This window comes from Populus trichocarpa, chromosome 1, assembly GCF_000002775.5.
Source record: "Populus trichocarpa isolate Nisqually-1 chromosome 1, P.trichocarpa_v4.1, whole genome shotgun sequence".
Taxonomy (NCBI): Eukaryota; Viridiplantae; Streptophyta; class Magnoliopsida; order Malpighiales; family Salicaceae; genus Populus; species Populus trichocarpa.
The window spans coordinates 43771221-43893452 of NC_037285.2; the positions used below are offsets into that span (position 1 = coordinate 43771221).

The 122232-nt window shown below is 34.4% G+C and overlaps 7 protein-coding genes across 8 annotated transcripts; 2 read left to right on the forward strand and 5 right to left on the reverse strand.

Annotated features, from left to right (window-relative positions):
* The first annotated feature begins 25585 nt into the window (after window positions 1-25585).
* Window positions 25586-29000, forward strand: LOC18095679 (G-type lectin S-receptor-like serine/threonine-protein kinase At4g27290). Its single transcript, XM_024606157.2, has 7 exons — window positions 25586-26940; window positions 27135-27266; window positions 27481-27596; window positions 27674-27884; window positions 27990-28227; window positions 28309-28459; window positions 28534-29000. The coding sequence occupies exons 1-7, from the start codon at window positions 25641-25643 to the stop codon at window positions 28837-28839; spliced, it is 2454 nt and encodes an 817-aa protein (XP_024461925.1). The 5' UTR covers window positions 25586-25640; the 3' UTR covers window positions 28840-29000.
* Window positions 29001-37585: 8585 nt separating this feature from the next.
* LOC18095680 (G-type lectin S-receptor-like serine/threonine-protein kinase At4g27290) lies at window positions 37586-41288 on the forward strand. Its single transcript, XM_052453834.1, has 6 exons — window positions 37586-38906; window positions 39172-39434; window positions 39519-39729; window positions 39841-40078; window positions 40160-40310; window positions 40522-41288. The coding sequence occupies exons 1-6, from the start codon at window positions 37640-37642 to the stop codon at window positions 40825-40827; spliced, it is 2436 nt and encodes an 811-aa protein (XP_052309794.1). The 5' UTR covers window positions 37586-37639; the 3' UTR covers window positions 40828-41288.
* Window positions 39840-46404, reverse strand: LOC18095681 (G-type lectin S-receptor-like serine/threonine-protein kinase At4g27290). Of its 2 annotated transcripts, XM_006370309.3 has the most exons (7): window positions 44570-46404; window positions 44185-44325; window positions 43666-43823; window positions 43174-43384; window positions 42592-42829; window positions 42361-42511; window positions 39840-42264 (listed from the first exon to the last, which is right to left on the reverse strand). In XM_006370309.3, the coding sequence occupies exons 1-7, from the start codon at window positions 45858-45860 to the stop codon at window positions 41959-41961; spliced, it is 2496 nt and encodes an 831-aa protein (XP_006370371.3). In that variant the 5' UTR covers window positions 45861-46404; the 3' UTR covers window positions 39840-41958. The 2 variants fall into 2 exon arrangements, with proteins under 2 accessions (XP_006370371.3, XP_024461905.1); XM_024606137.2 differs by lacking the exon at window positions 44185-44325 and having other exon boundaries at window positions 41819-42264.
* A 4032-nt stretch (window positions 46405-50436) lies between these two features.
* On the reverse strand, window positions 50437-54465 carry LOC18095682 (G-type lectin S-receptor-like serine/threonine-protein kinase At4g27290). The gene is made up of 7 exons (XM_024606163.2): window positions 52929-54465; window positions 52291-52416; window positions 51906-52060; window positions 51573-51783; window positions 51141-51378; window positions 50910-51060; window positions 50437-50810 (listed from the first exon to the last, which is right to left on the reverse strand). The coding sequence occupies exons 1-7, from the start codon at window positions 54187-54189 to the stop codon at window positions 50505-50507; spliced, it is 2448 nt and encodes an 815-aa protein (XP_024461931.1). The 5' UTR covers window positions 54190-54465; the 3' UTR covers window positions 50437-50504.
* Window positions 54466-69877: 15412 nt separating this feature from the next.
* LOC18095684 (stress-response A/B barrel domain-containing protein UP3) lies at window positions 69878-70991 on the reverse strand. The gene has a single exon (XM_024606178.2). The coding sequence runs from the start codon at window positions 70947-70949 to the stop codon at window positions 70143-70145; it is 807 nt and encodes a 268-aa protein (XP_024461946.1). The 5' UTR covers window positions 70950-70991; the 3' UTR covers window positions 69878-70142.
* Window positions 70992-73414: 2423 nt separating this feature from the next.
* On the reverse strand, window positions 73415-84375 carry LOC18095686 (G-type lectin S-receptor-like serine/threonine-protein kinase At4g27290). Its single transcript, XM_052448082.1, has 14 exons — window positions 83293-84375; window positions 82665-82805; window positions 82309-82481; window positions 81833-82043; window positions 81240-81477; window positions 81011-81161; window positions 80449-80747; window positions 76133-77442; window positions 75660-75806; window positions 75302-75456; window positions 74829-75039; window positions 74373-74610; window positions 74145-74295; window positions 73415-73939 (listed from the first exon to the last, which is right to left on the reverse strand). Exons 1-14 carry the CDS (start codon window positions 84086-84088, stop codon window positions 73634-73636), a joined length of 4527 nt encoding a protein of 1508 aa, XP_052304042.1. The 5' UTR covers window positions 84089-84375; the 3' UTR covers window positions 73415-73633.
* A 29836-nt stretch (window positions 84376-114211) lies between these two features.
* Window positions 114212-118201, reverse strand: LOC18095690 (G-type lectin S-receptor-like serine/threonine-protein kinase At4g27290). The gene is made up of 7 exons (XM_052448145.1): window positions 116935-118201; window positions 116307-116447; window positions 115944-116095; window positions 115634-115694; window positions 114891-115128; window positions 114662-114812; window positions 114212-114250 (listed from the first exon to the last, which is right to left on the reverse strand). Exons 1-7 carry the CDS (start codon window positions 118199-118201, stop codon window positions 114212-114214), a joined length of 2049 nt encoding a protein of 682 aa, XP_052304105.1.
* Window positions 118202-122232: the final 4031 nt, after the last annotated feature.

Genomic DNA, 122232 nt, shown 5'->3' on the forward strand with positions numbered 1-122232 from the left:
TGGCGGCGCGTGGGCTCACTCGCCGTCGCAAAAAAAAACCAGCAGCAGGGGGAGATCCGAAACAGCTTCCTCCCTTCTTCTTTCCTGGCCGGCGGTGACCTACAAAACAATCAAAAAACGCAACCAGCAGTTCTGTTTAGTCCAGATCTGTTCTCGGATTTTTTTTTTCTTTTTTAGATCTGTGAACCTCGGTCTTCTTTCTTCTTCTTGGCTTGCTGTTCCTTCTTCCTGCTGGTGACAGATCTGGCGGTGGCGCTGTCGTCTGTGGCAGCTGAAGCTACGGTGGAGATGTGAGTGGTTGTCCGGTCGGAGGGCAAAGAAGAAATGGCGCCTGCGGCTGAAGAGGGAGACCGTAGGTCTGTGAGTGCCGCTGCTGGAGAAGGGCTGTTGCTGGATGGTCTTCACTCCAGTTGGTGGCAGCGGTGGTTGGCTTTTGCTGCCATTGTCCGGCTTCAGAGGGAGAGGTCGGTCTGTGTGCAGCCGAGAGAGGGAAGGGAGAGCAAAAGGGGTGAAGATCTGTTTGGGGGGGAGATCTTGGTCGGGCGTCTGTTGTGAGCGGTTGGAGGGGAAGAAAAGAAAGGGAGGCTGATTCAGTTTCCAAAGGAAGGGGGGGCTGGCCGGTTCTGATTTGTTGTGAGTGAGGGGGGAGTGAGCGGCTGTGTTTGGGCTGAGGGAGCTCAGCCCCTTGGCTTGCGAGAAGAAGGGAAAATCTGATGAAGGTGAGGGGAGGAGATGCTCGGTTTTGTCAAGGAAAGGGGAGGCGGGCTCTGGTTTGCCTTGACAGAGAGCAAGGGAGGAGCAGATGGGGGTACCGGCCGGGAGATGGTTAGAAGGGTCTGTGTGGGGGAGATGGAGGCCGGTTCAGCAAATGGGTGAAGGAGAAGAAACCAACGGGTTCAAGCTGGGGGGTCTGGCGGCTGCTTGGAGAAGAGATAGATTTAGGGTTTCTTTCTTTTCTTTTTTTACTCTCCGAAACTGCCCCCCTACCCTTTGTGAATTTTTCTTCCCCCAAAAGTTCAAAATTTCCCCTCCCCTGGTAATTTTTTTTTGGCTTATATTTATAGGTAAAATGTTGCTTGGTTCTCCAAATTGGTCCCTCATCTTTTTCTTTTTGGTAAATTTTGATTTTTCTTATTTTTTTTGTATTTCTTGAGAATGAGCAAAATCAACGTCGACTCAATGAGAAAAATCAAGGATTTCAAAAATGACGCGTGAAAAGTCGAACGTGTTCAAAAGACCTTCGCCAAATTAAATTCTTTTGAGACGATGCTGAAAATACTAAAAACGATGCAAATATATAAAAAAAAATGTATTTTTTTGGATTTTCGTTGTTTTTCGCTATTTTTGAATTTTCCGGAAATTTTATAAAAAAAGTGGGTCAAAAATTGGGTAACAACAGATGCCCCTCTTTACAATGCTTACGAAGCAAAACTCCTCGATGTTTTGCATAGTAAGCTTTGTAAAGAAAACAAAACAAAAACGATTTCATTATCTTGGGCGACCTGCCCCTTTTGAAGAAGATTGTCTATTTTCAGGGGCGACCTGCCCACACATACTCACTTTGGTTTATTTTCAGGGGCAACCTGCCCACACACTCACACGGGTCTATTTTCACAGGCGACTTGCCCACACATACTCAAAGTGGTCTATTTTCAGGGGCGACCTGCCCACACACTCACATTGGTCTCTTTTCAGGGGTGACCTGCCCACACATACTCAAAGTGGTCTCTTTTCAGGGGCGACCAGCCCACTCACTCACACTGATCTATTTTCATGGGCGACCTGCCCATACATACTCAAAGTTGTCTATTTTCAGGGGCAACCTACCCACACACTCACTTTGGTCTATTTTCAGGGGCGACCTGCCCACACACTCACACGGGTCTATTTTCACGGGCGACCTACCCACACACTCACTTTGGTCTATTTTCAGGGGCGACCTGCCCACACACTCACACGGGTCTATTTTCACGGGCGACCTGCCCTTTTGATTGGGTTTACCTGAGATCCCATCTGGCGATCTAATAAGAACAAAATCGGTGTGTAGCTCGGTCAACCTGAAATCCCCTCTAGCGATTCCCTTTAACCAAAGCTAAATTATGCGTGGTTAGGCTAAACTGAGATCCATTTGCCGATCCCCTTTAACCAAAACCAAAACTCTTGTGTGCGGTTAGGATAGACTGAGATTCCTTTCGCCAATACCCTCTAACCAGAACTGAAATCTGTGTGGTTGGGCTGAACTGAGACCCCTTCGCCGATCCCCTCTAACCAGAACCGAAACTCCTGTGTGCGGTTAGGATAGACTGAGATTCCTTTCGCCAATCCCCTCTAACCAGAACCGAAACTCCTGTATGGTTAGGATAGACTGAGATTCCTTTCGCCAATCCCCTCTAACCAGAACCGAAACTCCTGTATGGTTAGGATAGACTGAGATTCCTTTTGCCAATCTCCTCTAACCAGAACCAAAATCTGTGTGGTTAGGCTGAACTGAGACCCCTTCGCCGATCCCCTTCAACCAGAACCAAAACTCCTGTGTGCGGTTAGGATAGACTGAGATTCCTTTCGCCAATCCCCTCTAACCAGAACCGAAACTCTTGTATGGTTAGGATAGACTGAGATTCCTTTCGCCAATCCCCTCTAACCAGAACCAAAATCTGTGTGGTTGGGCTGAACTGAGACCCCTTCGCCGATCCCCTTCAACCATAACCAAAACTCCTGTGTGTGGTTAGGATAGACTGAGATTCCTTTTGCCAATCTCCTCTAACCAGAACCAAAATCTGTGTGGTTAGGCTGAACTGAGACCCCTTCGCCGATCCCCTTCAACCAGAACCAAAACTCCTGTGTGCGGTTAGGATAGACTGAGATTCCTTTCGCCAATCCCCTCTAACCAGAACCGAAACTCTTGTATGGTTAGGATAGACTGAGATTCCTTTCGCCAATCCCCTCTAACCAGAACCAAAATCTGTGTGGTTGGGCTGAACTGAGACCCCTTCGCCGATCCCCTTCAACCATAACCAAAACTCCTGTGTGTGGTTAGGATAGACTGAGATTCCTTTCGCCAATCCCCTCTACCCAGAACCGAAACTCCTGTATGCGGTTAGGATAGACTGAGATTCCTTTCACCAATCCCCTCTAACCAGAACCAAAATATGTGTGGTTGGGCTGAATTGAGACCCCTTCGCCGATCCCCTTCAACCAGAACCAAAACTCATGTGTGCGGTTAGGATAGACTGAGATTCCTTTCGCCAATCCCCTCTAACCAGAACCAAAATCTGTGTGTGTAGCTCGGTCAACCTGAAATCCCATATGGCGATTCCCTTTAACCAAAGCTACGTGAGATCCCATCTGACGACCTCTTGGCAAAAAGACTTGGCAGGCGAAGTCCTGACAGGATAAGGCTGACAAACAGCGCTTCCTGATTGCAGGGTTGACTTGAAGACTCCTTTTGATGACAGGGTTGATCTCCTTGTTTCTTTGAGATTCTCCTACTAGCAGGGTTCATCTCATTCTCTTCTCTTTCCAGGATCTAAACCGATTCTTTGTTATCATCAACTCAATGATTCTTTCTTTGTCCACAATCTTGCTGGACTTCATTGAGGATCTTCCTGTAACAATCATAAGTATGTGCAGTGCTTTGAGGTTAGATGGCATGCATGCATCCTTACCTGATTTGAAATATAGGTCCCCCCCTCTTTGATGATCCATCGTCATAGGGTGCCTTTTGTTCTTTCGATGTATTGGCTCATTTGTGTGCTAGCCTTCCACTCAAATGCAAGTACAATGCCCATCTTAGGCTGTCCACGACGATTACTACTCTCGTTGTTTATCAAGCTGGACTCTACCCCCCAAGTGTGGTGTTGCTTGATTCATAATGAAGGATTTTCTCTTTTGGATTCTTCTAAGAATTATCCTCTGATTGATTGTGTGCCTCATGCCAACACCCATCAAGATTGTCAACTAGTCATGAACTTGCCTCCAGTTGAAACAATACTTTTCAAGTATATGTTATCATCAACCTTCTTGGAAACTGCCAAGTCGTCCAGACATGCCTCTCATAACTTGCCGTAAAAGGCTCTTTGCTGCATTCCCGATGCTCTTCTCAATGGATTCCTCTTGGCTTGTCAAATCAGCTTATAAAAAGAAATGATTTGGCATCATCAATGATGTTCATCACCCATATTCATGCGGTGAAGTGCATCTTTAGGTTTCAAAACAAATGGCCCCACAGTCAGCCTTAGTGGGTGCATCCTTCCAACATTCATTCAAATGCGACTATGTGATAACGTCATTCAAAAGTCATAGCCATGTTGGGGATGATAAACCAAGATGAAGATATGAAAATATCTTTCAAGTGCAGCGTTGCCCATCAATTGCTGCTGAAGTTCACTAAATCATGGATTGTCTTTGAACAACATTGCCCCCAATATGATCTGAACATGTTCATTCTTCTGTCTATAACCAAATGGTTTTTGTGATCGCCAGGAATGACTTTGATGGACTTCGCCAACTCATCGTCCAATTCTTTCTCTGCCCTCAGCTGATCTGAATACCTTTTGCTTTCCTTCTCAGGGTCCACTGTATTGCCCCCAGGTGGTCAACTTTTCAAGGAGTGTCAAGAAGTGTTGATGTCATTCTTGTCCAGGATTTTGCAAACTCGATCGATATTCTTCTTGTTTGACAATCTTTCTGTTCTGGAATCAACTCTCACACTTCAAAGATCATGTTTATTCAAAGTCTAGTTTGTTGAAATGAAATCAGAGATGTCCTTTTTTGAAAGTATTTTTTTTTAAATTCAAGCTTCTTTGGTCAAAGACCCAACACACGCTATTCAAAATATGCAATCCTTTGATTGTCTTGTATTTTGAAAACAGAAATTGACCCGTTGTAAGATTAAAATGACTTTTTTCATGGTTCTTTGTGTCAGTTTTAATCTTTGATCTTGGGTATACCTTTCAATGGTCTACGATGAGGTGACCTTTTGTGAATTTCAAAAAACACAAGGCTCAAGTCAAAACTTGAGGATTCATCAAGAAAGATTGTTTTCTTTTTGAACTCTTATTTTATCAGCATGCATAATAACCAATAGTTTAATTCCTGAAGCTATGACTCTTATGAAAAGGCTTTTCAAGCTTTGAGAGCGCCATTTATCGGTTCAGATTGCTTACTTGATCAAAAAGAGCTTTTCAAAGCACGTAATGCAGGCTATGGTTCAAGGCTATGAAAGAAAGGGATTTCATCGGCTCAAAATGTGTTTGAGGGTTTCAAAGATCTAGGATCAACATCAATTATCCATCAACTCTCTTTCTCTTGTTGTCATTGCAGAGGAATGACATAAAGTCATGTTAAGGACAAAATCAAAAATCTCTTAACATGGGTCATAATCTTTTTTTTTTTATGAATGACCAATCTTGATCAATTTAAAGACACTAGAGGCTTTATCACGGACCTTAAAATTCATGTTTATAGCTCAACACTTTTTGGTTTTTGACTTTCGGCCTTTGATGTGTTTAAAAACTGTGACATGAGTAATTCCAGCACCCATCTTCACTGCTTTGTCTAGATAATAAATAAAAACCAACATCGGTATTTTCTGCCCCTAGTCTATGTCTCTTTTTCTTTTTCTTTTAGCCCTATCTCAAACGTTAGGCTTTTGTTCCTATCCTTCTATTTTCTATTGATTCTATCAGTGTCTTCAACATATCTCTTGTTTGCCCCAGTATGGGGTGTGATCCTAGTCAGGGTTTCTTTGAAAGAAAAATTCTATCGGGCTCAAATGGGGACCACAAGTGGTATAATCTTTAGAAAGTGAAGGAATAACAAAGATGGTCTTTTTTCATTTCAAGCAAGGTCGGTTAAAACCGATAAATTTTGACCTCATCCGGTGTAATGATTTGGATTTGTAAAGAGTCATGATTCGCGAATCCATAACTGGTGAATCCACTACGTGTCATTAGGCATACTGTTAAAACTTAGCTATACAACGTGTGGTTCAATTTTGTGGTGCATGAGCTCAAGATTAGTTCGGTCATCTCTTGCCATTTTAACGAACATCAAGTCTTTTCTGGAATCAAAACGCTTTTAATTTTGCGTGTTGGAGTTCAATCAAAATATTTTGTCAAAATACCATTTGAAAGAAACATCTCATGATTTCATAACAACAAAGAGACAAAGAAAGACATGTTTCGTTGAAGGATGAGATGTGATCCCGAAACAAAATGCAAAATTCCATAACAATATGATTGACAATTCATCGCCATTCTTGAATCAGCTTTTCTTGCAATATCTGTGTTTTGCCAAGCATTTTCGATCACATGTCATTCTAAAGATGCTCGGGGGTCAATATAGCCAATGACACCCTCCTTCACAGAAACTACACGTTTTTGCTCACCAGCTTCCGGACTAGATTCTTGAAATTCTTGCAACTGTTCAATTGAAATGGCTGAGGACCCCACCCTGACATCACATCTCTTGTTCGGATTATACCACCTAGAAAATGGTAGTTGCATGGGATTTGTCGGAGTCAAGCAAAAATCTGGAATCTGGCAGATGCTGGTAAATAAAATCACATGACAACTGTTCAATTGAAATTCTTGCAGCAATTCCATTGAAATGGCCGAGGACCCCACCATCACATCACATCTCTTGTCTGGATTATACCACATGGAAAATGAATGTCTATCTTTGGCAAAGACATTGGAGTAGTCGATGATACAACGAGACTTGGCTAGACCACATAATTAAGGTTTCTCACCGTCAGAGTCTTCTTTTGATTCATCTCTCATCATTGTTCTAGAATTCATGGCAGAACCTTCAATCTTTCACTTCTTCATGGCTCATTTAATTCCTTTGACAATCTTCACAACATCATGTCAATCTTCCCATGTTGTTGTGGTCGTTTGTGGATTGTTGGAAACCTTCCAATAGCTAGGTAATCTTGGCAGTGCATAGAATCATGCAGCGCTATCACTGTCAATGTGTGAAATGACGCATTGTTTTTATTGGAGGAGAAACTGATGAATCTGGAATTCCTCTATTTCCTCTTTGATTCCTCACTGACGGTGCAGCAAACAGACACATGTAAAGGAAGTTATGCTCTGTTGAAGTTTTAGTCTTCTTCCTGTTTTGTCAGTCCAAGTCTGTCTCTTCTCCCTACTTTTGCGTTTTCAAGCTAACACTGATGGGAGAAAATTGTAGATGATCTGAAACTACTGCATCCCTTCTTGGATTCTCCACTTGTAGAGCCACAAACAAATTTCTGCAGAGCGAGCTCTGCCATGGTGAAGTTCTATATTTGCTCTTGTTTTCTAGCTCAGGTCTGGCTTTTCTGCCTACTACAGGTTTTCGATGTTGAAACTGGTGGGGTAAATTTTCATATCGTCTGAAACTACTACATCCCCTCTTGCATTCCCCACTTGCAGAGCCATAAACGGGTTTTTGTAGAGAGAGCTCTGCCACTTCAAAGTTCGACGACTGCTCATGTTTTCAGACTAGGTCTGACTCTTCGGCCTACTCCAGTGTTTCAGTGCTGAAACTGGTGAGACAAATTTTTGTAGCGTATGAAAGTACTGCATCCCCTCTTGCATTCCCCACTTGCAGAGCCACAAACAGATTTCTGTAGAGAGAGCTCTGCCACGTTAAAGTTCAATGTCTGCTTCCGTTTTTTTCAGGTCAACATCCGATGCAAGAACCAAGGCTGTCATTAGCTGATGACTGGAGGCATTGCTGCTGTTGTTCATGACTGAAAAGGAGAGGTGCAGCTTCACTTGGACGTGGACAAGCAGTGTTCCCACAGAAGACTGTGCAGACATTCTCTTTCCATTTGATGCTCAACACTTGTTCAGGGAGATCTGAGTCTAGCTACTTCACATTTGATGCTCTCAACTTCATTTTGATAATGAGCCTCTATCTGACAACTTTCTTCGCTTCTATCATTTTTCTTCATTCGCGTGTAACACATCTTGTGTGGGGGACCTACCTTTCAACCCGGTACATGCATGATAAATGTATGATTATGTAATCTATATGATGAACTTGCCCTTCTAGGGGTGACATATGATCGCAACTCTTGCATGATGAAACAAGAATCTTGATTCTTGCACAAACTCTATAATGAAAAATTTTCTGAGCGACGGTCATTTTGTCACCCACAAGTCTTGAATTCAAGATGCTTCAAGAAGGGCTTGCTCAGATGCAAAACAATGTATACGGAGCATACATCCTAAAGGCAAGTTTTAATCTTTTTAAGTGAGACAAAAGGTAGGTTTACTACTTGGTCTCTAAAAAGGGTCTCTCGTTGTCCCAGTGATCACCCTCTTGAAGGCAATATAGGGGCCCAGTAGGCAATGAGATGGCACGTGTACCAACTGTTACCAGTCTAAGCACTCAACGAAGAGTTGGGGTTTCCACAAACTTAAACCTTGACTAAAAGTCGTAAGGTAAGCTGCTAGTCCCCCACCTAACCTGAAGCTTGTGTGTGCTTTAAAAAATTACAATATGTGATGCATGAGATAATTCTACAAAATGCATGGATAAAACAAAAATAAAATAAGACAAAAATGCAAAAACATAAACACATCAAATACACAAAGCTTAGTCCAATAATGTCGAAAACAATACCTTCCCCAGTGGAGTCGCCATTCTGTCGCACGTTAAAATCCGCGCGGCATCGGCTGGCGATTTTTCCATTTCTCGTTTTGCTTTGATTCATTCGTTGGGAGTCGCCACCTAGTATTTAATTGAGGGTTACTAGAAAACCCGGATGTACTGGTCTTGTTAGAGATTCACAGGTAAGGGACTGGTTGTGGTTAGGGAAGGTATTAGCACCCCTAACGCACCCTACCTGTGGTAAGCTGCTTCGTGGACTTGATGTGTTAAAGAAATTTTAAAAATTCTATTCTTTCATCGAATTTTAGAAATATGACTTACATGTAAGTTCATATCCGTGAGCAAATCAAAATATTAAATTATTCTTTATTCTTTGCAATTTCATCATAAAAAAACATCCATAAAAACATACAAACCATACATACACTTTGACTATATTTTCTTTTTCCTTTTCTTTTTTTTTTTTTACATACACAATACAAAATATAAATTCAAAACAAATAAACAAAAATTACATGAAAATTACAATAAAAGCCCTAAAACAATATGGAATTTACAGGGAACCACTTCTGCACCTCCGGAACAGTGTCAGGCAGACTTTCAGAGCGGCAAGACAGTGGCGGCGCGTCTGCTCCACGCGCCGCCGCAAAAAAAACCAGCAGCAGGGGGAGATCCGAAACAGCTTCCTCCCTTCTTCTTTCCTGGCCGGCGGTGACCTACAAAACAATCAAAAAACGCAACCAGCAGTTCTGTTTAGTCCAGATCTGTTCTCGGATTTTTTTTTTCTTTTTTAGATCTGTGAACCTCGGTCTTCTTTCTTCTTCTTGGCTTGCTGTTCCTTCTTCCTGCTGGTGACAGATCTGGCGGTGGCGCTGTCGTCCGTGGCAGCTGAAGCTACGGTGGAGATGTGAGTGGTTGTCCGGTCGGAGGGCAAAGAAGAAATGGCGCCTGCGGCTGAAGAGGGAGACCGTAGGTCTGTGAGTGCCGCTGCTGGAGAAGGGCTGTTGCTGGATGGTCTTCACTCCAGTTGGTGGCAGCGGTGGTTGGCTTTTGCTGCCATTGTCCGGCTTCAGAGGGAGAGGTCGGTCTGTGTGCAGCCGAGAGAGGGAAGGGAGAGCAAAAGGGGTGAAGATCTGTTTGGGGGGGAGATCTTGGTCGGGCTTCTGTTGTGAGCGGTTGGAGGGGAAGAAAAGAAAGGGAGGCTGATTCAGTTTCCAAAGGAAGGGGGGGCTGGCCGGTTCTGATTTGTTGTGAGTGAGGGGGGAGTGAGCGGCTGTGTTTGGGCTGAGGGAGCTCAGCCCCTTGGCTTGCGAGAAGAAGGGAAAATCTGATGAAGGTGAGGGGAGGAGATGCTCGGTTTTGTCAAGGAAAGGGGAGGCGGGCTCTGGTTTGCCTTGACAGAGAGCAAGGGAGGAGCAGATGGGGGTACCGGCCGGGAGATGGTTAGAAGGGTCTGTGTGGGGGAGATGGAGGCCGGTTCAGCAAATGGGTGAAGGAGAAGAAACCAACGGGTTCAAGCTGGGGGGTCTGGCGGCTGCTTGGAGAAGAGATAGATTTAGGGTTTCTTTCTTTTCTTTTTTTACTCTCCGAAACTGCCCCCTTACCCTTTGTGAATTTTTCTTCCCCCAAAAGTTCAAAATTTCCCCTCCCCTGGTAATTTTTTTTTGGCTTATATTTATAGGTAAAATGTTGCTTGGTTCTCCAAATTGGTCCCTCATCTTTTTCTTTTTGGTAAATTTTGATTTTTCTTATTTTTTTTGTATTTCTTGAGAATGAGCAAAATCAACGTCGACTCAATGAGAAAAATCAAGGATTTCAAAAATGACGCGTGAAAAGTTGAACGTGTTCAAAAGACGTTTGCCAAATTAAATTCTTTTGAGACGATGCTGAAAATACTAAAAACGATGCAAATATATAAAAAAAAACGTATTTTTTTGGATTTTCGTTGTTTTTCGCTATTTTTGAATTTTCTGGAAATTTTATCAAAAAGGTGGGTCAAAAATTGGGTAACAACACTGATCATGCAGCCTTGAAGTTCATCAACAGCCAGAAGAGTGTGAATAAAATACATGTCAGATGGGCCACTTTCCTTTAGAAGTTTCCTTTTGTGATTAAGCATAAATCTGGGTCTCTCAATTGTGTTGCTGATGCTTCGAGTTGGAGAGGAGACTTGTTGATTACTTTAGCATAAAAGATTGTGGGATTTGAATTTCTAAAGGAGTTATATGAAGCTGATCTTGATTTCAAATAAGTTTGGGTGAAGTGTGCTCAGAGTCAACCTGTTTCAGACTACCACATTAGAGAAGGATATTTGTTTAAAGGCAACAAGTTATGCATTCCCAGCTCATCCTTACGAGAGAAGCTTATTCGAGATATTCATGGAGGCGGTTTGAGCGGGCACCTAGGAAGAGACAAAACCATTGCAAGAGTTGAGGAACATTATTTTTTGCCTTAGTTGAAGAAGGACGTTGGCAAAAGTGTGAGAAACTGCTATATTTGTCAGCTGTTAAAAGGTCAAGCTCAAAATATTGGTTTTTACATGCCTTTACCGGTTCCTAGTGATATTTGGCAAGACTTGTCCATGGATTTTGTGTTGGGGCTTCCTCGAACCCAAAGCGAGGTCGATTCTGTGTTTGTTATGGTTGACAGGTTCTCTAAGATGGCATATTTTATAGCTTGTAGAAAGACTTCTGACGCTACTCACATAGCCAAACTATTTTTCAGGGAGGTGGTGCGTTTGCTGTTGAAAGCTAAGCTGGTTACTTGTTTTTAAAAGCCTCAGAAGAAGATCCTGCAAGCTATAACGAGAAGAATGAAGAAATGAAAGTTGTTCTGTTAAAGCAGTTAAAAAACAGTTAAAACAGTTATGACAGTTATAGTCGGTTTTTTCAGTTAAATTCTGTTACAACTGTTTCTTACATGTGTAAGAATTGTAGCCCTCAATTGATGAATGGTTGAGATGATTTTGGATCCTAAAATCTAGGAATTAGTTATTAACTATATGCAACTTGTATAAAAGCAGAGTTTCTGCACTAATGAAAGTAAGAAAAAAAAATATACAAGAATTCTTCTCAATCTTCTCTGCAAAACTTGTTTACAAATTCTTCTCAAGAAATCAAAAAACAAACATGGTATCAGAGCACTAAAACTGATTCCTGAGAGGGGCGTAAATTGTGAAAACAGAGTCACTAACTGTTTCTTACTAAAAAATGGTAGGATTAAACTCTGCTGGAGGAGATCTAAGAACTCCACAGTTCAATGGCACAAATTATGATTTTTGGGCTGTAAAAATGGAGACAATCCTCATAGCATTCGATCTATGGGACGTAATAGAAGTTGGAATACAACCTCAACAATCACTTGAGGTTGTAGATGGATCAGACGATGAAGAGAGTGAAGCTAAGCAAACCACTTTGCAAACATCCACTACCTCTAGAGAAAACAAAATTAAGAATGCAAAGGCATTAAGCCTTATACAAAGAGCATTAACAGATGACCTTTTCCCACGCATAAGAAACAAGAAGACTGCAAAAGGAGCTTAGGACATTTTGAGCAGAGAATTCAGAGTAGATAAAAAGGTTAGAGCTGTGAAACTTCAAGTAGTTAGAGCAGATTTTGAATACATGAGAATGTCAGAAGGTGAAAGCTTAGATGGCTATCTAGCTAAATTCTTTGCAAATGTGAATAAGCTGAAATCATTAGAAGAAGATGTATCAGAAACCAGAATTGTGCAAAAACTGCTAATGAGTCTAAGCAGAAGATATAAGTCCATCGTGTCTATCATTGAAGAGACACAAGATCTTGATGTTCTAAGAGTAGAAGAGGTCATTGTATCTGTCAAAGTCTATGAAAAGAGGGAGGATCTGCATGATGAAAAGGACAAGTTAACAGGAACAGAGAAAGCCTTTAACAGTTTAAAGGTTGGAAACAATCAAGCCGACAGTTCACATAAGGGTTTCCAAGGCAGATCTACTCAAAAATGGCAATCACAAGACAAGAGGGGATCAAATTGGACTCCAAACAGAAACCTAAACAACTACAACAATTCAAGTTGGAACAACACTGCTTGGGGAAGCAGTCAAGCAAGTGTAAAACCACAGTGTCAAGTCTGCCAAAAACAACACTTTGGATTGTGTAGACACAAAGGAAAACCAAAATGTGGAAGATGCAATCGGTTTGGCCATATTGCAAAGGACTGTGATAGTCACAGTCACAAACAACTAGCAAACTATACAAAGGAAGAAAGAGTAATCACTGGAACCATGTTCTATGCTTGCCATTCTGCAAGTTTGCAAGATAGAAAAGTATGGTTTGTGGATAGTGCCTGCAGCAACCATATGACATCTCAAGAATCCGAACTAATCAACATCGATAGAACTGTGACCTGCAAAGTAAAGATGGGTTCTGGAGACTTTATGCAAGCAACTGGAAAAGACACACTAGTGGTGGAGACTCAGCATGGGAAGAGATATATAAAAGAGGTGTTGCTTGTTCCAGGATTGGATGAAAATCTATTGAGTGTAGGCCAGATGATGGAGCATGGTTATTATATCCTTTTTGGAGGTAACAAAGCAATGATATTTGAGGATGAAAGCCTCAACAATGTTGTAGCAATAGTGATCATGGGAGGAAATCGATGCTTTTCTCTTTCACTTGAGTCCATGACACCTGCAGCAAGGAAAACATCAGTGATTGAGGATTCCTGGATATGGCATAGAAGACTGGGACATTTGAACTTTGCTAGCATGAAGAAGATGCAGCAGAAGGAGATGGTATACGAATTTCCTGTATTGACAGAAGTGGAAGATGTGTGTGCAGGCTGTGTTTCAGGAAAACACCACAAGGAGAATTTTGATAAAGAACAAACGTGGAGAGCAAGCTATCCACTGGAGCTGATACACATAGACCTGTGTGGAACAATGCAGAACGAATCAGTTGGGGGGAACAGATACTTCATCACATTCATTAACGACTACTCAAGAATGTGCTGGGTATACTTCCTCAGGAATAAATCTGATACACTTAATATGTTTAAGAAATTTTAAGCATTTGTTGAACTGCAAAGTAGGTATAAATTAAAGAAGTTGAGGAGTGATAAAGGTGGTGAATATACCTCAAATGAGTTTCAAGAATTCTGTGTAAAACAAGGAATGGAGAGGCAGCTGACAGTTCCATACTCTCCTCAACAGAATGGAGTTGCAGAGAGGAGAAACAAAATAATCTGTGAGATGGCAAAGTCCATGTTGATAGATAAAGAAATGTCAGTGATTTTCTGGGCAGAAGCTGTGAGTCAGCTGTGTATCTTCAGAACAGATGTTACACAACATCAATTATAGGAAAAACTCCATTTGAAGCCTTAATAGGAAGAAAGTCATGAGTCAAGCACCTGAAGGTGTTTGGTTGTTTGTGCTACACACATATCCCATCATCCCTAAGGCAGAAATGGGATAGAAAACTTGAAAGGGAGTCTTTGTTGGATATAATAGCTGTGAAAAGGGGTATAGAGTGTATGATCTGAAATCTGAGAAGATTGTTCTCTCAAGAAGTGTGATCTTCAGTGAGGATAAGTCATAGAATTGGGGAAAAAATCAGATGAATCAAATGCATATGCCTCTCAACCTTGAAGGAGATGAAGTTGAAGGTGAAAATCCTGAACATTCTGCTGCAATCCAACCCAATAATGTTAAATGTTTCCATCCAAATTCTACAGTTGGAGAGTTAGTTGAGAATATTGGCAGTGATAACAGTCAACAATCTACACCTAGCTCTACTCCAGTAAAATTAAAAACCTTGAAAGATATATATGCTAGGTGTCACATGTGCATCATAGAACCTGAGAATTATCAAGAAGCTACTGGAGATAAAGCCTGGCAGGAGGCTATGAAGGAAGAACTGGTAATGATAGAGAAAAACAATACTTGGGAATTGATGGAGAGACTGATTGACAAACCTATTATAGGAGTGAAATGGGTGTACAAAACTAAACTTCATCTTGATGGAACAGTACAAAAACACAAGGCTTGCCTTGTAGCAAAAGGATTTAAATATATAAAAAAGATGGGTATTTAACGGCAGCACTTAGGCTAGTAGAGAAGAAGACTTGGTCCAAGATCATGCTAGATCTTTACAACTTATCAAAATCAGTCCATTCCAAATTCAAGTTTGATGTTTGTTTTATTTATAGGACCAGGAATAAATCATGATATTTTTAAAGCATAACCAAATTTAAATATATAAAAAAAACATTGACAAATTTCTATAGGTGGAAGCATTAACACTACAATTTATCTTATGAATCAATAACCTTTTTCCTCCCTTCATTTTGAAACTCCTTATTATAAACTATATCAAACACATCTTGTTTATTCTACACTTTGTGTCTTTGGTTTCAAATGTTTCCCTTACACATGGGACACATGACTTAAAAAATTTAATCCCAAAATTATATTATATACTTTTATAGGATATAATGACACATATAAAGGATACAAATTCTTTCATCCTAAAAGCGAGAAATTTTTTATCTCATGCCATGTCATTTTTTATGAACAAGTCTTCTCATATAAATTTAGTAGCAACCCCATGTTCATTCCTTCATCACAACAGGTTATAAGTATATTTGACTTATAACTTCCTCGCAATAACCCTAACTGTGTTTTGCAGAAATTCTTATGCCAACAACACCTTCACCATGTCTAAATTCATTGACCACAAAATCATCTATAACTCAATGTCACAATCCTCCTCTCTTGACAATGCAGACTTGCTTCTTCTCACTATTCCTACTACTTTTGGTATATCTGCCTCGTTTATACCTTCAGAGGTTATTCCATCACAACTGCTGGTATATCAAGAGGAAGACCAATCCTCACTTGTGTTGCAAGATGACATCCATTCTTCAGTACCTGAATCATCCTCTCATTCATTCATTTCTGAGTCAGAATCACCCATACTACAACCAGCTGAGGTTGACCTTATCCATCTAACATCATCAGTAAAAGAGGGTGCACAACCTTCTTAAAATCAGCTTGTTCTATCACCACTTCCTCCCTTAATGACTACAAGGTCTCAACATAGATTTTTTAAACCAAGTCCCAGGTATGCCTTGACCTCGATATACTCTCATGATGTTCCATGAGAACCATAAACGATTCAGGATGCTTTAGCTCATCCAGGTTGGACAATAGCAATGAATGAAGAATTATAATATTGTTGACTCTCTATATCAGATATTTTAATGTAATTTAATTTTTTGGTTGGAATTGTCAATATATAACTAGTTAAAAAAATTACATACAATTTTACAATCTAAATTTATGATTCGAGTTTACATTGTATTTTTTATATCGTGTCAAAAAAATATTTTTGTCAACCTTACAAGGAACCTATAATCTTTCCCTGATTGATTTCATAGCGCCTTAAACTTAGCCTTGACCTAACCTTTCAAGGGATAAATATTATATGCACTAGTCCTTGATGATACGCACTAGTACTTTGATGTTTTGAACTTGATCTGACTTCCACATGATAGGTTAATAGTTCAAAATATTAGTTTAAAAACTTTTAAGAATCTTTGTTTTTGTTTTTAAATTTTAATTTTTAAGAATAAAACTAACAAATTTTCATATCATAATTCCAAAAATTTAAAAATAAAAATAAAAATAAAAATAAAATGTAAAAACTAAAATAGAAAATCAAAGATAAAATGATATCAAACAACCCTTCTAACTTTTCTTTTTTATCGTAAGGGTTGAATTATATTAACTCAATTAATCCATCTTTCTAAATTAAGTTATATATTTTTTAATAATTTATTTATTTTTATCTCAAATAGAAAAAACATTAAAAATAGAAGAGTTATTACGGATCCCACAAAATAATAGTTGTAAAGCATATGTAACTTGATATTATGACAAAAAGATGTCATATTGACGTTTTAACTTATTATGTTATAATGGAGGAACCTTTACAAAATAAAATAAAGAGAAGAGGGATTTAATCAATATTAAAATATATATAAAAAAGAGTAGTTGCCCTATTATTGAAGAGTAGTTGCAATAAAAATAAATAAATTGAAGAGCATAAAGATGAAATATGAGTGGAACCTGCTATGTAATATGAATTTTATGAAGTTAGAAAGTCCGTTCGAATGAAATCCCCTCCTGGGTCTAATTAGCAGAACTTTGATTTCGGCCAGCATGGTTTCGTCCAAACTGGCCTAAACAATCGTGTGGTTTCGTCGAAAGTTCAAGCTCATGTATGGATGGGCTTCAAATGAAAGCCTCTCATGGATTTTGGAAAAAGAATAATTTATACTAGGAAAGAGGCCAAGAAATCAAGGATGGCAAAACGAGAGAGAAGAAATCTATGGCATGGAATACAACTTGGAGAAATATTATCAAAATTAAAGGCTCAAGATGTTGATAGAATCGGTATTTATTATAGACGTGAAAAAATATGATTAATGTTTGTTTTTTGTTTAATTTAGTCCTTGCTTTGTTTTATTTTGCATGTTTTAGGGCTTTAGTTGTATTTGTATGCTTTTTTTGGTCATTAAAAAAAAAAAACTATTGTAATTGGAAAAATATCTATCTGTATATGCAAAACGATAGAAATATCTATGATAGTTTGTCATCTTGAAAAGTGTCAAGTAATGTGATCAATATGCTACGGCAATTATGTAAAGCAAAGAGAAAGAAATTACACTTAATTTGTTTTTTTTTTTAAAGAAAACTTTGAATGAAATTTTTGTACATGTTTATTATTAATTATTTTTCTTTTTACAAAATAAAAGATCATATTAAAAAAATTAGTTTAAAGTTATTTTTAGTTCAAGATGGTATTTCAATAAATAAAAAATAAAAAAGGTTGACTCTAATAAATATTTTGCTTTATTTATAATTCTGTTACCCAAGACCTGTTAAGTCTTTTATGAAAAAATTATATATATATATATATATATATATAAACCCCTTCACTAAATTTGTCCAAGTTGGGTTAAGGGTAAGCTTCCACCAACCTTTGCTAGCATTTAATAATTGCAAGAAAATGTTCCCTCTTGATCCAAAAGGTTAGTTGTAGTAATTGACTTTGCCGTCCCGCTGAGGACCTATATAACATTGTACTAAGAATTTATTAGGATCCGATATATCCAAAGCTCGAAAGTCATGGGAAGCTGAAACATTGATGATATGACCCCACGTATCATTATTATGATAAACAAGAACTTCCAATACCAGACCACTGTTTTGAGCTGCATGGGATCAATCCAATCAAGCCATGTTGCTTGTAAATCCTGTTCTAGCCGGAAAAGTGGGTATATCCTGTACTATTTTAAGAAACAAAATAAGGTGAAGTGAATTTTATCGAATCATTTTGAATTTCTTGTTCAAATTTCAATTAAGATCTCCTAGGTTTACCCGTTTTCAAATAAATATTTTAGCGATTCAAAATAAGGTTGTAGAAAATTACATCCACTCAAACTTGTTTTTCTATGTCTGATTTCTGAGTTGTGTTGTAGGGGCAAACACTAGTTTTTGTTTGTTTGTAAGTAAATGATTGTTTTTGTATTTTAAAAATATTTTTAAAAGAATTTAAAATTTTTAATTTAAAATTAATATTTTTATAGTATATTTAGATTATTTTGATATGCTGATTTTAAAAATTACTTTTTAAAATAAAAATAAATTATTTTAATATATTTCAAAATAAAAACACTTTAAAAAATAATACTATCACATTTTCTAACACCTTGTAATTAAAATTGTAGCTGGGAGTCGTTCGAGTAGTTGAACTTCAAACATCACACATTTTATAGCTGATGCATGTACGTTGCCCATATGAGAGTCCCAAATTGGAGTCATTCGTCATAGTGCTGTTTCTCTGTCATTCGCCGACTGTAGTTATCAATGAACTAGGTAGCTTTATTAGAGTTCTTGCATGGCTGACAACAGATAAGCAACTTAGGCTCTTGTTGGATGTGTTTTTGGATTTCTTGGGCTTTAGCCTAGCTATTGGTTTGTCTTTGTCAGGTGCACTACTCATGCGTAATTTGGAGACCCTATGATAATTACCAGCAATTTATAGAAATTCCAAGTTCTCGATCCGTTTTCATATTGACAAGAGAATGGCCGCACAAGTGCTAAGGGCTCAAGGTTATCTCTTGTCCTTAATTTGATTCCAGACGGGGTTTACTCACCTATTTCTGAACATACTCTTCCTGACCTTCCAATGGAGAACAAGCCAAATCTTACAATATACGTTAAATATATTATGGCATAGAAAGATTTTTTTTCCTCTCTGAAATAATGGAGAGAGGGATGTTAAGGCTAGGGTTGACGCAATGAACGGTGAGGATTAGATAAGGAGAATGTGGATGACTTGTGTTCTTGTCAATTGAGGGTTGACATGTGCAACGAAGGGTATTTAACGGCAGCACTTAGGCTAGTAGAGAAGAAGACTTGGTCCAAGCTCATGCTAGATCTTTACTGCTTATCAGAATCAGTCCATTCCAAATTCAAGTTTGATGTTTGTTTTATTTATAGGACCAGGAATAAATCATGATATTCTTAAAGCATAACCACATATATATATATATATATATATATATATATATATATATATATATATATATATATATATATATAAACATAAAAGTAGGTTTAGACTTAAAATTTATTGACTTTAAATGATAAATAACATTTTGTAGTTTTATTCCTTTTATTCTCTCTATTGCCACCAGAAAATTGAAACATAATGACAAAATATTTTATCGGCAACTAAACACCATTCCATCAGCCATTTATATTGCCAACAGAGTTACTAACAAAAACATGTTGTCGGTCAAAGTTTTGTCGCAAATTTGTTATTTATCGACATTATAAATTATAGACAAAAATACATATGAAATATTGGCTCTAAAAAAAATGACTAGATTTTGTTGGTCTTTCTATCAGTAAATCAATTACTAATGAAATATTCTGTCACAAATTCCATCGGTAAAATCTAAATATTGCTAATAGATTAAGCGACAATATTAGCGACAAAATATTCATCACTACACTATCGGAGATTCTAAAACTTCTTAATTATTTTGTAACTTTATGATGAAATAGGGTTTTTATTATTGATGGAATCACTGATGATATTTTTTGTCTATTAGTGAATCCATCAGAAAATTACTAATTTTTTTTATAGTTGTTAAATTAAAAACCAATAAAAATCACAATAAAACCAAATATTATCAATTTTATTGAACATCAAAATTTTATTAATTTCAATATTAATTTTACAATAATATATACACCGCTACACAGAATCTCTTAAAGAAGGGACTCCAATTCCACAGCCCGAAGTGGATGAGCCTCGGTTGATATCGTGTATATTAGGTGTCTCTTCATGATTGATACCTAAATTAATAACATGATTATTTACATCACCAACACTATTACTAGTTGAATCAACAATAACAATAGATCTCTTTGAACTTTTTCTCGGTATCTCTAAATATTATGAGTTAATTTTCAATTTCAATATAATAAATCTACATTCTACATTGAATAATGGAGTACACATCCCAAAATAATCTACATTTTAAAAACGCACTTTCGAAGTCTAACAAGTTATTCCAATTATTCAATACTTTATACTACTACTAATATCATCATCGTCTTCATCATTATCATCTAGGGCTTAAACATTTAATATAACAATTATGTTTAGGTTTATAACAACAATAATAATAAAATGAATTATATTAATTGTCAAAACAATTACATACAAAAAAATCAAAATAAATATTAAAATTATAGAATCATGATTAAATTTTAATATAATGCACAACATAATTGCCAACAACAATAATAATTACTCAAATTTTAGTATGTTTATTGTAGGAAAAATACACACACAACAATAACAATAGCAATTACAAATAATTTAATGCACAACACAAAATTAAAAGCATACACACACAATAATAATATTCTATTGGCAACTACAAACACTTTAGAGACTGAGAGACTTACCTTAGAGAGATTGAGGATGGGCAATGATGAGAGAGAGAGAGAACGAGGGTGGGCGATGATGACTTTCTCAGCGATGAGTGCAGGATGGCAAGAGAGAGAGAGAGAGAGAGAGAGAGAGAGAGGGGGGGTGACAACTTTTAGGATAATTATAGCAACAAAGATGAAAATGGAAGAAAAAAGGATCAAATTATAATCTACAATCACCAATGAAATTTTCATTGTTGATTCGTCGGCAAATTAACATGTTAACATATGTTGACATAATCACTAATGGAAATTTAATTATTATTTTTTAATATATATTTTTCAATTACGTTGACACTTTTGTCGCCATTTCTAAAACCTATAAGACATTTTTGACAAAATCACATTTATTAGCGATTCCATCACCATTTCTTAAACCTCCTAGAATTTTTCAATAAAATTGCACATCCATTACTCAAACCTTTTGGAATTTTTTATGAAATTGCATGTCTATTGGTGATTTCTTCACCATGCACAATTCCATCAGCGATTCCATCACTATTTTTTAAAATAGAAATTTCTTGTTATAGTATTTTAGCCAACCTAAATACACAATAGCAACAATACCAAGCATTTTAAAGCCAACTATTGCCAACATTAAACCCAAAACCACAACAAATATAATACAATGCATTATAGAGTTGCAACAAATTTATATGATGATTGTATTACATCTAAATCAATGTAATATCGTTTAATTAGAATCCTCATTTTCATTTTTATCATCTTCTTTGTTGAATTCAAAGTTTGTTGATCTCATCATCTTCCTCTACTTCATTATATCTATTAGTACTCAATATATCATGTCACTCGTCAACATCAACATCAATATAAGTATTCTAAATGACATGAAAATTTGTATTTTCCAACTTAGTAGAAGGAGCAACTCGATATAAATCAACTATCTCAAATATTTGAAATACATCATCCCACTTAGATACTTCATTGTTATCATCTTCAATAACTTCAACTTTAACGCGACTGCTAAGTTTAGTTTTCACAATGAAAAATCTATCAACTCTATTATGATCATTTCTAAATAAAGTAGTGTATGTATAATACACTTGTTATCATTGTTTGGAAAAAATAAAAACATCATTGATGTTGCATAGTTGATCTCTTTTATTTACTTTAACCATACCATGTTGAGGATCTACGCTAATTCCTCTATCGGTATCATACCACTAGCATTTTTAAATAAAGCTATTATATATTGTTCACTATGATATCACAATTCAATAACCTTTTGTAACATACCATAATAATTAACTTCAATTTTATTGGAAGTTAAACCCTTAACACAAACCCCACTATCAGAGCATCTCTAATGAGAGATGCTATTAAGAAGAGTCAAATTGGTAATATGGCTTTTTAAATAGAGTAAATATAGTTTTTGTTTTTTCTTATGTGCACTTTAATTGTAAAAAAAAAAAAAAACCATTTAGAAGAGACAATTGTATTTTAATATATTTGATACACAACTATTTTAACAACCTGATATGATTCAGTTGACTTGACAAGTCTAAAAATAACCAAAATAATTTTTAATCAACTCAATATTAAAGAATAAAATTGAAAAGAAAAAAAAACAAAAAATAACCTGAGTAAATATAGGTGAACTCGCAAAACTCATAATATGGATCATAAGACCAGAATAATCTCATAAAAAACAAACTAAAAAAACATAGATTTAAAAAAAAATCAAAGGAAAAAAAACTAGTGCAAAAAAAATAATTATTGCAATAAATAGTGATTTAACATTTTTGCAAGATATGTAGGAATAGTATTTTTTTTTTTTAGAAATGCTAAAATAAAATTGTTTTTAGCACTCTCGTTGAAGCATGTAAAATAAGCATTAAAAAGCCAAAATAATATATATATATATATATATATATATATATATATATATATATATATATATATATATATATATATTCCTCTCAGCATCTCTATTGAAGATGATCTTATATGTTTTTTGACCCTCACTATACTCCAGTATAAAAAATATATTCATTGATGAATTATCCATTATAACACTAGATCTTTCTTTGAGGATCTAGAGAAAGGAATTTCAGTTTACCAGCATTGCCTCTGATTTGAAAACCTGGTTAACGTTAATTAATGACCATTAATGGTTAGAGGAAAAACATAAGTAAATCTTTTCTTATGAGTTATGAATTATTAAATACTTACATGTATTTTAAATCACATGAAAAAAAATTCATAATGTAATTGGAAAGTTTGAGCTTCAATTTCCATGGCCTGATCTCTTAGCCATAAAAATAACCTCAACATCTTTTGTATTTTTACTAAACAAAAAGAAAACTTATAGTTATTGAAATGTTAAATTTGTTTCTTCCAACAGACACCAATTATATAAATTACAATAAAAGATCACTCTTGATCACAATGATCAAGATATAATATGTATTTAATTGTTTCTTCCCTCATTCAAACAACATAATCCTAAGAGAATTGCAAGGGTTAGATTTGAGTTATAAAGGAATGAGGGGCATTGACATAACCAATTGACAAGTATAAATAGGATGGGTTAAACAAAAAAAAAAGAAAAAAGAGAGAATACAAAATTAGAGAGAGAAAACCAAAATGAGAGAAAGAAAGAAAAAAGAAGAAATAAAGAGAAGGGAAAAGGATTGGAGAAACTAAATGTTTAATGTAAGATTTGTGTTTTAATGTGTAATTATGGTAATTAGCTTTGAATTTGGTTTTGTTAAGGTTTAGGGTTTTGAATTTTATATTTTAGGGTTAGATTGATGCATTAATTGAAGTGTTATAGGTTAATTTTTATCTGTTAAACTGTTATGGGTTGATTATGTTGGGTTTTGAGTTGGAATTTGAAATCTATCATTGTTGGGAGATTAGTGGATTAGGAATCTAAAATCTTGATCAACCAGTCGACCAGTAGGCTTATTGACTTTAGTCGATTGGTTGGTGAATTTCAGTTGACCGGTTTGCCTGACTAGTTTCGATAGACTTGTTGGTAGATTTTGGTCGACCAGTTGATCAAACACCGGGGGTTGATTTGTTCTTTTTTGTTCAAAAGTTTAGGAAATGTTTGAGATCGATCGGGTATATCTGTTTCGTTTTTATATTTATGTTTGGTCTCAAATCTTAGAGATGTAATCTTTTATGTTTTATGTTTCGAGTCATTTTTTAGTACATCTTCTTTTATATTCAGATACTTCTAATACTCTACTTGTTGAGCATCAATACGACTTCCATCGATAACTGCTTTTGAGTCCTAACTATTTTTGAGTCAGGTGAGTGGATAATATTTCATATATTAAAAGAGTAGTATAAATATTTTAATTATTAATATAAAATTGATCATGCTTCTTGGTAATTTATATATTGCTTATTATCACTTGTCTATGATAAAACATGATTATTTTTTTAAACTAATTTATTGATATGAGCAATTGTGTATTTCTGAATTGACAACTTCTCATTTGATTGATTGTATGAGTTGAACTTTTAAGAAATGATTATGTTTTGTTTAATTATGACCCTATGATATGCCAATCAGAATATTCTTGCTAACATGGTAGTGTTAGTCTTTGTGCACATCATAGTTCTGAACCTTAGTTGGTCGGCGGAGTCACCAAATTGTGGCGACTGATTGTTCTATATTCTGGAGCATCATGCTCCTTGCATTTTGATTTTCTCACAAGCCTTATGATATTTCTTGTTATGATCTCTTTGTAAAACTCTATGATTAAAACATAAGCCGAACTTATATATATATATATATATATATATATATATATATATATATATATATATATATATATATATTCATCATTGATGTATTCCCTTATATGTATAAATTGAATGTTATCTACTCAATGAGTTGTTCAATTCATCCTCTTGTTATTTTTTTAGGCTTATAGCTTCGTTAATAGGTCGCTTTTGTGGACTTTCAGAACCTACTCTTTTGTTGCAATTAACATTATTCCGTTATGTCTAGTTAGAGCTCCACAATTACATAATTTGTATTAACTTTTGTATAAAGATGTTGATTTATATTGTTATTATTGTTCCGTTACTCTAATTGAGTTAATAGGAAGAGAAGTTTGTATGTATGCTTGTGTTTGCATAGGGAAAAAACTTGGTGTGGGCCTTGTCTATGTATCGGTTATGGATTCAAGGATCGGGTCATGACAATTGACTTCCTAAAAAAAGCATGATTTATAATCAATTGTATAAAAAAGAGTGTTCTATTATTAAGACTCGACTAACTAGTTTTCATATACTAGAAAATGCAAACTTTCTTTCTGCACTTTTTACCAGGTGGGGTGCTTCCAATCTAATAACTTGAGTTACAGGTTTAGAAAATTGATGTTGGTTGATGTTTTTTTTCCTACTTATTTTCTTTTTTGATTTCGTTATTTGACATTGATTTTTTTTAAATAGGATTTATAGTTTTTTTTGTTTTTTTTTAGATTATGTTATTTTCATGATCTGAACCATGAATTTAACAAGTTATCCGAGATGACTCAGGACTTTTACAACCCCGCAGCAGTGCAGGTCGACATTAGCGCAACAGCTATTTGAAGGGTGTTTTATTTTTTTCCAACTTGTAAAGTTGTGTTAGAGTTAGTTTATACATTAACTGACGCTAAATCTTATAAATCTTTTCTCGAGAGATCTTAAAAACATATCCTCTGTATCAATCCTAGTATATTTAATAAATTTCAGTACATGTTCGTCTTAAAATTTGGAGCAGAACAAATAGTTAGAGTGGCTATTTGAAGTAGTGAAATGGTAATAATAATATGACAGACTTCTACTCTTTCTCCATTGATCAATGAATTAATTCATTCATAAAAAAAGATAAATTCATGTACGTGCAATAGATCTATGGGTCAACTTCAGTGAGCTGTTAAGGTTTTACTCCCTACCCCCACTTGTACTGCTGTTCATGCCATATAAGGCTATTTCCACTACTCTACAAGCTTGATAATAATGGAGATCGCTATGCGTACAGGCCTGATTAATTCATTTACTAGCATTACAATGCTTTTGGTTTGCATCTTCTTACTCTTTTTATCACTAGCCTTTGCTACACAAGACAATATCACTTCCAATGAATCCATTAAAGATGGCGAGAGTCCTCTAGTTTCAGCAGGTGGAACTTTTGAGCTGGGTTTTTTTAGCCCAGGAAATTCAATGAATCGATTTTTGGGAGTATGGTACAAGAATGAATTGTCAACTCATAAAGAAGTTATTTGGGTTGCCAATAGAGAAATTCCGCTTAAGGATCGTTCTGGATTTCTAAATTTCACCCAGCAAGGAGTTTTGCTTCTTTTCAACGGAAACAATGAAAGAATTTGGTCATCCAACAAAACAACAAATGTTGAGAGTCCAGTTATGCAGCTATTGGATTCAGGAAATCTAGTTGTGATAGATGGGAAGGATAATAACTTCATTTTATGGCAGAGTTTTGAATATCCTTGTGATACGTTTCTACCAGGAATGATGATCGGAGGGAATTCACAAACTGGTGTGGATAGAAACCTGATATCATGGAAGAGCGCAGACGACCCTGGTCCAGGCCAATTTTCATTTGGGATAGATCGTCAGGGGTTTCCACAGCTAGTCATCAGGAATGGAACTTTGAAGCACTGTAGGCTGGGTTCATGGAATGGAAAACGATTCACCGGGACTCCTGATCTGCCTCGAGATCAGTTCTTGAAGTATGATTTTATTTTGAACAAGACTCATGCAGATTATAGTTATGAAATCCTGAGACCGGGTGCATTGTTGACGAGGTTAATTGTGAATCAGTCAGGATTTGTGGAACGCTTTATGCGTCCAATTCAAAATAATAATTGGACAAGTATATATTCGGCACCAAGAGATCTATGTGACAATTATTCAGTATGTGGTGCACATATGATTTGCAAAATGGTCGATCAATCCCACAATTGTACTTGCTTGGAAGGATTTGAACCCAAATCTCATACAGATTGGAGTAGAGGGTGTGCTAGAAGGAGTGCATTGAATTGCACACATGGCATCTTTCAGAATTTTACAGGGCTTAAGTTGCCGGACACTTCCCTTTCCTGGTATGATACAAGCATGAGTTTAGTAGAATGCAAGGACATGTGTCTGAAAAACTGCAGTTGCACGGCATATGCAAATTCAAATATCACAGGAGAAGCCAGTGGCTGCATACTCTGGTTTGGTGAATTGGTTGATATGAGAGAGTTTAGTACTGGGGGCCAAGACCTCTACATAAGGATGCCACCACCTTTGAAAACAGGTATTTATCAATATTCTTTCCATGATTCTCAAGCAGGGTATTTTTTTTCACTCTTTTTCTCTGTTTGTTTTTTTTATTTTTGGAATGAGGAAGTTGTATGTTCCTTAAATGTTTTCCAAACTTCGTGTCCTCATTTCCTCATTCTATTTACAAATAAAACAGAACTCCTTTCTGTGTTTATTGTGGGTTTTCAGATCAAACTACGTCAAACACAAATTCTGGTAAGAAGAAGCTTGTGGGAATCATACTCGGTTCCACAGTCCTTGCTGGAGTGCTTATGGTAGGACTAACCTTCTATATATGGAGAAAGAAACAGAGAAAGCAAGGTAGTGTACTCTGGACAATTCTTCTTATTCCAGAACATGGACCTTGTTAATATATATAGTATGCATGGTAGATTACTAATATTGTAGAATTTTATGTTAGTCATCGATAACAAAATGAATCATTTGTTAGATCATGTTGTTAGTCAATTAGCTTTGATAAGGAGAAGCTGTTCGTTTATCATTGCTGACAACTGATCAATCTTCTGCTATTCAGAAATAGAGGAAGACATGGAGTTACCATCGTTTCATTTGGCCACCATAGTGAAAGCAACGGATAACTTTTCAAGCAACAACAAGTTGGGACAAGGTGGTTTTGGACCGGTATATAAGGTATATAACAACGTGCTTCAAAGCTGAGTGATCATCTACTATGAGATATTCTAACTTCAGTAAATAACGATTCCCAGGGTACATTGATTGATGGGCAAGAAATAGCAGTGAAAAGACTTTCAAAAAGTTCTCGGCAAGGATTGACAGAGTTCAAGAATGAAGTCATCTTGATAGCTAAGCTTCAGCACAGAAATCTTGTTAAACTTCTTGGCTGTTGCATTCAAGGAGATGAAGTAATGTTGATCTATGAATTCATGCCCAACAAAAGCTTAGATTATTTTATTTTCGGTTTGTACCCCAAGAACTGGTTAGAGTTTCTTGCAGTTAGATTGCTTGTTCTATGATGTTTCATTTATACATCAGAATAACATAACATAATGATATATTGATTAGATCAAACAAGAAACAAATTCCTGGACTGGCAGAGACGTAACCTCATTATCGGTGGCATTGCTAGAGGACTACTTTATCTTCATCAAGACTCTAGACTAAGGATTATCCATAGAGATCTCAAAGCCAGCAACATATTATTAGATAAGGATATGAACCCCAAAATTTCAGATTTCGGAATGGCTAGACTGTTTGGAGTAGATCAAATTGAAGCAGACACAAATAAAGTGGTTGGAACATAGTAAGTACACTCTACACCTATTTTGTTACAATGTATAATCTCTGCACATTTAAACTTTTTTCTGATAATGTTTTTCCGCAGTGGATACATGTCCCCCGAGTACGCTGTTGATGGGCGTTTCTCATTGAAATCTGACGTCTTCAGCTTCGGTGTTTTAGTCTTAGAGATAATAAGTGGGAAGAAAAATAGAGGATTTTCCCACCCGGATCACTGCCATAATCTTCTTGGACATGTAAGGATAAAATTAAACATGTTAATTTAATTATGTATTAACAATTTTTCTCATAACAAGTTTTTGTTTTCCAGGCATGGAAACTGTGGACGGAAGAGAGGGCATTGGAGCTTCTTGACAATATGTCAGATCGCCCTTATTCTGTATCTGAAGTATTGAGATGCATTCATGTGGGTCTGTTATGCGTGCAACAAAAGCCGGAAGAAAGACCAAATATGTCATCTGTGGTTTTGATGTTGGGCAGTGAGAATTCCTTGCCTGACCCAAAGCAACCTGGTTTTTTCACGGAAAGGAATATGCCCGCAGTGGACTCTTCATCAGGAAATCATGAATCATCATCTATAAATGACCTAACTATTTCACAGCTAGATGCACGGTAGAAGATTGGCTCTGATGGTTAAAAGGAAGAGCATATATATATATTTCTAGCCAAATCCAAGGCATATAACAGAAATTAAATATTTTCTGGGCTGAAGATCTATATATTTTCAATTTCAATTTCCAAGATCAATAAAAAAGAAGGTTGAAAGTTCTTGAGTAATACGTTTCATTGACTATTATTTCTAGTAAGCGACTAGCATTCTTCGTGGCTGTGAACTCTATATATTTTGGTTACAAAAGGAAGGTTCGAACATGAGAGTTGAGAACTTTTTTAGAAGGAAGGACACTAATATAACATTGCAACATCTACATTTTGTGCAACCAAAGAAAACATTTGTACATACTGTCAAAGATTAAGTTCTAGCAAGTATCCAGGTTCAAATAAACTGATGAGACTAATAAATAACATTTGAAGGATGCTCATACAAAAGGAAATAGCAAACTGGCGCCAAATCTTGAAATTATGTGTGCAATTATTTCACTTTAATAGATTAGCAAGCCACTTGTTAGTCCTAAAATGGAAATAACAAAGGATCCTATTTAGGAGCCTCGATCCCATTTCGAAAAATGAATTTATGTTCAATTCACCTCAAGACGTGGGTGATGTCATGGTTGATTGGTGAAAATATTGGTAAATGTCAGTGATACGTTGGTGAGAAATAGTCATTAATGAGGGGAAAAAGGCACATGAATTTGCATAGAAAATTGTGCGTGTCCACACTATGGTCACTGACAAAAAATATAGCACCCAACCTGCATAAGAGTTTCTACTTGCAGAGAATTTGAAAGTACAGAAAAGTTGTGTGTGTGTGCAGCGCCACGTTTTAACTCCTCGGGGCTGAAAAAAGTATGTGCATATTGGACAGTGCAAAAGGTGGGAGGAGAAAATGGTTCAATCGAGCCAAGCCAGATGGGTCATCATTCAGGTTGAGGCCCAAATATTGTGCCTATTGGGTTACTGTTTGGGCCTCCGCCCAAACAGTCTGGCATGACACTATTTGGGTCGAGGACCAAATGGAGAGAATTGGCACTGTTTGGGATGAGATCCAAATATTTTTTTTTATTTTTTTATTAACATTCCATTTATTTTTTCATTTTAAAAACGTATTTTAAAAAAATTAATTTTTTTTATTTTTTTATTCTAAATTAATATTTTGGTGTTTTCAGATCGTTTTGATATGCTGATATTAAAAATAATTTTTAAAAATAAAAAAATATATTATTTTGATACATTTCCGAGCAAAAACCTTTTTGAAAAGCAACCGCTACCATACTTCTAAACACCCTTTAAGAATTTCTTTGTTTGTTTTTTAAAAAAATTGTGCATCATCATTAATATAAATGATAAAATTATAGATGTTATAAATATGTATATATTATATTGTATTCAAATAATATAAATAAATTTTCTATATATATATATATATATTAGGTTTAAATTGAATTTGAAAATATTCATATATTATCAACTACGTTAAATAAAACAAAAACTAACTCATTAAAATCTGTTTGGACCGATAACTATATATATATATTAAAAAAACAGGGGATTTTATAACCGATGCCATAACCTTAATCTTCTTGAGCAAGTAAGCTTTTGTAAAACCATTATAATATATGATCTTACTATGAGTGGTGATATTAAACTATGCAAAGAGGCACATCCAACGACATGTCATAGTCTATTATAGTTTGGAACTTAGTTTTAACCTCTTGTTTTTTTTGTTTTTTTTTTAATTTGAATTTATTTTACCTTAAATTAATTTTTTTTATTATTTTTGAATTATTTTATGTCAAAAATTAATTTAAAAAAATTAAAAATATTATTTTAATACTTTTCCAAGTGAAAAGCATTTTGAATAGTAATAACTACCATACTCTCAAACATCCATTAACAACCCCTTTGTTTTTGCATTTCAAAAATATTTTTTTTAAAATTAAAAGTTTTATGTTTTCTTTGATTCAAATTATTTTTTTTCACTTTCAGATACGTCAGAGTAGTATTAATGTTATTCTTTGGACTAAAGAAACATCATTGAATTGATTGATGAATGTACGACTGATTCGAGCAATCCAGCTATACTTTTAAGATACATTCATGTGGCCTTAGTATGTGTGCAACAATGACAAGAAGCAAGACTAACATGTCGATTGTGGTTATAATATTAGGTGGTGAGAATCATTGCCGCCTATGATGAATTCATAAGAAAAAAATAGAATTCACACAAAAAATTGAGTTTTTGTGACTACGTTTATAGGCTTGATCGATGGTGAAAAAATAAATTTATTGGGTGTAGAAGTCTTCAATAATTAAGTCAATATGTGTGTACAGAAAAAAACAATATAGAAAGAGAAAAGAAAAAAATAAAGTGAGGATTAGAGAACGCATATATGGTCTTGTTTTTGTAAGACTTATATTTTTGACCCATCAAACTCAAGCCCATAGTTCAGCCCAAACTCAACCCAACTAACCTAGGTATTTAAAGAAAAGGTTGTCGGAGAATTGTTTTTCTCTCTTTTCCTCTTTTCTTCTCTCTACCATAACTTTCTCCTAAAATACCAAAGAAATCAGTTTTGAACTTCAAGTTTTTGTTTCAAAAAGGATTGAAGAACAAGTAAGTATCTTCATCCTTATTGTTATTCTTGATTAGGGATTGATTGTGAAGGATTTAAGAAGTGTTTAGGGTTTTTATATTGTTAGGGTGATTGAAGAATTTAAAGTTTTGAATTGATGTTTTAGGGTGTTAGTTGGCTTAAAAAAAATTGATTAGATATTTGGAATTATGGGTTATTGAAGAACAAATTGTATTTTTGTGGGTTTTACAATTTTAAAAAGTGGCAGATTGGGATTTTAGAAATCCCAATCAACCAGTCGACTGGTTGGGTTAAATTAGACAACTGGTTGGCCTGTGATAGTGGTCGATAGGTTGGTCATTTTGGTCGATCAGTTGAACCAACAATAGAGTTTTATCGGGTCTGTTAGGTTCGATTAGTTGAGTTATGTTCGGGATCGACTAGGTGAATTTGTTCGGCTTTATAGTTACGTTTTGGTCTCTAAGCTTAGAATTTTAATATTTTATGTTATTTTGCTTTAAGTTATTTTTTAGTGTTTTTTGTATCCATTATAGGTTCTGCCGACGTTCCTCCTAATGATCTTCAATAGTCTCTGGATCTGTATCCGTTGTCTTTTGCTTTCATTTTCCAAGTGAGTGAGATAATCTTTAATATGCATGTAATATAAATAAATATGCATGTTGATTATATGATGAGTACAACTAGTTAAGTTTTTAAATATTTATATATGTTACTTTATTTTTCGAGTATTTATCCATTCTTAAATTTGCACTCATATTTTGTTGAACTAAATTCCATTTTATATGATATACATTGCTTTGATAATTATACGAGTATTTATTATGTCTTGATATTGGTATACTTTACAGTAACTCCATGCTAACAAAGATTAGTTAGTTTATGTGTACATAGTATTCTATATACTAAGAGGCACCAGCCTCTAGCAACTCATCCTTCTACAGTGGTCACCTTCAGTTATCATCCGATCCCTAACATGTAATCCACTACTTTATGTTAATATGCTTAGTATGTATATTTATATCAAGATATATCAACTTGCAAACTATTAATATCTAATATGTATGTTAAATGACATTCCCTCACTAAGTTGGTTGAACTCACCCCTTCATTTTTTAAAATATTATTTCAGGTTCCTAGTTTCTGATAGCAGGTAGACTTTGTTGAGTATTCTTGTTTCTTTAGTTTTAATTGATATGCCTTGCTAATTCCGTAAGACTTTGCTTTTAGTTTTTGATTTACAGTCTTAGACGCTCCATCATTACACTATTTTAATTAAGTTTGGATTTTGACAATGTAATAAGTATTATGGATTATTTGTTTTTGTTTTATTTGATGACAAGGAGTTTAAAAGTATTATTTGATTTTATTGGTTTTGAAGTATATAATATTTTAAAGATTATAAAATGCTGCGGATTTTTTATATAATTTCTTTTATGATATATATATATATTAAGGCTTAGCATAGGTGAGGTTTCCTTACAACACCGCTTCTACATTGTCGGTCATAAACCCGAGATTTGGGTTGTGAAAAAAGTGGTATCAAAGCCTGGTTTTGTTAAAACCATGTAATCTGATTTTGTTAAAACCCCTGTAATATGTGGAGCTTAGGATTCGTATTGTCTAGTTGTCATTCCTCTTTGAATGCTTCAACTCCATATTTAGTACATTTTGCTTGAACACTTTTTATTTTTGTGTTGTCATACATGCATTCTCTTAGGAAAATGTTGAGGGCTAGACGCGTAGTTAATATCGACCGTGTCAGTTATGATCAGGAGGACATCTCTATTGTTTAGCTTAGGAATGAGAGGTAAAGAAGAAGGGTTAGAATAGCTTCGCCTCAACCTATGAAGGCACAAATTCAGGATGACATTGAATTTTAGGGAAGTAATGGTTTGGATGTTGGCCAGGACTAGAAGGAGGAATCCCATAGTAGGGTGCCTCATACTGATAATGCTTTGGATAAGAATGGATATGTCATGCATACCCTGGCTAATCTTTTAGCTGAAAGAGAGAAAAAGAAGGAGAAAAATGCGTCTTTGACTTTTTATATTATGTATGGTATGAAATTGCTTTTGTTAAAGTTTCTTAGGCCGACACCTCCCACCTTTAAAAGAATTGATAACCTTGAGGATCCATAATAGTTTTTAGATGCAGTGTGTCATGTGTGTGAGGCCATGGAATACACGAATCATTGTACAATGATGTTAGCATCCTTTAGGTTAGAAGGTGAGGTGGTTATGAACTGGTATGAGTCCAAGAGGAGTGAAAATGCAATTAATTCTCTACTAATAACGTGGAAAGAGTTTTCTGAGATGTTTTTGAAATGTTTTATGCTTGAAAGTGTAAGGGATGCTAGAGCATATGAGTTTGAGAGGTTGGTTCAGGGTGATTTGACTATAACAGAGCATGAGTTGGAGTTCACATGGCTATCCAAATATGTTGGCTATATGGTACAGATTGAGGAAAGAAAGATTAAGAGGTTTGTTTTGGGTCTCAATAGCTACCTTTCCAAAGCTATCGGGGCTCACGAGTTTAAGATATACTCGGTTGTAGTGGATCATGTTTGGGCTATTGAGGCACGAGAGTTAAAGGATGCAGTATCAGTTGGTTTGGCTAAGAGGCCCAAGGTGGCGACATGAGAGCTTGAGGGGGAAATGCTCGACGAGTATCCACACTTGTTCGATCATGATGGTAAGACTTTTGTTCAAGAAAAGTTATGCATAAGATATTTTAATTTTATTGGAGATAATAGAGTGCACAACGCAAGTATGATGAATAAATAAATTCTATGTTATATTAGAGATATTAAAGTGCGTAATGAAAGCATGATGTTATTTTGTGATTTTTAAAGTGGGATTTAAATGATAGTTTAAAAAAAAAAGGATTTTGGAGATAGGTTATTAATAACTTAATACTTTATAAGAGATAATAGTGTGTAGAGAAAGTATGATGATATTTTGTATAATAGGAGGAGTGTTGTAAGATTCATATTCTAGGCCCATCATACCCAAGCCCAAAGTTCATCCCAAACCCAACTCAACTAACCTAGGTATTTAAAGAAAATGTTGCTAGAGAATTGTTTTTTCTCTCTTTTCTTCTCTCTACTATAACTTTCTCCTAAAATACCATAGAAATTAGTTTTGAACTTAAGGTTTTGGTTTAAAGAAGAGTTCAAGAACAAGTAAGTATTTCCCTCCTTATTGTTATTCTTGATTAGGGATTGATTGTGGAAGGATTTAAAAAGTGTTTGGAGTTTTTATATTGTTTTGGTGATTTAAGGATTTAAGGGTTTGAATTGATATTTTAAAGTGTTAGTTGGCTTAAAACAAACTGATTAGATATATGGAATTATGAGTTGTTGAAGAACAAATTGTATTTTATGGGTTTTACAATTTTAAAGAATGGCAAATCAGGTTTCTAGAAATCCCGATCAACAAGTTGGGTTGAACCGGCCGACCGGTTGGCCTATGATAGTGGTTGACTGGTTGACCTAGTTGTAGAGTTTTATTAGGTCTATTAGGTTCTATTAGTTTGGATTATGTTCAGAATCAATCAGATGAATCAGTTCGGTTTTATAGTTACATTTTGGTCTCTAAACTTATAGTTTTCATCTTTTATGCTATTTTGCTTAAAGTAATTTTTGAGTGTTTTCCATATCCGTTATAGGTTCTGCCAATGTTCTTCCTAACGATCTTCAGTAGTCTCTAGTTCTGCATCCATTATCTTTTGCTTTTGTTTTCCAGTTAAGTGGGATAATCTTTAATATGCATGTAATATAAATAAATATGTATGTTGATTATATGATGAGTACAACTAGTTAATTTCTTAATTATTTATATATGTTGCTTTATTTTCCGAGTACTTATCCATTCTTAAATTTGCACTTACATTCTATTGAACTATATTTTATTCGATATGATATGCATTACTTTGATAGTTATGCGAGTATTTATTATGTTTTGATATTGGTATACTTGTCAGTAACTCCATGTTAACAGAAAGTAGTTAGTCTATTGCATATATATTTTGTATACCTAGTTGGTGAGAGAGACACCAGCATGTGACAACTGATTCTCCTATAATAGTCACCTTCGAGTATCATTTGGTCGTCTTTGGGTGTCGTTTGATATCTGATATATATTTCATTATTTTATGTTAATATGCTTAGTATTTATATTTATATCAAGATATATTGACTTGCAAACTATTAATATCTAAGATGTATGCTAAATGTTATTCCCTCTCTAAGTTGATTGAACTCACTCCATTTTTTTTAAATATTATTCCAGGTTCTTAGTTTTTGTTAGCTGGTGGATTTTTTTGAGTGGTCCTTCTTTTTCAGTTTTAGTTGATATACATTCCTTGTTCCATGAGGTTTTGCTTTTAGTTTTTGATTCGATGTTTTAGACGCTCCATTATTATACTGTTTTAATTAAGTTTGGATTTTGATAATGTAATAAGTATTATTAATTATTTGTTTTTGTTCTATTTAATGATAAGGAGTTTTGAAGTATTGTTTGATTTTATTGGTTTTGAAGAATATAATATTTTAAAAGATTATATTGTGGTGTCCTAAGAAAATATAATGTGTTTTATGATATATATGTTCTGAGGCTTAGTATAGATGGAGTGTCCTTATAACACTGCTTTTGCGTTGCTGGTCATGGACCCAGGATTCGGGTCTTTATAGTTTTCAATGGTTTCATCTAGTTTTCATGGCTTTTGGTTGGTTGTTATGACCTTTGATTGGTTTTTTCTTGTTAGGAATTGCTCTGCGGTTGTGTTTATGGAAATGTTATGGATGGCTCCCATCTTTCCTTGCATGGTGATTAAGTATATTTATACACTCAGTCGTGGAATTTTTTCTTGGAGAAGAGAAATTGCATTTTGTGCAACTTTAGCACAATGACATTTTCATGCTTACTACTAAAAAAAAAAATTGTGCAAAACCCAAGCAATAACACAAAATAAAAGGCACTAATCAATCACTATAAAAAGCCTGGTTACATAAAAAAAAATTCTCAGGTTACCTACACAAGGAGGTAATCTTTTCAGAAACCTACCAGGACAAGCATTTATGCCACTAAACACTATTACTATTGGAGGCATATAAAAACTAGCCACTGTACATTTTATTTATACTAACAACAAGATCATTCATTAAAAAAAATAATTTCATTAAGAAAAATACATCAAATCCAACTTTAACTAAGAAAGTCATTTTCATAAACACATTTCATTTTCTTAGGACACCACAACATATAATTATATCATTCTTATATAAATCATCTCACTAATTTAAACCAAACTCAACAAACATTGCACTTAGATTCATTTAATTTCATGATTTTTGCAGCGAGGACAAAGCTGGAGACACTGATTTTGGAAAACATTGATTTTTATAGTGAACTTGTTATTGTTAATCCTGTAGTGGCTTCAAGTGTTCATTTAAGATTAAACGAGCAGAAAATTATTAAAGCTCAAATTGTTGTTGCACGAGCTGTGTGAAGCAGTGGCTGATGTGGGTAAAAACTGATCGAAATATTGAAATTATAATGTCCATCCTAATCGAATTCCAATACACAAAGTTGGTGGGAGAGAATCAACGATAATTTTGAATTAAGTCGTGAACAACATCAACAGTTACAGGCCTCTCCCACATTAGGATTTTCCGCTAGGAAGAGGCAGGCTAGAAAATATCATGCTATCAACTACTGTATTGCAGGCATCCGTTCTTGCTTTCTAACAATTTCACAATTCCCCAAAAGAGCAATGGAGCTAATATATATCAGGCAATGGAAACATGGCAATTAGGGCACCTCCCTGAAGCAGATGCCCTGTGAACTGTCCAAGCTTACTGTTCATCAAAATCGAACTTTTGTTTCCTTCATTAGACTAGTCTTCATATTTATTTTCCAATCTTGTTATTTCGCTATTCAACAATTTCTTGCTTGACTTTTAACTCTGCATTTGAACTCAAACATTGCTCCTCAATGAAGCCTGGTCAAATAAGAAACGAGCAGAATCATCATCATAATCAGCAAATTAGTCTATTGTTTGACTTTTTTATTTTTTTGTTAATAATACATCTCTTTTTTTATCCTCCACTGTTCTAAAAATCATTGCACATTTTGTCAGCAAAGAACTAAAGAACTGATTTCCGTTTTTTTTTTTTTTTCTCTCGGAATGGAAGCTTGAAGTTCAATGGGAGTTGTTGAAGTAATTTTCGTGTACTCGCTTTTCTTCTCCATCTTAAAAATCTCCTCTGCACTAGACGCTATGAACACAACTCAATCCCTAAGAGATGGTGAGACTCTAGTTTCAACAGGTGGAAGCTTTGAACTTGGATTTTTTACCCCTGCAGGTTCAACAAGTCGATACTTGGGCTTATGGTACAAGAAGTCTCCTCAGACAGTTGTGTGGGTGGCCAACAGAGGAATTCCAATTTCAAATAAATTTGGTACTCTAAACGTCACTAGCCAAGGGATTCTTGTCCTTCTCAATGGCACAAACAATATTGTTTGGTCATCAAATACATCAACAACAGTACAGAATCCAGTTGCACAGCTCTTGGACTCTGGAAATCTAGTCGTGAGAGATGGAAATGATAATAAAGCAGATAATTTTCTGTGGCAAAGTTTTGATTATCCTTGTGACACCTTATTGCCTGGAATGAAACTGGGAAGTAACTTAGTTACTGGTCTTAACAGGTTTTTGTCATCTTGGAAAGGCAAAGAAAATCCTGCTCCAGGTCAATTTACTTTAGGCATAGATGTTCAGGGTTATCCACAGCTAATTCTTAGGAAGGAAACTAGAATAATGTACCGGGTCGGTTCATGGAATGGCCAGTATTTTACAGGGTTTCCTGAGCTCAAGCCTGATCCAATCTATACATTTGAGTTTGTATTTAATCGGAATGAGGTTTATTTCAAGTTTGAGTTCCAAAACAGTTCAGTTTTCTCCAGGCTTACGGTGACTCCTTCAGGCCTTGTGCAGCTCTTCACATGGAGTCATCAAACAAATGATTGGTATGTTTTTGCTACAGCTGTGGTAGATCGGTGTGAAAATTATGCCTTGTGTGGTGCAAATGCTCGCTGCGATAGCAATAGCTCTCCTGTATGTGATTGTTTGGATGGATTCATTCCCAAGTCTCCAACCGAGTGGAATTCACAAAATTGGACGGGTGGGTGTATCCGAAGAACTCCACTTGATTGCACCGATAAGGATGGCTTTCAGAGCTATACAGGTGTTAAACTGCCAGACACATCTTCTTCCTGGTATGACGATAGCTTTAGTCTGGTGGAATGTGAGGGGTTGTGTATTCAGAACTGCTCTTGTTTTGCATATGCAAATTTAGATTTCAGAGGACGTGGAAGTGGCTGCTTGCGATGGTTCGGTGACCTGATTGACACAAGAAGATTAGCTGAGGGTGGGCAAGATATTTATATAAGGCTAGCTGCTTCACAATCAGGTATGGCTTCAGTTGGCAACTAATTTTTAATCGTAAGGACATAGCACCAACATTGATAGAAATTCAACCATTATTTCTCTTCAAATCTGGTTCATCAACTATGGAAAAAGAAACAGCACCATTTTCCCTATCTGAACTTAGTTGATATGATTTCCCATTTGCATTTTTATTCTCAAAAATATAACTCAAAGATCATTCAACTTCTGTTTAAGTTATAGTATTGAACAGGGCAAAATTCCAACCAACTAATAATCTTAGATTTCAGGAGTAACCGGGGAAAAGAAAAGAAAGAAGAAGACCCACGCAGGAGTAATTGGTGGCGCTGTCATACTCGGCTCAAGCATTCTAATATTAGGAATTGTCTTCTGTATCCGAAGGAGAAAGCACAGAAAGAATGGCAACTTCGAAGATAGGAAAGAAGAAGAGATGGAGTTGCCAATGTTAGATTTAACCACAATTGAGCACGCCACAGATAACTTTTCTAGCAGCAAGAAGCTGGGAGAAGGTGGTTTTGGAGCTGTATACAAGGTAAGCTAAAAGCACTCAACATGTGCAATCAAGCTATCTTCTAATGGAAAAACTAACTGAGCTATGTGAATGACGTTGATTTAGGGTGAATTGATAGAAGGACAGGAAATAGCGGTGAAAAGACTTTCGAAGAGTTCTGGCCAAGGATTGAATGAGTTCAAAAATGAAGTTCTATTAATTGCTAAACTCCAGCACCGCAATCTTGTAAAGTTGCTCGGTTGTTGCATTCATGAAGATGAAAAAATGTTGATTTATGAATACATGCCTAATAGAAGCTTAGACTCCTTTATTTTTGGTATGAACCTGTCCAGTTTCCTGATCAACACATTTTAGTTGTATCACCTTTTTATTATTTTCTTTCGGTTTCATCTAGTTATCAGACTAATATGTATGACAAATTGGCCAGACCCAACAAGAAGAAAATTCCTAGATTGGAGTAAGCGTACTCACATCATTGATGGAATAGCTCGAGGGCTTCTTTATCTTCACCAAGACTCTAGACTGAGGATCATTCATAGAGATATCAAAGCCAGCAACATTTTGCTGGATAATGAGTTAAACCCAAAAATTTCAGACTTTGGCCTCGCAAGAATGTTTGGTGGAGATCAAACTGAGGCCAATACAAAGAGGGTAGTTGGAACATAGTAAGTGTCCTGTACTTCCTTAGTTGATTTTCATTTGTGTATTTGGAGAAATTCCTTTCATGGTATAATATATATTTGCAGTGGTTATATGTCTCCTGAATATGCATTGGATGGACACTTCTCTGTCAAATCTGACGTCTTCAGCTTCGGTGTCCTAGTCCTAGAGATAGTGAGTGGAAAGAAAAACAGAGGATTTTGTCACCCAGACTACAACCAAAACCTTCTTGGGCATGTAAGTGTTTAGAAACAAATAGACTGGTGATATGTATTGGTTTGGTTCCTCTCAGGTATCTGATTAATTGACATATTGCATTAATTTTACAAGTTTTTTGGCCTTCCTCTGGAATGTATTAGTAGTAGTCCTGAAATGTTAGCAGCAGCGACAATCATATGCACCTTAGGGGAAAATCAGCCTACTGACCTGTTGCCATGATTCTTTCCAGGCATGGATGCTTTGGTTTAATGGGATTCCTTTGGAACTAATTGATGAATGCTTTGCTGATTCATGCACACCTTCGGAAGCTTTAAGATGCATTCATGTGGCTCTATTATGCGTGCAACAACGACCAGAAGATAGGCCAAACATGTCATCTGTTGTTCTAATGCTTGGCAGTGAAAATCCATTGCCTCAGCCTAAACAGCCTGGTTTTTTTATGGGAAGTAATCCACCTGAAAAGGATACTTCATCAAACAAGCACCAATCTCACTCAGCAAATGAAGTTACTGTAACACTGTTACAAGCGCGGTAGGCTATCTTCAGTTGGCATTCAATGGATATTTTACCTGCTCAATCATGCAACAAGCTATAAACTCCAAGCCTTCAGCAATTAAAATGGTGACAGTTCTTTCTGCCCACTGTACTAGTTTCAGTGTAGTGGACATAATATTGAAGAGTGACAGAGACAATATTATATTACTGCGTTACATTTTCATGAATCCAGCAACTAATTGCGGGCAACTTCCAACGAGCAGTGGACAAGGTCACTTTCTATTCCTGCTATGACTTCAAAAATACACTCATATATTGCTCCTGCCATATATCATTTGAGAAAAGCTTAACAAGGTGCGATGTTTCTGGGTAACAGTGATGCAAGCTTTCTGGATGGATTTTATTATGGATTATTTCTTGACCATATGGATGATGATTCAATTATATTATGTAGATATGTAGTCTGTAATCTATGAAAAATGATGTGCTAATTTTCTTCTACATTCTTCAGATATCAGTTTGTGTTCATTTTCGTTAACAATATCTGAGATTCAATTTCTTTATTTCTTACCCAAGGAAAAAGGAAGGTCAAGGTTGGCAGATCCTTAAAGAAGATACAGGTGCAGAATTTGATGTTTCTATGTTTCGAAAAAGATTTTGTTCTACCAAGTACCGAATCAGTAGTGAAATAGGATTTCTTAAATTAAAAATTCTGCAATGAAATTACACAAATGTAATTGGAAAGAAGGGAGAATTTATTCAAATTAATCTCTGGAAGCTCATCAGTTAACTAGATCGAAAATCCGGTATCGTTTTTTCTATGAACAACTGCTGCATTTGTTGGACTTGCATACTTTCTGTGTTCTTGGTATACTTTTTACATTTCACATGAAATAATTTTTTTCTCAATATTTCCATTTATGTGCTTGCATTTTGATTCTGGGAAATTTATTTAACACAAGGCTAGAGATGATTTCTTGACATTTCCCTGTTCTCACATATTAGATGAAAGATTAAAGGAAGACGGTTCCTGCAGTTGAAAGAGTTAATCATTATGCAACCATCTTTTGTTTCTCTTAGATCCAAAGTGCATAGCCGTACTCAGGAAAGAAGTAGAGAGAGAGAGAGAGAGAGAGAGAGAATGTTGAATATCTCCGAGCTATCACAAGTTTTACCGAGCCTCTAACAAGGTGGAGGTTAATTCATTTACTGAAGAGATTTCATGCTTGATTGTTGACGAAGAATCGTTCGACAGATCCCTTTCAGTGAAAAAACCAGGCTCCTTGGGCTGAGGCAAAACAATGTCACTGCTCAACATTAGAACCACATTTGACATTTTAGGCCTATCTTCAGGACTTTTTTGAACACACAATAGTGCTACTTCGATTGATCGCAAGACTTCTGATATAATGCATGTGTCTACAATAGATTCATCAATCAAGTCCAGGGGTCTTCCTTCCTTGTGTAGCATCCATGCCTGAACAACATTCAAATATCTCCTCAGCTCAGTTTGAATGTTGCTAAAACATTTAAGTAATTTGAACATGAAAAATAATACTGGCATAACGCTTACATGTCCAAGAAGATTGAGCTTGTGTTCTGCGTGACGGAATCCTCTATTCTTCCTTCCACTCACTATCTCTAGTACCAAAACACCAAAGCTAAATACATCCGATTTCACTGAGAAGAGGCCATCGATTGCGTACTCTGGCGACATGTAACCACTAGATAAACCATTGAATAAGTTTTACAGATTTATGGGCACTGTAAAGGACAGCAAACTAAAATTCAGAAAGATCCTTACTATGTCCCAACAATTCTGCTTGTGTTTGCGCTAGTTTCATCCCCTCCGAAACTCCTAGCCATGCCAAAGTCTGAAATTTTTGGATTCATCTCATAATCCAGCAAAATATTGCTTGCTTTTAAATCTCTATGTATGATTCTGAGTCTTGAATCTTGATGAAGGTAAAGAAGTCCCCTTGCAATCCCATTGATAATGGGGAAGCGCTTAGTCCAGTCCAGCAACATGTTTCGCCTTTTATCTACACGGTTATTTATCCCAGTTAATATCTGATGTTGAAACATTTCTCAACTAATTAATCCACCTAAAGAGTATAATAGAACGTTGACTTTCCTTGTAATATGTAGCTGCACTTGTTGACAAAAATTCCAAAATGGCTAGAGAACCATCTAGAAAAATGATGAGATTTTCAACTAGTGCCATCATTCTGATTATGACCTTCGTCCTAATGTTCTAGAATGGAACTATATAGGTCAAAAACTTGGGAGGACTTTTGTGCTTAATGCTTATGTTTAAAAATTCTTACAATAATGCAGAAAAAGTTATAACTAAACTACCAGAGGATAAGGTTTGAGGGGAACAAACCAAAAATGAAAGAGTCCAAGCTTTTGTTTGGCATGTATTCATATATCAGCATCCTTTCTTCTAATTCAATGCAGCATCCTAAAAGCTTCACAAGGTTGCGATGCTGAAGTTTGGCAATGCATACAACTTCATTTCTGAACTCATTAATTCCTTGTCTTGACCTTTTAGATAGCCTCTTCACTGCTATTTCTTGTCCATCTTGCAGTATACCCTGAAACAATTTTATATATCAGTTGCGAAATAATATGAAGAGAAGAGATGGAATACTATTTCTGACATGTCCACAGGTTCTGACATATTTCACCTAAATAAATTCGTAGAATTGAGTATACTATCTGGAGGCTAATGATTTTAAATAGTAAGTGAAGGCCTTGTAAGCAAAACTGGTAACTGAAACATGTCCACAGGTTCTCAGTTCTGGTGCCATGTATGATACTGATCTATGAGCATCAAATTTATCCAAGGAGCTGAAAGCAGTCTTAATGTTGATACCTTGTAGACTGGTCCAAAACCACCCTGGCCAAGCTTGTTGTTTATCGAAAAGCAATTGGTTGCATCTGTTAATGTAGCCAAATCAAACAGTGGTAGCTCTAAATCTTCATTTCTGCTTTCCTTGGTGCGGTCTTGCTCTGGATTGGTTACCACATTTCCTGCAAGATGAAATAGATTGAAGATGAGCTAAAAAGTAATAACCTTGAAAACATAGACCATGCATGGCAGAACCAATATGTAGTAGAAACCTAAGGTATTATGAAAATCAAGGTAAGCACGAAGCATACAGCAGTTTTTGTACAAAAAGAATCATATATCCAACTTCACCACAGTGATCCAATTGAATAGCTTAAAGACAGAGCACAGCAAATTGATTGTAGCCAAAAGTTTGACGGCCAAGACGAAGTGGGAAAAGAAGTACATTAGGGAATAAATTTGAAGGCCTTACTGTAAAGCCTTCAAATTCTAAAATTTATCAGCTAAAGAAAAGTTTACTGTAGTATAGTTATAATCGGCTACCTTCTCTTGTTAGCTGCTGTTGCTTGTTTTTCCTCAGGAAACGCAAGAACAGACAAAGGGCTAGGAGGGAAAATGCCACTAGTGATACGGGAATAACAATGATCCTTACTCGTTTCTTCCCTCTGGATTTGACAAGTTTATCTGCCATAAAAAGACTCAAGAAGTATAAAGAAAATTGCATTAACATGATAAAAAATGAAATCCAAAAATCAGCATAAATCATAGCGCACACATATCTTCTTAGGGACTCAATTTATACTTGGTTACTACTTTTCCTCGCATTAACATATTTTTATGTTTCTGAGTTTCACTTCAGAGATTCTGACTTCAAATCTGGTGGAAACGCAAACTTTCTATGATTCAAGAACAGAGAAAAAACTCATACCTATTACAGAAGCAGCTATCCTTATATAGATATCTTGCCCATTTTCGTTGTATTGCCTGATATCAATCAAGTCACCGAACCACAGAACACACCCACTTCCTCCATCTCTAACATCCAAATTCGCGTAAGCTGTGCAAGAACAATTCTTCAAACAGACCTCCTCACATTCTTCAAGGTTTATGGTTTTGTTATACCAAGACTTCCGTGTGTCTGGCACTTTAATCCCAGTATATTTTATAAAACCTTCTCCATTGCTGCAATCCAATGGGGCCTTTCGAACACATCCTTGTGACCAATCTGCAGCTGTCCATTCTTCCAGGGATTTTGGCTCAAACTCTTTCAAACAATCACAGGCTGGGGAGTTGTTGATGTTACAAACACCATGTGCACCACATAATGCAAACCTGTCACAGTTATCCATATTTGCTGTCAAGTATAGGGTCCAATCTTGAGTTCGATCAATCCAAGTGAAACGCTGCAGGACACCATCAGGACTTAACACCATCCTCGAAAGGACTGAACTGTTAGCGATTTGATACTTGTAATATATTTCCTCTTGATTGAAAACAAACTCAAATGTGTAAATTGGGTTTGGCTTCAAATTTATCATACCACTAAACCTCAGTCCATTCCAGGGTCCTGACCTGAACTGGTCAACTGAACCCTGAGATAAAAAGTACTGTGGCAATCCATTTGGATCAAGCTTATTTGTATATTTACCTGTAGAAGGATCACTGGGGCTCTTCCAGGATGTCAGGTATCGATTGAGGCCGGTCACGAAGCTTATACCATATTTCATGCCTGGTAAAAACGAGTCGCCTGGATAATCGAAACTCTGCCATAAGAAATTTTCAGGATCATTGTCATTTTCAGCTCTCACAACTAGATTTCCTGTGTCCAGAAGTTGTGCAACTGGATTGATTGCTGCCCTTGATATATTTGAGGACCAAATAGTGCCATTTGTACTATTGATAAAGGCAAGATTTCCATGGTCAACGAACTTCAACATTCCTGATGAATCATTTAGAGGAGTATTTCTGTTGGCAACCCATACTACTGTAAAGCTAGATATCTTCTTGTACCATATTCCCATGTACCGATTTCTGGAATTTCCAGGACTAAAAAAACCCAGCTCAAAATGGCCTTCTGATGAGACCAGGGTGTCCCCATCTTCTAGTGATTGAGTGGCATTGATGCTCTCTATTGCTGTAGAGGGGATTGATAAGAAGAAAACAATAGACAAAAGGAACAAAATAGTTTGGCCTCCCATGAAGAATTCATGCCTTTTCATTTAACTTTTCTCTACACCTTCAAGGGACAATAATTCTATAATATTGATTGAGAATGAGAAAACTAAAAACTGAAGATAGTGCATTCACCTCTCGCGTTGATTAATGTCAGGTTAGGAAGATGGGGGCAAAATGACCTAAAATTTTAAATAAAAAGTCAACGCCTGAGTTTCGTATGGAGCTAAAAAGGATCTTTTTTTATTTGGTTGGTGAGACTTGTGACCAATCAAGCTTCTTTTTTCGAGTTTCTGTGTTTGAATGTGTTGTGTCTGTCCCCATTTATTACCAGAAAGTGGTTGTTTTTCAGACTGCTAATCTAATTTTAATCGTTTCTCAAGACTTTGACTCTGCAGAACTTGATGTTTCAGACAAAACTAGAATAAACAAAAGGAGTTTGAAAGGAAGGTTGCAGCTGATAATCAAGGCATAATAAAGGCATTCAAAGATCAATCAATGGGAAAGGAGAGGCCACCATGTCCAAGATTATGCTGTGTATTTGTAATATAATGGCTAACTGGATGGACAAAAAGGCTGCTTAATACAGTGGCTAATGGCTAATCTTGGAGAGTATGAGTTAGTCTCTGTCGTTGTGTGGTCGTTAAGTTACAATGTCAATGCCACTGAGAAAAGGTGATTGGTATTAGCCGTAAAAACAATATCATAAGCTGGCTGACCATCAAACATCATTCGCAGTTAACATCTGGTGTGGACATGACTTTGGAGATTTTCCCCCAAGATAAATATAAAAATAAATTGGATTTGAAAAATCAACGGTGTACTTGTTTGCATTATTATGGTTAGTAATGTTTCAGAATCAAATTTCACAATTCACATTATTTGATATATACTAATTAAGTGATCCGTGATACACTACGGGTCAATTTTTATTTGGGCATAAAAAATATCAAAAAAAATAAATATATATAAAAGTCATGTACATATGAGAAAAATTCATGAGGGTTAAAATTACAAAAAAAACACAAAAAAATTCAAAATAAAAAAAATACAATAAAAAATGAATGTTAAAATTGCAATAAAAAATAAATCAAAAGGCAACAACAAATTTTAAATTTAAGAGTTAAATTAAAAAGAATAAAAACATTAATAAAATGACAAAAATCAAAAGAACAAAGACAAAAAAAAAAAAAGCAAAAAAAACAATACACTAATATCTAAATATGAGGTATTAAAATAAATGTTTCAACAAAACTTTCAACCTGTCCCCTATATTATTCGAGGTTTTCACTTCAGTCTCTTAACTTTTAATTCAACCCTCCCTCTTAAAAAATATGCAATTAAAGGGCTAATTTGGGCTCAAAAGAGTCAAATCGTGCAAAATAAAAATTCAAAAACTAAAGTGAAAATTACTAAAAAAATACATTGCTCCAATCTACGGTGAATTATCAGAGAATACACAATAATTCACAGTAAAAGTCTAATGTCTTTTAAAAAAAATTTGTAATTTACATGATTTGATATATATACACTTTTCGGTTATACTCTACTTTTATTTTATGCCTTTTCACTTTATATTTTATACTTATCTTTATGCGTTTTAATTATATTTTACTTTTATCTTACAAATTTAATTTTCGTATAATTTATTTATTACTTTTCTATTTTTCTTACAATTTATAAGCTTTTTCTTCACCGTTTTTCATAATGTAGATCTTAGGTTCTTTTAACTTGAAACCTTAACCAATCTACTTGGGTTACTAGGATTTTCTTAGAACTCTAGTTTTTTTATTTGATCCTTTTAAATTTTAATTATATATTTATAAGATCTTGATTCAATCTGTTTCCCGCTTTGAGATGCTTATTGTTTCATATATGCGGAAATTATCCAAAGAAAAAGAATAAAAGTATGTCCCTTGAGAATTTCTTCTTAGCCCGTCAAGTCTTTACTTATATTGCATGGGAAAGACATGTTTTTGCTTTTTACCCTTTTATTTTTTTCCTTTCTTTATTTATTTATTTATTTCTTTTTTTTTTTTTTGGGAGCAGAAACGATTTCATGAATTCAACAGAGATTAAAAAAAAAAAAAAAAAGGACAGTGGTCCCTTGTGGGTATGAAGCCCATGGCTGACATGGACCAAGATCATGTCTAGAGCCCTCATTTCAAGGTGGATAAGGAGCCTAAAATAAATGGGTCAAGACTAGTCCTAGTTTATACTAATTTACAAGAGCCTAAGATATGCAATAAAGCTTTATTTTAATTCCTACTTGCCAGTTCCTAGTGCCTGAAAATTAAAAAAAAAAACACAGTTGAACTCCACAAACAAACACTGTTCATGGAATAGCTTTTGAAAGTTACATTTTCTTCTATTTCCTTTAAAAAAAATCATTCTCTTCCCTAATTATTTTGTGGTTATCTTGGGCTTCAAGAATTCATTTCCTTTAATCGGGGCTAGACGCCGTTGTCTAGCTCGGCCTGTTTGACATTGAGGCTGCGGCTGAAGTTCCTGGTGAGCTATAAATATTAACGTTTGAGTTTTGTTTTGATGGACCCATTTCATTTCTATAAAAGTAAGATATTTAGCAGACCATAATCTTATGTTCCCTTACCCAATTACAAGTACTGGACAGGTGTCATGCAATATAGCAGCACAGGTGCAATAATAACTTAAATCAACCTATGATAATATGATTAACATCTTATCCGAGATAAGTGATTGAAATAATTCTGCCTGAAAAATCATAAAATTTAGGGTTTAGTAATTTAATATTAAATGATAAAATTAAAAGAGAATCAATTAAAATAAAACATAAAAAACTTAAATCAACTTGATTAATTATTATTTTATTTAAAAGAAAAACCTGATTCTACTCAGGTTAATTTGACTTACTCAAACCTGAGATAACTCCACGTAAAGAAAAGTGGAAAAATCACAAAATTCAATGGCCAATGATAAAAGTGAAAAAAAAAAGTTCAATTTAAAAGAAATGTCAAGAAAAAAAAAACAATGACAACCCGAGTTAACTAAGAACCTACTTAAATCGGGCTAATATTCAAAACCAACGACCTGAGTCATGAGACCGGAATTAATCCGTAGAAGAAATACACGAAAAAATAACGAAGCAAAAATCTCAAAAAAAAATCAAAAAACAATTATAATCAAAAGAATAAGGATCGAATTAGATATAAAAATTAAATGAAGTAAAATAACCAAGAATGAAATTGAGGAAAAAAATTTTCAAAAAGTATAAAAACCAATGCAAATAACAATAAAAATAATGAGAGCTAAAATTAAAATAAATATAAACTAAAAGACAATTGAATTTTAAAAGGTAAGGTGTTCTATATAGCATAGTTTTTAAACCCGGCCCGGTTCGAGGCCCGGTTCGAGGCCCGAGTTTCGGGTTTTGACCGGATCACCGGGTCATGCGGGTCAATTTTTTTTAAATCAAAACGATGATGTTTTAGAAAAAAAAAACAAAAGTCAACGACTTGCAACATAGTTTTTGACCGGGTTTTATCCGATCAACCGGGTCGCCGGGTTAATCTACCGAGTCACACCGGGTTTTCTTTCCTCTATTTTTTTTAAAACTCGACCCGGTTTCAGTTCTCGATCAACCCACTGAACCGAACCGGATTTCAAAACTATCCTATTTAGAAACTCAAGGAGACACGATACTTGGCTATTTTTAACCGTCAAACTCTGTCACACACATTGCTATAAAGGCAAAGGTACTCGTTGGCACATGCAAAGCATTTCCCAACCACTTTTTTTATTTATAATATTTATTATTTGTTGAAAGAATGATATGCCGCTCATGCGAACTGAAAATAACAAAAACAATTATGAGACGAAAAGGCCTCTCATGTTTAGTATTTTGTTTTTTTAAGGATATTTTAATCTTTTAACTGTTTTGAAGAGGAGAAAAAGACCATGAAGCCCCTTGGTAGCCAGCCAATTGTTTTTATTCTTAGAGTAAATTAGTAATTGTCTTGTGCAACAAAAGAGCATTGTACTCCTAAATTTGCTCTTCTCTGGCTGCCACTGTCTAGAGCAAAAACATCATTAATATATAAAGCTGTCATGCATTATATATATATATATATATATATATATATATAGAAGAGTATACCAGCAGCATGCAACTTTCCAGGAGGCCTCCATGATCCTTTTTCTATGCTTGCTTAATAAACAAGCGATCAAAATTGAACATGAGCACGAAACCGCGTGTTTATAGGAAATCATGCATAATCCAATTTTATATTATAGTGATCCAGACCTATCATGCATGAGGTTAATTTAAAGATTCGAACCACCAATAATATTGGATTTGCTGACCAACTAAAAGATAAATTAAATCAATTTTAATGACGTATAGTAGGGTTAGTAAGTGAACTTCTTGAAGGCTGATGAAAGAGACTTCGATGGTGGAGCTTGCTTCAACTGGATTCTTGACCAAGTAAATAATTTAACTTCTTGCACGCTACAGATCAAAGTATATTTTATGTTCTTCTGCCGGGTCTCGTCTTTGTAACCCTTGTAGAAGCTGAATTCCTTATCAGTAATGTGATATTTTCTGCCCCAAAACGTTTCCTGAGTGAGAAAGGACTGGCACGGAAATGAAGAATATACACCTCTCATTGATATAATTTATACAAACATGAATAAAAAAAACACAAAATTGTCTGTCATCGAGCAGTTAACAGTGTAATAGTAATCTCATTTGCGGAACACGAATCCACCTTGCTAGATGAAGACTCTTGATCAAATAACTTCCTTTCTGTGAAAAATCCAGGCTCTTTTGGTTCAGGCAATGTAATGTTACTGGTTAACATTAGCACCACAGTTGACATAGTAGGCCTGTCCTCCGGAGCTTGTTGCACACACAGTAAACCGACTTGGATCACTCGCATGACTTCAGATAAATCGCAGGTATTGTTTAAAGATTCGTCGATCAACTCGAATGACTTCTGTTCCTTGTAAAGTCTCCATGCCTGAATTCCAAGACCAAATTCATTTCAGGTTCAACCAAGAAATCAGCCTACGTTCAATATAGGGGTGGGGGGGGGGGGGTATAAAGATTTGATACTTACATGACCAAGAAGGTTGTGCTTGTGGTCTGGATGACAAAATCCTCTGTTTCTCTTCCCGTTTACTATCTCTAGCACCAAAACACCAAAGCTAAATACATCGGACTTTATAGAAAAGAGCCCATCAATTGCGTACTCTGGAGCCATGTAGCCACTGCAAGAAATTGTTGAACAAAGTTACTAATGTTGCAAGCAGCGAGAATTGACAATATGCAGCCTGTCTAAAATGCTTACTATGTTCCAACCACTCTTTTTGTGTTTCCCTGAATTTCATTTCCACCAAAACTCCTGGCCATGCCAAAATCTGAGATTTTTGGGTTCATTTCAAAGTCCAGCAATATATTGCTGGCTTTAAGATCTCTATGGATGATCCTTAGCCTGGAATCTTGATGTAGATAAAGAAGTCCACGGCCAATCCCATTGATAACGTGGTGCCTCATAGACCATTCCAATAATTTGCTCTGATTTTTATCTGAAAAAAGTTTGATCAATTTTAATCCATTAAAGCAAACAACAGTATGTTTTCATAGCATCTATATCTCTCACCATGAGAAAATTAATTTTATGGTAGCACTGTTGGCAGTGAAAAATGATGATTTCAGCTTTTGATATGCGATTAGTAGACAAGTGAAAACTAATTAGATTGAAGTCTTCAGATTGCCATACCAAAGATGAAGGTATCCAAGCTTCCGTTGGGCATGTATTCATAGACCAACATTTTTTCTTCAGATTCAATGCAGCAACCAAGAAGTTTCACAAGATTTCGATGTTGAAGTTTCGCAATGCATATAACTTCGTTTTTGAATTCATCAAGTCCTTGTGTGGAAGTCTTTGAAAGCCTCTTTACAGCTACCTCTTTCCCATCTTTAAGCGTGCCCTGAAAGATTTTTTGGACTAGTCATTATAATCTCATTTCAAAATTGACTCTGGAAGATGGAGGTAGCAACGTATACTTTGGTAGAATGAACTAACAGAAAGCTCTCTCATTAGAAGCTTTACCTTGTAGACAGGTCCGTATCCACCCTCTCCAAGCTTATTGTCATCTGAGAAATTGCCAGTGGCAATTGCTATGGTTGCGAAGTCAAATACTGGCAACTCTAGATCTTTATCGGTGCTATCAATTATGTCTCTTTCTCTCATTGAAACCATCTTTCCTGCGAAATGGGAAATGCACTGCATGAATCATACATTTCTACATATTCCACCATGATGATCATCTGGTTTTGGAAAGGACCAGAACGATATCCAATGCAAAGAGTAACTGTAATGTTATAAGAGTATATCAAAGAGTACCTGCTTTGCAGAATATCCAATGCAATAATTCCTTTTCCTATTAAATCAATCAACAATCAGAAGTGCAATAACAGGGTTTGATAGAAATTACCTACTGTCTTAGGCTTCCTCCTCATCAGAAACAGCAGGCCAACGCCTAGAATGGTAACTCCAGCAACCAATGAACAGATGGCTATAATCCACACTCGCGTCTTTCTCTTAGGTCTGCTGGTTGGCTCTGCGTAACCAATGTGATCAAGTTGTAAAACCAGTTTTAAGCAGAAAAAAACGAAGCAATTGTAATGTTATAAGATTTTCTACTACCTCAATTAGGATTTTAATTACCAAATTTGAAAGAGAGAAAAACCTTTTATATGGGTCTTTTCAGGACGTTTGTATAAACTAATTTAATTACTTGAGATATAAACTATTGAGTTCTTGCTAATGGAATTTTACATGGGTCTTTTCAGGACGTTTGTATCTCCTACTAAAATACATAATCAGTAAAGAAATGAAGGAGGAATTAGACATGATGCGGGTTCTAATTTGAACCATCAATGACAAGAAAGAAGAAATAAAAAATAAATCCCATGTGCATTCAACCATGTTCTTTGGCCTTTTCATCCCAGAAATCAAAAGGTATCCATAGGTCTAAAGCATCTGCACCACTATGGACATTTGTTTAACTTGTGAAAGAAAGAAACACGATAGTTTAACAGACCAAGAAAAGAAGAATGAAAGGGTCCATACCTAAATCAGAGGCAGATAATCTAATGTAAAAATCTTGCCCATTTACAGTGTACTCTCTGATATCAAGAAGCTCCTCAAACCAAAGCAAGCATCCAGATCCACCTGTGATATTCAAAGTTGAATAGGCTGTACAAGAACAATTCATCAAGCACACCCTTCGGCATTCTACAAAGTCCATTGTCCAATTAAACGAGGATGTCCTTGTATCTGGCAATTTCACACTTGGTACCTTCTGAAACCCCTCTCCTGCCCTGCAAATTGATTCATTCTTCCTAACACATCCTCCAGACCATTCCCCAGATTCCCATTCTTGAGGAGATTTTGGTTGAAACCCTTTCAAGCACGCGCAAGGAGGAGAATTGTTGATGTTACAACTTCCATATGCACCACATACTGCATACCTATCACAATTATCCATCTGGGCTGTCAAGTACAGATTCCATGTCCTTGTGGTATTAGTCCAGGTGAAACGCTGCAAAATTCCTTCATTGGTCAGCAACATATGCGAAACAACTGAACTGTCCGTCAGATCATACCTGTAACAAATCTCCTTCTCATTGTAAACAAACCCATAAGTGTAAATCGGGTTCGGTTTCAAATTAGGCATCCCACTGAATCTAACACCATTCCATGGTCCTGATCGGAAGACTATGTTCTCACCAACCCTGATATAAATCTGTGGATATCCACCAGGATCAAGCCTAGTTGTTGAATCACCCAATGAAGGATCATTAGAGCTTTTCCATGACACCAAGTACGTATCAAGGCCAGTAACCAAGTTCCTGCCAAAATTGATGCCTGGCAAAAACACGTTACCTGGGTAGTCAAAACTCTCCCATAAGTAATGATCCTCGTTGGTATCGCTTGCTTCCCTAACAACAAGATTTCCTGAATTCAAAAGCTGAGCCACTGGATTCTGGGGCTGTCTTGATGTGTTAGTAGACCACAAAACAACATTTGTTGAATTATGGAGGACCAGGATTCCCTTGCTGGTAACTTGCAAAACTCCAGATGTGTCATTGAGTGGTGCTTCTCTGTTGGCGACCCAAACCACAGTCTCATTAGAGAACTTGTACCATATTCCTACATAACGCAAACTTGAACTTTTGGGGCTGAAGAATCCCAGTTCAAAGTTGTTCCCAGCTGAAACTATAGTCTCACCATCTGAGATTGTCTGGTTTACAGCTACGATATCTGCACCATTAGAAACCGTGAAGAAGAAGAAGAAGAAGAAGAAGAAAAGTCTTGCAATGCCTTTCATGGTTTTTTCGTTTGGTTGCCTAACTAATGAGCTGCTCTGCTTCTAGTTCAAAGATATTCTCATGTGATAGGGGTGCCAAAATTAACTTCACAGAACCAATTTTGATTCTTCTTTTCTTTCTTGCCCAAGATCTTGGTCACATTAGTCGTCTTGCTTTACATGTGAAAACTGAAATGAATTGACAAATTTTGAAAGTGTGAAAGGTGGGCCAAAGGGTCTAGAACTCTTTGACTAGGTGACCGATTGCTAAACACTTCTTTTAGGCTGCTTGTACCATTTTGAAGCCTTTACTAGTCGTCTCTTTCATCTTAAACCTCAGATTCAAATTATTGTCCATTTTTGCAGCTTATGATAATGAGCTTAGAGAACATATTTATGCTACTTTTTCTTATTCTTCCCATCACAGAAAGAAGATAAAATTCACCTTCATTGCATTATGTTAATGAATTTTCAAATCATTGAATATAGATTTCATCACGTTTAATATAGATTTCATCATGCTTGGAAAAGAATCCATCTATATTTTCTTATATTTATTAATTCGTTTTCTAGATAGTGCTTGTCTAAAAACTATGTCTTTCATGTATTTAAGTTTTGATCATCAGCTTTAATATTTTTATTTTTATTTTTTTTAGCAATAAGGATATCTTAAAACTTATTTATGCATCAAAATTAACTCCATTTTTAATATGACTTTGAACAAGCTATTTTCTAATTGGTGTTTTTTTTTTTATTAATGTGGGTATCCGAGTTAGTTTGCACACACCTCGATTAATTTTACAGATTTTAAAATTAACGACCATGTAAACCTCCAATGATATTGAGATTTATAATAAGCATATTTAAAACCTAATAAGTGAACTACACCCTTAAATTACGTGCGTTCATAAGACTTAAAGTAGTTTCTAAGAAATATATCTCTTTCCTTTAAACGAAGACTAGCTACAGTAGCAGGAGGACTAGAGGAGTGGAGTTTAGAAATTCGGAGTCCAGGCCAAAATGCTCCGATTTTTTCATCATTTTTTTGAATATAAATCTGACATTTGTTTTTTATTATTATTACAAGCTAGAAGAATCGAAAGGAAAAAACAAAAATGCAGCCCATATATACACTCTAAGGATCCACAGAAAGTTTAGAAATAGAGCCAGAGATAAGGAATGGAAGACTAACTACGTACTAGCACTGCATGTGGACACATTTTGAGATTCCTAACCCTTAGACTTTTTTTGGTTAGTATTTTAGAAAAAATAAAAATATACAGTAAAATAAAAATATTTTTAGTTAAAAAAATAGAAATAGAGATATAAAATAAATATATCTTTAAAACAATTTTGGATTGAATTCTTATATTATCAAGACATTAAATATAAAGAGACATATTTCTTTCTTTCTATTTTCTTGCTGTTGTAATTTTAAAAAAATAGTTTTAGTTGTAATTTTGAAAAATAGATTTTTAAAAATATATATTTTGTTAAAACTGTTATTAGATGGGTTTTTATATTTAAAATAAATTAAAAGTATGTCTTCATGGATAAAAAAACATATTATTTTAATTTTGTAGATCGAAAAGGAAAATTTACTTGTGAGAATTTACTTTTTTATTTCTGAATCAATTATTTAAGTGTCACTTCAATCACTAGAATCAAAGTGATATTTTACAGTACGAATATCTTTGTAAATCTTGCCAAGTTAATACAGAGTGTCCAAGATAAGAGAAGAGAAAAAGAGAATGATCATTCAACAAAATAAAAAACTTAACCTTTTCATATATATGAGTTGTGTTTTTTTATATATATAATAAAAGAAAATGGTTATTTATTTTTTAGTAATTCCTCTTGTAACTTGGATCAGGCTGATTTATAACTTGAAGCAACCTGGGAAAAAAAAACATAATAATGTCAACTTTTGGTAAGAAAAAAATTGTTCTAAGCTCGACATGAAAATGGTGTCATGATCTTGATGTCCTTGTAATATATAAAGATGATTGGCATCACAGCCACGTGTTACATGTCGGCTGATGCTGGCAATTTTATTTTCTTTGTTTTCGTATTTCTATTTTGAAAAAGACCATTTACATTTATTAGAAGAGAGAGAGAAAAAAACACAAAAATGTTTGTGACATTTACAGCTAACTTTTCTTTTGTCTTCATCATTGAATGTATTCCTCTGGTTTAAGATAAGATATTTTTTAAAAGCATTTTTTATTTAAAAAAATATTAAAATAATTTTATTTTTAAAAACAATACATCAAAATTATAAAAAAAAAATCATAAGAATTAATTTAATATTTTTTAAAAACAAAACATACTTATAAAAAAATCTTAAAATAAAAACTATTGTAACTAAACCTAAATTTTGGTGCAAGACATTTGGGACAGCTGGCCCCTGCGATGTCTCATTAACTTCTTCAGCTGGACAGCTGGCTTTTCTTTTTTTATATGGTATCCTCACTTCCTATTAAAAAATTAAACTAGTCTCATTCAGGTTTTATAGCTGCCTCTCTCGTAAATACACGTTGTATTCTTTCTATAACATATTATACTCTGTAAATATAAATAAATAAATAAATTACTGCTTTCTCTGAACTATTAACTTGCAATAATGTCTACTTGATTTTAATTCGTATCAACAATCAATCCTTTTATTTTAAATATTAAGACGAGCTTGATTTTTGGTAATTCATATCAGAGATGGAACTCCATTAATTTGACCTCACGACCTTTAATTCACTTTACGTTGACCAATCAAGTGCTACCATCTGGCATGAAAAAATAACAATTTTTTATTTTTTAATCTTGAAAATTATTTTTCTTCTTTTCCCCTTATATTACACGTAGTTGGTTGTAGTAGCCTGGTAGCTGATAGCATAGTTTTAAATCCTGATCGGGCTTGAAGGGTTGATTTGGAATTCGGTTGATTTTGAGATTGAAACCGGGTATGGTTAAAGAAAAACTAAGGAAAGGAAAAACTTGATGTGACCTGATGACCTGGCAAGACCCGGTTAAAAATCCAGTTGCAACTCGTTGATTTTTATTTTTATTTTTTATTTTTTTACTAAAACAACGTCGTTTTAATTTTTTTTAAAAAAATAAACTGGTAACTTGATCAAAATCCGGAACCCGGACCTTGAACCGAGCTGGGTCTAAAATCTACGGGTGATAGGGAGCCAGCAGTAGATGGTGGGGCCCAACTATATTGCCTGCGTTTGTGATTTTTTGAATCTCCAGGGTTTTGGAACCTGTTAAAAATTTTATTTTGAGAAACACTGATTCAACAGTATGTTTTTTTTTTCTCTTTTTATTACAAATAATCTTCATTTTTTTAATTTAAAAAACTATTTTCCTTTTTTATTATAATTAAATGGTGGTTTCTTTATTACGTTTCCCCTTTTATTACAAATAATCTTGATTGATTTCTTTCTACTTTTTAAAATTATATTTCCCGTTCATTACAAATAATGGGTTGTAGCAAGTTTGGTTTCTTTTTTCTTTTTTTTCCACGTTTATTACAAATAATCTCCATTGATTTTTTTTTAATTTCAAAAAATTCAATGTTTATAGATTTTTTTAAAGAAAAAACAGTATAATGGAATCTATATTATAATTGAAGGTAGTATTTATTGAATCCATTTATTTTCTGACAAGTCAGACTTGGTCTCATCAAGCAGATTCTTAGAGGAAAGGAGAGGGAAAGGAGGGAGTTACAAAAATCTTTAACTCCCTTTTACACTTTCAAAATCCATGGTCAAAGAAGAAGAAGAAGAAGAAAAGGCAATGAGGTCTTTTATATCTGATTTTTTTTATAAAGTTAGTTTGTCCATCCAACTTTGTTGATTGTCCAAGTTTAATGATAGAAGACCAGACCACCGAGTAAAAGTTGATAGATAAAAATATTCAAATTAGGAATTTAAAGTTTGATTGACAAAAGAGCTCATTGGTAAAAATATTTTAGGTATTTAAGGACTCAATTGGAATTTTGAAAGATTTAATTAAATTTATTGATGGTTTAATTGCAAGGAGATCAACTTTGGGTAGTTAATTTTGATGTCAATTGAAACAAATGAAATTTAGGAACCAAAATTGAATTTCAAAAAGTTTAATTAGTCAAATCAGGGGTTTAACTGTATAAAATTCAAATAGTGAGCAAATAAAGACTTAATTGAACAATTTATGAACCAATCACTAACTTGCAAAACAAGCGCGACTTCAGGATCTAGAATCAGGTGAAATCAGGGGTCAAATCAAAGAAAATTAAAAGTTTAGTAGTCATCTAAGGGTCTAATTAAACAAATCAGAGACCAATGATCAATTTGTGAAAGGCGCTCAAAATTGGAGTTGACAAATGAATCTAGTAAGGATGCAATTGTATGAAAGTAAGAAGTTAGAGGGAAATTATGGGTAAAATCAAACAAAATCAAAAGAATAAGAATTAAATTGAAAATTGCTAGATCCCAAATCAGAAAACCTTAATTTGTAGGAATTAGTCAGAACAGTGTCGTTTAAGGTATTGTGCATCTTCTTCATCAGTTTTTGGTTGATGAGATGAGCATTTTAAAACGAATAAATGTGATGTTTCCGCCCACTCCCAAAGTTGCAACCATGACCATTCAACCGAGAAACACCCCCTCTACAACTTTATGTCCTTAAAATCAAACGTTTACATCTCATATTCTACATTGATCTCCACAATATCTTATTCCTAGTCAGTTAGCACTACAGTTTCAGTCATGACACTGTTTGAGTGGGCACTTTCAAACATTTGAATGTATAGGCTATATACCTCTAAATCAAGCAAAAATGGATCTGATTGAAAGGTGTACACCTTCTCTATCAAGTTCAAGTGGTCTAAAGCAACAATGACATCGGTGTTGCTCCGACAAAGCCATGAAAGTGACCAGCCTAATTAACCTTAACAAGGACATCCATTTACAGAAAACCACTTAAATTTTTCGTGTGCTCCCACTTAGAAAACCCTAGAAGGTTCTTATCAAGTGTTTGAAACCTTTTTCTCTAAATCTAAAGGTAGAAAACACATCACCTTGGTTTTCAAGTTTCCTACAAAACAACCTAAACCCAAAACCATTGGTTCTATGGCAAAACCAACTAGGTTTTAGTCTGTTAGATCCTTAACAAACCCATCTAGAAGACCTGAATTCGCCTATAAAAGGAAGGGATCCAGGAGCAAAAAGGGCAAGGAAGAAAAAGAGTAAAAGAGAGCAAAAAGGAGAACAAGAAAAACTTCAGCTAAGGAGTAAACAACTCGATCGATCCAGAAGAACTTGAAAGTTGTAGCTCTGTCTTGGGAAGTGTGAAGATAAAAAAGAAGGAGGGGAATACACACACACCTTGAATCTATATTATAATTGCAATATATATATATATATATATATATAAAAAAAAACATGATAATACCTTTTTTTTTTACACAGTATAAGTTTTAATGTAATCTCGAACCTTCTTACAATATCATATACATGAAAAAAGAGCAATTTTTTTATCTAACTTTTTCTTAAGAAACATCATTTCCATTCTTTATTTATAATGGAATTATTTCGTTGGATTTATATCCACATTGTAAAAATTCTTATTTTCCTTTTAATTGTCAATTATGCCAATTTACTATATTCAATTGTATCTATGAAACTTCATCGTAATTTATCCAATTTCTCATGTACCTGTATAATTTCATTATTTGAATAGGAAAATTTCCTCGTTTCAAATTCAATTTATAATGCAAACTTCCCATTGCATAACAATCCATTTTATAAAAGAAGTTTGTTTTCTTTTTGCTTTTTACTTAATTTGTCATTTCCAACAAATTAATACATTTTTATTCATTTTGATAATCTAATAATTTATCATATTACATTAATAAATTCATAGTAAAGTTTCCTTTATACAAGTCATTAACCCCTTCTTCTACGGTCACCTAAAATTAAAACATTTACTCATTCCCTTATTAATTTCAGATTCTCTAGTATCTTTGACCTTCAAGTCATTAACCCCCTCTTGTACGGCCAACTCAAACACATTTACTCGTTTGCTCATGTTCATGTGGTTCTTCTAAAAATCATCTAACCCTTAACTCTTAACTCTTGTGGTTGATTACAAAAAATCTTCCATTAATAGCTCCTGCTCATACAACAGCTTCAAAGCCTTCCAATTTTGGGATTATAACAACGAAACAACACAAGAAGTGTAACAATCGAACAGAAACATTGATGAAATTGACTATCTCAATGTTACAGAAGATTTTAGAATTTTTGACAGAAATGCGGATGGCATATTCTATTAGTGCTGCCATTGGAAATGGTCATGCACAATCCAACAGAATAGGCAATGAAATATATACGATGGAATATTCCATCAGTAATTAATATTTTTAATGAAAAATGGATGGTAAAATTTGATTTTTTGGCATGAATATTTCGTTGGCGATCCCATTAGAAAAATGATTTTCTATCAAAATCAATGAAATAATGCAAATCTCAGACAACATGTTTTTGTCGGTGTTGGATTTCCTGAATATCATGCATGCAACGAAAATAATAAAAAAATTATTCAGTAGTCTCTAGAATCTCATTAGACAAATCTAGAGTTGATTAAGAATTTATTACCTAAAGATCTGATCTTTTTTGGCATAGAATAATTCTTTCAAAGCTGAGTTGTCACAAACCACAAGTCGTCCGAATTCCTATTTAGGAGTGAGGGATTGCTATGTCTAGAGTGTTAGCTCTCTATTCCATGACTTACATAGTTTTTTTTTTTTTTTATCTAACAGACAACCACTAAAATAAGAGGCATAATTTACTACTTATAAAAAAATCTAAAAAACCCTATAAATTGAAAAAATATTAATTTACCCCTTGAATAATATCCATTTATTAATTTAGAAAAATCTTAGAAATTAACTCACCAAGTCCTTACTTAATTTTTCTAGGTCTAGAAATATAATCCATGTATTAATTATATTCTAGTCATTAATTTCTAAAATATATTTTAATTAAGTCATACTTAATTAAATCATCCCAGTTTAATTTCTGACTAATTGTTCTTAATGTGTGTGACCCATTATGTTCCTAATATGTTGACCCAACTATAAATTTTAATTCTAATTAAATAAATTAAACAATTTAATTTATTATCAATTCAACAATTAAAATTATCTATATTTGAAATCAGGTGCATTGTTTAATAGTGTGTCATGATCCCTCAAATATTAGAAAAATCATTAGTAGTTTGACTTAACCTTTCAGTAACCAATTTATTAGTGTAATTAATATCATTTCATCAATAATGTTCCAATTTAATATTAAAGCATGAAGTATGTCTGTCATGTTAAATCATGTATGTTCTTTACATAGTAGTCATCGATCATTTGAATAATAAATATGTATTTATATGAATATAATAATATTATACGTAACCAACCGATTAACTACAAGGTATATTATTAAGGTATACTAAGCTAATAATCTGCTATTTAGTTGGTATAATTATTGTGGACACCAAGTTTTTCCTTAATGGAATTTTGCATCGACTTTTTCCAATTTCATGGTGGTGTTGTGACAAAACAAGAAAAACTGGACAGGTCCTACACATTCAGCAACCAGTATCATCATCCATAAATGCCAACAAAATTCTTTTCTTTCGTATCTAAGGTGATATGCCAGACGAATGATGAAGAGTGACAGGCTAGAAAGATTGCAATCCTACCCCACGCGCATTATTAAAAACAAAAGGTGGAAATGAGAGAGCGACAGCGGATTATGATATTTACCTGCCCTTTTCTTTAAATACTGCAAAAATTCTTGTTCTAGAAAAAACCTTTGTTAATTTGATACAAATGAATGCATGATCTCTAGCATTGTTGTTTGAAAGATGGTGGGAAAGGGATTGAAAATCCCATCTCCAACCCTCGATCTACCCTTCTTTTCTATTCCTAATATTCTCAAATTGGAAGTTAAAAATAGCTTCAGGGAAGACTTCTGGGACTCCATAACGCCCATTACTTTGTTTAATTTCCACAGACACCAAGAAATTACCTTAAAGCAAATCACTTTAGGAGACCTAAACCTAACAAAGTCTCTCCTGGTCCTTGTCTATTTTTCCAGGAATTCGTAAAAGCAAGCATTGCTCATAACCACTCCAACTAATTGACTCACATCCTAATCACACCATGGTGTTTGTTTATATGCCCAATTAGTGCTATCAAACTGCTAATAATATCATATTAGTAGATAGACAAATGGTAGCGCTGCTGTGTATTTTTCTAGAAATAAAAGCATAGATTTGTCAACATTTTCACAATGCTTTTACACCCATCATCGCGTGCTTTCTTCTTCTTCTTCGTCTTTTCTCCAACGACCTCTTGAGTGAATATGAAGTTAACCAAAGAGATGCATTTTTTTATCTAATTTTCTATATATATATATATATAGAAAGAATCTAATTTTCTTTTTATCTTTATTCCCCTGAATCTGTAGCTCTAATTGAAAAGCCAAAATGATTTTCTTATTGAATAAAAGTTATTTCTCTCTCTCTATATATATATATAATATTTAAGAGATTGTATTAAAAATTTAACTTTTTTTAGATGGTGTTCGTCGTTTCAATGCTTTAACAGGGTATTTCCTGTGCAGGGTTCTGCCTTTCTACCCAAAATCTGGACAAGTAATTCATTAAAAAAAAGTTGTGTCTCATCATATGATTGGTGATATATTGATGTATGTCAGCAAGCGTCACAAAATCATCACCCTTTGTAGGGTTCCAAGAAATGGGTACAGTTTTCAGTGTAAAAACCCAAAGAGAAATTGCGGCGATCTTCTAAGCTAGAGTACTAAATTCCAACCGTGCACTCATAGAGCATCCCAATTCTACACTGGTTTGATGTCTTGACCAATCTTGAGAAGCTAAAGTGCATAAGCATCTTTTCTGATTTCTTGAATTTCAATGAAGGTCAAAGGACTGTTCATTGATACTCGAGTGATGTGTTTTATCGATTCATAAGAAGGAAAACGGTGATCGAGTTTGTTTGCTTGTTCAAGTATTACCCTCACAGATGAGTTTCACTTGAAAAAAATTAAAGTTAATTTTTTTATTTGTTTTTTTAATGATTTTGAAATGTGAATGTTAAAAGTAAAAAACTTTTAAAAAATTATTTAATATATTTTTTTAAAAAATATTTTTAAAAATTATCATGTACCATAATATCATTTATAATTATAGGTTTCGAGTTTGGTGTGTTCACCTGTGTTTTCTTTGGCTTTTTTTTGTTCTTTTTGTAATTTATTTTTTTTTATTTTTATTTTTCTACAAAGGATTAGTTAGGATTTGAGTTTCGTAATTTTTTATTTGCCTTTTGTTGTGATATCTTGGCCTCACGACCCAGATTGCAGGTTTGACAGGCTAACCTTGGTTAACTCAGGTCATTGTTTTATTATTTTTTTTAATTTTTTTTTCTATTTCACCATTTACCATTGATTTTACTGAGAATTAAGCTTCATAATATTTTTTAAAGTTGTTTTCCATGGTGATATCTTGTTCCCAGGACTTGGGTCGCATGTTTGGTAGGTTAACTCGGGTTAACTATGATTATTTTGTTTTTCATTTTTATTTAATTTAATATTTTTTTCAATTTTGTCTAGTTGATTTGTATATTTTTCTATATTTTTAGATTAATGTAAAATTATTTTAATATATTTTTAAATAAAAAATATTTTTAAAAAATATCATGCACCGAAATATCAAATACATACGTAATCTTACGTCAATGAGGAACAAGGAACCCGTATTTTTTTATTTTATTTTTGTTGATTGCATTAAAAAATATGCAATTCTCACGACTAATGACTGCCTATGGTTCTTAAGGAAACAATCACAAGAAATGACATGATTGATACTTACATATATTTACGCTGCAATTGTAGATTTCGCTTGCTTTGCCTGGTTTTCAGGCAATAAAGATTCAAAATTGCCTGCGAAACCAAACTCTTGTGATGCTGACAGTTGCCTTAATTCATCACTCAAATAATATTGTTGCCTTTCTACATGGCTGAAGAATGTCTTGGTAATGAAACCTCGCCTCCCTTGGTTCTCCTTGAAGGAAGACCATGCATGACCCAAATTCTGTGGGGCAGTGGAACTTGACTTGAAAGCTTGAAAGATCATTTGAGTGGCTCAATCAATATCTGTATATTGACAAATATTGGGCAGCCCAGTTTTTTATTTATTTATTATTATTAAACCGTAATTCCAGGTCTTCCACTTCTGGGGCAATATCTTAATTATACCTACCTCAACTTACCTCCCTCAACTTGTTTTTCTTCTTTCGAAAAATCAAACACACGAGGTTCCATTCCACCAACCATGCCTTCATAAATTTAAACACCCCACGTGGCACAGCAAAAACTTTTTCGTTTCAACCGAAACAGCAAAATGTCAAGACAATTCTTTATGTTACTTGCTGTGCTTGATTTGATGATGTGGCCACTTATTAAAACTAAAAAAAAAAAAAGATATTTGATATTTTATTTCTAGAGAGAAAACATCTTGTTTAAGAAGTAATTATCTAATGTTATGATCGCTAAAAACTCTATCTGATCTTCAGAGACTTTATGGTAAGAGATTGACTAAACTAGATGAAAGATATTGTCATTCCTAAAACATCTTACTTTTAGCAAGTTGCATTACTAGTTTTGTTTTAAATTGTTATGGGTTGTTGTGTTATGTTATCAATGATATATCTATAATATTTCTGATTCTGGTATCAATAAATATTAGGGTTGGTATTTTTTACTCTAACGTCAATAAATATCAAAGTTGATATTTCTGACTCTTACGTTAGTAAATATTAGGATTGACACTTGTCATAAATCCATTTATGTCGAACACTTATGACAAAAATAGGCTTTTGACCCTTTCAAAGAGATGTGTTTTTGATATTTTGTATGTAGGTCCAATGGATCATTTTATTTGGGTCAAGTTCTAATGAGCTTTATAAACATGTTATAAAGTGTAAATGCAAACAAAATATTTTTTATTTATCAAAAAATGATAAAACAACAATTTTATAAAAATACTAAAACTCAAAAAAATATTTTTGAGCACTTTTTTATGCTAAGAACTTACAAGTTAATACAAATGCATTATTCATGTTTTTTAGGACTTGGCCATAATGAAAATTTTAGAAATTGTTAATAAAAATGCTTTATGATATTTTTTTTATTTTTTTTTATTCTAACACATGCTAAAAAAAATAAAATTGTGCACCACACACACCCATTTTTACTAATCTATTCACACAACCATTTTTACAATCCTTAAAAATACTCACAACAAATACACACAATTAATTTACAAAAACAAATCTCAAATTCTAAATTAATCAACCTTCAACAATGTTGCTAAATAGAATGAGACTGCCAAAATAAAACTAGATGTTGTAGTAACAGTGGGTTTCCCGCGGCGCGTGTTTGTCACACATCACCACAAACAATGACGCACATAATGATGCTCTGGAGTCCTAGATCGAGCGCGGAATAGCAGATTGGGTAGCTTTCCCTTTCCTTTTCGTGTTTGTGCTTGCGGCGAGAATTGATATTACCTACAAAAATCAGAAAAAAAAATCAATCAAAATCAATTAATCCCCTCCTATCTTCACATATCTATTGTCATTTGGGAGGAAAAGATGATGGCATGTGAGCTGGAGTAAGAAGAGCTGCTGGTCGTGTGACTCAAGGTGTTGGTTAAGAGCTAGTGTGACTTATGGTGCTGGTGTAGCCTGATTATTTTGAAGGTTGATTCGGCTGAAACAATTAAGTGATTAAACTTGATTAGAGTTTAAAGTCAAATTTGAAAATAAATAACTAAAATATTATGATGATTTTTTTTTCACACTGAAGATTAGGAGAGAAGGATAAAAACATGTTATAGTTTCTAATTTTTTAACAAGTTGACAAATCATTTTCTTAATCAAAATTAATTCTTGATCTTTTAATTCCAAATTTAACCCCTCTTTAAAATTAAAATAAAATCCAATGAGGTGAAAATTAAGTCATGTTATTACTTGTAAAAAACTATTAAAATTAAATTTAACCCCTCTTTATAAATGATAATAATATATGTTCTTCTACCAAAACAGATGCAACAATCACTTGGGATTCTGTGTGATGAATGTTAAAACATCGTCGTTTTGCTTGGGATTTCATTTCTTGTAAGCAATTTATTTGCTTCTTTCAATTCCTTATAATCATCATATAAATAATCCCTTCCTTTTCCACGTGGGCGGTCACCTTCCATTCTGACTAGAAAAAAAATGTCATCATTAATACAAAATCACTTTGAGATTCCAATCATTAAGAAAATATGGACAAAATTATTGAGAGAGGGTTTATTATGAAAAAATTACAATATGCTAAACTGATTGGTTTGATAATTAAAGAAATTTGTATTTTTTTTAATTTTTAAATTTGAATCTTGGGATCAAGATAATTTATTAAATCCTTTTAAATAATTAATATATTAGACTAATACGAAGAATATATTTGTAAAATTATTCCAAAATAAAAATTAATTTTCATTGGCATATAAACTAATTTAAAATAATCTATACCCTCAAAATTAAGGGGAAAAAAAATATTACGAAGACTTGGGCCATAGAATCGAAGGGGATGCCCTCTTTCAAAGTCCAAATAATTCCATTCCACAAAAGGTCCAAACAATCATAGTTTAGGCCTAACATTTGTTGGTAGCCATAGCAGACTGTAATTTTGTTTTTTTAATATACGCTTCCAAATTCAAATATGGAAGGCTCCTCGATATCCGCTGTCAAATTTGTCCGGACACGTAGCACTAACCCCACACGGCACTCACCCCTTTTTTTTTTTAAGGAAAAAAAAAACAATATAGATAAAATTAACTAACAAAACTCTTAAAAGATATGGGGAAATCACTATACCCATGCCGCTGTTCATACACACATAATTCATAGAAAATTTGTTTTTCATTTTAGTCATTTAAGTTTTTTCTACTCAATTAGGTCCTTTTATAGTTAAATTGAGAATCAATTTAGGTTAATTTGCAAAGAAAAGGAAGGATTTAAAGTTGGAGCATCAAAGTGAAAAACATGGAAAAAATAGGTGTTGGTTTAAAAATTAAGAAAAAAATTTACTTTGATCCTCCTACTTTTTAAATAATATTTTGTTTCCTTTACATTTTAAATAATCAATTTTGGTATTTTTTTTTTTTTAGTCTCTGATTAAAAAAAAACTTGTAAGATTTCAATTGCAAAGAAAAAAAATCAATAGATGAAACGTTTCAAGACTAGTTTAACTTGGATGTTATTTCACTTTAAAATTACTTTAGAAATTAGATTCAACCATGAGAACGTTTTGGGATTCAAGTTGCTTTTTTTATTTATAAATCAATTTTTAGGTTGTTTGAAGACATTAAAGGGGGGTTTAGGCTATTTTGTAGATATTTTAGGTTAAAAAAAATAGTCGAATAATAAATTTTTAAAGTTGAAAAGTCACAATCACAATTTTTTAACGACATGAAACTAAAGATGTAGATGATAGGTTATCTGTTGTTGCAGATTAAGAGTCGTCTGCAAGAAAAAAAACTGGTTAGGCAGATAATATGTCATCTGTCCAACCAATTAAAAAAAAAAAAAAATGAACAGGCTTCGACTCCTTTTTAAAGGGGCGTACCTTCAATTTTTTTTTTTTAACTTCATTTAAATAAAATCAAAGAATTGTTTTTTAAAAATCATACATCAATATTTTTTTAGATTATGGTGGAATAATTTTTCTCACTTATTTTTTTTTCAAAAAAACACTTCATTTAAAAAAAAACACTTCAATCCCATGATCCAACTAGGCTCTCTTTTGTTGTCTTTTTTTTTTTCCCTTTAATTTTATTATTTAATATTAGATTTTTTTTATTAAATTTAATCAATTGATTATAAATTAATTTTCATATTTTTTATCAAATAATATTAGGTTAAAATAATTAATTTAACGGAGTGAAACCATAACTAGAATCGCGAGTTTGATAAGATAACTAGATAAACATTCCAGGGTGTGTAACGCATAGCTATGAAGAGGCTTTCAAAGGAATCCAGACAAGGGCTGGATGAATTTATGAATGAAGCTACAACATCGAAACCTTGTAAAGCTTCTGGGATATTGCATCGAGCTAGAAGAGAAGATTTTGATCTACGAATACATGCCCAACAAAAGTCTAGGCTTCTACATATTTGGTTAGAATCTTAGAATCTTTAATATGTTCACCATATGTTTTTTCAAGATAATTTCATTTTAGTTGCTTCATACATATGATATGCTAGAAAGAATGCATTGGAACCTCTGTTTCATCTCAAACCCTACTAATCAAAGACTAACTGGCAAATATATCGGTTCATATAGGTTTCAGGGTTTACTACATCTATATAGTTGAGTACACCCACAAGAACCAGGTTAAACTGGACTTCTTTTTTCTTTCAAGTATCCTATTCCAAAATCATATTCACAGCAAGTTACAATCAGACACACTTGTATGTAAAATTAGCAGCCATATGAATTAATCTGCAGATTATGTATATAATGGGCAGACCAAGTGCAAGGCAAGTTGCTGGATTGGCCTAAGAGGTTCCACATCATCAATGGGGTTTCAAGGGGACTGCTTTATCTCCATCAAGACTCTAGACTACGAATTATTCATAGAGATCTTAAACTGAGCACCATTTTACGAGATAAGGAGATGAATAAAAAAATCTCAGACTTTGGCTTGGCTAAAAGTTTTGCAGAAAATGAAACAAAAGCAAATACCAGAAGAGTAGTAGGAACATAGTAAGAGTTCTTATTTTTTCCCCCTTCTCTTTGCATAGGAAAAGAAAAATGAAATAGAAGTAGCTCCATATCTTACTAGCAAAAGCTCATTAACTTGTTTGATGATACGTAGAGGTTATATGTCACCAAAGTATGCCATTGATGGTGTCTTCTCAATCAATAAAATCCGATGTATTTAGCTCTGGTGTTTTCGTATTAGATATTGTCCGGGGGGGGGGGGATTTACTCATCCAGATCATGAACTCAACCTTCTTGGGAATGTAAGGACTTTTCTTTTCCTTCTAGGTGTTTTCAAATTAGCATTAACACAAGGGTTCCAATTTTTAATAACTGTTTCAATAAAAAAAAAACAAATGATTTCAAATTTCAGATATGAAAGCTCAATAAGGAAGGCGGATCTTTAGAGTTGATTGATGAATTAATAGTAAAATCCTGCCATCTTTCTGAAGTTTTAATAGGCTGAGCATGTCAAGAGTGGTTCATATGTTGGAAGGAGATGGGGCACTGCCGCAGCCTCAAGAGCCAGGTTTCTTCACCGAAAGAAAATTGATCGAAGAAAACAAGAAAGACATATTTTCCACCAATGAAGTAACAATCACAAAGCTTATTTTTTTTTTTTTTTTTTCACAGACAGTTGATTAAAGCCTATAGTTTTATTTGCTAAAGGAAACCCAAAATGGGCGAAAAGATGTTGTTCGCTTTCTTTTATTGGTTTAAAAAAGTAAGCATTTTGCTAGCATTAGCAGATCGAATCCTACACCACCAGAGCTTAAATAAAGCTACTACTTAAACATCCACAATCTCAATCTCACTACTTATGGATTCAGAAGAGGATGACATATACAAAACCAACTCAACTACTAGCCATTTTAACATTTCTTAATACATTGGTTATCAAGTTTAAATTATTGATAGTAAATGATCAGCAAAAGCAAGCAGAACATAAACAATCCAAATACCTGAGATAGGGTCTCGGAACAGAAAAGATATAGATCCACTCCACAACTGTCCTTTGTCTCGGCAACCAAATGCATTTACTTCCCTTCTGTATTTGTCTCTTCTATCTCAAAGAGTAACCAAAGGGGCTTGAAAAAAAAGAAATCTTTAAAGAGTAGAGGTAGACGGCTGCACAACATAATCAAGAACAATAAAGCTCTGCAGATAATCTCTGAACTTGGCTTTCTCCAAATTCACAAGCTCTTCCTTGGAATCCAATTCACTCAATCCTGGAAAAACAGCTAGCGACGCAATCGAATAACCCTTGGCTCTAGCTGAGAAATTCTCACCGCAGCTAATTTGATGAATCCCACCATATTGCCCTTTAATCCCCTTAATTAACCCCAGTATCTCATCTTTCACTTCATCCCCCAAACCCTCTTTTAGTTTAAGGAATGACAACCTAATCGCTGACCCAGGAGGTGGGACCAATGAACCACCACCGTTGAGATCATCTGTTACCCAATCGACGGCCATGACGTCGTCACAGATTGGCTGAACCGATTCTTTAACCACGCTGACATGGCTAGGGTGAACAGCATAAGCGGAGAGGTTTTCTTTAGAGGAGTAACGGCTGTGGAGCATGTGAGTGAAGGGAATAGGTGAGGATTTGGTGCGGTAGAGGGCACCGGCGTTTAGGTGGAGTACGGAGTCCAGTGAGATCAGACGGTTGAGGGAATTAATCATGGTGTTGATTTTAGTGGGGTCAGTGTTTTCTTTGACTTTGAAGAGGACTATGTGTTCTACTGTCTGGGATGGAGTGGATGATGACATTTTGATCTGGGATTTGGATGATGCAGAGTAAGGCTCGAAGGAGAGGAAGAAGGGCTTGAGTTGGTGGTTCTGAGACGAGAAAGGGAAGGAAAATGGCTTGGCGGTGCGTGAACGTGCGGCTTTAAGACACAACATTGTCATCCAATGATTCGTGGGCTGTTTTGCTTTGTTGTTTGGTTTCACAACTTATATCCAAGGCAGTTAGGTTAATGTTTACTGCTTGCTAGCCAGGGTCAACCTTACTATTGAATAACTCGACGTATGAACGAAAAACTAAAAGGATATTTGAGGAGAATCAGATTCAAGCACGTGTAACGATAATTTTACTCTTTATTGCTTTTAATAATTGTCTTAACACCAAGGATAAAATTATATTTTTCATGGAATATAAAAGTTATATGAGAATTGATTGGCCAAAGTTGTTGTTTGTATATTTTATATATAGTAAAAATACTATATTGAGCTCAAAATATTGGCTTTTAGTCCAGGGATTCTTGTGTGTTTGTAGATTTATTTGTATAGTTAAATAACGTTTATGCTCTTAAAATCTAAAAATATTAGCCTTTTAAAATAAAAGAGGGATTGTTTTATCTTTACTCATTTCATGTATAATAAAATTTCATGTTTTCCCTTTGTCTTCGAAAAATTAAAGGCTGTCTAGGGAGAGTATTTTTGTATTTGGATCATTGTATTCTCATAATATTTGTGTGCTCTTAGAGTTTTTTTAGCAACTTGTATTATTATAATATTAATAAATTAATAAAATAGGTCTGCACGTGCCACACAAGCATAGGTGCTTCATTGCCCTCGCGCTATTCTGGTGATAAGTGGGGGGCATGTACGGTGGCAAAAAAGATCAATTTCCTACTCACCCGATGCGAAAAGGTAGCAATGCATCTTTTAAGGTGGCACGTTTTGTCATTTGAGCTGTGGTTTTGTGATGATTGATTTTTTTCCTCCTCCTTTTTTCTCTCTCCTAAGGCTTGGTATACGTGCAGAGCTTTGACAAATTCAATTGTATCCTTCGGTTTGTATTTATTTTGGATTTGGTCCTTATTTTTTTTTTATTTGATGCTTCTTTAAGTTTATCTTGTTTTTAATTTCGTTCCTCGTCATTTAATCTCATTAGATTTTTTTTATACAATCCGGTCCTTGTTTTCTTTATTACTATTTTTTTTATTCTTTCATTATTATTTTTTTATATTTTGTCCTTGGGAGTTTAATTTAATTTTATGTGGTTTCCAATATGTCCCCATTGTTTTATTGCTCCTTTTTTTTTTTTTATCATTTTCTTCATTTATTTTGTTTTTTAATTTAGTCCCTAATTAGTTTCTTTCAATTATTTTTGTGCATTGTTTAGTCCTTATTGTTTTAATATTAATTATTTTAAATTTTAATTGGTTTGAAATTTTTCTTAGTGGTTTTTTAATGTTTTCTTTTTATAGGATAATCTCAGTCTCATAACTCAGTCTACCGGTTTTGATGATAAACCTAGTTTAAGTTTGATCTTTTTTTAAGGTTTTTTTAATTGGTTTTTTTTCATCATTTGACATTGAATTATTGGCCTTGAACTTCTTAATTTGTTCTGCTTTTCTTTTTGTTGGGTTATCCCAGTCTCGTATCTCAGATTACAAGTTAGTTAAATTAACCTAAGTTGACTTGGTTTTTTTTTAATTATTTTTTTTATTTATCATTTGCTGTTTAATTATTGACCTTTGAGTGTGTTTTATTAAATATTATTTAAAAACAAATGTATGTGTCAACGCATGATGGGTTATCCCGAGTGCGAGATGGTAAAGTTATCCTGAGTTAGCTTGCATTTTCTTATTAAGTTTTTTTATTTAACTTTGATATTTTTTGCTAAGTGTTTTTTTTAGAAGTCTAATTTTTTTCCTTGATTTTTTATGAGTTTTTCCTTTTCAATCTCATCGTTTTGCATGCAATAATTTTTCCTTAAACTTTGTTATTTTTTCACTTTTTTTCTGTTTAGTTATTACGTTGACGGGTTGGTAAAGTTAACTCGGATTAGATAGGGTGTTTTTTTTGAAGTTTTTTTTGTTAAACTTTGTTGTTTTTGCTGGGTACTTCTTTTGAATTTCTTTTTATCCCGGTCTCAAATCGTGAGTTGTGAATTTATCAAGTTAAGCCGAGTTGACTTGAATTTGCTTATTCGGCATTATATTTTTTGAATTTTTTTTTTATCTTTGACATTAGGTTATTAAGTCTCGAATTTTACGATTTTTTTTTTGTTTTCCTTTTTATAGGTTGTTTCAGTCTTATATCATGAATCGTGCTTTAGTAAATTTAACCTGATTTGTCATGGATTAACATCGTTTGAATATTATTTTATAGCGTTGAGAAAATTTGCACTAGCCCGTTGCATATCGGTAGACACCTATCTAGTGCTAATTATTTTCAAACAGATTGTTTACCTTATATCAGCAAAACGTTCGACAGATATCCACAATGAGAACCTGCTCTGCAGTTTGCAAGATATTTTACAGTACAGGGCGTAATTTGAGATCTCTCAAAATGGTCATGGACAGTTCTTATCACGGAAGCAAAGAAAGTCATGGAAGCTAGTTCTATGAATGTGCCACCATGGATTTAAATAACTTGAAGATCCATTTCCTTACACTTCATGCGTACCTTTTATTACACCAGCCTTACATACCATACATATATTACCATAGTTGATCAAAATACATTATTTCTTTGTGGGATGGCTGAATTATATATGCCTAGAACATAACCACAAATTAATATTTCGAAAAGTAGAGAATAACCATCTAGAAACAATACAAAATATCAGCGCAAAATGCAATCTATCTTGGTCTTAACTCTGAAATCGAGCATTCATTAACTGAACATGGTTTGCTCAGGCTGGATGAATATCTTGCTTCAGTCAGATCCCTTTCAGTGAAGAAACCTGGTTGTTTAGGCTGAGGCAGAGTACCATCATCACGTAACATCAGAACAACATTTGACATGTTTGGCCTATCTTCTGGATTTTCTTGCACACACAATAAACCCACATGAATCGAACGTAGCACTTCAGATAAATTGCATGCTATTACTAGTGATTCTTCAACCAGTTCCAAAGGCCTGTTTTCTTCAAACAATCTCCAAGCCTGATAAGCAGAATCATGTAATTAGAATAGATTTGATATTTAGATATAATAGAATACATCCCTGGACTCAAGGATCCAGAATCCGTCATGCATTTCATTGTCAGATTCAAAATATCTACAGATATTTCAAGCATTTGAAGTGTCCAAAGACAGAGAACATGCCAAGCACTTGGAACCTAACATAGGTGTGGTATGGATGGCTTACATGTCCTAGAAGGTTGAGGCTGTGGTCTGGATGAATGAATCCTCTGTTCCTGTTCCCACTCACTATCTCCAGCACCAATACGCCGAAGCTGAAGACGTCCGATTTTAGTGAGTAGAGTCCATGATTTGCATACTCAGGGGATATGTAGCCACTGCAATTATTCAGGGAATGCTAAGTTTTATTAGTGAAAAAATAAAGATAAAAACACACACAGGAGGAGACACTTACTATGTACCAGCCACTGTATTAGTATTGGCTTCAGTTTCGTTTCCTCCAAAACTTCTAGCCAGGCCAAAATCTGAGATTTTTGGGTTGAGTTCATCATCCAATAAAATATTGCTGGCTTTCAGATCTCTATGAATTACTCTTAGTCTTGAATCTTGGTGAAGATAAAGTAGTCCACGAGCAATCCCAAAGATAATGTTGCAGCGCTTGGTCCAATCTAGTAGAAAGCTGTGTGTATTTTCTGTCAAATTGTTTTCCCAAGTCAAATCATTCTAGCTCTGATCAGCTTTTAAAATGCATATAAAAAACTAGGATTAAAGGTAATCCATACTTAAAAACATAATAAATGTTTAATTAAAATTACAATTTGGTACGGCAGCATGTGTGACCATGAAAGTGGAGAAAGCTTTAAGGTGCAGTAATTGGAAAGAATTTGTAGGGGTTTTGGGAGATTCATACCGAAAATAAAAATGTCCAAGCTTCTGTTAGGCAAAAACTCATAGATCAGTATCTTTTCATCTCCTTGAATGCAGCATCCTAGAAGCTTCACTAGATTCTGGTGCTGAAGTTTCACTATATAATTGGCCTCATTTTTGAACTCATCAAGTCCTTGTCTTGAGTTCTTAGAGAGCCTCTTCACAGCTATTTCTCGCCTGTCTTCTAATGTTCCCTGCAAATAATCACTCAGTATCATAAGCAATCATACTTAGTCTTGTGAAAGTCGGGAGTCATGGTATGATGTTGCACGCTGCTTGCATCTGTTGTAACTCTGAAGTTTGAACACTTTCTGAAGAGTCATTGTTTTATTCTTAGAAGGCTCAGTCCCATGGATGTTCCAAGGAAACTAATACCAAAAAAAATCAATGGTGCCATGAGTTTGTACCATGAAATTTTGAAGCCATCTAGATGCCTGATTCTTTATAGATTAGTACCTTATAAACAGATCCGAAACCCCCTTCTCCAAGTTTATTTTCAACAGAAAAATTATTTGTTGCACAAGCCAAAGTACCCAAATCAAACATTGGTAGCTCTAGATCTTCCTTGTGCATATGATCTGCACTTCTTTCCAGAGCATCTGCTATTTTTCCTGCAGGAGGAACTGGCATGAATAAGAACGAAGCATGGGAACGATATTTTTGGCCCCAGCATGATTTCTTTACGTCACCAAATACACTCTTACATTTTAACGTTGCCTTGTATTTTTTAAAATCAAAATTTAAAAGAATCAAAACTTATCTGGAAAAGGAGAGATGGAGTATTTGTTAAATGTTCATGGTGTGAATTACGTACTGTTTTTCTGCTGCTTCTTCATCCAAACACTCAAGACCAAGGCTAGGCCAAGGAACAGAATCCCAGTAGACAACACAGTGCTTATTATGATCCTTTTCTTCGCTTTGGATTTTTTATTTATCTTGGCACCATCTCCATTATCTACAACTTGGCAGAGAAAAACTGGAGTGAAAATACAACAATAGGAAACTAAATCGAATTGAATTTAGTATGGCTAGAAATTTTTTATTAGCTACAAGCACCCTTCCTCTTGGTTATCTATCAGCAAGGATTTGTACATGATGGCAAAGGTGTGGATTGGGCAAATCTCGACTCTATATATATATAACACAGGATCCACACAATTTACTAAGAGTGAATCACTCATTTTTAGTGGAGTGTCTGGATCCTGTGTTATATATTTACAAGGAAACACAGTTTGCAAGGTGATTAAAACTAATACTGACTTTTCCTGTCTTAAGATAAATTCATACCTAGTTCTGATTCGGCCATTCGTATGTAAATCTCTTGCTCATTATCATCTAAAACTCTAATGTCAACCAGGTCGCCGAACCAGAGCAAGCACCCACTTCCTCCATTCCTGATGTCCAGATTTGAATATGCTGTACAGTTGCATTTCTCCAAGCACGTGTTCCTGCACTCCTCAAGATTCATCGTCTTGCTAAACCACGATGATTTTGTCTCAGGCATCTTCACTCCAGCGAGCTTTCGGAACCCATCTCCAGAACAATTTAGTGGAGTCCTTCTAACACAACCATTTGCCCAATCAGTCACGTTCCAATCTCTTGGGGATTTTGGTACAAATCCATTCAAGCAATCACACACTGGAGAGCTTTGAATATCACAGAAACCATTTGCACCACATATTGCATATCGATCACAATTATCTGTATTTGCTGTTTCATAAAGCAACCAACTTTGTTTTTTCTCAATCCAAGTAAAGCTCGCGACATCACCATTCTGTCTTGTCACGAGCCTCCAATGCATCGACTTATCAACAAGACTTTCTCTGTAAAATATCTCCTTCTCATTGAAAACAAATTCATATTTGTATATGGGATTTGGTTTTGTGCTAGGTACGCCACTGAACCGCAGACCATCCCAGAGTCCAGATCGGTACTTCACTTGCGAACCTTCCATCACAACCATGTCAGGATATCCATAAGGAGCAAGTTTACATGTAATGTTACCTCTGGAAGGATCATCTTCTGATTTCCATGATGTCATGGACCAATCCATTCCTGTTATTCTACTCCTTCCTAGCTTCATGCCTGGCAATATCGTATCAGTCGGATGTTCAAAACTCTGCCACAAGGAATTTTCCAGGTTGTTATCGCCCTCCTCTTTCACAACAAGGTTTCCTGACTCCAAAAGTTGAGCGGTTGGATTCCTCGCAGGTCTTGCTGTGTTGGAAGACCAAATCACGCTCCCACTGCGATCGAGAAGGATAAGAATTCCTTTGTCTGTTATCTTTAAGACCCCCAACGAATCATTAAGGGGAGTTTCTCTATTGGCAACCCAAACTACAGTTTGAACTGGTATTTTCCCATACCATATGCCCAAGTATCTGTTTTTTGACTTTCCAGGGCTGAAAAATCCTAATTCATAGGTTCCATCTGCTGAAACTATGGTATCGCCATCCCTGATGAACTGAGTTATGTTTATGATGCCAATGGCTGTGGCCGTTACTCTATTCAGCAATGAAAAGAAGCAAAAAAGAAGTATGGGAATGTAACCCATCGTTACTTCTATGGTTTTTTTCTGTAGCTCAGTTAATGAATGGCTTAGATGTGAAAATATTCATATTTATAGCCACAACTTCTTTACCACGAAAGCGATGTTCCATTTTTCATGTATGAGTGAACAATCATCTTCAAGGACTCCATTTTTCTCATTCTTAACGAATAGAGGGTTGCATTCACATGTTTATTCAGACAACTTCTCTCTCCTCACATTCTTAAGGGGGAGATTAAGACAAATTTTTTTCATTTTCATACTTATAAGAGGATTGATTGGAATTTAAGTTTTGTAATTTATTTTTTATTTATTGATATTCAGTTTCATAACCTGAATGATAAGTTTGACATGCTAATCTAATTAACTTAAATTATATTTTTTTTTCTAATTAAATGAATTATATTTTTTTTCCTAATTAAATGATTTGTTGTTGATTGCATTATAAAATATGCAATTCTCACGACTAATGACTGCCGGTTCTTAAGGCAATCAATGACAAAAAAATGCGTGAAATATTTTAGGAAGACTTGGACTCGTAGAATTGAAGGGGATGTCCTCCTTCAAAGTCCAAATAATTCCATTCCACAAAAGGTCCAAACAAGCATAATTTAGCCGTAGGAGACTGGATTTTTTCTTCCATTGACTTCCAAATTCAAAGATAGAAGGCTCCTCGCTAGCCATGTCAAATTTGTCTTGGACAAATACCACTAACCCCACACGGCACTCACTCATTTCATTAAAAGACAAAATTATCAAAACTCTAAATGTTATGGGTAAGTTACTGTAGCCCACATCACTATTCACACATATATAACTCCACGATTTATTTTAGTCATTTAATCTTTTTTTCTACACCATTGGGTCCTTTTAAAACCAAATTGATAATCAATCTAGGTTAATTTATTAAGAAATAAAAGGATTTAAAGTTAGAGCATCAAAGTGAATAAGATGAAGAAAAAAATGGATGGCGGTTCAAAACTTTAGAAAAAAGTTCATTTTGGTCCTACTTTTAAATAATGAAATAATGTTTCGGTCTCTCTAATTTTTTTTAAAAATAATTTTAGAATAAATCTTTATTTTTTTTTATTTTTTTAATTCTTGATTAAAAAGATAAAGAGAGACTAGTTGAATTTTGATTGTAAAGAAAAAAAATTGATGGTTGATTTGATTTTGTTCACTAAAAAAATCAATTTTTATATTCTATGGATTTCATTCAAAAAAATAAAATCTAACTCTGATGTTATTTCACATTAACATTACTTTAGAAATTAGATCTAATTTTGAAAATGTTTTGGGTTTTAAGTTAATTTTTTATTTACATATCAATTTTTAAGTTGTTTGAAGACATTAAATAATTTATACAGGTATCTAGGTTAATTTATAAGTATTTTAAAGTAAAACAAATACTGAAAATAAATTTTTAAAGTTGAAAAATCCCAACCCCAATTTTTTAATAACCCAAAACTGGAGATACTGACAACAGGTCGTATGTTGTCCCAGATGAAGGGTCGTATGCCGTCGTTTGCAAGAAAAAATATTGGTTGGAAAGATGACGCACCGTCCATGCATCCAAGCCAAAAAAAAAAAAAAAACATTAAAATGGGCCTAGGAATTGGTTCGTGAGACCTTTTGGATTTCTTTTTAAAAGGGCCAACCTTTATTTTTTTAACTTTATTTAGAAAAATCAAATAATTTATTTATTTTTTTTTAAATAATCATACATCAATAATTTTTTTTTTAACATATAAACTACAGGGAAAAAAAAATATTACGAAGACTTAGACCCATAGAATTGAAGGGGACGCCCTCTTTCAAATTCCAAATAATTCCATTCCACAAAAGGTCCAAAGAATCATACTTTAGGCAAAACATTAGTTGGTAGCCATAGGAGACTTTTTTTTTTTTTTTTTTCTATACGCTTCCAAATTCAAACATGGAAGGCTCCTATTCGCTGACAAATTTGTCCTCGACACATAGCAGTAACCCACAATGCACTCACCCTCTTTTTTTTTTTAAAAAAAAAACCCAACTATTTAGATGATGGTCTAATGATAAGAGTTTGAGACCAAAAGATTTGCTTATTCAGTGGTCTCAGGTTCGAGCCTTGTGGTTGCTCATATGATGGCCACTGGAGGCTTACATGGTCGTTAATTTCAGGGCCTGTGAAATTAATCGAGATACGCGCAAGCTGGTCCGGATATCCACGTTAAATTAAAAAAAATATATAGATAAAATTAACTAACAAAACTCTTAAAAAATGTGGGAAATCACTATACCTATGTCGTGCTTCACACACACATAATTCATAGAAAATTTGTTTATCATTTTAGTCGTACACTAACCCCACACGACACTCACCCCTATTTTTTTTTTATTTTTTATTTCTAGAGACATGTTGCTGAACTAAAATCTGTTCTGAATTTTAGAATGTGAAAACCTGATATTTGATTTGCAATAAAAAATTATATCATAATTCTCTTATTTTTCTATCAGTGGCATTCATTAACCTAAGAAAAAGAAATGTGAAGGAAAATAAAAAAAGACAGAGATGGTTATAATAAATGGAAGTGTATTGGAAGGAACGCCATTTGAATTCTAATTGGTTAATGAATTCTATTGGATATAACAGATCAACGGTGTTGGTATTGCTAGAAATATTTGAAGGAGAAAAGTAAAAATAGAAATATAGAAAACATGGTAAAAAATAAATCTCATTTATATAAATATTACTCTCTTAAGAAAGGAAGTTTCAATGGATTTGAACTTAGATTTATAATACTCTAAATATATATTTATGCTAGTCTAAGATAATTCAAGAAATTTAAAAAATAAATATTTATTTAATAGTTACATGTATAAATCTAGAAAATACCTTAAAAAAAAATAGAAAACAAAGACTTCAAAATTAATTCCAACGTTAATGACCTTACACAGTGCAGTTCTGAGGTAGATACGTTTGACACCGGGGACAATATCAAGAATATAAGAGTACACGGCATAACAATAGAGAAACAAAATATCAACACCGACAACATTGAAAGCAATCTATCTTGGTTCTAACTCTGAAACCGAGCATTCGTTAACTGAACACGGTTTGCTGAGGCTGGATGAATAGCTTGCTCCAATCACATCCCTTTCAGTGAAGAAACCTGGTTGCTTAGGCTGAGGCAGTACATCATCATTACCTAGCATCAAAACTACATTTGACATGGTTGGCCTCATTTCTGGATTTTCTTGCACGCACAATAAACCCACGTGAATTGATCGTAGCACTTCTGATAAATTGCATGTTATAGCTATTGAATCTGCAGCCAGTTCCAAAGACCTGTTTTCTTTGAACAGTAACCAAGCCTAATAAACAAGACCATGTTATTATAACAGATTTGATATCTAGAAATAAGAAAATAATTGCAGTGACTCCATCTCCCCATGACTCTTTGATCCAAAACCATCATGCATATCATTTTCAGACTGGATTAGTTTACAGACTTTTACAAATATTTAAAGCATTTGAAGTGTCCCAGTGTCCAAAACATGCCAAGCACCTGCAACCTAACATAGGTGCTCAAGAGTAAAATGAAAAGAAGAGTAAATAAAATAGTTTTGAAACTTACATGCCCAAGAAGGTTGAGATGGTGGTCTGGATGACTGAATCCTCTGTTCTTGTTCCCACTCACTATCTCTAGCACCAATACACCGAAGCTGAAGATGTCTGATTTTACCGAGTAGAGTCCATAATTTGCGTACTCAGGGGATATGTAGCCGCTGCACTCATTCATGGAATGTTAAGAGGTAAATGTGAAAAAACGAAGATAAAAATCATACGTCGGAGGAGGCACTTACTATGTACCAGCCACTTTATTAGTATTGGCTTCAATTTTATTTCCTCCAAAACTTCTAGCCAGGCCAAAGTCTGAAATTTTCGGGTTCAGCTCATTATCCAATAAAATATTGCCGGCTTTCAGGTCTCTATGAATTACTCTTAATCTTGAATCCTGGTGAAGATAAAGGAGTCCACGAGCAATACCATTGATAATGTTGTAGCGCTTAGGCCAATCAAGTAGAAAGCTTCGTGTTTTTTCTGTCAATTATTTGCCCAAGTCAAATCATTATAGCAGCAGATTCCTAAATGGATATGAGAAGGTACGAAAGAAAGGTAATGCGTACTTAAAAATCAAAGAATGTTCAAATAAAATCACAAATTGGTTTGCCATTTTCCCAAGAGTTTTGAAGGAAACACAACAGATGATTGTTTTGGTGCTTATGGCTCCCCATTTGTCCCAGTAACTTGTATCCCCGACTCATCTAGTGTGCTTTTTTTTTTCTTAAGCCACAGCTCATGGCCTTGTTCACTGAGATTTGGTTACGGTGCGATGACTGCCCTATATTGCCAATATAATTGGAAAGAATTTGTAGCGGTTTTGAGAGATTCATACCGAAAATAAAAAAGTCCAAGCTTTTGTTAGGCAAGAATTCATAGATCAACATCTTTTCATCTCTTTCGATGCAGCATCCTAGAAGCTTCACTAGATTCCGGTGCTGAAGTTTCATAATATAATTGGCTTCATTTTCTAACTCATCAAGACCTTGTCTTGAAATCTTAGAGAGCCTCTTCACTGCAATTTCTCGTCCATCTGCTAATGTTCCCTGCAAACAATCACTCAGTATCATAAGCAATCATTTGTCTTGTGAAAGTCGGGAATCACAGTGTGATGTTCCCCACTACTTGCATCTGTTGTGACTATAAAGTTTGAACACTTTCCGAGCAGTCATTGTTTTATGTTTAAAGGCTTTCCGTGGAAGAAGTTCCAAGCAAAATAATACCAACAAATTATAAAAATCAGTGCTGCCATCAGTTTGTGCCATGAAAAATTGAAGCAATCTAGTTGCCTGATTGTTTTTAGATTAGTACCTTATAAACTGTTCCGAAACCCCCTTCTCCAAGTTTATTGTCGGTAGAGAAATTGTTTGTTGCACAAGCCAAGGTACTGAAATCAAACAATGGAAGTTCCAGATCTTCCTTCCTCTGCATGTTATTTGAACTTCTTTCCAGAGCTTCTGTCATTTGTCCCGCAGGCAGAATAACTGGCATGAATAAGAAAGAAGAATGGGAACAATATTTTTGGTTACAGTAAGCTACCAAATACTCTTTTAACATTTTGACGATGCCTTCCATTTTTAAAAATCAAAATTCAAAAGAAACAAAACATCTTATCTGAAATGGAGAGATGGAGTACTTGTTAAATGTTCATGGTGTGAATTACGTACTGTTTTTCTGATGCTTCTTCATCCAAGCATACAAGACCAAGGCTAGGCCAAGGAACAGAATCCCAGTAGATAACACAGTGCTTATTATGATCCTTTTCTTGGCTTCGGATTTTTTTTTTATCCTTGCACCATCTCCAATATCTACAACATGGAAGAGAAAAACTGGAGTTAAAGGACAACAATAGGAAAGTCGAGAGGTATAGAATTTAGTACGGCTATAAATTTTTATTAGCTATAGCACCCTTTCTCATGGTTATCTATTAGCTACGATATGTCCATGTTGGCAATGACTTCTATTTAGTCTGCCCTGTGGATAGTGCATATTTTGATTCATTTCCAAATTCGTTCTTAGTAAAGTCTCTGTATCCTGTGTAATATAGTTACAAGGAAACACGGTTTGCAACGAGATTGAAAATGAAGATTTTTGAGAAATATACTATAATGGAAAAGATCGCTGCAGAAGCGCAGGAAAAATAAAGTGAAGGAAAATCTTCTTCTATATCTAGTATGTTTGATTTCCTATTTTAGCTTTAAATTGGCAGTTACTATTTAAAGAATGACTCAGCCACAAGTTGCTAGAAAGTGATTTGTAGATAGTGAGTCTTCTTGTCTGAAGATAAATTCATACCTGGTTCTGATTCGGCCATTCGTATATAAATCTCTTGCTCGTTTTCAGCAAAAACTCTAATGTCAACCAGGTCGCCGAACCAGAGCAAGCACCCACTTCCTCCATTCCTGATGTCCAGATTTGAATATGCTGTACAGTTGCATTTCTCCAAGCACGTGTTCCTGCACTCCTCAAGATTCATCGTCTTGCTAAACCACGATGATTTTGTCTCAGGCATCTTCACTCCAGCGAGCTTTCGGAACCCATCTCCAGAACAATTTAGTGGAGTCCTTCTAACACAACCATTTGCCCAATCAGTCACGTTCCAATCTCTTGGGGATTTTGGTACAAATCCATTCAAGCAATCACACATTGGAGAGCTTTGAATATCACAGAAACCATTTGCACCACATAGTGCATATCGATCACAATTATCTGTATTTGCTGTTTCATAAAGCAACCAACTTTGTGTTTTCTCAATCCAAGTAAAGCTCGCGATATCACCATTCTGTCTTGTCACGAGCCTCCAAAGCATCGACTTATCAACAAGACTTTCTCTGTAAAATATCTCCTTCTCATTGAAAACAAATTCATATTTGTATATAGGATTTGGTTTTGTGCTAGGCACGCCACTGAACCGCAGACCATCCCAGAGTCCAGATCGGTACTTCACTTGCGAACCTTCCATCACAACAATGTCAGGATATCCATAAGGAGCAAGTTTACATGTAATGTTACCTCTGGAAGGATCATCTTCTGATTTCCATGATGTCATGGACCATTCCATTCCTGTTATTCTACTCCTTCCTAGCTTCATGCCTGGCAATATCGTATCAGTCGGATGTTCAAAACTCTGCCACAAGGAATTTTCCAGGTTGTTATCGCCCTCCTCTTTCACAACAAGGTTTCCTGACTCCAAAAGTTGAGCGGTTGGATTCCTCGCAGGTCTTGCTGTGTTGGAAGACCAAATCACGCTCCCACTGCGATCGAGAAGGATAAGAATTCCTTTGTCTGTTATCTTTAAGACCCCCAACGAATCATTAAGAGGAGTTTCTCTATTGGCAACCCAAACTACAGTTTGAACTGGTAATTTCCCATACCATATGCCCAGGTATCTGTTTTTTGACTTTCCAGGGCTGAAAAATCCTAATTCATAGGTTCCATCTGCTGAAACTATGGTATCGCCATCCCTGATGAACTGAGTTGTGTTTATGATGTCAATGGCTGTGGCCGTCACTCTATTCAGCAATGAAAAGAAGCAAAAAAGAAGTATGGGAATGTAACCCATCGTTACTTCTATGGTTTTTTTCTGTAGCTCAGTTAATGAATGGCTTAGATGTGAAAATATTCATATTTATAGCCACAACTTCTTTACCACGAAAGCGATGTTCCATTTTTCATGTATGAGTGAACAATCATCTTCAAGGACTCCATTTTTCTCATTCTTAACGAATAGAGGATTGCATTCACATGTTTATTCAGACAACTTCTCTCTCCTCACATTCTTAAGGGGGAGATTAAGACATTTTTAGATTATTATTATTTTATTATACTAAAACAAAAACATGATGAATCTCACTGTTCATTGAACAAATGACAATTTTTTATATGAAAAATACCTTTTTGATCCCTTAATTTTTTGAATTTTTCATATTTGATCCTTGTAGTTTTTAATATTTACATTCCAATCCAAACTTTATTTTCCTTATATTTTAGTTCTTGTGAGTTGGAAAAAAAGTAGAAAAGTTCAAAAAAAATAAAAAAGAAGAGAGAAAATTTTGAGCATTCATATTCTGACCATGAAAAAAATTGATCTTAGCAATAATAAATTTATCTTGGAGAAGAGAGTTTTATAAAAATGGTTTTACTCTTTAATCATGTCAAAAAAATTAGATCGGGATTCAAAAATATTTTTCATTTGATTTGATTTTAAGTTTTTAAGCTAATTAGAGGGTGTTTTAAGATTAAAAATAGAGTTATTGAAGTTTTTATGATGTTTGTATATAAAAACTTGTTGAAAATTAGGTTTATACTTTATAGGACCTAAAAACTCATAGCCTCATTTTCTAGACATAGGATTGTTGCTATACTTCACCTGTAAAATTATTTTAAAAAATATTTTTATGAATAATTATATAATATATGAACCTAATATGTGGATTTTTTTAAAAAAATGTTCATGAATATTCAACAAGAATAAAAAAAATCTATTTTAAAAAAACTTTATTGTTAATTATTTTATATGATTTTATCAAATTAATTACTTTTATTTTCCATACAGTTGTTTAAAAATTATTATTTAATAATTTTTTTTGTTGAAACTTACTTTTCAAATCATTATATATTTTCATTTTTTAAAAATAGTGCTTATGTATAAAAAACATTGTTAAAGAAAAAAGAAATACATGAATAAGAAAAATCAATTTTGATTAAAAAATACATTTTTTTCCCTTAGTTTAAATTATTTTAAGTTTTTATGAATATTTATTTTAATTGTTTTTAGTTTTCATTAAAAAAAAATTAAGCTGGTAACAAGGCAAACAAATTAAGTGTTGATGATTCTGGGCATGCCTGCTAGTTTTCTTTTATTATGGGAGGTATTTTCGCCAATCTAAAAGATTTGTGTTTGACAATAAGAATTTCATTTGTCCAAGTTTTGGATTTGATGGATAGGATTATGAACTTTAGAACTATGCAAAAGTAAAATTTATTAATTTAATATGTGATATAATCAATCAGTTGGTTATACGTGATATTATTATATTCATATTAATATATATCTATAATTAATAAAAACTTAATTTATCTTTAATATTTATATAATATTAGATTAATGAATTTAAAGTAAAAATAAAGTTCATGAGACAAAAATACATTTCAAAGAAAATTATAAAATTGTTATAATTATGAAATTCATATTACATCAAAGTATTGTTTCTAAAATGTTCCTAGTCGATGTTCTTTTAAATACTGAATATTCATTGGAGTTGTAAAAACTGATATATATTATGTTTTTTTTCTTTATGAAAAGAAGTAGTTGTTCTTATAAATTAAGGTATAAGAAATACTTAAACCTAATATGTAGGTGCATGTTATAAGACATTTATATTGAACTGACCCGCTTGAAAATTTCATATGGAGAGATCATTTATGTCTATGTAAAGGCTCACATGATCAAGAGATGATTTATCACCTTAAGTGAATTAAGAAAAATATTTCATCTGTTCTCAAATAGTATTGACTGAGAAATCTTTGGATAAGATGAAATGAGATTTGAAAAGAGTTTTAAATCTTATTCAAACGATCAATGACTATTATATAAAGAATAAACAAATTTAATATGACAAATATTCCATTCTTTAATGTTAAATCATAATATTATTAATGAAATGATATTAATTACACTGATAAAACGATCATTGAAAGGTTAAATCAAATGACTAATAACTTTTCTAATATTTGAGGATCATGATACGTTGTTAGACAATCTATCTAATCTTCAAATATAAATTAATCAATTGTTATATTGATAATAAATTAAAATTTTTAATTTATTTAATTCTATTTAATTATAAATATAATTTATATTTGGACCAACATATCAGGAATCTAACAAGTCACGCACATTAAAAACTTTTAGTCAAAAATTAAATTGTGATGATTTAATTAAATATAACTTGATTAAAATATATTTTAGAAATTAAGAACTAGAATATAATTAATGTAAATGTTATATTTTTAGATCTAGAAAAATCAAGTAAGAATAGCTAATTTCTAAAAAATTTCTGAATAGATATATAAATATCATTTAAAGAATAAATTGATATTTTATTTTATATGATTTTTTAAAAACCTTGCCACCTGTGGTTCTCCTTTACGGAAGACCATGACCCAAATTATATGGACAATGTAACTTGACTTGAAAGATAATTTGATTGAAGACCAAGGTTTAATCAGGATATATATATAATTTGTTTCATTTGAAAAAAATAAAATTGTTTTTTTAGTGTTTTTTTAATGAATTTTACATATTAATATTAAAAATAAAAAAATAAATTTTAATAAAAAATAAATTTAAAAAATATAATACATCATAATATCGAACACACAAAAACTCTTTAATCAATGAGTCACTTCTCGGGCAATATCTTATACCTATCTTAACTTGTTTCAGGTTTTGTTTGAAAAATCAAATACTCGAGGCTCCACCAACCACACCTTCATAAATTTGAAATTATCTATGAAGGTGTTCCTAAAAGACAAGGAACAAATATGTTACCTATGATATACTGATCTACGTCAGCAAGCGTCACAAATACGTAATCATGAATTCTTCTAATTGTGTGTGTCTATATATATGAATATCTTACTGGAATTACGACTAATGACCGCTGATGGATGCTTAGATATTGATTAGAAATATGATTTTTTATTTAAAAATATATTAAAATAAAATTATTTTATTTTTAAAAAATTATTTTTAATATCAGCATATTTAAAAACATAAAAAATTTATTAATTTAAAGTAAATAAAAACAAAAAAATTTAAATTTTTTAAAAATAAAAAATAAACAGTACTTTATGCAAACAATAATAAAAATATATATATTAATAATTTGACTTTTTTTAGATGGTGCTCTTCATTTCAATGCTTTAACAGGGTATTTCCTGTGCAGGGTTCTGCCTTTCTACCCAAAATCTTGACAAGTAATTCATTATAAAAAAGTTGTCTCATCATATGTCATCAAGGGTCACAAAATCATCACCCTTTGTAGGGTTCCAAGAAATGGGTACAGTTTTCAGTGTAAAAACCCAAAGAGAAATTGCGCATAAACATCTAAGCCAGAGTACTAAATTCCAGCCGTGTACTCATAGAGCATTATCCCAATTCTACACTGGTTTGATGTCTTGACCAATCTTGTGCATAAACATCTTTTCTGATTTCTTGAATTATCTAAGCTAGAGTACTAAGTTCATTGATACTCGAGTTATGTGTTTTATCGATTCATAAGAAGGAAAACGGTGATGAGTTTGTTTGCTTGTTCAAGTATTACCCTCACAGATGACTTTCACTTGAAAAAAATTAAATTTGATGTTTTTTTTTGTTAATGATTTTAATATGTAAATGTTAAAAAAAAACTTTTAAAAAATTATTTAATATTTTATTTTTAAAAGTATTTTTTAAAATTATCATACACCATAATATCATTTATAATTATAAGTTTCGAGTTTGGTGTGTTCACCTGTGTTTTCTTTGGCATTTCTTTGTTTTTTTTTTTTTAATTTGATCATTTTTTTTTCATTTTCATCTTTATATAAAGGATTGGTTGAGATTTAAGTTTTGTAATTTTTTATTTGCCTTTTGTTTTGATATCTCGGCCTCACGACCCAGATTGCAGGTTTGGTAGGCTGTTTTTCCTTTCTAACATACCTAGAGAAGAAGTTTTAGGAAAATAACACTGCAAATAAAAAAATATTTGAGGAATAATATAATTTTAATAAAGACGTAATTGATAATAGTAATTTTAATAAAGATACACTTATAAATATTGATTTTGACCAAAAAAAAAAATAAACCACAAACTAACCCTATCTCTAACCCCATGTACAATACTTTACTCCAAAATTATAACCCTAAATCCCAAAAGCAAAATGTGAACCCTAAAACTAATCACTAACCCTCAAAATAAAAACTAATTAAAATTTTTTGTTTTTTTTACTTGTTTTTTTCTTTTCAATTCCATGTGAATTTTTTTTATTGAATTTTATCTTTCGTAGTAGGTTGATGAAAAACTCTAAACAAATCAAAAGATAAAAAAATAGAAAAACCAAAAGATTTTATTATATTCAGTTAGGGTTTGCTTGTAGGGTTATTTGTTAGTGCATGTTTTTAGGGTTAGTGATTAATGACAGTGTTTAGAGTTTGTTTCTGAGATTTGAGGTATAGTTTAGGGTTAAGGTAGTGTTTAGGGTTTGTATTTAGGATTAGTTTGCAGCTTGATTTCTTTTTGTCAAAATCATTATTCATAGTTGTGTTTTTGTTAAAGTCGTTATTACCAATAGTATCTTTGTTAAAATTATGTTATTTTTCAAATATATTTTTGGCATATGCTATTTTACTAAAACTTTTAGCCATGTGTGCTACTTTTCAAAAAAGATCCCACAAATGGTCCTATAACATTTTTTTTTTTCATAAAAACATATAAATGCATTTTAGTTCTAGACTTTTATAATTATGTAAACAAGTCCTTAAATAGATAAGAAACTTTACCATCTTCGTATTACATTTTTTCCCCGTATAACCTTTAAAGAATTAAATAAGTATAGATTGATCCTAAAAAATAAAATACGTACAATTATTTATTCAAGTTGAGAAAAAAGAATAAATAATACAATATTCTTAGCTAAAGAGTTTAAAAGAAACTAAAAAAAATAGTGAATTTACTGTAGCAAAAAGTAATGTGGTATAGATATAAAGCATTGTGTGTTACAATAGTGATTTCACAATGTTTTTTTTCTTTTTAAATCAAGTTTTTTTTTAATCTCATTATTTTTCACATTGAATTGATTTAGAATCGGACTTTATAGTTTGCTTTTGGTGGATTCACATAGGATTCTTGCAGATTCGAGAAAAAAAAATCAGCACTTGATTGATGCTAAAATTGGCAAAACCAAATTCTATTTTCATTGATTTAAAATAATTGAAACTTGTCGATTCAATGACTAATTTGAATGTAAAGGTGGAAGAGTTGTTGGCATATAAGAGAGGTAAACACATTTAGACAACGCGTATGGCGACCATAAACCTCTAGAGGTGCCCTTCCTTGGCACTATTGAAATCTTCTCAATGAAGACTTTCTTCATCAGCGGTGCGTGTTGATGGAAGATCTCTAGTTTGGCTTCAGCGACCCTTTTTCTCTCTCTGTCATCTCCTTAACTTTTATGCCCGGTTCTCTACAAATTAGAAAAGTACGATGCTAATTGTTTTTATATCAAATATGATCATGATTCTTTGGTTCCTATTTTTCATAACAATCTTTTTTTTTTTCAATTTCATTGTCACTCATGGTTCTCCTTTAAGAAAGACTATGACCCCAATTATGTGGGACAATGGAACTTGACTTGAAAGCTTAAAAGATAATTTGATTGGAACCAAGATTCAATCAAGATATATATATATATATATATATATATATATATATATATATATCATAATAATAATAAGTTTCACTAGAAAAACATAAAATTGATGTTTTTTTAGTGTTTTTTTTAATGATTTTGACATGTTGATGTTAAATAAAAAAAATCTTTTAAAAATTAATTTAATATATTTTTAAATAAAAAATGCTTTTAAAAAGTATCATGCACCATAATATCATATATATAAATAGCGCAGTACGCGCCAAGAACCTAAGGGCTAGTTGAGTATACCAGTTTGTTCAAAGAGGCTAATTTTTTAGTCAAGCTAGACATCATTAGAAGTGATTGGGTCAACCTATTTTAGTCCATAAGGAGGAGCAGCGGAATGAGTCCTCAATCATCCCTAATTAATTACTTAGAGTGGAGGACTGACGGTTTATCGGGGATACTTCGAGGGATGAAAGAGCAAAGCCAGATGATAGAAAGGTTGTCCATCGCCATGGAACCCAAGAGAAAATAGGTCAACAGAGAGGAGGACCTACAAAAGGAGTTGGATAAGCTGAGGATTGAACTCGACAACAACAAGAGTCATCAGAAATCCTTAGAAGACCAACTCTTAAAGGAAGAGAAGAGGAGAGGAAGGCCTTTTTGAACCAACAGCTAAGAGAAAAAGATGAGCAGGTTGTTGAATTAAAGTAAGTGAAGAATCAACATAAGGCAAATAAGCAGTTGGAAGAAAGAAGGGCTAAATATGATGACCTAGTAAATAAGCACATGATGATGGAGAAGGAGTTGGTAACTCTAAAGAAGGCCTCAGAAAATAGAAAAGGTGCTGACAAGGAGTCAATAACTTCTTTGAAGAAAGAAAAGAATCACTATAAATTGAAATGAAAAGCTGAAAAAGAGAACATCAGATTAATTGATCTCATCATTGAAGAAGAAAGAAGTTTAAGAGCTCGATACCAAGTCCAGGCCAACAATGAAAAGGAAGCAAGAAAGGCAGTTGAGTCAGATATAAAGGAATACATAAATAGAGCAAATACCCTGAGAGATCAAGTTTCCATAATCCAGTCTCAGCTTGAGTCTTGAGAAGAAGAGGTGAATAAAATACAAGAGCAATTTAAGGAGTGACAAGACCACATCAGCAACTTCAATGTATAGTTAAACACCAAGATAATTGAACTCGATATGGAGAAGGAAGAACTTTAAAAGGTAAAAAAAATAAGATCTAACAACTAGAGAAAACGGTTTAGATGCTAGAAAGGAACAACGAATCATTAGCCACAAGTAATAGAACACTATTTCAAAATAATACCTTGTTCCATTACAAGATTGAACAAACTAACAAGCTAATTGATATGGTGGCCCACAAAGCAAATGAGCTACAAGTAAAAGTTTTTAAAATTGGCAATAATATCCATAAATATGAAGAGTATTTGAATGGAGTCTTATCTTTTATCAGGAATGTAGCCAATAGAAGCATAACATTTGAGTAGAATAAACTCCTTATATGAACAATTAAAGGGTATGAGATTCAATTCATCTATAAGAACTTCGGTAAAATCTCTTTAAATTTATCAAACTACGGATTCCACATGTGTTTAACAAGGAAGTCATGAATTAGCTCTTTAAACAGGTTAATCCATACCCGATGTGCATGTACATACATTTGCATCCATACGCTCACTTCCATTCATTGTAAATAACATAAATACATGCACCAGGTTGAAATATAGGTCCCTAAAGAGCTCCAATCCGCAAAGTCTACAACACTTGACTACAACTACGAAACATGGAAGATGAAGAGCATGCTCACCGTGATGCTCACTTCTAGGAAGAATTGGATTAACTAAAAGTTAGTATGGCTTGTCTCACTAGTATACTTGAGCAAGTATTTATAAATGCCTCTGGTGAATGTCCTTCGAACCGATCTATCATCTTTGTTTAGACCTCGGCAACAGCTCAACTTGAAGAAAGAATGGGTGATCATGGTCAGGAGCCCCAACACAATCTAGCATTTATACAGTCAACAACACTGATATCAGGCCCTATAGTCATAGATACGAATGCCAACGAGTCTTATAAGATAAAGTCATGTAATGACATTAATCAAGCTAAGATGGTAGCAGTGAAATCCAAAATAAAAGCCATTGAATGGGTAGATTTGTACAACCTAGTACAACCATAAAGATGTGTCTAATCCATAATGTGGTGGTGCTAAAGAAGTTTTAAGTTCTTGAATTTATCAAATACACCAAAACACAATGCCCCATCACTCATCTCTAATCCTACTACAATAAAATGACAAAAGTAGTGTATGATGAGAAAATACTAATGTACTTTTTCTAGGATAATTTGAGTGAGGCAGCATTGAGTTGGTACATGGGACTAGCCAACACCAAGATCTGCAGATGGGAAGATCTGGTAAATGCTTTTGTCAAGAAGTACAAGTACAACATGGATATCACTCCCGATAGAACCAGCTTGTACTTTTTTCTCTAGATTGGACAAGCTGGTTCTATCGGGAGAGATCTAGCTGCACAAATGTATCCCCCACTTTTAGGCAAAAAAATGACCACTATATTTGCTAACATGCTTAAAGTGTTGTACTACGAGCATATGATGGGTTGTTCGGCACAACAATTCACTAATGTTGTGGTAGTAGCTGATCATATAGAACAAGGAGTAAAGAGTGGTAGAATCTCTACACTCGTGGAGAAAAAAGGTTTCGAAAGGAAGAAGAAGGAGGTTGTTTATGTTGAAGATGGCTATAGGGGAAAGAAAAACCAATTCCAAAAATACAACACTTCATACCCTTAATCCTAAATTGCCAATATCAACTTAACTCTTTATTTCCTGCTAGAAAACATGAACCCTAAAATAACCAAGTCAAGAACTATACTGAAAGCTAGGTGGATAAATACAAACCCTATACCCAATCATGCTTCTGGTAGTGGATCGGTAAACGCGCTAGAGGTGGAACACCCAAGGAGTCCAAAAGTGTTGATGAATAAAATTTACCAGATGATGGTAAATACAGGGTACGGAGGAGGGAGCATGAAGTATTGTAGGCATCACGATGAAGAAGGTCATTTAATCAATCAGTGCAAGGCTTCCGCAGCAAGCTGATGTAGATGATGAACCAATGATTACTTTAAATTGAAAAAAGCGACAGGTGAAGAGGTGCCCATGATGGAGTCACCTAGTAAATATGTATGCCAGGTACAATTCATTACAAATAGACCGCCCAAGTTAATCTTATCCAAACCAACGATGGCACATAAAGAAGATTACAGTGCCCTACCTCATAACTATGGATACTCCTTCCAGAACACACAACAACCACATGTTTTTCAAGAAAAAGTCAGAGGCTTGATCCGTAGTGGTAGATGTTTCACTCCATAAGAGCTGGAGAAACAAATGAAAGCCAAAGGTAAGGAGATGGTTAATCTGATAAAGAAATAAACAAACATGTCACTGAAGAAGAAACCAATGAATTCTTGAAGCTGATAAAGCATAGTGACTACAGTGTTGTAGAGCAGCTCATGAAAAATCTTGCCTGAATATCACTAATGTCTTTGATTCTGAGCTTCAAACCACACAAGAAGGCTATGTAGAAGGTGCTAAATGAGACATACATGCCTCTAGACATTAACCAAGAAGTCATGAAGCATTTAGTGGGAAAAATCTAGGCCTTAAATTATATATACTTCACTGAAGATGAACTAAGTCATGACAATACTGGGCATAACAAGCCAATGTACATCACAATGTGATGTAAAGACATTCTGATTGGGAAAGTACTAGTTGACAATGATTCTGCATCGAACGTGCTGCCAAAGCATATGCTGAAACAAATACATGTCAATGAGTCGCAATGAAACCTAGTACTATGATGACAAAAGCATACGATGATTCATTGAGACAATTAGTGAGGACTTCGAAGGTGGAGTTATACGTGGGGCTATAAATATTTGGGTGAAGTTGCAGGTAATAGACATTTACCCATCCTACAACATATTATTAGGGAGGCCATGCATTCATGGAGGTGGAGTAGTGGCTTCCTCACTGCACCAGTGATTGAAATAAATCATGAAGAAGATGCTGATAAATATGACCATACCCTTCATCGACGTTGAAGACTATAGAGATAGGAACATTCACACCTTTAAAATCATGAATGTCGAATGGGTTCCTGAAGGTGTGGTGCTAAGAAAGTTAAGAATTCTGGAAGCAGCAAAGATAACTACTAAATGCTTTTTAAATAATAGGATTCCTTTCCAATATAATATCGAAACCAAAACACCTAAACAAATTGATGTGGTGAAGTTAAAGTGTGTAAACCAAAGGTTTGAACTTGGATATAAGCCTAAGAAAGATGACTCCAAACTAGCTGCCCAAATTAAAGGGAGGCAAGAATGATAATCATTGAAGGGAGAGAGCCAAAAGAAAAGGAACTTGTCATCCCACCGCTCAGAACAACTTTCCTAATTTTTATAAAGGTGATTGGGTCTAACATTAAAGATCTTCATATCAGCACCCTAGAGTGTCAAGATGAGGGACAAACTGAGGAATCATTAATTTGTGAATTGAGCAAGAAAAAGGGGAGTTAAAGATTAGCACCCTTTTTACAAACGAGGAAAGAAAAAAGGCTAGTCTCACTCCTACATAAGAATATAGACATTTTTACCTGGAATTATATAGATATGCCCGATCTGGATACTGATATAGTGGTACATATGATTTCTTTAGTGGAAGGAAGTAAACCAATTAAGCAGAAAACTAGACGAATACGCCTAGATATGCTGCTTAAGGTAAAGGCAAAGATACATAAACAATGAGATATAGGATTTCTAGATGTGGTCCACTACCCTCAATGAGTAGCTATAAAGTGATGCCATTCAGGTTAAAGAATGTCGGAGTTACATATTAAAGAGCAACGGTCACCCTATTCCACGATATGATGCACTAGGAACTGGAAGTCTATATGGATGATATACTTGCTAAATCGAAGAAAGAAGAAGATCACGTGCAAGTATTGAGGAGACTGTTTGAGAGGCTACAAAAATACTAGTTGAAACTAAATCCTACATAATGCTCGTTTAGAGTGAGGATGGGAAAACTACTAGGTTTTGTAGTAAGCAATTAAGGAATAAAAGTTGATCTAGAAAGTCAAAGCCATCTAGAAAATACCAGCACCTAAGACAAAAAAGGAATTAAGAAGTTTCATTAGGCATTTGAACTATATAGCTCGGTTCATATCTCAACTGATGGTGACATGTGAGCTAATTTTTCACTTGCTCAGGAAGAGAAATCTTAGAGTATGGGACAATGATTATCAAAAAACCTTTGACAAGATAAAAAGGTACTTACAAAACCTGCCATTGCTAGTGCCTTCAACACTAGGAAGGCCTGTGATATTGTATTTAACGGTGACTGAAACAGTTATGGGATGCGTGCTGGGTCAACATGATAAGTTTGGAAGGAAAGAGTAAGCCATCTACTTTTTGAGTAAAAAGTTCAATAACTATGAGTCCAAGTACACAACAATTGAAAGGCTATGCTGTGCTTTGGTATGAAGCGTAAAAAGGCTCATACAGTATATCCTCTATTACATAACTTGGTTAATCTCAAAGTTGGATCCACTCAAGTACATTTGTGAAAGGCCTTACTTGTTAAGTAAAATAGCAAGGTGGCAAGTATTGTTAGCAGAATACGACATTGTCTTTATAACAAGAAAAGCTATAAAAAGGAGTGTGATTGCCAACCATCTTGTAGATCATGTCGTGGAAGACTACAAGCTATTAAATTTTAACCTTCCTGATAAGTATGTGTTAGTAGTCGAAGATGACAAAGAGGTGAGCGATTGGCGGACCTTGTACTTTGATGGTGCGGTGAATGTGTCAGGAAATGAGACTGGAGAAGTAATAATTTCTCCAAAGAAGAAGCAATACCCTAGGAGGCAAATTAAAATTTACCCTTATATTTACAATGATGATAAAGTTTTTCATTTAAAAATAAGGTGTGATTATGTTCAATGTTTTTATCTAATTCGTAATCCGTTTTTATCTAATTCGTAATCAAGATTTTCTAACAAAAAAATTAGCCAAGGATGTTCTCTGGATTGGTCAAGATATTAGTTTTACATGTATATTTTTTTTAAAGACATGTTGCTGAACTAAATCTGTTTTGAATTTTAGAATGTGAAAACTTGATATTTGATTTGCAATAAAAAATTATAGCATAATTCTCATTTTTCTATCAGTGGCATTCATTAACCTAAGAAAAAGAAATGTAAATGATAAAAAAAAAAGACAAAGAGATGGTTATAACAAATGGAAGTGTATTGGAAGGAATGCCATTTAAATTCTAATTGGTTAATGAATTCGATTGGAAATAGCAGATCGACGGTGTTGATTTTGTTAGAAATATTTGAAAGAGAAAAGTAAATATAGGAACATGGGAAATGTGGTGAAAAATAATTTTTTTTATAGTATAAATATATGTTTGGAGTATTATAAGTTTCTTGAATATATCTTATTTTTAGGTTTTTTTTATCTCGTTTTGATATAAGGTTCAAATTCTCTTTTTGAGAACTATCTTCTTACATCTTTTTATTATTATTATTATTATTATTATTATTATTATTATTATTATTATTATTATTATGTTATTTGTCCATCCATTCTATTTTGAGATTTCACATTCTAGTCTCTATGTTAGAAATATTAGAAGGAAAAAAGTAAAAATAAAAACATGAGAAATATGGTGAAAAATAAATTTCATTCATATAAATATTACTCTCCCTCTCCTAAGAGAGGAAATCTTAATGGACTTGGACTTAGACTTATGGACTTAGACTTATAATACTCCAAACATATATTTATATTAGTCTAGGATAATTCAAGAGACTTAAAGGATAAACACTTATTTATAATAGTTACATGTATAAACTTAGGAAATACCTACAAAAATTAAAAGACATTTTGAACGAAAACTTCAAAAATTAATTGCAACAGGTATCACCTAACACAGTGCAGACAAAATCTGTACTAAGATAGATATGTTTGTCACCGGGGACAATATCAAGAACATAATTGTTAATTTTGATGACAATTTCATTTTTTGTAGTCATAACTGCTGTTTCACGGAAATATAAAGGGGCTATTTGTTCGGTGTTAATGTTTGGATAAACCATATCGACAATAGATGAGATCAGGTTTGATACATTATCTTGCAAGAGATCATCAGGAATCTTGATGAAGGACGCATCATAATTTCCCAAGGAGAGAGTGATAGGTCCCAGTCAAAGCTGTTGATATTTTGCAATAAAATTCTTCTTTGGGCGAGAATTGACCACAAATATTTGTTATTGAATAATTGAATGCTTTTCTCTGCATAATTCCAGAGTTTAAATACATGAATGACTAACAGACTCTTCTAAAAATACTAGCACAACTACATGAAATCAGGACTCTAGCAACTGATTCCTACTAAATAGCTGGCATTTATTCAAATCAGAAAACAGACTTGACTCCTTCTTGCCGGATACTCTGGATACTATAGTGACTAGTTCCACTCCATTTAGATCTTCACAGCTCTATGAACTTGAAATTCTTTATAGGCACCCGATGAGATCTTCTTGGCTTATCAATACCTCCCCCATTTAAAGGAACCTTGTCCTCAAGGTTCAAGTTGGTAAATCTCTCTCACAGTTCACGAGCATTTTTCCAAGTAGCATCATCATCTGGAAGTTGTTTCCATTTGACAAGACTTTCTTCAACAAATCGTGACCCTTTTTTGATCTAACGAGTGTCCATGGAAAATGTTCTTTGATGGCGCAACATGACAAGATGGAGTTGGGGCTGGGGTTATATTCATCACACCGGAAGGAGATGTCTTGCCTTTCTCCTTTTCACTTACCGAATGTTGTTCTAATAACATGGCCGAATATCAAGCCTTGATTCTTGGGTTGGAAATGGCAGTGAATATAAAGATGTCTCACCTTAAAGTTTTTGGGGATTCTCAATTAGTCATCAGACAACTCTTACTATATGAAGTCAAGAAGCCAGAATTCATCCCATATCACAAGTATGCACTTAAACCGATAACATCACTTGATTGTGTCACTTTAGAACATGTACCACGAAAAGAGAATAAGCAAGCCGATGCCTTAGCAAATCTGGAGTCAACATTAGCATCATGTAGTAAGGAAATAAAAGTCCATGTATGTCAAAGATGGGTCGTTCCACCACTAATTCATGACATAAAAGAGAAAGAGCAAGTGGGTGTAGTTTTTGTCTACGAGATTGAAAGAGAAGACTGGCGTCAGCCGCTTATTGATTATTTAAGACACGGAAAGCTACCTAAAAACCTACGCCATAAGACAGAGGTGAGGCGAAGAGCTTCTCGCTTAATATACTTCCAAGGCACTCTTTATCGACGCTCTTTTGTCGGAGTCTTTTTGCGCTGTCTCGGAGAAGAAGAAGCAACAAAAGCACTAGAAGAAACTCACTCAGGGATCTGTAGAGCACACCAATCAGGCCCTAAACTTCATTTCCGGATCAAAAGAATGGGATATTACTGGCCAACAATGGTGAAGGATTGCATAGACTATGCTAGAAAATGTCAAAGTTGTCAATTGCATGCTAATTTGATCCACCAGCCACTCGAGCCTTTACACCCGACAGTTGCCTCTTGGCCCTTTGATGGTTGGGGACTTGATGTGGTAGGACCATTGTTGAAAAGCTCTGGGGGGCATCTTTACATATTGGCTGCAACAGATTACTTCTCAAAATGGACAGAAGCTGCAGCATTAAAAGAGGTCAAGAAAGAGACAGTTGTAAACTTTATTCAGACAAACATCATTTATCGTTATGGTGTACCGAGATATATCATAACTGATAATGGAAATGAGTTCTATAATGCAGCCATGAACAAGTTGTGTGCACATTTCAATTTCAAACAACATAACTCTTCTATGTACAATGCTCCAGCTAATGGTTTGGTGAAAGCCTTTAACAAGACTTTATGCAATATTCTTAAGAAGGTGGTGAATCGCTCAAAGAAAGATTGGCATGATAGAATCGGGGAGGCACTATGGGCTTATCGTACTACATTCCGAACGATGATTCAAGCTACTCCATATTCCTTGGTATACGGGGTTGAAGTTGTCCTTCCACTAGAATGTCAAATTCCATCTCTAAGAATTGCAATACAAGAAGGACTCTCCAATGAAGACAATGTTCGTCTACGCCTTGAAGAGCTTGAAGCTTTAGATGAAAAACGTCTTGAGGCACAACAACGATTAGAATGTTATCAAGCACGACTTTGTAGAGCTTTCAACTAGAAGGTGCGACCACGCTCATTCCAAGAATGAGATCTTGTCTTGGCAGTACGACGCCCAATAATCATGTCAAAACACATGGGAAACAAATTCCTCTCCAGATGGGATGACCCTTATGTGGTTCAAGAAGTCTACACCAATGGAGCTTACAAAATTGTTGATGAGAATGGATTGAGGATTGGGCCTATCAACGACAAATTCTTGAAAAGATATTATGCTTGAAATCTTGAACTACGTAATGACTTGATCCTTTATCCACAAAGATACGTTGGCAACTTAGAAATTATTCTAAGTACAGTCACACCATCCTTTAAAGTTGTTTGAACCAATATGATTGTTCATGTAGAAAAGAGGGATAAATAAACCTCAAAACACAATCATAATATGGAAATCCAAGTAACAAGACACAAGCAAAGGCAAAATATAGACTTTATTAATAGAAGGAAGAATTCTATTACATTAAGTATGTAGCCTCAACAAAAAGTCATAAGCCGGTGTTACCAAAAACAAAAAAATTCCAAAGCATAAGAAACCATTATCATACTACAGTTTCCAGCTATGTCCTTCTAACTCTGGTCTACAACAATCCTTTTAATTTTTGAAGAATGAATGCGTCAGTTTCACTCATCACAGGGGAAGAGAATAATATGGTGATCTCTGCTCAAATGCTGAAGGTTATGATTTCTCTTAGAAAATTCTCCATCATACGCCTTGAGGAATTACTCTAACTCGGTCTTCCTGCGCTGCAACATCCAAAGCTCATCTTCACTGTCAAAGCAAGAAAAAAAAAAGGTTGCCTTCTAGTCGTTGAGATGTTGCTGTGCATAAGAGAACGATTTGGTATATTGCTATAGGTCAGTCACCTGCACAAGTCTTTAAGAGATGTCAAGATCTTTCTTGTTTCAAAACGCGACAAAAGCTGGAGAGATGTCTCCTGACATATTCGTTTAAGACTACCTCAAATATGATCAACGAGATGACCTGAAGAGCTTCAAAGTATGCTTCAAATGGCTTCAGATCTGGTATGGTTCCTCCAAACATGAGCAAGTGATATAATGAGTAAGATGTCACCAAAAGTGCTTCAGAAAATGTTTGAAATGGCATCTTCTTCAAGAGGAAATGACTTAGTTCCAGCTGCGCGCTGCTTCAACTTTAAACACTGACGGATCAAGTTCCTTTGCTGGGGCAAAAGCAACAGAAACTCGAGGAAAATTTACAGTTAATAAGAATGGCGCGCGGCATCAGTGGAGTTAGTTCCTCATTGGATTTCTTTTTCAGGTTCGAGAAATACTCCTCCATCAAGCTTTCCTGCCTCAACTTCTGATATGCAAGAACAGATGAGGGACCAAATGAAGGATCCAACTATGCAGCAGATGTTCACATCAATGATGAAGTATCTAAGCCCAGAGAACATGGCTACCATAAGTGAGCACCTCGGAATAAACTCTCAAGAAGATGAAGATAAAGCTCAACAGGCCATGTCATCTTTATCACCAGAAGACTCGGATAAAACGATGTGATGGGCTGGTAGGATCTAAAGAGAAGCTGAAGGTGCTAAGAAGGCACACGTTGGTGATGCAACAGTCGCAGATAAAACCCAATAGGTTAATGCAACGTTTGTTGAATTTGCTACATGAAGTGCTTGAGCTTGCATAAAAAGCATTAATGTAGATTAACTGAGCCAACTGCAATGCATGCTTTTTTAATTGTTGCTGCTGATGATGAAGAAGAGTTGTGAGGATAACCAAGGATTGATGGAATATTTTTCTCCACCAAATGGAGATGAATTTAATTTGCACAGGCACTAAAACAGAGCTCTTGGATTGCTGAGATGATTGGCCGCCTTTGTTACTTGTGCAACTGGGTGTCCTTGGAGTTCCACTGCACTCTTAGAAATCGATGTTGTAGGGGAACCATTCACCATTGGAGGAGACGAGGATTGGTCACTACTGGGACCTGGTTGCCCTTATGGAGAAGCATATAATTTTCAGACGAATCATAAAGATATCTGTGTATTACCTTGTTGGGTTCTGCCTTGTTGCTGAGGAAAGTTTGATGATGATGATGATGAAATGTGGTCTGAATAAACACTTCCTTTACAAGTGGCTGGTGTTTTACTACGAGTGGAAGCTGCAGCTACAACTGCAAATTGTCGCTACTTTTAAGGCTGAAGGATTTGTTGATTCTTTCGCTACTACTGCAACAGCTTCGTGTTAATTCAATGAGAAGATGAAAGTGAGTCCATGCAAAATATTACTATGATCATCAGGGGGCAGGACTTGCTGAAGAAAAATCTGCAAGGACATAGAATACCAAAAAAAAAATTATACAGGGACATATATCTTTCTTGTCACCGATGCTTTAAGAGATTATACAAGGATGGTTAGTGACTTGATGCAAACAAGGAGACAGATATGAAAGTGCTTCAGAATGCTAATGAGGAGCTCCAATCAATTACGGGTGGTTTTGAGTTAAAGTTGCATGGTCTTTCCGACCAATTGAACTTGAAAGAGCATCAGATAGAACATATGTTGATGAATCTGAGGATAAATCCAGATTCCTTGAATGGCAGAAGAAGTTGGATGAAGAACATGGGTGCAAGAAGCATTGGATCCGACAAATCAGTGCAAGGTCACCCTCGTTTAAAAAAAACATTATATGTTGACGTGAAATGGACTTCTGTAGAACTGAGATGGTAGAATTGCTTTGGCCTTCATGTGTGAATTCTAGGTCCGTGAAAAAAAAGAGGCGCCTTGAACTAGCAGCTTTCACAGAAGTAATCCAGAGCTGGGAGAACATATATATCATAACTCATCAAATTCAGGGCTGATAGTATATCATAATTTGTGGTGCCAATGATTAGAGAGTATTGATGACAAGGATGTTGAATCTCTTGCGGCAACTTCAACCGTAAACACGCCTGATGGACAAGGAAATCATAATTCTAGACCACTGGTTGGAAGATCACGTATACTCACGCATCATGAAGCCTTAGAAACTTTGGAAGTTCTTCCACGGTTGGTTTATTATACACACTGTTGAAATCCAAGTTGAGATTGCAGTGTTGACAATGGTAAAAACGAAAAATCATGTGAATCTGCCTACAGACGTTGCTTCCAATTTCATAGACGTTAGAATCAAGATAATTTGATCATAATAAAGGTTGTTTTACGAGCTTTGGTTAAAAGTTTACAGATTACTTCACCTGCATAAACTCAGAATTGTGTCCTGCATATATACAAAAACAAAAGGAAGGAAACCTGCAATTGTAAAACAAATACTGGAGAGCTATGCATACCTGCTAGGACCGTCGGTGATGCTGAGCAGCTAGGTGGATGCTATACAATTAATGAAGGAACAGAAGGACTGCTAAGTTGGTGACAAAAAACGGAGGACAATGTAGTGGCCTTTTATAGCCACACTATAGACCGTTGCCTGATTACAAAAGAAAAAAAAAACTCGTATTCTGTGATAGAAAGGTCGGCTGTGCAAGTTGCTTTTCCTCTTCTGAAACAAGAGTAATAATTCCTGTTCAGTTCTGCAAATTTTTCCTATTCAAGTCACAGCGAAAAAAGCGATAATTCCTGTTCGGTTCTGCACTCTTCATTTACCCTCTCTCGGCAGTCGACATCTACCCAAGACAAAGTTTTCCTATACTGTTGAAAAGGCAAACTATCTTTCCTAACTTGAAAAGCATTTTGATTAGTCTTTGCTCTCAATCGGTTAAGAATACAAGGAATTATAAAGGAAAGAACATTTAAACGGGAATGAAGCAAATAATTCATCAAACAATAAGTGCACGCATATCAAGAGAAGAAAGAGAATATGAATCAAAATCTTTAATATGTGATAATTCATTAACCGCTACTCGAAATCACAAATGGATTGCATCATTGGATTCAGAACAACGAGATCTTTAAAACAAGATGTTACAGTGACCAATTCCAGTGAAAAAAGAAAACAAAAACAATTCCTGCAGCCCGGTCAAAGTGTTGGTTGCTATTCGCCTATAAAGATAAATTTTGTTTAGTCCTGCATGAGGTATTGGACCTGAATATTCTATTATTTGATTTGATAAATCTCAATCACTCAATCATCCATAAATTTTCAATTTTTACTATTATATTTTATTTTCATAATAAAATTTATTTGTTTATTGTGAAAATCTAATATGATCAAATCAAATTTTAGTCGGAAATATAAAACTCTCTTAGCCATATTTTTTAAGACATGCCCACTTGTTTCAAAAGCAAGTGAACTTGTCTCGAGGGGACATCTGTAAAAACATAAATTTTTTACCAATCAAATTTCGCCATGTGTTATTTTATTCTTTAAAAGAAAGGATAAAATAAAATTGAAATAAATAACATGAAAAATAAATGAGCCTTCATATATTTCTTGGCCAATGAAAAGTTGACACTTGGGATGAGATATTCAAGATATCTTGTCATAAATACAAGATCCCATCAGATATCTTGTCATAAATGCAAGATCTCGTCAATAAATATCAACCAATAAAATTATGTCATGTGACATTGGAAAAGGACTTGAGAGCCCCTACAGATCTCTATAAATAAAGGGTCTCAACCTAAAGGAAAAGGATTTCGGGAGATACAGATTTCCTTCAAGACAAGCTCTTCAAGTAATTAAGCTCTCTCTATCTCTCTTCAAGCAAGGAATCTCTCTCTCAAAGAGTTCTCAAGCCTCCTTCATCTACGCTTGAAGTCTACGAAGAACGAAGCTCTATTGGATCAAGCCTAAACGCCCCATAAGAGTTCTTCAACAACACTTTGAAGACAAATCAACGGTACTCTTCAAAGTATCAAATCACCAAATCTCGCTAAGCACTGTTGGATTAAGCCTACACGCCCCATAAGAGTTCTTCAGCAACACTTTGAAGACGAATCAAAGGTACTTTTCAAAACATCAAATCATCAAATCTCGCTTCGCAATGCACGTCTAAATTCACGTTCTTGCAAAGCACAAATCTTGGCTTGATTACTCAAATAAATCAAGTCACCACACATCAAATCCAAGGAAAAAAATCAGAGGATTGTCATATTCTTTTGAAAGAATACATTAAATAGAGATTATACCCATTCATATATTTAATAAAATCATATATTTATACACGTGTGCTTGTTTAATTTCAGGTGCTTAAAATTGTGTCTACAGAGGTCTTTAAAGGTTCAGCATTTTAAAAGCATTTCTTACATGGAAGTGTAATAGTCCGACTATACGACTTGATCAATGTTAAAAGATTCCAACATATCCTCTTTATTTTAGGGTAATTTTTTTTTTTATTTCCAAAAATCGGCAGAGTTTCGTTTGCATTTAGGACATCCCAAGTTATGGACTACTATCAGTTTACTCAATCAACCCATCATCACAAGGTCCCTTAATTCCGGACCTTATATCAAACCTCATAATTCCACACCTCATACAATCCACACAATATATATATATATATATCCTACAAGTAAGTTCAATATGAACATAGTCCAACACATCATATCATAAAATTTAAAGGAAAAGGAATACTAACATGCAAAGAAAGTATTTACAATATAAGAAGTGTTCTTAAATATTTCAAAATGGTTAATTACAAGATAACTAAAAATACTACATGCTAAGCTGAACCTTTATAAATACATCAAGGTTTGCACAAAAGTATACTACATAAATACGTTAATTCCCTTTTGTTTTAAGTTAAATATTTACATAAGCTTCACAAAGTAGAGTCCTAAACTAATGATCTTCCTGAATGTTTGATGGACCTGTTACATACATAAACATACCATTATGTTGATAAAGAATATATGTATGCTCATGTAATGAATACGAATGACGTATTAACTTTCTATCAAATCCATGAGAATTCTAACAAAGAACTTATATTTTGCTTGTAAATCTTTTAAACCCAATTAACACTCATTTGTATATTCTTAATTGAATAATCTTATTTACTTGCATAAACTGGGTGACCTTGTAAGGTTTAATCCTGTAATTCATTTCCCGGCAATCCTATCACGGATGCCATTAGCCGGAGCTAATCATGTGAATCATTTTCCGAAAATCCTATAACGGATGCCATTAGCCGGAGCTAATCCTGTGAATCATATCCCGGCAATCCTATCACGGATGTCATTAGCCGAAGCTAATCTTGTAAATACACTAGGCTTTATTTACATTGAACACGATATTTATTATATTTGTATTCACCAGAAAGATTCTAAATTGTATAAGTGTAAATAGGAGGGAAAATCACGCACCTGCTTCGCCTGTCTCGCGACCTCCCCTAACAGAAGATCCAATCCTGGTTGCTCCTCCTGAATCACAAGGAAGTTTTTTTTTTTTGTTATGATTCTTTCAAGCCGATATTATAGAGAATTCATATTCATCCATTACTCATATGTTACTTTCTATGCATGTTCATTTCCTCATAATAACATACATACATATATCATGTATATTTTCAGAGTTAATATCTCAATATACAAGTGTTCGTATGACTCAATTCTTTTATATTCTTATTTATAGTATTCACATGAAAGTCTATTGTTACTGTCTAACTTTAAACTGTTACTGTCCAATTTCCAACTGTTACTGTCTGACTTTGAACTGTTACTGTTTGACTTTGAAGTGTTACTGTTTGACTTTTCCAACCGTTACTATCTGACTTTGAACTGTTACTGTTTGACTTTTCCAACTGTTACTGTTTGACTTTTCCAACCGTTATTGTCTAACTTTGAAGTGTTACTGTTTGACTTTTACAACCGTTACTGTCTGACTTTGAACTGTTACTGTTTGACTTTTCCAACTGTTACTATTTGACTTTTCCAACCGTTACTGTCTGCCTTTGAACTGTTACTGTTTGACTTTGAACTTTTACTGTCCAATTTCCAACTGTTACTGTCTGAACACTCATCAGATTTTTAACTATATCTAAAGTTCTAAAACTCCATTTTAACTGAGATTGATCTCGTTTGAAAGCTAAGAGACGAGGCTACTAGTTCTCTGAGGGAGGAGAACCCAGTTTTGCCTCCAAGATAGTCAAAATTGTTCATTTACTAATTAGTCCTACTACCCTACATAATCAGTCACGACTCAGTTTCTGTTGGTAACCCATAATTGGAGTTCTACATTTCCAAATTGAGCAAGACCAGTTTCCTTGGTTAGCTAACATTCAAATCTACAATTTCTATGAGGAACCCGATCCTAATCCCCTCATCCTCCTACCCGAAATCTCATCGAAAGTTAGGAGACAAGTCTGTCCAGATTCGTCTCCCCCTCCCCTTCACACAATACTTTCATAAACTACATACCACACACATGAATTAACTTAATCTCAACAATAAATACTTTTTCTCCAATTTATGTCTAAGAACCCTAACCTATGATTCAATATCAAGGCATCAATTCTTTATCGAATTTAAAAATGAATTTTTTTTAAGATCATGTTTAGAATACCTTACTCGGTACAAATTAAGATTTTGATCTTCAACCAGTTGAAGATTTTCAACTCCCTCATGTCTTTTCTTCTTGTTCAATTTCTTGGTAATCCTTTGCTCTCAAGTGTTTATCCCATCTTTAAACTCTTAATCTTGGATGGGTTCTTGAAATTTTAGTGTTTCTCTCTTGATTTCTCGAGAATGGGTATAAAACTCTCTATTTTCTCTCCTTATGGTTCCTACAGATTTTTTTTTTTTGGTGAGGAGAGAGTATTTATACTCTATATTTTCCCTTATTTGTATTTAGACCCTCTTTTTCCTTTAAATGTATTATTCTCTTCAATTAAATCCAACTCTCAACAGTACCAGGTTTATTATAATGTCTCGAATTATTTCGCCCGAAAATTTATATTCAAGAATTTCTAAATTTCTATTTTTATTTAATTATATGCATGAATTTCTTTACTTTTATTTATTTATTATTTTTCCCGGGATTTACAGGAATAGTAAATCATCGTGCATAAACCTCCAAAACTTAGAGAAAAGAGACATGGGATCACCAACGTCACAAAAAGAGAATAATACTGACAAAAAGGTGCCTAAGTTATGGAGATGATTGTGATGCAACTGCTTCACAGAAAGCGTCATCCCATTCTTTATCATCACCAAGAAGTACCATAGCTTCGCAAGCAAGTTAAAAAGTTGGATAGACAACTCCAGAAACTCTTGATCGAGGTCTTCAAAGCTTGTCGCTCCCTTGATGAGTCAACAATATTCTAATGAAATAAAGATCCCCAGCAGCAGGATGGACATGTGTTATACGTCTGAGGCTAAACCCTCTCCATCTTGGCAACCACTCTTTCTGACCTGAATCCCACACGTAGTGGTTTGGAAACTGTGAATAACAAAGAGACAGTGCTGATGCATCTTTTTGTTTGTTAGGAACCATTCAGTGAGCATTGTTTTGGTAATGCCAGGACGGTTTGAAGCAGAAAGAAGAGTTTCTTTACTTGAAAAAACAACATTGCGTCGTCAGACAGTCTCGTATGAGCAGATAAAACGACAATTGAGATATGATTGAATCTCATCATGCTTATATCTCTTTGAACAACCAATCGACATCTATAAGAACCTTTACTAATAAATTTTAATAGATATTTAATAAGCATTGATTGACATCAAATTTCAATATTTCTATGAGCATTGTAGCTTAGTACAAAATCTCCCTATTGTATGGAACAACAAAATTGTTTCCAAGTTTGATACCATCTTTTAAAACAAATCTATCGTACTGCTCGCGACGTCTATAATCAAATACACTCTAACATTTTAACGTTGCCTTGTATTTTTTAAAATGAAAATTTAAAAGAAGCAAAACTTATCTGAAAATGGAGAGATGGAGTTTTTGTTAAATGTTCATGGTGTGAATTACGTACTGTTATTCTGCTGCTTCTTCATCCAAACACTCAAGACCAAGGCTAGGCAAACGAACAGAATCCCAGTAGACAACACAGTGCTTATTATTTACAAGGAAACACAGTTTGCAAGGTGATTAAAAATAATAGTACTGACTTTTCCTGTCTGAAGATAAATTCATACCTAGTTCTGACTCGGCCATTCGTATATAAATCTCTTGCTCATTATCATCAAAAACTCTAATGTCAACCAGGTCTCCTAACCAGAGCAAGCACCCACTTCCTCCATTCCTGATGCCCATATTAATTTGAATATGCTGTACAGCTGCAGTTCACCAAGCACGTGTTCCTCCACTCCTCAAGATTCATTGTAATGCTAAACCATGACGATTTTTGTAACTCTAGAATTGTAATATCTTGTATTAATTATATTCTAATTCTCAATTTTTAATATTTATTTACAATCAAGTCATATTTGATTAATCATTTCATTTTAATTTCTGACAAATAATTCTTATGTGTATGATTTATTAGATTCCCTAATAAGTTTGCTCATATATAAATCATAACCTAAATAAAATAAGATTAAATTAATTAAATAAATTAATTTATTATCAATTCAATTAATAATTGATTTATATTAATTGAAGATCAAGTACAATGTCTAGCAACTTATCATGATCCCCTATATATTATGAAAGTCATAAGCAGCTTGACTTAACATTTTATTGATTAGTTTTCGGTGTAATTATTATTCATTCATCATGAATTTTCCGATTTAAACATTATATATAGAATGAAGATGTCTGCTTTGTTGAATCGATTTTATGCTCAACATTATAGTCATTGATTCTTTAAATAAGATTTTGAAATTTTTTTCAAAACTCATTCCACTTTTACCAAGAATTTCACAATCAATATTATTTGAGAACATATGGAATATTTTTTTTAATTCATCTAATGTAATGAATCCTCTCTTAACTACTCAAACACCGTCATATAGTTTATGTTATACTCAACATGTGCTTGTTTGTTACCCATAATTAGGATAACATATAGTCATGATCAAAGCATAACACTCCCTATATAACATAACTTGGTGATTTCAAGTCTAAAGATCACTTACACAACTATCACGAGAATCTTTTTATAGATATATGCGATCTTTTCATATTGAATTCTCTTGTAGGTCAGTTCAATCTACATGTCATTAACAAACACCTGCATATTAATTTCAGATATTTCTCGTACCTTAATTTATAAGAGCATATACTTCCTTTCATAAGAATAGAACATAATATGCACCTGTCTCAACAGTTCTATTAATGTCTAATATTAATAGAACATCGACTAGGAATATTTAGGAACAATGTTTTATGATTTTCCTTGCAAAATATTTTTGTCAATTAGACTTTATCTTTACTCTAAATTTATTAATTAAAAATTAGATTTATTAGTCAAATACGAATAAATATTAAAGATAAAAAACTTTTTATTAATAATAAAAATATTTTATATAAATAAAATAAACAATACATATAACCAGATTGACTACATGGTATATTCATTAACCATAAGCACAAAAGGACAGGGAAACAACAATGGTACATTCTATTAAGAGTACACGGCACAACAATAGAGAATCAAAATATCAACACCGACAACATTGAAAGCAATCTATCTTGGTTCTAACTCTGAAACCGAGCATTCGTTAACTGAACACGGTTTGCTGAGGCTGGATGAATAGCTTGCTCCAATCACATCCCTTTCAGTGAAGAAACCTGGTTGCTTAGGCTGAGGCAGTACATCATCATTACCTAACATCAAAACTACATTTGACATGGTTGGCCTAATTTCTGGATTTTCTTGCACGCACAATAAACCCACGTGAATTGATCGTAGCACTTCTGATAAATTGCATGTTATAACTATTGAATCTGCAGCCAGTTCCAAAGACCGGTTTTCTTTGAACAGTATCCAAGCCTAATAAACAAGAACATGTTATTATAACAGATTTGATATGTAGAAATAAGAAAATATTTGCACTGACTCCATATCCCCATGACTCTTTGATCCAAAACCATCATGCATATCATTTTCAGACTGGATTAGTTTACAGACTTTTACAAATATTTAAAGCATTTGAAGTGTCCCAGTGTCAAAAACATGCCAAGCTCCTGTTAGGATATTGCCATTTAGTGGCAATACCCCACCACTAAGCAAGTGGTTGCTCCATTAATGCCACAAATGGTGGCATACTTTAAGGCTTGCTTGTCCCACCTTATTTGACAAGAGTGCTGGAGAAGGTTGCCATGTTTGCCTATAAAAGAGGCAATTATTTGAGAGCAAAATAGAGAGAGAACGTGAGTGTGTGCAAGAGAGTGGAGAGAAAGTGAGCTGCAATGGCAGCAGCCTTGCTGCCATTGCAGCAGCTGCAAGTGCAGCAAGAGAGTTGATGAGTTGAGTAGAGTGGATGTAATCCTCCTCCTCTACATGTATTTTTGTATCCTTTCTCTAATCTCTAATAATATAGACTCTCTCCCGTGGATGTAGGCAATTTGCCGAACCACGTAAAATATTGTGTCAGTGTGCTTTACCCTCCGATGAGCAACTATCAGTACACCCCCGGTCCGCGCATGGGTGACGGATTCCCCAACAATTGGTATCAGAGCACATGGTAGAAAGAGGTGTTTGATTTTTGCTCAAAAATGAAAGTTGTCAAAATTATGTTTTGACCATACCACTGTGTAGAGGAGGAAGAGACGAAGCCACTGGTGAAAACGGCGTCAAAATCGGACGTCGGACATGGCCGCACTCTCCATCACTCTCCGGCAAGGCGTCTGCCCACGCGCGCAGACGCGCCCCATGCGTCTTCTTCGCCCGGATGGGTTGACCCGACCCGAATACCAGTTGACCCGACCCACATGGCTGACCCGGATATGAATGACGTCAGCATGACATAATTGTGATGTCAGCATGCACAGTAGGCATGCCAGGGATGACATCATCATGATGTAAGTGTGATGTCAGCATGCACAGTAGGCATGCCATGTCAACAGACACATCATCGACCAGTCAGCAGACACGTCAGCAAAGTGGGACCACCTGCCACATCATCAGCCGCGAGCCGAGCCGAGTTGAGCCGAGCTGTTTTTAAGCCGAGCCGCGAGCCGAGGGATAAGATTCTGTGCAGCAGAGTCTACGTGCAACCGGATCTGAGATTGAATCTGGATCGCTCATCAGGCCAGAATTGTTTTGATCAAATCTTAGCCGTCTGAAATGCGATTTGAATGATTTCAGACTTGTTTCCAGCTAATTTGATCGTTCCGGATGCAATGGTATGGTCCGATCATTGAGATTTGAGACCGAAAATGGCGGTGGTGAATTAACAAAAGAGATTGCCCGATCAGGAGGCATCTGAAGGTCATCATGGTGGTCGATGGAGATGAAGAAGAACATGTCACACATGTTTACCCAATTACATGTGCTGAACTGCTAAGTGGAGAGAAATTTTAATTGCCTTGAGGAAAGGCATAATTGGGACACTCGGACACCCGGTTATGTTGACAATTAGAGGTGTAGAGTGAAAATTGATTAAGACCAATCTTAACGAATCTAAGCACCGGTAGTCTCGCCAGTTGTTGAGAAATCATGTATTAAACCAGTATATTCCAGATTACTTGTAAAGGAAAGCCGCAACAAAGCTAGCAAATGGTTGTATATACGGAAAGACAGTACGATGGATAGATATGGCCTAAGAAGTTCTGTCTAGGAGATTGGGTTTTAAGCGGGACCAGTGTGACCCCTCCAATCTTTCCTGGGAACTTGCTTAGTGGAAGGATTATTCATACGGTACTATTTTCGTATATATAGCAGTTTGTAATGAAACAGTTGAAGACTAGCAGGATGGCGGCACAAGGGAACAGTTGGGTTCCAAAGGTTCAAGGATCTGATGGAGTGGTGATTTCTCCAAAGAAGTTAGATTCGGTGACTGTGATTTCTTGAGGGAGAATTGATGAAGACCCTAATAATGGAAGAGAAATACAGCAAGGGGATAAAGATTGGCACCCTATTTTGACTTGGACAGGTGTTGTGACAGGATGAGCTGCTGTCAAACATAAGCAAGAAATAGGGAGAAATCTGGAGAACAGAAATTGCACGAGAGCACACGGAGATTGTGCAGGAGTACCCGTAGGATCCAACGAGGTACTGTAATGAGACAACAGGTGCAAGGAGAAGAAGTGTTCCCAGATGAAGCTTAGAGCAGAGACTGTTAAAGTTTGTACAACAAGAAGTCTCTTGTGCTCTGTGATGAAGACAACAGGCGAAGACCTTTCCAATGCATGCAAGGATGAAAAGAGAGCTGTTGTAGAGGCACCTAATTGAGGGGGTGCAAACGCCTGTGATAAAAGGCGACCGCCTATGATGAAAGGCAAAGACACCAAAGAGAGTTGGTGTAGGTGGAGCTGTCAAGCAGAAAGGCGCAGAAGCTCCAAACATAGAAATCGAGGTGGAGGATTGCGAGGAGTGTACCGCAACTCTCTCTTTCTATGTAAGCAGTGGCAGTAATCTCTCCCATAGTGCACATGGTGGTAGAGAATTTTGGAGCCACTTTAAAGCATCTCAGCTGAAGGAGGATGCGACCGCCCCATGACAACGGGCGAAGACACCTTAGAGAAGGTGTGAGGGCCTTGATATAAGCCCAAGATCAGACCGCCGCATGACGACGAGCGGAGACACCTCGGGAGAAGGTGTGAGGGTCATGATATGAGCCCAGTTCAGAACGCCCCAGAGCCAATGTGATGGCTAGATATGAGTGGACAGGTGTATAGCCAATGAAGTGGCTATGATGAGTATGGAGACAAATGCAGGATTGACTTTCATGGATATTGCCCTCATGCTAAAGATCAATGAGCTAGAAGACATTTGCCTTGGACAATAAGTGTGTGACTTGTGGAGCATTAAGACGCGGCTGCTATGAAGAAGCAGAAGGGCATGCGCAGGTTCCGAGAACGAGTTGACTCTTGTCAAGGTGGTGAGCTCGGTAATGGCATTGTAATACTCAGAGTATGAAGACAAATATGGATCAACCTTTATGGGCTGCCCCCATGGTTAAAGGTGGAGAGCTACCTGGACTCTTACGACTAAGAGCGAGAGACTCACGGAGAAGTAAGGCGTGGTTCCTAGGGTGGAACAGAGGGCAGGCGCAACTCCTGGATGAGTAGACTCTTGGAAGAGTGGTGAGCTTGTGATCACATTGAAATACTCAATGACTGTCGCACTTGGGAATATTCGTTTGAGGGGGTGTTGTAAGCCTTGGTGTAAGGCTTAAAAAATCATTCCGGACCGAGCATGGTTAATACGCTCGAAGGGGAATGTTGTGTTGAAGATGCTCTCAGAATGGTAAGCTTGGAAGAGCTGCAGAATGCAAGCTTGTGCTGAAGAAGCAAGAGGACAATTGCCCACAAATGGCAAAGGGGGTGATTGTTAGGATATTGCCATTTAGTGGCAATACCCCACCACTAAGCAAGTGGTTGCTCCATTAATGCCACAAATGGTGGCATACTTTAAGGCTTGCTTGTCCCACCTTATTTGACAAGAGTGCTGGAGAAGGTTGCCATGTTTGCCTATAAAAGAGGCAATTATTTGAGAGCAAAATAGAGAGAGAACGTGAGTGTGTGCAAGAGAGTGGAGAGAAAGTGAGCTGCAATGGCAGCAGCCTTGCTGCCATTGCAGCAGCTGCAAGTGCAGCAAGAGAGTTGATGAGTTGAGTAGAGTGGATGTAATCCTCCTCCTCTACATGTATTTTTGTATCCTTTCTCTAATCTCTAATAATATAGACTCTCTCCCGTGGATGTAGGCAATTTGCCGAACCACGTAAAATATTGTGTCAGTGTGCTTTACCCTCCGATGAGCAACTATCAGTACACCCCCGGTCCGCGCATGGGTGACGGATTCCCCAACAGCTCCTGCAACCTAACATAAGTGCTCAAGAGTAAAATGAAAAGAAGAGTAAATAAAATAGTTATGAAACTTACATGCCCAAGAAGGTTGAGATGGTGGTCTGGATGGCTGAATCCTCTGTTCTTGTTCCCACTCACTATCTCTAGCACCAATACACCGAAGCTGAAGATGTCTGATTTTACCGAGTAGAGTCCATAATTTGCATACTCAGGGGATATGTAGCCGCTGCACTCATTCATGGAATGTTAAGTGGTGTATGTGAAAAAACGAAGATAAAAATCACATGTCGGAGGCGACACTTACTATGTACCAGCCACTTTATTAGTATTGGCTTCAATTTCATTTCCTCCAAAACTTCTAGCCAGGCCAAAGTCTGAAATTTTCGGGTTCAGCTCATAATCCAATAAAATATTGCCGGCTTTCAGGTCTCTATGAATTACTCTTAATCTTGAATCCTGGTGAAGATAAAGGAGTCCACGAGCAATACCATTGATAATGTTGTAGCGCTTAGGCCAATCAAGTAGAAAGCTTCGTGTTTTTTCTGTCAATTATTTGCCCAAGTCAAATCATTATAGCATCAGATTCCTAAATGGATATGAAAGGTACGAAAGAAAGCAAATGAATACTTCAAAATCAAAGAATGTTCAAATAAAATCACAAATTGGTTTGCCATTTTCCCAAGAGTTTTGAAGGAAACACAACAGATGATTGTTTTGGTGCTTATGGCTCCCCATTTGTCCAAGTAACTTGTATCCCCGACTAATCTAGTGTACTCTTTTTTTCTTAAACCACAGCTCATGGCCTTGTTCACTGAGATTTGGTTACGGTGCAATGACTGCCCTATATTGCCATTATATAAATGGAAAGAATTTGTAGCGGTTTTGAGAGATTCATACCGAAAATAAAAAAGTCCAAGCTTTTGTTAGGCAAGAATTCATAGATCAACATCTTTTCATCTCTTTCGATGCAGCATCCTAGAAGCTTCACTAGATTCCGGTGCTGAAGTTTCATAATATAATTGGCTTCATTTTTTAACTCATCAAGACCTTGTCTCGAAATCTTAGAGAGCCTCTTCACTGCTATTTCTCGTCCATCTGCTAATGTTCCCTGCAAACAATCACTCATTATCATAAGCAATCATTTGTCTTGTAAAAATAGGGAATCACAGTGTGATGTTCCCCACTACTTGCATCTGTCGTGACTATAAAGTTTGAACACTTTCCGAGCAGTCATTTATGTTTAAAGGCTGTCCGTGGTAGAAGTTCCAAGCAAACTAATACCAACAAATTATAAAAATCAGTCTGTGCCATGAAAAATTGAAGCAATCCAGTTGCCTGATTGTTTTCAGATTAGTACCTTGTAAACTGTTCCGAAACCCCCTTCTCCAAGTTTATTGTCGATAGAGAAATTATTTGTTGCACAAGCCAAGTTACTGAAATCAAACAATGGAAGTTCCAGATCTTCTTTCCTCTGCATGTTATTTGAACTTTTTTCCATAGACATTTGTCCTGTAGGCAGAATAACTGGCATGAATAACTGGCATGAATAAGAAAGAAGAATGGGAACAATATTTTTGGTTACAGTAAGCTACCAAATACTCTTTTAACATTTTGACGATGCTTTCCATTTTTAAAAATCAAAAATCAAAAGAAACAAAACATCTTATCTGAAATGGAGAGATCGAGTACTTGTTAAATGTTCATGGTGTGAATTACGTACTGTTTTTCTGATGCTTCTTCATCCAAGCATATAAGACCAAGGCTAGGCCAACGAACAGAATCCCAGTAGATAACACAGTGCTTTTTATGATCCTTTTCTTGGTTTCGGATTTTTTATTTATCCTGGCACCATCTCCAATATCTACAACGTAGAAGAGAAAAACTGGAGTTAAAAGACAACATTAGGAAAGTCAAGAGGTATAGTATTTAGGATGGCTAGAAATTTTTATTAGCTACTGCACCCTTTCTCATGGTTATCTATTATCTACGATTTGTCCATGTTGGCAATGACTTCTATTTAGTCTGCCCTGTGGATAGTGCATATTTTGATTCATTTTCAAATTTATTCTTAATGAAGTCTCTGTATCCTGTGTTATATAGTTACAAGGAAACACGGTTTGCAACGAGATTGAAAATGAAGATTTTTGAGAAATATACTATAATGGAAGAGATAGCTGCAGAAGCGCAGGAAAAATAAAGTGAAGGAAAATCTTCGTCTATATCTAATATGTTTGATTTCCTATTTTAGCTTTATATGGGCAGTTGCTATTTAAAGAATGACTCAGCCACAAGTTGCTAGAAAGTGATTTGTAGAAAGTGAGTTTTCTTGTCTGAAGATAAATTCATACCTAGTTCTGATTCGGCCATTCGTATATAAATCTCTTGCTCGTTTTCAGCAAAAACTCTAATGTCTACCAGGTCGCCGAACCAGAGCAAGCACCCACTTCCTCCATTCCTGATGTCCAGATTTGAATATGCTGTACAGTTGCACTTCTCCAAGCACGTGTTCCTGCACTCCTCCAGATTCATCGTCTTGCTAAACCAAGATGATTTTGTCTCAGGCATCTTCACTCCAGCGAGCTTTCGGAACCCATCTCCAGAACAATTTAGTGGAGTCCTTCTAACACAGCCATTTGACCAATCAGTCTCGTCCCAATCTCCTGGGGATTTTGGTGCAAATCCATTCAAGCAATCACACACTGGAGAGCTTTGAATATCACAGAAACCATTTGCACCACATAGTGCATATCGATCACAATTATCTGTATTTGCTGTTTCATAAAGCAACCAACTTTGTGTTTTCTCAATCCAAGTAAAGCTCGCGATATCACCATTCTGTCTTGTCACGAGCCTCCAATGCATCGACTTATCAACTAGACTTTCTCTGTAAAATATCTCCTTCTCATTGAAAACAAATTCATATTTGTATATAGGATTTGGTTTTGTGCTAGGTACGCCACTGAACCGCAGACCATCCCATAGTCCAGATCGGTACTTCACTTCCGAACCTTCCATCACAACCATGTCAGGATATCCATAAGGAGCAAGTTTACATGTAATGGTACCTCTGGAAGGATCATCTTCTGATTTCCATGATGTCATGGACCAATCCATTCCTGTTATTCTACTCCTTCCTAGCTTCATGCCTGGCAATATCGTATCAGTCGGATGTTCAAAACTCTGCCACAAGGAATTTTCCAGGTTGTGATCGCCCTCCTCTTTCACAACAAGGTTTCCTGACTCCAAAAGTTGAGCGGTTGGATTCCTCGCAGGTCTTGCTGTGTTGGAAGACCAAATCACGCTCCCACTGCGATCGAGAAGGATAAGAATTCCTTTGTTTGTGATCTTTAAAACCCCCAACGAATCATTAAGGGGAGTTTCTCTATTGGCAACCCAAACTACAGTTTGAACTGGTATTTTCCCATACCATATGCCCAAGTATCTGTTTTTGGAATTTCCAGGGCTGAAAAATCCTAATTCATAGGTTCCATCTGCTGAAACTATGGTATCGCCATCCCTGATGAACTGAGTTGTGTTTATGATGTCAATGGCTGTGGCCGTTACTCTATTCAGCATTGAAAAGAAGCAAAAAAGAAGTACGGGAATGTAACCCATCGTTACTTCTATGGTTTTTTTTCTGTAGCTCAGTTAATGAATGGCTTAGATGTGAAAATATTCATATTTATAGCCACAACTTCTTCACCACGAAAGCGATGTTCCATTTTTGACATAAAAGCCGAAGCTATATAATTTTCTGTGAGGTCATATTCTTCATCTATGACTGAACAATCATCTTCAAGGACTCCATTTTTCTCATTCTTAACGAACAGAGGATTCCATTCACATGTTATTCAGGCAACCTCTCTCTCCTCACATTCTTAAGGGGGAGATTAAGACATTTTTAGATTGTTATTATTATTATTTCATTATCTGTGGCATCACCCTTTCCGATGGACTGAGTTGTTTTTATAATGTCAATGGCTATTGCAGCTTCTATATTCAGCAATAAAAAGAAGCACAAAAAAAGTATGGGAGTATAATATATTGATAAATTCATGATTCTTTCTGCTCCCGTAGACGTGAAAATATTATTCTTCAAAAACTGCATGTTAATCTAAAGCCCAGATGGAGAGCAATGATCCACTTTTATAAAGGCAAGCTGTAGTAGTTTTTCAACTGCACATTGATGAGGGATCGTACACTTTTATGAAACTCGTTGGATTCTTGACTTTATGGTGTTGTTTGGTCACTTTCTAGGATTTTCCTTTTGCTTTGATTGGTATTGGTTGCTGAAACATAGATAATCCCCAACAATTTGCCCTTTCTCCTTGTTTGGAATACTTGTAAGTTTTGTATGAAGAAATATTTTGAGAAGATGCAAAATATCTAAAACGTGTAGTCAGTGCAAAAATGTATTGTTTATCCTTTTATATTTTACTATGGATCAATTATTTAATTTTTTTTCAATTTAATCCTCAAATTCTTTTTTGTAAGTTTATATCTTTTTTAGCCAAATTAAAGGGAAATTAAATCAAATTTATTAACAAGGATAAAATTGAAAGATAGGGGACTAAATTTAGTCCTCATACTTCAAAAATTATACTTATTCGGTATCTCGATATTTTTTCAATTTAATTTTGATATAAAAATTTATTTTTATTATTTTTTTAGTTTCTAATTTGAGAGAAGAAAGAGAAAGGTCGTTGAATTCCTATGATAGACATAGAGAAAAATGTCATTTGCTTCAATTTTAGTTACCAAAACAATCGGTTTTTGTATCAAATGAATCCATTCGATGAGAGGAATTCATATTAGGTGATTGTTTTTACCTTGAAAATGCCTAAAAAAACATATAAGCCTGGGATGATTTTTTGTTTAGGGTTGATTTCAGGTTTTGGAATGGTTTTTTGAGGCCATGGATAGGTTTTTTCATAATTATTTTTTATTTATATTTAAATTAATAAATTTTCTCTCTTTTGTTTTGTTTATAGAGTCTCTTTTAAATAACGATTATTTTTTAGTAATTTTGTATGTATTTATTTTTTGAAGAAATTTTTTTTTGATTCATCTATAAGTTTTTTTCTTCTAAATAGATGAACTTTGTTTTTTAAAATAAAAAATATTCATTTTCATATAATATTTATAATATGTATAGCCTTGTATAGTATTTAGTTTTTCTTTTTTATTTTATTCAATCAATTTAATGTATGTGTGTCTATTTATATTAATGTTTGATTGAATAAAAAACTATTTTAATAAATAAGTTTAGCAAACACAACCCGGTAAATATCTCGTATTGCGAGATTAAATATCTTGATTTATATTTGTCTCTCGATTTTTCTAGTTTTAGTTTTAGTTACCGTTTATAACTAATTTTTTATTTATTAAGACACATAGTTCTTGATTTATCTGATTATGTATTTACATAATTGTTTTTTGTTTTCACTTAAAGTTTTTTCTTAATTACAAATACACATTGAAAAATCTTATATATATAAATTTTTTAATTAAAAAAAATATGAAACACGATAAAATAACTAGTTAATTAGCTATCACTTGTCATTGGACCTACTTGAATTCAATTCTACCACATGAAAGAAGGCGTTAATCACGTTGAATTTGCTGGACCTTACTCAGCAGAATAAATGCAATACAACATGTTCCTGAGTCCTTACAAATCATGAAAGAAGGCATTGAATGTTGATCACGTTGAATTTGTTGGACCTTACTAGGCAGAATATATACAATCCACGTGTTCCTGCCTCGATAAAACGTGTTACAATCCAAGTGTTACAAAATATTTTTTAATTAAAAATATATAAAAAATATATATAGTTTTTATTCTTAACACCAGTATATTAAAAACATTAAAATATACTTAAAAAAATATCAATTTTACATGTTTTTATATAAAAAACATATTAAACGGCAATACCAAAGTCTCAGGACAGCATGTTTCTCGTATAGAATAAGGAATACATTTAATTATCATTGACAAATATTCTTGTACGAATACCTAACCTATAGGTCCTGCGATATTTCGGATCAAGAGTAATATTTCAGCTGCATTAATGTAGAGGTAACTTTTACATTTTCGTTATTTTTTTTCATCCTTTTATCAAATTGATGGCATTAATACTGTTAAATATTGATATATATCAATTTCGAAGGGTGTAACTCAACTGATTATGTTTTGAATTTACTTTCCAGAAATCAGGGTAACTATAAATTTACATAGTTGTTAATTTCAAGATCCGTAGAATTAGTCGAGATATGCACGAACTAGCCCGCATACTTACGTTAATCTAAAAACAAATTAACATGTGTCACTTGTTCACAACATGAATCTTTAACTAGTATATATTTTGGTCCATAAATGTTTTTGAGGATTTTATTTTGGTCCCTATATTATACTTTGTTTTGCAGAAAAGTCCTTCATTGAAAGTTTTTTGTCATATCTTACAGTCATATACAATTTAGTTTCTAAATGATTTATCTAAGTTAAATCCCTACATATCAAATTATAAATTTAGTTAAAATTAGTCAAATAATTAAAATGAATTGATGAATAAGGTATGCTTTAAATGGATTTAAAAATATATACTCATTGAAATTAATAAAAAAAAATGAAGTAAAAACAATTCTCATATCATAATATCAAATCTTCCAAGGCTATTGGCTTGATAATATTATTTATATTGATCCTATAGGTTTCTTTGGTGAAATACGGTGCCTGTAGCATAGTTCTAGTGTTCAGCCTCAAGTTCTCCTTGCTCATCATCTATATTTGTATTTTATTATTATTTACGACCATGGTGCTTTTATATTTTTCTTATCACGTCATACGGTAATCTCCCAAGTACTTAGATATACGTTTCGGCTAATAGTAGAGCACTTTAGTCTATTTTTTATAAATTTGGAAATTTTCATGGAGTCACTTCATAAAAAAAAAATCTTATTTCGAATCGATATAATAATCTTAAAAAAGTTTAAATATTTAAGATTTTTTCATGCCAATTAGAATTATATAAAACTCACTAAATTAGTTACCCGCATGACATGCCAAAACAATTTCAACCCGAAAAACAAATTTAGGAAACAATTATTTTTTTAAAGAGGTAAAAAAAATCATTAATCGAGTTAAACCTTGATTAATATGATAAAACAAACTAGGCAACAACAAGACAAATAATTAAAAAACAATTAATATTGCCCCCGACAAAGCTGAGTTATCAGGCGAAACACATGATCTGATACGTGAAATCATAATAACCCTATAGAAGAATGATATTAACAAAAATCAACTAAAAAAAGCACCTGAAAAAAAAAATCAAAGTCAACCTGACCCCACCTTCCAAACCTGTGACCTAAATAGTTAATGAAAGTTCCAATAAAAATAGGATTACAAACAAAACAAATAAAAATCAAGAGAATAAAAATCAAAGATGACATAAAGTAAAATGAATTGAAATATTGAGAGATGCAATTGAAAACATTATCCAATTAAGAGAATGATATAAAATATTGAGAGATGGAATTGAAAATATAATTTAATTAAAAGAATAATTTTAAAAAAATAAAATCAAAATTACGAGTCCAAATATTAAAGGTGAAAAAAATCAAAGGAGAATTAAATTGAAAAAAAA

Excerpts from the sequence above, each read along its gene's own strand:
- LOC18095679 (XM_024606157.2), top strand. The coding sequence starts at position 25,641 with ATGGAGATCGCTATGCGTACAGGCCTGATTAATTCATTTACTAGCATT. Across the intron at positions 26,941-27,134 it reads GCCACCACCTTTGAAAACAG|ATCAAACTACGTCAAACACA; the intron begins GTATTTATCAAT and ends GTGGGTTTTCAG. Across the intron at positions 27,597-27,673 it reads GTTTTGGACCGGTATATAAG|GGTACATTGATTGATGGGCA; the intron begins GTATATAACAAC and ends AACGATTCCCAG.
- LOC18095680 (XM_052453834.1), top strand. The coding sequence starts at position 37,640 with ATGGGAGTTGTTGAAGTAATTTTCGTGTACTCGCTTTTCTTCTCCATC. Across the intron at positions 38,907-39,171 it reads GCTAGCTGCTTCACAATCAG|GAGTAACCGGGGAAAAGAAA; the intron begins GTATGGCTTCAG and ends CTTAGATTTCAG. Across the intron at positions 40,311-40,521 it reads ACCAAAACCTTCTTGGGCAT|GCATGGATGCTTTGGTTTAA; the intron begins GTAAGTGTTTAG and ends GATTCTTTCCAG.
- LOC18095681 (XM_006370309.3), bottom strand. The coding sequence starts at position 45,860 with ATGAAAAGGCATGAATTCTTCATGGGAGGCCAAACTATTTTGTTCCTT. Across the intron at positions 43,385-43,665 it reads GTTTTGGACCAGTCTACAAG|GGTATACTGCAAGATGGACA; the intron begins GTATCAACATTA and ends AAATTGTTTCAG. Across the intron at positions 42,830-43,173 it reads CTTGGACTCTTTCATTTTTG|ATAAAAGGCGAAACATGTTG; the intron begins GTTTGTTCCCCT and ends ATAACCGTGTAG.
- LOC18095682 (XM_024606163.2), bottom strand. The coding sequence starts at position 54,189 with ATGAAAGGCATTGCAAGACTTTTCTTCTTCTTCTTCTTCTTCTTCTTC. Across the intron at positions 52,061-52,290 it reads GAGGAAGCCTAAGACAGTAG|GAAAGATGGTTTCAATGAGA; the intron begins GTAATTTCTATC and ends CCCATTTCGCAG. Across the intron at positions 51,061-51,140 it reads AAAAGAGTGGTTGGAACATA|TGGCTACATGGCTCCAGAGT; the intron begins GTAAGCATTTTA and ends AATTTCTTGCAG.
- LOC18095684 (XM_024606178.2), bottom strand. The coding sequence starts at position 70,949 with ATGACAATGTTGTGTCTTAAAGCCGCACGTTCACGCACCGCCAAGCCA.
- LOC18095686 (XM_052448082.1), bottom strand. The coding sequence starts at position 84,088 with ATGAAGCTAGGAAGGAGTAGAATAACAGGAATGGAATGGTCCATGACA. Across the intron at positions 80,748-81,010 it reads ATCTCAACCTTCTTGGGCAT|GCTTGGTTACTGTTCAAAGA; the intron begins GTAAGTTTCAAA and ends CTTGTTTATTAG. Across the intron at positions 75,040-75,301 it reads GTTTCGGATCTGTTTATAAG|GGAACATTAGAAGACAGGCG; the intron begins GTACTAATCTAT and ends GATTATTTGCAG.
- LOC18095690 (XM_052448145.1), bottom strand. The coding sequence starts at position 118,201 with ATGGGTTACATTCCCGTACTTCTTTTTTGCTTCTTTTCAATGCTGAAT. Across the intron at positions 116,448-116,934 it reads AATGGCCGAATCAGAACTAG|ATATTGGAGATGGTGCCAGG; the intron begins GTATGAATTTAT and ends TCTACGTTGTAG. Across the intron at positions 114,813-114,890 it reads AATAAAGTGGCTGGTACATA|CGGCTACATATCCCCTGAGT; the intron begins GTAAGTGTCGCC and ends GAATGAGTGCAG.